Below are 131793 nucleotides of genomic sequence, written 5' to 3' on the forward strand. Positions count from 1 at the left end.
CTGCTTGCAGGCATCAGAATATCCAAATTCAGATCTATGAAAATGGTGTTCCAAGGGCCCTTCAGACTTCTCCCAGGACCTTGGCAGCTCAGTCTCAAAGTTTTTCCTTCTGATCCTCTATCTTAAGGAGCCCCGGGGCTCAGGGTTGAAGATTTCGCTTTAAGGGAGGGTCTCTCGGTCAGTGTCCGCGTTGGGGCCCCTCCCCCGTCCTCCAGCCCTCCAGGGGATAGGGCCCGGACCCCGGGCGGAGCGCCAGCGCATGCGCCTGCAGGTCTGCGCTGCCCGTGGCTGCGAGGCGCGGACCGGGCGCAGACTGAGTAGGGGACGCGGGGACAGCGACATGGCCGGACAGACGCAGCAGCCGAGCGGGGGCGGGGACCGGGGCCCTAGTCCGAGCCCAAGCTCTCCTGCGGACGGCTTGGCCGCCACCCCAGCTCCGGCCCCAGCTCGGGTAGAAGAGAGGGTGACTCTGAAGAAGGAGATTGGGCTGGTGAGCGCCTGTGCCATCATCATTGGTGAGCGGGGGCCGGTATCCCGGGCTGGGACAGAGGGAGGGGGGGAGGGAGGCTGTTGGGGTCGGACTGGGGACCCGGGCAAGCTGGCTGCACTGGGCACTCTGGGAGCAGCACGGCCCCCAGCAAGTTGAGCAAAGTTGGCTGCAGTCAAACCTGTTGGAGTGCCAGCTGCTCTGGGGTTCGCTCTCTCGGCACGCAGCGCCCCCGCCCGGCTCGACCCGCGCCCGGGACACCCTCCTTTGAAGGGACGAGACTGGATGGGATGGGACTGGTCCCGAGAGGTCAGGGACACGTGCCTCACCCCCACCCACTCCCCTCAGCAAACACTTCCTGGCAACATCCACCCACGCCGGGACCACGGCCTCGATGCAGGGCCCTCGGCATAGCGCGAATCGGCGATGTCCCCATCTGCCCTCGTGGCACTAAGAGAGGAGCTCAGGAGCAGCCACAGCAGATGAAATACTGAGTCTCAGGGCTACGTCCCACCCTGTCCTGGCCAGAGTCCTCCCTGTCTGAAAACAGTTTCCCAGTCGTGGGTGCCCCAGCTCCCGAAGTATAGAATCAAACGCCAGTTTCCACCTCCCTAGTCCGAACATAGAGCGCGCGCGCCTCCCCGGCCCCAGTCTCTTGCCCCAGTACCCAGTCTCATCAAACCCAGCACAGTGATCTTCCTCTTCCGGGATACCTCCGTCTCCCCAATCATAGGGGACCAGGCTCCTCTCACCGAGCAAAAGGACTTTCTTTTCTCTTAAGCGCCTAAATTAGTGCGCAAAGTTTCGCTTGCCAAGCTGGTCTTTCCTCTCCAGAAGCTGGGTGCTGGAAGACTGGAGGACCTCGCGCTACTTTGGGAGCCTAGATGCTGGGAGGAGGAAGGGTCAAGGCTTCGGAAGAGGGACTGGTAGCTGCAGAGAATGTCCCAAAGGAGAGGATTTTTAAGGGGAGAAGTCGAGGTCAGGTATGGGATGGGGTGATGCTATCGCACCAGAATCCCCAGGGAGCAGAGAACCTGTAGCAAGAAATAGTCACAAGAGGAGACTATATTGTGGCGTAGAACTTTTGTTGTGGGAACTTTATAGGAAAGGAGAGAAAACTTCACGAAAAACTTTAGAGCAGGAAGAGAGGAAATTGTGGCAATGTACCGAAGAGGGAAAAAGAGATGTAGCCAACAGCTTCGGGAGAGCTGAAAACATTGTTGCGGGAGAAGGGAGAAGGAGAACAGTTTTGGACTGCGGGGCTGCGTGTTTAGTTTGCAGAGAGGCTGCCTCTCCTTACAGGGGTTCAGCACCTGGGCTTACCTTTATTTCCCCCCAGAGTGAATAGCGACTAGGGAGGGGCGGCAATTAAGAGGCAGTGGGAGAAGCAGCCTTGGACAGTACATTTGGGTTAGGGTTCCAGTTCTGCTACTAACTTGCTAAGTGACTTTCAAATCATTTCTCCGTCTGAACCTCAGTTTCTTCCTCTGTAAAGTGGGGATAACAATATCTGTTTAGGAGAGCTAATTCAAAGAAAATTGTGAAGATTAAGTGGGATGGTGACTAAGAAAGTGCTTCGAGAAGTAGCAAGTCCTAGGTTAGAGGTACTATTAGGAAGTAGGAGCTTGGTCTGAAAAGGAGGGAATGAATGAAGAGCACACAAATAAGGGAAGTATTTGACCTTGAAGATTCAGAGGGCAGGCCAAAATGTCAGTGGTATGACTTGCAGGGGCAAGGTCTTCTAGGCCTAGAAGCTAGCTCTCTATTCACTATGCCATACTGGTGATGATGATGAGGGTGATTGATGATGATGATGATGATGGTGATGATTCAAGACTAGATGTTTGACACCAGAAATTGCAGAAGGATTGTTCTTATAGCACACAGTAGATGCTTAATAAATGTTTGTTGACTGGAAGGAGCCCAGACTTATTGATTACTTCAAATCATGCGAGGAAATGGCAGAAATTGAGTAACATGTCATTGCAGGTTGTAAAAATATAGCACCTACTGAATACCTAGGAAGATACAACCTAGTAGCCAGAATACATCAGAGCCTCACTATCATCCATAACCTAATAGACAATAAATCTCCATACTATAATACAGACTTCCAAATGACCTTAATAGTTCAATAAATAAAATATACAGGGACCATAGCATTATCCCAGACAAGACTGTCACCTATAGATACCTGAAGCTAACTCTGAGTCATAGACATTTAAGAACAATGTGTTTAATTGATGTCACCATACCAAGTACTCCTTATCTTCAAACTATACAGAAAGAAAGGCTTTTAAAATGTAAATGCCTATTGGAAGAAATGAAAACCATGTGAGACTAAGCTCAAGTACATATTATTCCTGTGATTTGGTCTGCTGCTAGAGTTGTACTACAGATGCTTTTTGATCCTACAGAAGATGAGCTTATAATTTAAATTATGAAAAGCAGTCACTTTATCCATCTCTGCAAAAGTCATCAGAACATTCAACATATAGAAATAATAGCAGGATAGTGACCTTTCTTAAGATTATTTCTATCCGAACAAAGACGAAAATGAGACAATAATAATTCACATTTTCCCAGTGTTTTAAGGTTCACAAACTGCTTTGTTTTCCTCATACCAGTCCTATCAACTATATCATATTTATTGTGTACCTACTGGTGGCATGGCCCTGTGCCTGGTGCTCTGAAAGAGACAGATGAATGAAACCAGGGATGTGATGGTAAATGCTTAACAACTGCTTCTCTGGGGAGAAAATATATGTGTGACACACATTTCAGTCTGATCTTCATTATTAACATTTTCTCCATTACTTTTTAAAGTCTGGACAATCCACAGAACAATAAATCAAACCCTGATTTATAGTCTTAGCCAAATTCTGAGGTGTGCATGCTCTCACTGGAAAATTTAACAGTCATGAAGTTGGTATGAGCTGGCTCTGGCATCAGACTGGATGAAACCCATGTCTTCCAGGAGTTTATATCCTGGGGCCTCGCTCAAAACTCCTTAGGGAGTCCTCATTTATGGCCAGCCAAGGACTTGGCTTTTGCTTGGGGGAGAGAGCAGGCTATCATTAAGCCAGTGACTTACTCTGTCTCCTAGGAAATGCTTGTTGCGGGCTCAGCTTTTCATCCAGCCCTATACCCCTGCTCTTTTCCTCATCCCTGCCCAGGAGAGGAAGACTGCCTGCGAATTAGTGTATGCCATGGCCATTTCCATTAGCCAGGAGCAATCCCCTCTCTATCCTCCCCATCCTGACCGCCTTGTGCCATCCTGTTCTGCCTTGTACTATGTCCTTTCCCCTGACATGATTTTCCCCAGGGAAATCCAAGCCAAACTCATACTTAGAACCACCCTATCAAAGAATGTAAGAGCAAGAAGGAAATTTAAAGATCATGTAGGTCAGTCCTGTCATTTTGCAGAAGAAGAAACTGTGGCCCAGAGGTGGGAAGGAATTTTTCAAGAACACAGAGTGCATGGAAGGACTAGAGCCCAGACTCAGAGTCCAGACTCCCATCCCAGACACTGGGGTCCCAGAGGTCAGCCTGGGATCTTGTACAAGGCCACTTCTGTGTGGTACCCGGATGTGATTTCAAAGGCGCAACACAAAAACTTTCTGTTCTCACCCAAAACAAATAGTCCACAGAAAGGGCCCACTTCTCTCTGCCTGCCTGCTTGACTGCCTGACTGCTTTCCCCAGGAGCAAGTGAACAAGGAAACAAGGAGAAATAGTCTCTTCTTTGGTAGTAGTGACAACTTTCCTTGGCAGTCCATCTTGCCTACGAGATTTAGGAATGTGCCTCTGAGTGCATTTGTGAGTGAGCAGTGCAAGAGTCTTGAGTTCTTTCATGCCCTCTGAGTGTTTTCTGGAATTGAAAGCTGCTGCTGCATGTCAGAGCTAGCCATGGCCCCAGCTCTGGGCTCTCCTCCTTCTCACAGGCCTCTAGTAAGTCAGAACAGTGAGGAAGCACCTGGGATGTTGGGGGCAGCGGGGGGAGGATTTCTTCTGTAGGTCTCTTTTACTCTCATTCTCTCTTAGAGCTATTCAGCAGAAGTATATCCAAGCCATCAATCATTCATTCAGTAACCACAGGGGAAGATATAAATAATAACAACTCATGCTGCTGTAAAATTTTATGGTTTGTAAACAGTGGTTCTCTCCCAACAACTCTATAAAATAGATAGTGGAAGTATTACAGTCTTCATTTTACAGCTGAAGAAATGGAGACTGAAAGAAATTATTTACTTGCCCAAGCAAATGTTGCTCTTTCCACAGTCTCGAGGGAGAGATGAGAGAAAACAAACTGAGAAAACTGAGGCAAACAAGGTTAAGTGACTAGCCCAGGGTCCTTCAGCTGGTGTGAGGCTGTATTTGAACTCAGGTCTTCCTGACTCCAGGCCCTGTGCTCTATCTACTGTGTTACCTAGCTGCTCACATAATACATTTGTTCTTGTTCAGTCATTTTTTTTCATTCCTGACTCTTTGTGACCCCATTTCTTGGCAGAGATACTGGAGTGGTTTGCCATTTCCTTCTCCAACTCATTATATAGATGAGAAACAGAAGCAAATAGGGTTAAGTGACTTGCCCAGGGTCACATAGCTAGTAAGTGTCTGAGGCTCGTTTTAAACTCAGGAAGAAGAGTCTTCCTGACTCCAGATCCTGTACTCTATCCACTGTATTATGTAGCTACCCTACATAATACATACACAAATATATAGATTGGAATATAATGAAAATGTAAGACAGGTACAGAAAGCTGTAGATGGAAGATAATATCTGATTGGGGAATGAGAGAAGGTTTCCTTCAGGAGGTATCTTGTGAGATGGTCCTTGAAGACTGGGTAAGATTTCAAAAGGCAGAGATGGGAGAGAGGACATTCCAACCATCAGGAACAAACTCAGCAAAGCCACAGATATGGGAAAGCAGAGGGTATGTATAGGGAACAGTGAGTCACCTAGTTAAAATAGTCCACAGATACAGGAAGGGAAGGTGAGAGTTGAAAAATCCCCATCTTATGGATGAGGAATATAAGGCCCAGAAAGTTGGAATGATTTGCCCAGAGACATAGAGCTTGTAAGGATTTGAACTGAATCTCTGTGTATACTGAGAGCTTAGAACAACAAGCCTGATTCTCAGCCTTTCAGACTCAGAGGCTGCCTCCAAGGAAGCCCTTCCTCTTTTACTGCAGCTTCCTAGCTGCTACCACTGGCCTTTCCTGAGGGATGGGAAAAATAAGTGAATTTTTCTCTTAGTGACTTAGGGGCAACTGGGGGCTACAGTGCATGGAGCTCTGGACTTGGAGTCAAGAAGCCCCGAGTTTCAATCCTACCTCAGATCCTTCCCAGCTCTGTGACCCTGACCAAATCATTTAGACTGTCTCAGCCTATTTCCTCACCTGTAAAATGAGGCAGTTGGACTCAATGACCTCCAAGCTAGCCCTCTAGATCTGTCAGAGAAACTGAGTTTGAATGCTGGCTGTACCACTTCCTATTTGTATAAACCCAGGCAAGTCAGACAGTTTCGCTAGGCCTCAGTTTCCTCATCTGTAAAGCATGTGTGTGGGATGAGGTATTAGGCTAGATGACCATTAGGCTTACTTTTAGCTTTAAAGCAATACTTAGATATTTAACCTATCAAAGCTGGAAGAAAACTTACAAAATCATCTCATCAAAATTCCTCATTTTACATCTAAGGAAACTGAGGCTTCAAGGATCTGAAGTCACAAATACATCTTTCTCTTCCACCATCACTTTTTAAGCCCCTGTTTTGTACAAGACCCTGCCTTCGTTGCTAGACATACCAAGATAAATAATAATGTCATGTTTTAAAAAATTAAAAAAATAAGTCATGTTTATGTGACACTTTGGAATTTACAAAATGGTTCCCTTACAAACCCTCTAGAATGTGGATATTCACACCAGTATTATTATCCCCATCTTATGGATGAGGAATATAAGGCCCAGAAAGTTGGAATGATTTACCCAGAGTCATAGAGCTTGTAAGGATTCGAACTGAATCTCTGTGTATACTGGGAGCTTAGAACAAGCCTGATTCTCAGGCTAATGTCATGCCATTTCCTAATATCCCAATAAGTCAGTTCCCTACCCAACAAGCTCACACTTTAGGAGGCAAAATAATAAGAAGTCCATCCATGCGTAGGATCCAATACAAGGACAGTGATGTGGGTACCATATCCACTTTAGAGATGAGGAAACTGAGTTAGTGATACTCCCCTAAAAGAGATCAGAGAAGAAAGTATTCAACTTCAGAGGGAAGGAGGCATCTGGGAAGGTAGTAAAGCAGTTTGGAAGAGAGGCATTAGCAGTTGGAGGTAGGGACAGGAAAGATCTCATTCTGTAGATGGTTATTGAGCTGAGCTTTGAAGGGACCTAGAGATTCCAGGAGGCAGAGATGAGTAGTAGGGAGAGCATTCCAGTCATATGAGTCAGCCTATACAATGGTAGAGACCATAATTTGAGCGGTGTGTGTGAGAAACAGCAAGGGTGCTGACTTGGCTGGTCCAAAGTATGTGTGAAAGGGAATAAGCCTAGAAAGGTAGGTTAGATCCAGGTTGTTGTGAAGGGCTTTAAAGGCCAAATAGAGAAGTTTGCTTTGATTCCGGAACCTGTAGGCAAGCCCTGAAGTTTACCAAGTAGCAGAATTACATGGTCATATCTGTGCTTTATGAATAATATTTGGAAAACTATGGAGTATGAATTTGAGAGCAGACAGGCTGGAAGCAGACAGATCAATTAAGAAGCCATTAGAATAGTTCAGAAGAGACATCCTGAACCGGTGAGTGGGGTGGGGTGGAGTAAATACTAGTAAACACTTGAGAAGATGAATATGGAGAAGCCATTATGGTGACTGGTGATAGACTTAAAGCCAAATTGGTACTGGGGGGGAGCGTATGAGAGACATTAAGAGGTAGTCTCAGCAGGGCTTGTCATTGTATTCTAGAGTCAGGGGGCTTAGAAAACAAAATCTCAGGGTGTTGGGGAGGGGGAAGAAAATTTTAAAATGTGCCCAGCCTCTCTTCAAGCAATGGGAACTATCTGCTGGAAAGTTCTACTGAGTTCTCTAACAGCATAAAAACACCATCCCTTAATTAGTTCAAAAATTTGTAAGTGGAGACCCAAGGTTTAGATGGTTTTCAAACTCAAAACCTGGAGTGAGCCAGGACATAGCCTGAGGGTTGGGATGACAACCTCCATTGAAGGAGGTTATATTCCAAACTAGGTTCACTCTGTCCACCTTATCTCCCAGGGAACAATTACAACTACCACATTCTCTGTTCCTCCCTTTTTCTAAGAGCCTCCAGAAACCTTGGCTGGGAGGGGCAGGGGGCTATTCAAGGCCCATGTTACACACACACACCCCTAGACTATGTACCTTTTCTTCCTCCTTCTCCAATTCCCATCCATTCTAAACTACATCCCCAAAGGACCCTTCTCTTTCCTACAAACCTTTCCCACGCCCACCTACTCCATGTTTTATCTCTCCCAAGGAGTACAGTGCTTCACCCAGTTAACATGGAGTATCAGCTGTCTGGAGGAAGGAGTTCAAGTGTTAGAGAATTGAGGTGACCAGACTAATAAAGAGGACTTTGCAATAGTCCAAGTCTCTAGGTGAAAGGCAGAGGAAAGGTCTTTCCTAAGGGCAGGAGAGCCTTCCACGATTCCCCAAAAGTACTTCTCTCAAGTCTTATATTAATGATACTTCAGTAGATTTCCCTGTTCTCATTGACATTGCTTCTCAGATCTGCCTAGTCACTATAAGATTAACAAAGACCTTACCTTACATCTGCTAGTCAAAGACTACAAGTAGTATTTCCTCCATTTTGCAGATGAGAAAATTGAAACTCCAAGCGATAAAATGATTTGTACATAGGCACAGGTATCTGACTTAGTCCTCTTTCTACTGTCAGTGAGTCCTGTCCCTACAGAGGAGTCCAGGACCTGAAAGCATAGTCTTTCTCAGAGGACCACCACAGACTCCTTCCCTCCCCACACCCCCAAGATCTGAATTCTCTCCAAGCCCTGGGCTCAATCTGTATGAATATGAAGCAAGAATTTTATATACATGTCGGACTAGATCTGGTTCTAACATTCCTTTTAGGAGGAGGGAGCCTATTTTAACACATAATGGTGAAGGTACCACTTCCCTGATTCCTCTCTGGGTGGCCTAAAGTTTACTGAGCTAGAACGAGGTGAACTAGGGTGGGCATGGAGATGGAGATGGAAGCAGGGGGCAGCATCTGGTCTCTGTTTAAGGCTGCAACTGTTGATGGAGACAGAGCAGGGCTCCCAAGGAGCTTGATCCTGGGCTAATGGCCAAGGTCTTCATGCCAGCTTGAGATGGAAAGAAAGTGAGTTAGGCAAAGGGCCCTGTGTTGGGGGATATTAGGGTCCATTAGAGAATCCTGGAAGGAGCTAGACCAGCGCAGCCCCCAGAGGAGCAGCTCAGAGCTCCCTGCCTGGGCTCCAGGATCCCACAGAACCCTGGGTCCTGGTGAGAATCCAGAAGCACAGAAGTCCCTCTTGCCCAGCCCAAAGTCTGGTTCATGCCCCCTCCACAAATGACTACCAGATTTCTTAAAGAATTGGAACTGGAGGGTAGGGTGGGATAAGAAATTCCTTCTCTGAACTCTCTGGAATCCTCAGGGCAGGTGTGCCCAACTTTAGGAGTAAGTTCCTACCTGTAGGGAGGTGAGTTCACAGTATGTGCCCTCACTTTCTTTGTCCTCATCCTGATCTGGCTGATGGAGCCTCACTCAGGTTCTCAGCCTCTCCATGACATGTCTTTGTATGTACAGCAGGGACCACAAATACATACTTACATTGACAGATCTCAAAGGAAACTTTGTAAATTCCCTAAGTTGTACCTTTGTGCAGAAAGAAATACATGTATAGTACAGCTCTAGCTATGTACATGTCAGGCACATGTATGTGATTTATCATGTCGTATCTCACATTTCTATAGTTCTTTAAGGTTTACAAAACACTTTTCTCACAACCACCCAGTAAAGTCCAAGTATTAGCCCCATTTTAACAGAGGAAGAGATTAAATCTGAGAAAAAGTGGGACATTCCCAAGGTCCCAGCTGAGGAATCGATAGTTCTGGGATATGAACCCAAATACCCTCAGTGCTAGTCATAGGATTGTAGATTCTGAGTTGGAAGGGAAATCAAAGGTTATCTAGTCCCCTCCTTCATTTTACAGATATGGAAACTGGGGCCCAAAGAGGTCACAGGTAGGAAATATCAGAAGCGGGCTTTGAACCAACTGATTCTGGAACCAGGGATCTTCCCGTTACCATCCATGCACAGTGTGTGTGATATGTACAATAAGTATTTGTGTGCCATACATGGTAGGCACCACACATAGCTATAATATGTATGAACTAAGACAGCAATCGAGTGCTTACTAGATTCCAAACACTGCATTATGTGCTGGGGAATACAAAGCAGAAAAGAAAGAAAGTCTTTGTTCTCAAGGAGCTCATATGTTTAAGCTCATACACATGTTTAGTGTGGTATACATGTGCGTATTACATGTGCCATGTATGCAGTGTATATTATGTGCACTTCACATGTATTTGATATGAAGTACGTGTTAGACATATATGTGCAGATCTGTGTCTGAACTATCATGGCCTAAAGAGTGCTGCTGGTGTCAGGGGTGTCAGGGAGGCCTCTGAGGGTCTTGGTGAGTATTTCTCCCGTTCCTCCAGCACCAACTTGCTGAAAAAAAAGTCCTATATCCTAGGGAATCTCTGTGTAGGCACAAGTGGGTGAGTTCTCCAAAGAACGTGTGGTGTGTGTGTATGTATGTGTGTGTGTGTGTGTGTGTGTGTGTGTGTGTGTGTGTGTGTGTGTGTGTGTGTGTGTAAAAAGATGGTGTTCCTAGGGAAAACTGGGCTGTAGAAAGAGATGGATTTACTTTTCTAAATCTAGAGATTGTAGGTAGTTCAGTGCTTACCAGCAGACTTGGGTTCAGGTCCCTCCTCTACCATTTCTAGCCATGTGACTTTTAGAATTAACCTCACCTAATTTCTATGAACCTCAGTTTCCCCATCTCTAAAATTATTGTTGTTGAGTCATTTTTCAGTCATATCTGATTCTTTGTGACCTCATTTGGGGTTTTCTTGGCAAAGATACTAGAGTCATTTACCATTTCCCTTTTCTAGCTTATTTTACAGATAAGGAAATGGAGGCAAACAGGGGTAAGTGATTTGCCCAGAGTCACACAGCTAGTAAGTGCCTGAGGCCAGAGCTGAACTCTTCAGGTCTTCCTGACTTCAGGCCCAGTGCTCTATCCACTGAGTTATCTAGCTGCTCCATCTGTAAAGTGGGGGATTGTAATATCTGCCCCTGCTTACTTCATAGACTAGTATGAGGAAAGTGCTTCCTAAGCACCTGTAAGGAACTATAGGAATTCAAGCTATTATTAGAGTTCTCTCTTTGAGAAGTTATTACTTTCTGGAATGATCAGTTTAGCAAAAGAGATTGCATGATAAATGTAGATGGGCCCCAGTGAGTGTAAAAAATACCTTCCTGAAAAGTCTCCTGAAAACCTAAGTTATTGTCTTTGCTGTTTCCTGGACTTGCCTTGGGGTGGGGAGAGGAATGATTGATGCAAGGTTTGAAACCTTTTCTTTCTGGAGGTTTGTACAAACTGAGTAGTGGTAGTATTGGTACAGGAAGTTCTGGAGAGCCAGATCCAACCTGCAGTGAAATTTGCATCCCCCACTGAGCTGTGAGACTGGGATAAGAGGCCTGAAACTTCAGCAGTCCTGTAGGGCAGGGCTGGGGCCAGGGGTACTATCATCCTGGTATTGTCCTACCATTAAAGAGGGTGAGGAGAGGGGGTCAAACCAGGACTCTTGCTCCAGAGATATAGAAGGATTTGCTGCCTGGGCAGGATGCATTTCCTTCTGCTTCATTCAGATGTGGAGACCAAACCAGCCCTGATCCAGCTGTGCTGAGAGCAGTCTTGCTTGGGCCAGCCTTGGGTTTTTGCCAAGCCCAAGTTTGCAGATGTGGCCCCAGATCAATGGGGGGTGAAAGGGAGCTAACTGACCTGCCTGTGGGAATTGGCTTGTCCCTTGGTTCTCAGGGAGTTCCCTGAAGAGCACAGACGTATGGACTTTGGGATTGGGATGAGCCTTTAGAATCACAGGCTGTCAAGTTGGAGATCACGTTCTCCAGCTCCCTTGTTCTACAGATGGGTAGATCCAAAGAGAAGCCCAAGAGGAGAAGCAACTTCCCCAAGATCCTACTGCAAGGTACAACCTAGGTTTTTTCTGAACAATATTGTCAGCACTAGAGCGACCTAGACTAAAGACTGCGCCCTTGGATATCAACTTCCCTTTAGCTTCCTCCATCTTATTGCCTGTTTTCTGGGGCAGGATCTAAAGGTATCTCCTAAATGGGAGACAAGACTGTCCCAAGTGTAGTGCATCATTTGGGCTTTGCAGGAGGGACCGAACCCAGGAGAGCCTTGTTTCCGACTCCCCAGAACTAAATAGGTCAGCATCAGGAGGACTGGTAGCCACACAGCACGGAGAACAATGGCCCTTTCATCCGACTGCAGCGGGCGGCTGTGTAAGCTCCATCAGGCCAAACATCTTAATGTGATAAACCCCCCAGACCAGGGCTGAGGGAGGGCCTGCCCAGGCACCCAAGAGAGGTAGTAGTAGGGGCAGTGGGACATAATGGACACAGTCCTTGAGGACTGAGTGCTTGGCCTTGAGTCCTAACTCCACAACTTCTGAGCTGTGTGACTATGGGCAGGCCACTTAATGATTCTGCGCTTCGCAGTTTGCTCCATGGTAAAATGGAATTAATAATATTGGCCCTACCCCATTCACAGAGCTATTGTGAGAGAGAAAGGCAGAGGAAGGCACTTTGTAGCTTTTGGGTGCTATAGAAATGTGAACAGTAACAGCAGTAATAATCTCCAAGTTCCATGGAGCAAAAAGCTTTGAAAATCCAAGGACCTCGCCAAAGAAATCCAAGTCATGTGGGAATGGGGTGAGATACGTGTCATCTCTCGGCATCTTGCCCACTATGAGAGGATGCTTATACTGAGGATGCAGAGATGAGCTTACTTTGATCCAACTACAAAAGAGCAGTTCATTTATCCACGTGTACAACAGTCTGCTGAGCATTAAGTAGAAAAGTTGTAGCAGGAGAGCAGCTTCTCCCAGGATCCTTTCTACCTTAACTCCAGAAAAAGATGAATTTTTCCGTAACCGTCATCATCACCATCATCATCCTTGTCACTGAGGTCTAGTGGACTAAATGAAACAGCCTCAAAGTCAGAATGATGTGGGATTCAAGTCCCATATCTGATATATACTGGCTGTGTGACCCTAGACAAGTCACTTAACCTCTAAGTGTCTCAGAAAATTCACTAAGACTATTACAATTTGCAGAGAAGGTGCCTCTCTAGGCACCTTTAGAAGAAGTTCCTCACTGGAAGTTCCCTACAAAATGAAACCAAAAGTCCATTTCCAGTACAATTAAAATAATAATTATAATAATCTGTTTTTCCCATACCTAGCCTGCTATGGCTGAGAGTGTAAAGTGGCCCTACCTGGGAACATGGCATTCCCTTCAGCATTTGCTACTCTTGATTACCTTGTGTTTCCCCATTATGTTGACAAATACAAACTGGAGGCAGAGAGAGCAAAGGTAACTTTCCTGAACTAAATTCGGCTTCAGCTTGACTTCCATGGAATCTTTGAATCCCAGAGCGGAAAGTGATCTCAGAGGGCTCATGTCCAAGCCTCTGCCCTCCCCCAGTTCTTTACAGCCTCCTCTTGCCACCCTATGGATCTCCTCATCCCAGACCTTGGGAGCTATCAAAACTCAGGCCCTGTGTGCTGTGGAAAGTGTGTTGAATTTGAAATTCCAGAAGCTGCATACAAATATTGGCTCTGCCTTTCGTTACCTGAAGTTTATGTGCTTTGGATCGATCGCTTCATTCCTTGGGGCCTCAGTTCCCATGTCTCCTTAAGAGGAGGTTGGATTAGATTGCCTCCCCCTCCCTTTGCTGAATGTTAACAGAACTGTGGGCACCACCTGGCCATGGTGCTTGGAGTGTTGGGCAGAGCAGGGTAGATGCCAGCTTCCCTGGTAGTTCCCTGGATTAGATTGCCTTCCAGCTCTAAAACTATGGTGCCAACACAGGAATCCTTTCTACAAGATCCATGGTCATCAAGTCTCTATTTAAAGATAGTCAGTATCAGTGTCTTATTGAGGCCCTAGTCATGCTCTGGGCTGCATTATAGAGGACACAGGAAAGATTTTTGTTGGTCAGTCATTTTCAGTCATGTCTAACTTTTCATGACCCAGTTTGGAGTTTTCAGGGCAAAGATACTGCCATAGTTAGCTATTTCCTTCTCTAGCTCATTTTTTTACAGATGAGGAAACTGAGGCAAATAGAATTGAATGACTTGCCCAGGGTCACACATCTGGGAAGTATCTGAGGGTAGATTTGAACTCAGGAAGATGAGTCGTCCTGACTTCAGGTCTGGCACTCTATCCACTGTGTCACCTACTGCTCCCAAAGAAAAATCAGAGACATACATGTGCCTGGTGCTCACAGAATGAATGCAGAGATGAGGTTCATGCACAACCTAGGGAACACTAGGAAGCCAAGGATGATTGGGTGCTAGGAGGTGGGCTAGGGATTTTAGGATGTCAGATTTAGAGCCTCGTCACCTCGGTCTTCCCCCAAGCCCACCCCAAATAATTTCAGGACTTAACACAGGGTTTTACCCATAGCAAGTGATCAGTGAGTAGGAAGGAAGGCAGGGAAGGAATGAGGGAACATTGCCTGCCTTGGATCTCTGTGGTACCAGTGAGCAGTCTCACAGAGCAACTGGCAATTTGTCTCTTAAGCTGACTGTCCTTTTTTCCCCTTAGTAATGTCTATTGATAGACAAGTTAGCCAAAAGAGGCCCCTAGGGCTGAGCCATGCTGACCCCATGTATCCTCCTATTCCAGGGTCTTTCTGCATCAGGAAAGAAGCTAATATAGTCCAATTCCCTTCTTCCCCCACCCCTTCCTGAATGTTAGTTGAACTGTGGGCACCACCTGGCCCTGCAGCTCTGAGGGTTGGACAGAGCAGGGTGGATGCCAGTTTCCCTAGTAGTTCCCTAAGGCAGCGGCTTTGGCAGTCAACTGGCCCCTTGGTCTCTCCACATCACAGGCAGCCTGGCCTGGCCTGGCCTGGCCCAGCCCAGCCCAGGGGGTGGTCCTCAGAGAAATAGTACCAAGGATCGAGGCCAGTGGTTCAAAGTAGCTTGTGAATTGAGGAGGTGGAGAGGGAAGGAGTGTACTAAATGACTGCAGCTAATGAAAATGAACTGAATTAGCTGCTGGAACTGTTTTGTGACCCACATCTCTCTTCCCCCCGCCTTCTCTCCTTTCTCTCTCTCTCCCCCTCTCCCTCCATCTTTCACTCTCCCTCTTTCTCCTTCTTCAGTCTCTCCTCTCTCTCCCTCTCTCCTTCTCCCTCCCTCTCTCCCTCTCTCTTTCTTTCTCCTTCTCTAGTCTCTGCTCTCTCTCTCCTTTCTTTTTCTCTCTCTTTTTCCTCTCTCTTTTTCTCCTTGCCCTCTCTCTCTCTCTCTCCCCCTCCCTCCTTCTCTCCCTCCCTCTTTCTCCTCTAGTTTCTGCTCTCTCTCTCTCTCTCTCCCTCTCTCTCTCTCCCTCCCTCTCTCCCTCTCTCCCTCTCCCTCTCCCCCCCTCTCCCTCTCTCCCCCTCTCCCTCTCTCCCTCTCTTCCTCTCTCCCTACCTCTTTCTCCCTCTCTCCCTCTCCATTCTTCCACTCTCTCCTCCCCCTCCCCCCATACAAGTTCAATCCTAGACAAACCTAATTAAGTTTCTCCTGTTGTCAGAAGACCTAGTTAAAGTTTGGATGTTTGACTAAACAGGAGAGGATAGAATAGTTTTTCCTTCCAAGTCTGCCTCAAGTCCTGCCTTCTTCAGGAAGCCCTCCCTGATCTCTTCCTTATTTGGGTTCCTGCAGCACCTAGAATCTGAACCACACATTTGGGCATTTGTCACAGCCTACTGCAGGACAATCTAGTATAATGTCAATGGCACTGGATTTAGAATCAAAAACTTGGATTCAAATCTTGCCTCAGACACTTGGTAGCTGTGAGACCATGAACAAGGCACTTAATATGGAGTCTCAGTCTTCTCATAGGTATATGTAAGTAATATTTGCGTGGCCCATCTCACAGAGTCATTGTGAAGAAAGTACTCATAAACCTTAAATGCCTCTGTAAATGTCACTTGTTCTTACTGTTTAAACCCATGTGTCTACCACCTCCTGCTCAAGTCTAGAAGCTCCTCAGATTCAGGCACATGGCTGGGGTTGCAGCTGTCAGCAAATACTAGCCGAGCTTCATGCTCCACTTCATACTCAAACATGCCTCCCCACTTTGGAAATCCATAGTGATTATAAGACAGTGTACGCACCCTGGTCTAGGCACTGAGGGGAGAGATAGAGTAACAGCTCACATTTCTATTGAGCTTAAGTTTTGTGAGATTCTTTCTTCAAAGTGTTACCAATTCCATTTTATAGCTTGGTTGCTTAAGTGACTTGCCCAAAGTTACACAGAGGTAGACTCAAACAAGAAATAGAGACTGTGCCTTGCCTTCAGGAAACTCACGGGAAAGTCAAAAGAAGTCCAAGCCAAAATGTGGAGAGCAGATGCAGTTGGAATACAAACTACTATTCTGGTACAGAGTGTTACAGGTATGCCTTGTTCTAAGAAAACACAATGTGCCGAAAAACCCAAATTTATATTTGTTGAATTTATTTCAATTATTATTAAATTTATTAGAACTTAATTCATTTTATTTAATTCAATCCATTTATTCTCAAATAAAGGGGTTTGGGAATATGTGGAATAATTCTCTTTACAAAAGGAGTCTTTTCTCAGAGAATGTTTTCTTATCCGCTGGTACTACCTCTGCTCTAATTCTTCTCCCCAGAGACTAAAAGACCCCTTCCCCCTCCTTTCACTTCTTAGCATGGCCCAGGAAACAACCTTCAGGGTGAACGCTTCATTTGGAGTCCAAGGCCCAGGGCTTGAGTCCAATTCTGCTATCTAATAGACATACTCTTAGGGCTAGGGAGCAGGGGTTAGGCATGTGACTGCATTGGCATAAGGAAATCCCAGGTGAGGAAAAGGCCCTCTGCCAGTGCAGATGAGCATCTCCTTTTCTATTTGACACCCATGGTCATCCCAGAAGTTAGGTCACAGAGGATAGTCTTCCCGGCTTTGAGGCCAGTTTCTGTCCAATTCACCATCCTGCCTCTCATATTAGATATTTATATGACGCTTTAAGGCTTACACCTTATAGACATCATTTCATTTGGCCCTTCCAATGTCCCCATGAAGCAGGTAGATTCTATTGTTATCCCCATTTTCCAGATGGGGAAACTGAGACTCAGGTGAAACAACTTGTCCAGGGCCGTAGATGAAGGAGACTTCTAAGATGAGATCTGAACCTAGGTCTTCGACTCAAAGTATAACACTCCATTCATAGTATCTCACCCTGCAACTTACTATCTTTGTGATCTTGGAGAATCAATCAAGCATTTATAAAGAGACTGCCACGGGCAAGTCACTTCATGTCTCTGTTGCAACATCTGCACGATAATAGCCTGGCACTAGATGGTCTTTAAGGTCCCTTATAGTGAAATATCCTACAATTTTTTTTTAATTGGAGGGTGAGGGAATGGTTGATAGTGGGAAAAGAAGAGGAAAAGTTAGAAATATTTTCTTCAGGAAATTTAATTCAATAAGCATGAGCTAAGTGTTGATTCTGTGCCAGGGATATAAGGGGCAAACCAAACAATCCTTGCCCTTAAGGAGCTTATGATCCACTGAAGGAATAAATGTGTTTGTGTGTATGTGTTAGGGACAGAGAGTGGAATGCAACAGGCATGTGAAGAAGTAAATATAAAATATATACAAAGGGGCAGCTGAGTAGTGCCACAGTGCATGGAGCACTGGGCCTGGAATCAGGACAATCTGAGTTCAAATCCAGCCTCAGACACTGAGTAGCTGTGTGACCTTAGACAAGTCACTTAACCCTGTTTGCCTCAGTTTCCTTATCTGTAAAATGAGCTGGAGAAGGAAATAGCAAACTACTCCAGAGTTTCTGCTAAGAAAATCCCAAATGGAGTCATGATGAGTCAGGCACAACTCAACAACAGTAACACATGCTAAGTAACTTGTTGGAGTAGAGCACCCAGGGTTATTTTATTTTATTTTATTTTAAATAAAGTATTGGTATGTTTGTGTTCTAAGTCCTCTGATTCTTAAAAATGACTTGACCAAGAGACCAAGCAAGTGAGTAGAAGAATAAGAACAATTCATATGACCCCTTTCTTGGTCTCTGGTCTGGGGAGGCTAGGAGGTCAGGCCTATAGGGAAGAGGCCAGGCTCCATCCTTACCTTATGGAAGCCTAGAGAAGTGGCTGAACTCCTTCATGCCTAAGGTTTTTCCCTGGACAGAAGGGTTCATACCTGAGTTGGGGAGAGTGATATGTATCCCTAGTGGCCAACCAGGTCCTTCACAATCTTTTTTTTTTTTTTTTAACTTTGGTAAGAATCCTGAATCACAGCCCAGCTGGGTCTTTACAGAAAGTTTGAAAAGAGTATTTCCTTCCAGAACTGATGGCTGGCTAAGGGCAGCAGGCTTTCCGGCTAGAATGGGCTTTCCAATTTCTTCTTCTTGCCCTGTAGTAGTGGACGGGCCGGGGGGTGGAAGGTCCTGCCAAGGGTTTGGAAGACTGTGCCCATTGTAATTGTAGCCAGCCCCCACAGACCTCACTAGGACTTAGCAGCAGCCTTTCCAGGAGGGGTCCTGGGGCCACAAGCAAGGCTGCTACAAATGCGTCAGGTGAAGGCCCTCTTTCTGCAGGCTCCCCACATAAAAGCCCCAATTAATTCCAAGCCAATTGTGGCAAATGCCCTGCCCAGCCGGGCCCTTCAGGCCAAGAGCCCTGAACCTCCCTTGGAACTTCCTAGAGACTCTGTCCCATCTTTATGTAGCTCCTCATGACTGTTCTGGGCTAGGTTTCCGAGGTGCTGCATCAGAGTATGAACAGGGCAACAGCCAGGCCAAGACTTGAGAAGAAAAGGAAGTTGCCCCCCAGGAGTAAGGAGGCCAGCTGAATGCTAAGTCCTGCCCCTGCCAGACTGCAGCCTGGCCAGGCACCCATAGCCCAGCTTAGCTCTTGGCCTGATAGCTGCCACCTTCCAGCTCTGGGTGTCCTGGCCCAGGCATGGCTTTCCTTACCATCCTCCCCCTCCAATGTCTTCTTGAACAACCTAGGAAATTAGAGTGGGCTTCCTACCCAATCCCCTTCTGACAAATAAGTAATATTAAAGGCATTGCCAGCTCCTAAATCCAGTTTGGTTTTAGATTTTCAGTTTTGACATCTCAAGTTCCTCAGGAAAGATCTATGTGCCACATTAGTATAACATGGTGTGATTATATAAAGCATGTATATACACTATGACATGTATATACACTATGACATAATGTAATACTATACAATATCAGATCATCAATAATTTGTATAAGACACATATGGTCCTCTTTTTTTTTCCTTCCTGAATTTCTCTTTTCTTTTTTTTTTATTAATTTGTTTTCAGTTTTCTATAATCACTTCTATAAGTCTTAGATTTTCTCCTTCTCTCTCCCCACTTTCTCCCTGCTCTCTCCCCAAGACAGCATGCAATCTTATACAGGTTCTACACATACATTCTTATTAAACACATTTTCATATTGGTCATGTTGCATAGAAGAATTAAAATGAATGGGAGAAAGTATGAGAAAAACAAAACATAACACAAGAGAAAATATTCTGCTTCATTCTGCAATACAGTTCCATAGTTCTTTCTCTAGATGTGGAAGGCATGTTGCTTCAAGAGTCCATTGGGAACATTTTAGGTCCTTACATTGCTGTGAAGGGCTAAGTCTACCAGAAAAATTCTTCACACACTGTGGTTGTTGGTGTGTACAAAGTTCTCCTGGTTCTGCTCCTTTCACTCACCATTGATTCATATAGTTCCTTCCAGGCCTTTCTGAAGTCTTTCTGTTTGTCATTTCTTATAGCACAATAGCTTTCCTTTATTACATTACATTCATATACCACAACTTGTTCAGCCATTCCCCAGTTAATGGGCATCCTCTTGATTTCCAGTTCTTGGCCATCACAAAGAGAAGTGCTATAAATATTTTTGTACATGTGAGACCCTTTCCCATTTCTATGATCTCTTTGGGATACAGTCCCAGAAGCTTTGTAGCTGGGTCAAAGTGTATGCACATTTTTGTAGCCCTTTGGGCATAGTTCCAAATTGCTCTCCAAAATGGTTGGATCTGCTGACAGCTCCACCAACAATGAATTAGTGTTCCAATTCTGCCACACCTTCTCCAACATTTATCTACTTCCTGTTTTGTCATGTTAGCCAATCTGATAGGTATGATGTGGTACCTCAGAGTTGTTTTGATTTGCATCTCTCTAATGAATAGCAATTTAGAGCATTTTTTTCATGTGACTATAGATAGCTTTAATTTCTTCCTCTGAAAACTGCCTGTTTATATCCTGTGACCATTTATCAATTAGGGAATGACTTGTATTCTTCTACATTTGACCCAGTTCTCTCTATATTTTAGAAATGAAGCCTTTATCACAGACACTAGTTCCAAAAATTCTTTCCCAATTTTCTGCTTCCCTCCTAATCTTGGTTGCATTGGGCTTGTTTGTGCAAAAACTTTTCAATTTAATATAACTCAAAATTATCCATTTTGCACTTTGTAATGTTCTCTGCCTCCTGTTTGGTCATAAATTCTCCATTCTCCATGACCTGATCATTATGTATTCTTCTCATGATAAGTTGCTGTATTCTTTTTGCTAATATCTTATTTAAAATTTTTGCATGTATATTCATTAGAGAAATTGGTCAATAATTTTCTTTCTCTGTTTTGGCTCTTCCTGGCTTAGGTATCAGAACCATATTTGTATCAAAAAGAATTTGGTAGGACTCCACCAATTTTCCCAGTCTATATAGTCTATATAGTATTGGAATGAACTGTTCTTTAAATGTTTGATAGAATTCACTTGTAAAATCCATGTAGCCCTGGAGATCTTTTTCCTGGGGAGTTCATTGATAACTTGTTCAATTTCTTTTTCTGAGATGGGATTATTTAAGTATTCAACTTCCTCTTCTGTTAATCTGGGCAATTTATATTTTTTTAAATATTCATCCATCTCACTTAGATTGTCAAATTTATGAGCGTACAGTTGGGAAACTGGTCCTCTTATAATGCACATTTCTATGACATTCTGCAGCTTGCAGATTGCTTTCTTAAAAGTAGCACCTTAGAAGCTGCACATATTATCCACAGAATCACCAAATTTGAAAGCTTAAAGGGCCCTCAATGTTATTCTGGCCCAACCCAAAAGAAACCTCACCCAAATACACCTTATAAGTGTTTATCCAGCGGAGACCTCTAAAGGGAGGGAACCCAGCCCCTCTCAAGTCCACCCACGGCATTTTAATCATTCATTGTCTTTGCTGTTTACTACCCACATTCCCATAGGATACATCTGATCTCTCTTCCATGTGACAGCCCGTTAAAATTTCTAACTTTGCTATCTGGTCCTCCCTGAGTCCTTTACCATTCTGCTGTCATCATCACCAACTGTCTATTGGACACTTGCACCTTGATGCCCCATAGACATCTTAAAGTTCAGCACATCCAAAATAGAACTCAGAGTTTTCCCCCTTAACCCCACCCTCTTCCTAACTTCCCTATTTCTGTCAAGATCACCTAATCCATTCCAGTTTACTAGCTGGCAACCTCAGAGTCATCCTCAATTCCTCCATCTCCATCTCCCTTCATATCTAATCAGCTGTCCAATTTTATTCATTCTCCTTCCATAATATCTCTTAAATTCCTTCCCTTCTTTCCACACAACCTAGATTTCCCCTGCATCCCTTCTCTATCCCCCCTCTTAGAGAGCCATTTCTTATAACAAAGATCTTTTTTAAAGATGAAAAAAAATAATTCAGTAAAACCACTCAACACTGTGAAAAAACCCTGACGTTCTATGAAATGTTACACACTCATAGACCCTGACTTCTGCAAAGGAGTCGAGGGCAGGGGAGATGTCTTCTTTGGGACTGAGGTTGTTCCTTATACTTTTGCAATATTTGGTTTCAGCTGTTTGGTGGTGATTGTTCCTCCCACTGACGTTGATGTAGACATTGTGCGTTTTGTTTTCTCACCTCTGCTTACATCGCTCTGCATCAGTTCATGTAAACTTTTTCATTCTTCTCCCTATTCATCATGTTCTCCATTTCTTACACACAGCAGTAGTTCATTCCACTAATGTATCCCAATGTGTTTAGCCATTCCCCAATCCACAGGCATCTTCTTCACTGCCGGTTCTCTGATACAATGAAAAGTGCTGCAATCAATATGTTGGTGTCGCTGTATCTTTCTCAATGCGGGCTGAAATTGAGTTAGTGCTAGCGTTCATGGCTGCCAGATCTCACTATCGATCCATACTGAGCTTGGAGTTTGCTAAAAAACCTCCGGATTTATTTCACATGGACTGCTAGAGAGTCATGGCTCCTCATTTTATACTTGAGAAGTGTTTATTATATGGCTGCATGGGCCTGGCTCCGTGCACATTCTAATGAGGATTGAGCAAGAAAGGAGCAACTCTTTTTTCATTGATATTTTTTGCCTTTCCATATCTCCATTTCCAGATATATCCATCCTTCCTCCCTCCTTCGGAAAGTCATCACTTGTAACAAAATGGGGGGAAAAAAAGGAAGAAAATGATAACCCTGAGCCAAGTAACTTAAGCTTTGTCTGCCTCATTTCTCTCATCTGTAAAATGAGGATAATAATAGCCCCTACCTCCCAGGCTTGTTGTGAGAGTTAAATGAGATAAAAATTCTAAAGTGCTTAGCACAGTGCCTGGCACATAGAAAGTGCTATATAAAAGTATTATTATTCAAGTATTATTCTTATATTTTTGCGCAGAAGAGGCTAGGGAAGATTGGTAGTGGAAGAAGGAAGATCTGCTATTTCAATAGTCCATAAGCGATGAGAGGCAGAACTGGATTGTGGCAGAGGGAATGGAGAGAAAGAGGGTAGCTAGGAGGGAGACTGAACAAGTGGGCTTATACAAAGCTATATGGTGCAGTGAATAGGGTACAAATCCAGCTTCAGACACTGACTAGATGTGTGACCTTGGGCAAGTCACTTAGCCTCTGTTTACCTCAGTTTCCTCAGCTCTAAAATGGGCATAAGAGTAGTACATACCTTATAGGATTTCTGTGAGGATCAGATGACTTAATATGTATAAAGCACTTAGCACAATGACTGGCATATAGGTGCTATCTATCTATCTATCAATATATATGTGTGTGTGTGTGTATATATATATATATGTATATGTATATATATATATATATATATATATATATATACACATATAAATACTAGTTAATATTATTAAAATCCACAGGAGTCAGTGACAGTCAGCTTCCACCTTTCCTGCTTAATTCCTCCACCCTCCCTTATTCAGGATAACTAAAAGGGTATCCTATAGTTTTAAGGTTTATTAGCTTAAAGTTCTGAAAGTTTAAAATACTTTAAATATTTTTAAGTACTTAAGGCTTTAGGCTCTAGTACTTTCAGATTTTGTACTTCTGTAGATAATTCAATGTGCAGCTGTTTCCTCATGGGCTCCTTTTAACAAAGTAATTTGCAAGCTTTAGAATGCCATAGAAATGTGAGTGAGGAGAGGGTTGATAGATGTCATATAAATTAGTGATGATATGGTATGTGATACATGATTTTAGTAGTTTTTAAGTTTTAGTAGCTGAAAACTGTACTAAGACTTTTGGGACACCCTCATTGGGTGCAAAGTGACTCCAGTGATATAAAATGGATTCAGGTTCACTGAACACCAGCCACTCTGACATGAGTCAGCCAACAAGCATTTATTAAGTGTTTATGATTTCCAGGCACTGTGCTTAGCAGACTACAACAATAGACAATCTGAGGTAATGGGGGTTAGATGAAGTCCTTCCTCTGGAGTCCTGTTGACTCTAGAATTAACCCCCATCTCTGCATCCATGTGTACTTGGATTCTGAAACCCTTATCTCAGGTTGCCTGAGCTTATAAAGATTGACCGATATCTCTGCAGATAACAAGGTGGGCTCCATAGAGAGGGGCACCCTGGACTTACTTCATCAGTGTCAGAGTCAGAGATGCCATGCTCTGCCTTCATCCTCAAAGCACCTTCTCCAATTTCCCAGGCTCTCCCCACAAGGTTCTCCACATAGCTTGTGACTGGAGAAAACGTGGTGTAGTGACAAGAACCTTCCACTGGGAATTGACAAGAGATAGGGGTCCAAGTTCCCGCTCTGACATTTATTAACTGCATAAATCTAGGAAAGTTACTTGGACTCTGGACCTCAGTTTACTCATTTATAAAATGGGAATAATAATATTTGCAGGATATACTTCACAGGGTTGTTATAATGAGAACCTTTTGTAAATCCTGATGCCCAGGAAAATGTAAGCAGTCATTACTTGCTTCCTTGCACAAAAGAGCATCTGGAGATTAAGATGAGCACAAAGTAAGCACTTTGACTATTGATTGTTGGTTGTTGATTGATGGTTGATGTTTAAATGTTAAGAACCTAGGTCTTGATAACATTCTGAGGGGCCAATTTGACCAGCCCCCTGCATCTATGCAAAACTCATCTGATTGGTCCTAGGTAGGGTTAGAGGATTATTCGTAAAGTTCTACCTATTTCTCTTGCTCTAATCTCATTGTACATAAAACTGCCTAGTCATCTTCACTCTCAATAAGTTCTTTCTGTTGCCTTAATTAAATCCCTTGTATGGAATTGTCATCCTACTTCTTCCTGCCCCTCCCTAAGTCCATAAAATAGTCTGAGTCACTAATTCGCCTTGGCCCACCCTGATTGATCCCTGGCTGTGCTTGGTGGGTGGATGGGTAGAGGAGGGATGCTTTCAATTGCAAACCTCAGGCTTTTAGCTTCCAGTGATCTCTGCCAGTCCAGTTATGAATGTCCACCACCTCTCTGTGCTTTCCCAAGGTCACTGACTTACAGGTACCCCCAAACTACAATGCCCTCATTTCTCCATCTTGATGCAACACTCCTACCTCCAGCCCTACCACCTACATTGGGACACACCCATATAGGTCCAAAACCCAAGCCTTCATCCCTCCAGGAATCAGGAATTTCCTGACCACAGGGTGGGCAATTTCATTATGAGAATGACCCTTGGTCAATATTAATTAAACGAACTAATTTTAAAAATCTTTAGGTCTAGGCATGGGCTAATCCGATTACACATTCTTACCTCCCCAAATCCACTTGGTACTCCCCAGCAGGGCTCTAACCAAGGGTCCTGTTCTTACTTGTTAGGAATTTAACATAAATGTTTAAATTAAAGTTATGCTACAAGTTCATTTGATTCCATATTTAGTAGCATGTACCCTCGTGCTAAAAGCATGCTGAGGGTTTCTCTCCTTGAGGCCCCAAACCATCCAAAGCTTACTTTAATTGTACTTCTTAGCAAAGGATGTGGACCCCAGTACCTCACAGCAAAGATTGGCACACAGTTGTGCTCAGGACCAGCCCTATTCAATGCCTCCACTCCCCTAGTGGGGAGGTGGGAGGAAGCAGGAGTCATCATCCCTCTACAATCACATTGGGATGTCTGTCCCTGGGAGAGCTTGACTGCAAAGCAGTTCTAACAGCCAATGAAAGTTTATGTACACCATTCAGACCAGCGTATGTCTCATCATCATTCCTATTCCCACTGAGAGCCCCAGAAGATCTCCATAGGGTACTCAACCATAAGACAGTCATTTCCATAAATTAATGCACCACCCTCCCATCCCTCCTGAGAAATGCCTGAGCTCTCTGCTGTTTTAAAGATTCATGTGGAATGCAGACAGAAAAGCAGATGGAGAGCAGTGGAAAGAAATTCTAGTCAGGAGACATGGGTTCTGGTACTGAGGCCCCATTGATTCTGGGTCTTCCTTTTTCCCTCTTCCCATCAATTTTCCCATCTATAATTAAGGAAGTTAGGATTCAGTGGTCTCTCAGAACTCTGCCAGTTCGGACAGTCTGTGTTCTAAGGTCCTTCTCAGGATACCAATCTATGTTCTAAAGTGTCTCCTAGTTTTGACATTTTGTGTTCTAAGGACTCTCCCAGGTCTGACATTCGATGTTCTAAGGTCCCATCCATTTCTGACATGACTGTAAATAGGAAAAATTGCTGCTGCTGCCACTGCTATTTCTGCCGCTGGCCTTAGAGTTTCTGTGGTGCACTTTTGCTAATGTCCACAGCAGGAAAAACAATTAATAATTTCACAAATCCTGGTCCTGTTTTATATTCCTGTCCTGAAGGATAATTAATTGCTAGCTTGAGTAGATCCTAGACTTTGATTTCAGGTATCAGTGTTGGATTAACTCATCTTGACTCCCAGCAGCTCAGCCCTTAAAAAAAAGGAGTCATTTGAGGGAACTTAAGAATGTTTAGCCTAAAGCCTGGGGTTGGGAAGAAGGTAGAGGACAGGGAGGAATTACTCGTATCTTTGATTATTTGAAAGAATAATAAGGAAGAATGAAACTAAAACTACAGAGCAATAATTATGAAAAAGCAGATTATGCCTCAATGGCAGCATGGTGTAGAAGAAAAAAAAGCTAGATTTGGAGTCAAAGGGCCTGGATTCAAATCTCATCTCTGCCTCTTATTTTCTGTGAACCTTGAGTAAATCACTTAATGTCTGTAGGTCTCTGTTTTCTTATCTGTAAAATGGGGGGGTGGGGTGAGTAATTGGACTGGATGCCTTCTAAGGTCGCTTCTAGCTTTAAATTTATGATCCTATGACAATCCTTCCTTGTTCTTCCCCCCCCAATCCTTGTTTTCTTGGAGACAGTATTCTCTTTCTGAGAGGATAAGGCTAGAACAGGATAGATTACCAAGTTCTGCCAGCAGGTGGTGACACCCTCATACTTCTCACCACCAAAAAAAAAACAAAACAAAACCAAAAACACACCCACAAAGACTCTCACACATACAACAATACAGACACACATACAACACAAATATATCTCTGGGCTTTTATCCAGTAGTTCCTCTGTTTTCCATCTGGCTACGTTCCTCACCTCTCTAAGTTCATGCTGGTGATGTTTCCCTGAGAAGTAAACCTTATTCCTCAATGTGACCCAGGAATAGATCTCTTGGGTGGATTAATTGATAGAACAAACATGTCAAAGTGCAAAATAGTTCCCTAAATCTTCATCATTGTCCCTTGGTCCTGAAGGCATGTGTGGGGAGATGACAGAAGGAAAGAAGTTGTGTCTGTATGGATCCCTTCGTCTTCAAGTATTTGGCTTCATTAAGAAATTGAACTGGAAGGACATGACTTGGGTCCTACCTTAGGTCTCATGGCTGTCTAGTGTGAGTTCCTTTTTCTCCCTAATTCTTAACATTAAGTCATTTCGGCATCTTTCCTCATTCAGTCTTCATAGCATCAAAAGAGGAGGTGGCCATCCTAGCCAAGTTCAACCCTTCTGTTTATGACTTTCATCTCATTCCCTTTGATGTTCCTCTGCAGCTTTCTGCATTAATCTTCCCCCGCCCTAACTTTCAGTCTTTCTTCATCCATTGGCTATTTCCTGGATACCTAGAAACATTCATTCAGATCTCTCTCAGTCTTTAAAAATACGTTAAATCTTCACTTGATCCTGTCACCTCCTCAAGCTGTTATCCCATGCCTTTCTTCTCTTTCATAGTTAAACTCCTAAGAAAAGCCTGCTAGATTCATGTCTTCCACTGCCTTACTTCCCATTCACTTTCAATCTAGTTCTGATGTTACCACTCAACTGAAACTGCTGTCTCCAAGATTACTAGTGATCTCTATCTCTAAATCCAATGTTCTTTTCTCAGTCTCTATCTTTCTTGATCTTTCTGCAATGTTGACTACCACCTCCTCCTAACTATTCTTTTTCCTTGGACTTTCATGACACTGAATGAATGCATGCTAAAGCATTTATTACGTGCCTACTACGTATCAGACACTGTGCTAATTGCTGGGGGTACAATTACAAGCTGGCAAGTTTCTCCCTGCCTTCAAAGACCTTAACATTCTAATGGAGAAGACAACGCATAAATGGAAACTGGGGGAGTACATGGCATCATGGTTTGGAACTAGCCAGGAAGTTAACATGGAGATACCATTCTAGATAAGGTAAGGCAGAAGTTCTCCTATTATATCACTGGATCCCAGAGTCCAGGTTCTAGTAGAAGGGAGGTGAAGGGAAGGGCTGAAGCACAGGTGGTTTGTTCTTTCCTGCTTCTCCTTCTACCTGACTACTCTTCAGTTTATTTTGCTGTATCATCATCCCTCTTCTGTCACCCATCATGTGTGGGTTTACCTTCATGCTCTGTCTCAGTGATCTCACCAACTCCCCTGGATTCAATGATCATCTCTATGCAGATGACTCCAAAATCTACATCTCATACCCACACATCATCTCCTGAACTCCAATCTCACAGCAGCAGCTGCCTATTGGACATTTGCAACTTGACATCTCAAAATCAGCATGTCCAAAATAGAATCCATTGTCTTTTCCCCTTAAAACATTCCATCTTCAAAATGACCCTATTTCTGTCAAGAGCACTGTGATCCTTCCAGTCACCCAGCTTAACCACCTCAGTCAGCCCTGACTTTCTCACTCTCCTTCATCCTCCTTATAGCTGACAAATACTGTATATTCTATATCCACATATTCCTTTTTTCCCTACTCACATAGCCACCCTAGTTCAAGCTTTTATCACTTTTCACCTGGACTATTGCAGTGTCCTCTGAATTGGTGTCAACATCTCCTGTCTCAACTCTTTCTAGCCCATCCTCTAGAACAGGGGTGGGGAACCTATGGCCTCAAGGCCACACATGGTCTTCTAGGTCTCCAAGTAGAGTCCTTTGACTGAATCCAAACTTGATGGCCTCACTTGAGGTCCTAGAGGGCCATATGTGGCCTTGAGGCCACAAGTTCCCTACCCCTGCTCCATAAAATTGCAAAAGAGATCCTTTTAAAGCATAAGTCTGACCATGTCATTTCCTTCTTGCTCAAGAAATTTCAGATGTTCCCTGTTGTCTCTAGCATACAATATAAACTCCTCCATTTGACATTTTAAACCCTGCATAATCTATCCCCAGACTGTCTTTCCAGACTGATTTCACATTATTCCCCTTCTTGAACACTATCTCCCAGGCAAACTGGACTGTTTGCTATTCCCTGTGCCTGGCATTCCATATCCTATAGCCATAGTTAGCTTTAACTTTCTCTTCCCTACCCTGACCCCATCCCCCCCATCCCACCCCATCCCATGCCTGAAATGTTTTCCCTTTGTTCCTCAGCCTCACCTAGTCTCTAACTTCCCTCAAGGCTCAGCTCAAGTATTATTACCTCCACCACCAAGTATTTCTGACACTCCCCCCAAGATGTTAAGTGGTTTTCTCCAAAAAAGTTAATTTTGTATTTTCTTCATAGATATTCTTTATTAAATTACCTGTGTGCATGCTGTCTCCCCCAATACAACATCAGCTCTTTGAGAACCACTACTGTTTCCTTTTCTGTCTTTGCATCCTCATCACTTGGCACAGTAACTTTCATATAATAAAAGCTAACTGCTTGTTGAATCAAATTGCCAGGACACCAGATTTAGGCTCAGGAAAGAGAGTGTCTGCTCTAGGCTGTAGTTCCTGGAAGCTGGTGTTACTTACTTACAAAGGAACTTGGTTTACTTGCTCCTTGAATGGCAGCATTTCTATCTGACTCTGACACATGCTACAGGTGTTGAGGTGTCATAGGTCTGGGCCCAGTTCAGGTCAGCTTCATGGAAGGGCTGTTACTGGAGCAGGACCTTGAAAGACAAGCAGGATTTCAGTGAGCAGAGGGGAACGAGACAATCTCTTGGCCAGAAAGGGATGAGTCCCAGCTCTGAATTACATCCTGTGCTGATCATAAAACCAAGGAGTTCTCCCGCTGTGTTCCCTAGATATCTTGCCTAAAAACAAGTTTGAAGGCTGGAAGGGATCTTAGAAATCATTTACTTCAATTTCTCCATTTTACAAATAAGAAAAACAAGGCCCAGGGAAAGGAAACTTTTGTCCTAAAGCTAATAGAGGTGGAATTCAAACCCAGTTTTGATCCCAAATCCCACATCCTATGTTCTCTGTCCTGCACTGAAATCTACACCTTCCTCAAGATTAAGGGATAAAATGTTTTCTCAGCCGCATTCCAGAGCCATCCTAAATGTTGGAGAAATCAATGGTATCCTGAGACAGATACCTCTTCTTAGGGAACCTTCCCTCCTCATACAAGCCCACGTGGCCTCCCCTTCTCTGTACTCATAGCCCATTCTGACACTCCCCACGCCTCATTCTAAGTCACCCTCCCAACCCTAACTACCTCAGCTGCTAGATACTAGTTGGCTGCCAATCAGTGAGCTGAAAGAACAGCTCAATGTCAGATCAAGAAAACTTTTAACTCCCCAATTGTATTCTCTCCACCCGGCTCCATCATCTCCATGAGCATCTTTCCATATGAACTCCAGAGAGGATCCACCTACTTCACAAGCTGTAAGCATGAGGTTCCAAAGTTAGTCTTTGCTGAGTTTGCAAGTCAGCGGACAAAGGCATCTTCAGGGAAGGTAGTGGGTTTGATGAGGAATGGCAGGGGGCGTGGTAGGGTGGTCCTTTGGGCCTGTGCAGAATTCAGGCATTGGGCAAACACGTTGCTCATTCTCCTGGGAGACTTCTTGGCTCAGAGATCCTAACCAATCCGTTGCCAAGTAAGTTGGCAGCTTCCGTAAGCCAGACCCTTCCCCTGCAAATAATAATAACGTTCTTACTTTGTTTACAAAACACTAGACAGTTTACTAAGTGGCTTTCACAGTCATTATTGAGAAACAGCTTGGTGGACTGGAACAGTGTCTTGATTTGAAGGTAGAGGACTTGGATTCAGAATTTCCATTCTGCTGGATTTTTACCTGCATGACCATGGGCAATTCAATTTCTCTCTCAGTCTGTTTCCTCCCCCATGAAATGAAGAGTTAGACAGCTCTAAGGCCAATAAGCCATATGATCCTTGGACTTCCAGGACCAAATCTAATAATCTTATTTGATCGTCACAAGAGATGGACAGGGAATGCCACACAAATGAAAACACAAACTGACCCAAGAACCTAAGATACAGCCCAACTCACTAAAAAGGTTCTGTGGCGGAGTCGTAATTAGGAATTCTTGTGCAGGTGCAAATTCAGCCAGGGGTGTGGTGCACAGGGTGGTCTAACTAGAGGTGCAGTCACCCTGTAAGAGAAATTCACCCATCTCTAAGAGTCCTGTGCTTGCATATTGAGGAAGGGTAGAGGGAACAGGGAAAGGATTCTTGGGGATAGTAATCTGGTAATGCTTGAGCCTTTTGGTAACTGGGGCTAGCAAAAGATAATAAAACAAGTTGCAGGAATAGCATTCACTACAGGGGAAGAAGTATGGCTCCCCTGAATCCTGGTGACCTGGATCAGTCTTAGTCACCCTATAATAGTTACAATTCTTCTTCCAACTATGAGGATAAGTGAGAGGAAATATGTTCCCCTAGGTTCCCCAGTGGGTCTGTGATAAAGCTGAGACCAGAATCCAAGTGTCCTGACTCTCAGACCCCACTGCCTTGGTGATGTTGTACATGGGCTAGGGACTTTACTCAGGTCCAAGAGATTCCATGAGGATCAGCATCAGGGAATCCTCAATCCCTCCCAGCTCCGCTGATGGCCCAGCTGGCAGAGCCACAGTGTACTCAGGGAAAGCTCGGTATCTGAGTCTAATAAACCCTGCATGTTCTAAAGCAGAAGAGGAAGGTTTGGATATCATTTGCCATCTGTGATTATCAGTGGTGCAGCCTGTCCCATAACTGGAACATGGGTCTCTAAGCTTGGTTTGGGGAACCATGAGAACACTGGGATCCTGAATTCCTGCCCTATATTTCTTCCTCCTTTCTCTCCCTCCTCCACAATCCCCCCTCCCCCCTCCCCTGTACAGGTAACATCATTGGCTCTGGGATATTCATCTCCCCCAAAGGCGTGCTGGAGCATACAGGCTCAGTAGGCCTTGCCCTTGTGGTCTGGGTACTAGGTGGAGGAATTGCAGCCCTTGGCTCCCTGTGTTATGCCGAGCTCGGAGTGGCCATCCCCAAATCTGGAGGTGACTATTCTTATGTGACCGAAATCTTCGGAGGCCTTGCAGGGTGAGTGCTAAGAAATTAATTCTGAGACAGGTACTGGTTGTATGTCATACAGCCCAAAGCTTGGTTGTACGTATCCAAACCTATTCATGGGCATGTTTGCTTACAAACCCCACAACCGAACGGACAAACTACAGCCATTCATTTGTCCTCACTATGTCTAATCTACCTCTTTTGTAAAAAAAGCAACTTTTCTGTCCAAGGTGAGAAGGTAAAGTGAATGGTAATTAGAAGTACTTCACTTGAAGCAAACCCAGTACACAAAAATCTGAATAAATTGGAACAAGTGTCTGATTCTCATTTCAAAAAAAGATTTTTCCCTTTAAAAAGACACTCAGGGAAGACTGATAACTGTTAAAGACAAAGCACCCATTATGTTCTCAAAAATTTCAAAATTTTATGTTGTCTTATTAACTGGACAATTTTGGATCTAATTAATAGCCCATGAAGGCAATAGATTTATAGCCAAATAAACTGTTTATATAGAAATGATAACTTTGTTTTACCATTATCATTGCTTTTTAAATATATAATATGAGGGTGGGCATGGGGGTGGGCATGGGAAGGGACAGGGCTTAGGGAAATCCCTGAGTGAGTAAACTTCCTTGATCAATGTAGGTCAGAGCCTTCTTTTCAGTCGATAGCTTTAGAGAGTTACCTAAAGCACTGAGAAATGAAATTACTTACCCGGGTTCTATCAATATGTGTCCGAGTCCAGACTTGAGTCCAGGTCATGCTAGCTTTAAGTCCAGCTCTTTCCTTCTTTTTAATTTATTTTTATTTATTTTGCTTAATATATTTTATTTATTTTAATATATTTTATTTATTTTGTTAATTGCCAATTACATGTAAAAAAAATTAACATTCATTTTTTAGAATTTTGAGCTCCAATTCTCTCTCACTCCTTCCCTAGCCTTTGAGAAGATAAGCAATATGGTATTGGTTATACATGTGAAATCATGCAGAACATATTTTCATATTAGCTGTGTTACAAAAGAAAACCGAGAAAAATAAAAAAGTATGCTTTGATCTACAGTCAGTGTTCATTAGTTTATCTCTCTGGAGGTGGATAGACTTTTTCATCATGGGTCCTTTGGAACTGTCTTGATCAGAATAGGTAAGTCTTTCATAGCTGATCATCCTTACAATATTCCAACTCTTTTCTTTTTCCACTGTGTTACACTGTGTAAAGAACATGTACGAATACTGAATGGTCTATCTTGCCTTCTTTGGAGTGATCTCAATATCTGAATAAAGTCTAACTGTTGTGCCCATACCACCCTAATTAACTACCACTAATTATGTGAAGGCAGCTACCAAAACTGAAGTATAGTATTGGGATAGAATGAGTAAGTCCCCTCCCTAGGATGGGACTAACTTGCTGTGTGACTTAGGGCCCCCTGGAATCCTGTTCCCTCATCTGTGAAATAAGGGGTATGGTTTCATGGTCTCTAAAACCTAAACATTTTATGCTTTAAGGACTCACTGTGAAACCTCAACTCCTTTGGAAGCAGTAACAGCATCATAAGATTACATTTTTCAAAGCTCTAAGTTATCCCTTTACTCACCATGCCTAGAAAACTACCAACCTGTGCTTACCCTTTGACCCAGCTGTACCACTACTAAGCCTATATCCCAAAGAGATCAAAAAGAAAAATTATTGTATGTACAAAAGTATCCATAGTGGCTCTTCATGGGAAACAAAAATTGGAAACTAAGGGGTTGTCTTTCTTTTGGGGAATGGCTAAGGAAATTATGGTATATGAATATAATGGAATGTCATTGTGCCATGAGAAATTGTGAAATGGACCCTTCCAGAGGAAACTAGGAAGACCTTTATGAATTGATTCAGAGTAAAATGAGAAAACTAAGAGAACAATCTATATAATGTTAACAACATTATAGAGGAAAACAACTTGGAAAGACTTTAGAACTCTAATCAACACAGCGATAAACCAAAAATCCATAAAGAATGAAGATAAAACATGCTGCTCGTCTTCTGACAGAGAGGTGATGAACTTAAAATGCAGAAAGACATACTAATGTAGGATTTTGTTTTGCTGAACTGTGTAAAGACGTATCAAGGGATGTGGTTTGGAGTTGTTTGTTTTTTAATTTGCTTCGAGTGGAAGGGATAGACTAATTTAAGAAAAAAATACTTGAAACTTGAAAAATTAAAATAATAAACCAAAAAAAATCTCTTTGAAATAGTATGTTATCTTAATATAATTGACATAAACAGAATCACTGATAAACCTAAGCCAAGGCTTTCCCCCTCATATCAAGAAAAAGGAAAGGCTTTGATGTTGGCATCTAGAGTACATTAGAAATATTTCTTAGAAAAGTATAGAACTAATTTCTTACAATCCTCTGAGTCTCCCACAGCAATTTAGCCCACCCAGTAAATGCACTAAGAAGAAAGATTCTAGACAAATGAGTTACAGAAGCTTTGTGGTAAAATTGGCAACAAAGGGGGAAAGGGGAGATGTGCCACAAAATTACGCAATCGTATCCTCAAATAATCACAAATTTGCAGCAGAAAATAGAAAATCTTTCCCTGATAGTCATATATAATAAATTCATGAAAAGAATCACAAGCTGATAGAACCCATTCACTCACATAATTCTTTGTTATAATACATAATTGTTAACTAATTTACTTTTATATCTATTTCTACTCAATGAAGACAATTCTACTGATCAGCATTATCTCATTTTTGAGAAGACAAACGGACTGTAAGAGCCTAGGGGGAGGGGGCTATCACCTCACTCAAAAGCCTCCTAGTCCTAGGGAGGGTGCAGAGTATTCTATGGATTTGAAAAGTGAAACACAAAGAGGTTAAGCAACTTTTCCAGGGTCCTACAGTTAGAGGCAGATATGGAAATGACCCCTAGGTTGCCTAATTCTTTTCACTAAGCTGTAGGCCCCTCTTATAGCTCTTCCCAGTGGGGAGAAAGTGACTGTAGGGGATCTGGGCCAGGTCTTGAGTCAAAGGCAATGAATGAAAATGGGAGCTCAACCAGTCTTATCAAATAGCCTGGACCAGAGCCTGATCAAAGGCAGCCCGATTATAACCAGAGTACTGGATTTGGAGTCGGGAAACCTGCTGCAGACTAGTAAATGGTTGACTGCACAACTCTAGGTAAGTCATCTAACTATTCATTTTAGGTTCTAGTTTTCTCATCTGTAAAATGAAAGGGTTGGGCTGATGACCTTGAAGGTCTCTTCAAACCCTAAATTTATGATCCTATGATCCCTCTATACAAATGGGTCTGGCCTCTAGGCTCTGGGTTCTGGGCTCCAGGGTCAAGGCTGGGCTATGGGCTTTAGACTCTTGGTTTTGTCCTGGCCCCCATATCTGGGGCTTCTTGCTCGCAGCAGTCCCTGCTGTCCAGGCAGATGACCCTCAACCCTCTCTTTCCTCTTAATTCCAGCTTCCTGCTGCTTTGGAGCGCAGTGCTCATCATGTACCCCACCAGCCTGGCCGTCATCTCATTGACCTTCTCCAACTATGTCCTCCAGCCGGTGTTCCCCAATTGCATCCCACCCTACACAGCATCCAGAGTACTCTCCATGGCCTGCTTATGTACGTGCCCCTCATCTTAGGTCTCCTTTCTCTCTTTCTTGCTCCCTATAGCGCCTGGGGAATGCACTTCATGGTTTGTTACACGCACGCACACACACACACACACACACACACACACCCCTCCTTGTGCCCAGTCCCTTCCCCTTTCCCTTTGTATAGGTCAAACCCTCTATATTCTTTTTCAACTTTGTGCCTCAAGTAAGAGGAAAATGGGAAAATATTAATACTGAGAAAGATGCCTAGCATTCACTCTGAAATGGAAATGATTCTCCAAATATCTGCCTTGTAAGTCCCTATCTGACCCAGTTCCTCCCACCCACTCCTCTATCCTATTCCCAGAGAAGTGGGAGCCTTCCTTGTCCCAGGTAGAAAGACCCAGGACTACCATCTCTGACTGCCCTACTAAAAGAGGGCTGGTTCTAGATTAGGTGGGATGACAAGGATCCAACTGAGCTCCAGCCATAGTCCTGTGCCTTTTCCACAAAGAGAACTGTGTTCAGAAACATTCCCAAATGATGGCGCTCCCTATGCATATTATTTTATTGCTGTCTTTACCTCCTTGTTTCCCATTCTACAGAAAGTCTCCCAGGACTGTGTCTGCTGCTGGGACAGGAGGGTAGAGGGAAGCTGGATGAGGGCATCCTGTCTCTTCCCTCTCCAACAAAGGGTTGGGAGGGTTATAGGGGTAGGAAGAAGGGAAGTTTCTATCAGAAGCAGTAAATGATGGGGAAAAGCCCCCCGGATTGGGCAGCAAGCTAGACATTAGACCCCTAGGATCTTCCCCAACGTAGCTATTAGTGTTCTCTTCCTCTTCAAATTATGTTTATTTATCCATTTAAATATTGTATCCCTCTCTGTAGAATAAAAGCTACTTGAGGTCCGGGACTGGTTTTGGTTCCTGACTTGCTATCCTCAATGCTTAGCCCATTGTTTTTTTAGACCAGTCTTGTGATCTCAATGAGAGAGGGAGTTTCTGATGGAAAAACTCCTTCTGCATCTGCACTGCAATTGATAGGCTGAGAGAGTTGCCTGTGGGCATTGAGAAATTAAGATGACTTGTCCAAGGTCACACAGCTACTGTGTCAAAGATGAGACTCAGGTTCAGGGCTTTCATTCTCTTCACTCTGGAACACCCATGTATCCATTACATTGCCCCACTCACTTCTCTCTCTGTCTCTCACCTCTGGGAACAAAGAAGATTATTAATTATTTTGGGGGGTAGTAGGGGAGCCTGCCTGTGATAGCATGAATATGACAAGAGGAGTTTATTAAAGAAGCTTAAATTATGATGGATGTTTGGCTGCACGTAAACTGTTCCCCTTCCCAATCTGGGGACCCCACTCCCAGACACTTACTTTGTCTTATCTTTCAGATTTCCCCATGAAATTCTGGGAATATTCCTAGAATATGACAAATGGCTGATAGACTCAAGAACACCCTCTTTTTACTCCACCTCTCATAAAATACACTTGACCATCCATGTCCTAGTCAATTAACCTAAAAAACAACCTACCTATCAACTTGCCCAGCCTGTCATAAGGACAGGATTTCTTAAATCCATCCCAACCCTCACCCCCTAGCCATTAAAATAAAATTAGTTTATGTTCGCTTTTTCAGGAGTGGATTTTGTTGTTTGAGTTTATCCAAATGTGCCCAGTGCTCATTAGCATAGATAATCTGGGATCTGGGGAGGAATTTTGACCTCTGAGTTTGTGGCCATGTCTCCAAGACATGGTGCCTAGTGGTCCCATGCTCTGTTCCAGTAACACCTCTTTCCTTCTGCCCAGTGCTCCTCACGTTTGTGAATGGCTCCAGCGTCCGGTGGGCCACACGGATCCAAGACATCTTCACAGGAGGGAAGTTGCTGGCTCTCGCCCTCATCATCACTGTTGGCTTCATCCAGATCTTCCAGGGTACTGACAGAGGGATGGTTGGGCTGGTGGGGGCAGGCCTGGCTCCTGGGGCCCTAAAGGAGGAATGGTCCTAGGGGTTGGAGACCTCCATCAGCCTCTTTCTCCCAATACTCCATCTGGCCTCTACAGGCAACTATGAGGAGCTGAGGCCCAGCAACGCCTTTAGCTTCTGGATGACACCTACCGTGGGACACCTGGCTCTTGCTTTCCTGCAGGCATCCTTTGCATTCAGCGGCTGGAACTTCCTCAACTATGTTACAGAAGAACTGGTTGATCCCCGCAAGTGAGTGAGCGTTAGTAAGAATCTGGGGGCTGCTGAGGTCTAAGACTCTGGGAGACCAGGGCCAGTTCTCCCCACAACCTTGAGGGAGGAATGATGCAAAATGTAAAATGTTTCAAGGATGAGAGAATGGGAGGAGAAGACAGGTCCTGAAAAAGGAAGCCAAAGAGTGACCCAGTTGCATAAGGGTAGGTTTTCAATAGCTACTTTCCCAAGGGAAACAGAAGGCTGTATTTTTGAGGCCTGTACCCCAAATAGCACTGAGAACTAGTACCCTGGACTTGGAGTCAAGAGACCTGAGTTTGAGTCTCGAAAGTCAACACCTACTAGCTGCATGACCGTGGACAAATCGCACTTGTGATTTAACTCTTGTAAAGTCTCAGTTTCTTAACTTGAAAATGGGGATAATTATTCTGATAGAATTATTCACCATGAAGAGTTATTATAAGGATCAAGTGAGAAAATATACAGGAAATCCCAAAAGTCTTCGTGCAGCTTCCAAAGCCACTTTAAAAGTTTGGGACTGCATTAAGACTTTTGGGACAACCTGTATATAAATTATGTCAGCTATCATTTTCATTCTTTAAATAGGCAAGGAGATCTGAAGCAAGCATCCCTCTGTGTGTCTAGAGCCTTGCTAGGGCACGAAAAGAGCCCTGCTCTCAGGGAGTTTCTCATCTGAGAGGCTGAGAAGAGACAAGAATGAATTTTCCAAAGAATAAAATTAATAGAGTATGCTTCTCTAAGAGGGAATGACCACCCCTTAGAGAGCAGACTGAATGGTCTGTGGCCTTTGGGTAGATGTTCCATCACCTCCTAAATGCTGGTAAGAAGAATATGGGCCTCGGAGCTGGAAAACCTGTATTCTCGTCTCTTACCTCTAGAATAAATGACTGGTATGAATTGTATTGCTGGATGGTTTGGGGCAAGTCATTTAACTTCTAGGCTTAGTTTCCTCATCTATAAAATGGAGATAATATGAGGATCAGATGGATGTTTAAGCTGGAGCAGAGAAGACTTGGGGGGCAGATGAGAGCTAGCATCACCTAGTTAGAAAAACTATCAAGTAGAAGAATGAACATATTTCTTGTGCTCAGTCCCAGGGAGGCGGAACTAGAATACACAAAGGGGAGCCCCAGAGAGATTCATTTTAGCATGGTATAAGGAAGAAAAGAGGAAGTTGTCCGACAATGGAATAACTTGCCTTATAAAGTAGCATTTTTCCCTGCATTAAAAAAAAAAGAGCCTGGATTCTTGACAACCTCAAAGGTCCCTCCTGGTTATGGAATTCTGTGATTCTGTGAATCTCTGCCCTGACTATCTCACAGGACTTAGAATCAAAGAACATTATAGCTTGTTGGGACCTTATAAGCCCTCTCATCCAACCCTTTACTCTTCAGATGTTGGAACTAAGGCCAAGAGAGGTTAAATATTTGCTCGGGATCACGCAGCGAGTTAGGGGCAGAGCCAAAGCAGTTAAGAAGCTGAAACCGGAACCCAATTTAAGAAGCCTTGGAAAGTATAAAACCCCATGCAGCTGTGAGACCCCAGAGCAACCTTCTCAGCCCCATGTGGCTCCAGATATGGGGAATTCTGATTCCTTGTTAATCGGTGGAGGCAGGAGGAAACTTGGAGTTAGCTCTTACTATATGTGAAGTGGGGAGAAGTCAGTTGCTAAAACAAACAAAATAAAATTCTAGACAGTTACATTATCACCCCAAAAGGAAATGAAGGTAGAACCTAATATTAGCCAGAAAAGAGGAAGATGGGGCCTTGCATTCAGCAACCATCCTGAACCCTGAATCTCTCAGTACCAGAGGGTTTAAGAAAAGCTACCAGGTGAAGGACCACCAGTTCTCCATTATCTGGGGTCTGAAGATCCAGAATGGGAATTATTCAGGCCTCTACTATTCCAGGCAAGGAAGGAGAAACAAACAAGGTCTGTTGCTCCTTGCAAGCCATTTCTGCCCATGGTATGGCTCAGAACTCACTGTTGGTGAGGTGGGAGTTGAATGATTTTCCTAGATTTCAATGCCCTCAGTTTCCCAGAGGCCATCTGGTTCAACTCATGCCTGACTAGAAATCCACTCTGAATATACCCAATAAGTGACCATCTATAGCTAGCTTTGACTTTAAGATCTCAAGGGGGAAAGAATCCTCTGCCTTCAAAGGCAGTCTATTCCCACTTCTAGGTAGCTGCAATCATTAGGAAGCTTTTCCTCACTTCTAACCTAAATAACAATAATAGCTAGCATTTCTGACACTTAAAGGTTTGCAAAAAGCTGTTCATTTGTTTTCTCATTTAATCCTCGAAGTTACCTTGGAAGGTAGGTGAGGTTATTATCCCCATTTTACAGATAAAGAAACTGAGGCAGGGGTTAAATGACTTACCCAGGGTCACACAGTGAGTATATATAAGGCAGGATTTTAATTCTGGGCTTCATGACTCTGGCACTCTAGGGACTGCACCACTTACTGCTTAAATTTATACCTGTTGCTCTTAGCTGTGACCTCTACCTTTCTTGTCTTCCTTTACCTCCCCAAGATATGCTTGTTGTAAGGGACTACAGACGGTCCTGTGTAGCACGCACCTCAACTATAGCTCGGTTCTTTCCCTCTCCCAAGTACCAATACTGACGAATCCCTGTTATTCTCTCAACAGGAACCTACCTCGAGCCATCTTCATCTCCATCCCCCTGGTGACATTTGTGTACACGTTCACCAATGTGGCATACTTCACAGCTATGACCCCACAGGAGCTCTTGTCTTCCAATGCTGTTGCTGTGGTAAGGGCCATGGCCTCCCCTACCCCAAGGCCCACTGTGCCACTCCCCCCTCCTCCAGCATCCCAGGCAGGCTAGCCTTCTCACTCCCTCTGTCTTCCACCGCTGTAGACATTTGGAGAGAAGCTTCTGGGCTACTTCTCTTGGATCATGCCTGTCTCAGTCGCCCTCTCCACCTTCGGAGGAATCAATGGATATCTTTTCACCTCCTCCAGGTGAGCAACCTAGATCTAAAGAAAGGGGCCAGGGGGACTGAGAAGGGCTAAAGACCTCCAAGGGAGGTAAGAGAGAGTTGGGATGAGTCAGTGAGTTACACTGAACCTCTCAGGGAAAATTCACAATTGTATTCAAAACAAAGCAAGAGGGAATCAGGGTAGAGAAAAAGGAAGAATTTCATGGCCACCTGGGCTGTTGAGCCCTAGCTGAGGGGAAGATACAGGAGAAGAGTTTCCCTCAATGGTACAGAGAAAAATGGGGGATTGGGAGTGTTGAGGGGATCCCCTAGGCACTGGTCACAGGCTAACCAAGCCAGTGTCTTAGACATCCATCAACAAGGCCCCAGGAAGAGATGAGAGATCTAGGGCTAAGCTCTGTGTTCCGTGCTACTGCCATCGATTCCCCATTGTTTGATATATCCAATGTAGAGTTTATCCAAACCCCAAATTGGTATTTCTCCTAGATTATGCTTTTCTGGAGCCCGTGAAGGCCACCTTCCCAGCCTGCTGGCCATGATTCATGTCCAACACTGCACCCCCATCCCTGCACTTCTCGTCTGTGTAAGTCTAGTTATCCCTGACTCTAGTTACCCCTGCTCAAGAGGATTCTAAGGCTCAACTGGATCCTGCTGACTTCCTTATATGCCCTTAACCATAAAGCCAGAGCCATCAGAATCTCATGAGCAATGAAAGTCATCTTGCTTGAATCATCTGAATTATTAGCCTCAGTTTACTTTGCTGGTAGATATCCAACTATGACACATAGATTGACTGAAGTAAACAATCTGTCTATACGGTCACTGAGAGGGTCACTTTTCAGCTTCTTTTTTTTGTAAGACTCCAAGGTTCTTCTTTGGGTTGTTCCCAAACTTTCAGAGGCAAGAGAAAATATGCCCCCCATGAACTCCCCTCATCCTACACTGATCACCTAAGAATGTTACCACTCCAAGCAGCCTCCATTCCAATGGTGATCTGGGGTGAGTGTTTGGAGCTGTAAATTAAAAGCCATCTATGAGAACACACACACACACACACACGCACGCACACACACACACACACACACACACACAGCCTTCTAAGCTTTGTTTGGGCTCATCACATAAGATCAGGCATTGGTGGAAGAGGTAACATCCCTGATCCAGGGGCAACTAAAACAGTTTGGGATGGGGTGCTGTAGTCTGAGGGTTCCTGTAGGGCAGCTATATGAGAAATGGAACTTTCCTTAAAAATACACATGCAAAGTAAATAACACAGGGACAAAAGAGTTAAGTCAGACTTCAGAAATAAAGAGAAAACAAAAAACTACACCTCATTCAGTTCCCCATAAAACATTGCATCCAGGACTGGGTAAAAGAATTTCTTTTCTGCATCCTGGACTTAGTCCCACGCTGATCAGATGAGGGACTGAGATAGGAAGATTCCCAGAAAACTGTTTCCCAAAGTACTAAGGAGCCAGACCTAATGGGTACATGAAATCTCCACTCCACTTCCTTCCCCCACTCCATTCTCCCACCTACCTCCTAGCGTTAACCATCTCTTGCACCCGTTGTACCTTTTATACTTCCCTGAGCACTCTCCACTATTTCCTTGGGATCCCTAAAGCAGCTCTGTGAGTGATGAGCCAGGCAGGGAAAGGGTTCTCATTCCCATTGTGATATGGGCTACCTCCTGCTCCCCTTCTCTCGCAGCTAGGACACAGATATCCAGCCACAATACAAAGAGATGACCATACTTTGCTCACTCACCCTGAGAGGAATTCTGAGAAATTATGAAGGTTGTCAATTCCCACCCTGCGTTCCTTTTATTTTCCTCCTCCTTTCACCTGGGTCATCCCCCAAACTCCCTGGGCCTTACCTAGTCCTTCCTCCAACACAGAACTCTGACCTGTCCTAGGATCTTTCCCTGAGATCCCCCATCTTCCCGATTTACATTTTTCTCAAACATCTTTATCTCATCTTTACATTGGCCAGGGGGATCCCAAGAGGAATCCAACTTTATGATAAAGTACCAAGCTGCATTAACCCTCTTCTTCCTTGGGTCCAGCTTAGCAAGGATTGAATCTGAGGCTTATGTAGCAGTAGTGAAGGCACCACTGAGTCCTAAATGGGTTCATAAGGGCACTGCAGACAACTGGAGGTCTTCACGTCTAGGCATTCCGATGCAGTAACAGTTAATCCCCCTTCACTTCCAGTGCGGAGCCACAGCAGTGATCATGCTTGTGGGAGACACATATACATTAATTAACTACGTGTCCTTCATCAACTACCTCTGTTACGGAGTGACTATCATTGGCTTGATTGTGCTGCGATGGAAGAGACCCAAGCTCTTCAGACCCATCAAGGTGAGCATCATTCAGCCCCACCCAGTGATACGAGCGTCCTCACAGGCCCTCACTTGAGGTAGCCCAGAGACCGAAACAACAGTACTAATAACCACTAACATTTATACAGTGCATTAAGGTTTGCGAACATAATATGTGCCCTCTCATTTGGCAGCTAGGTGGTACATCGAACAGGGAGCTGGAAATGGAATCGGAAAGACCTGAGCTCAAATAGGAACAAGTTACTTAATCTTTGATCACCTTAGTTTCCTCATCTGTAAGATGGGAATGATAATAATAAGGTTGCTGTGAGGCTAAAATAATGTTGAGATACTGCTTTGCAAACAACATATTCTATAAATATTAGCTATCATTATTAATTGCTATTATTAGATTCTTACAGTAACCTTTTCGGGTAGGTGCTATTATCATCCTTATTTTATGGATGAGGAAACTGAGACTAAAAGAAGCCACGTGACACATCCAGGGTCCTAGAGCTAATAAGTGTCTGAGGCCTTATTTGAACTGGAGTTTTCCTTATTCCTCTTTCAGGCTCTCTCTTTACCCATTGCACCATCTAGCGGCCTCATCATCAGCCAAGGCTGAGCAGGGCATGCAGCAGAGGAATGCAGTTTTCTGCCTAAGGAACATATCAGAATTTACACATCCAAAGGGATACTGCCTCCTCACCAGAGGCCCACTGGGGAGTACACTTACTGTAGCAACATTGCTACCAATCTTCACATTTCTGGAAACCACCTTCAGAGTCAGTAGTCACGCACCAAGAAACCTCATCATGTCCAAGTTGTCTCTTCTTTTTCACCCCTCATGTATGACCCTGTTCAATGATCCAACTTAATAATAACAGCTAGCATTATGCAGCGCTAACTATGTGCCAGGCTAAGCCCTTTGCAATTATTATCTCGTCTGGTCCTGGCAACAATCCTGGGAAGTAAGAGTTGTTATTATCACCATTACCATTTTACAGATGAGGAAACTGAGGCACACAGCGGTGAAGTGACTTGCTCAAGGTGACACAGCTGGTTTGTGTCTAAGGTCACATTTGATCTCAGATCTTTCTGACTCCAGGCCCCATGCTGTATTTACTGTGTCACCTAGCTGCCACAGAATTGCACCTGAATGCTGAGTTCTTGTTATCCTCCCACATGCTTGACCCTTAGACATTCTGCATCTTTTAGCATGCCCTGCAGCTGAATTTTCTTATATACGTTGTCCCCATAATTAGAACATGAGGTCCTTGAAAGCAAACTCTGTCTTGACTTTTCTCTTTGTATGCCCAGTATTTAGTACAGAGCTTGGCACAGAGCCCTTAAAAAATGCTTAATCACTGATTCACTCCCAAAATCAAGCCCCTTCCCCAATCATTGTTGGGAAAGGGAAGATGAAAGCAGGAAGGACAAGGGTTTAGAGAAGCTTGTTGGGCAGAGAATAGGGTTGTCCTGGTCTCATTTCTATCTTTGCAGTGCCTGGCATAGGGCATGAGCCATAGTAGGCATTTAATAAATACTTGTTGACTGGACATCCAGCTCCTGGGAGAATCTGGCCCCCATGGCCCCTGTAGCTCTCGCTCTGTCTCTCTCTCTTTCTCCAGATAAATCTTCTCATCCCAATCACGTACTTGACCTTTTGGGCATTTCTGCTGATCTTCAGCTTTTACTCAGAGCCTGTGGTCTGTGGCATCGGCCTCATCATCATTCTCACAGGTGTTCCTGTGTTCTTCCTGGGTGTGTCCTGGAGAAACAAACCAAAGTGTGTGCACAGGCTCACTGGTGAGTGAGGGGACAGGGTAAGCGGTGGCTGGCAGGAGGGTTAGGATTAGAGAAGGTTAGAACTAGAACTGGAGGGGACCTCAGAGGTTATCTACTCCAACTTCCTCATTTTGCAAATGAGGAAACTGAGGCCCAGGGAGGTTAAGTGACTTGCCCAATGTCACACAGGTAGTAAGCTGTCAGAAGCAAGATTTGAACCCAGGTCCTCTGACTCCAGAACTGGCCTTCTTTCTACTGTACCACACTACTAAGTTATTTACTGGCTTTCAGGAGAAGTGAGCACAGCCTTGGTTGGCCAGGAAAAGTCAGTGCATCTAATTAAAGGTTAAGTGACACTCCACCGGAGAGAAGTTATCCAGCTTGGGAAAGTTTCTCTCCAAAATATATGTCTGGGCCCCTAAGCTCTGGGCTACTCATCATGCTAACTAGAGGGCTGCTTCAACATCATGCCCTTCCGGTCACCCCAGAAAGAAGAGACAAAGGGAAGGAAGGAAGGAAGGAAGGAAGGAAGGAAGGAAGGAAGGAAGGAAGGAAGGAAGGAAGGAAGGAAGGGAGGGAGGGAGGGAGGGAGGAAGGAAGGAAGGGAGAAAGGAAAGGAGGGAGGGAGGAAGGAAGGAAGGAAAGGAGGGAGGAAAGAAGGAAGGAAGGAAGGAAAGGAAGTAGAGAGGGAGAAGAGAAGAAAGGGAAGGAAAGTGGGAGGGAGGAAAGAAGGAAGGAAAGAGGGAGGAAATAAGAGAAAGAGGAAAGATGAAAGTAGGGAGGGAGGAAGAAAGGAAGGAAAGAAAGAAGAGAGAGGAAAGAAGGGTAGTAGAGAGGGAGAAAATAAGGGAGGAAGGCAGGTAAGACCTGACCAGCTCCTAGTATAACTAGATTATACTGTTCTGTGAGGCAGTAGGAAAAGCTCTGGGCCAGGAGTCAGGAGAACTGGATTCTAGTTCTGGCCCTGCCACTAACTTCCTGTGTGACTTCCAGCAAGTCCCTTCCCTTCTCTGGGCCTTCTTCACCACATGTAAAGTGAGGGGCTTGAATGAGATGACCTTTAAGGTCCCTCCCAGCTCTGACAGTCTGTGAATCTATGACCTCAGAGACCAGCAGGTATGGGAATGGGGGTTCTTTTCCAAGGGACAGATTACAGAAGAAGTAGCTTTGGGGTTGTGTTATTGAGGGGTAGATAGAAATGGACAGGTTTCTTCTGGGAAACCTGGCTGGATTACTTTTTGGTTGTCTGCCAACCATAAAGTGACTGGTATAGCAGGGTGACTGGTCACAGCCCTTGCCTAAACGGTTTCTGTCTGCCCTTAGAGTCCATTACGTGGTGGGGCCAGAAGTTGTGCTTCGTGGTATATCCTCAGAGCGATGCCCCCGAAGAGGAAAATGGTCCCTGCCCTCACCCCGCCACCTGTGGAAGTGAAAAGGCTCTGAAGACACAATGAGATACTTATCAAGACTCAAGTAGATTTTTTTTGTTTGTTTACATGTTGTTTTTGTTTTTGAAAAAGTTTTCTTGGGGAAAAAAACGATATGTTCCTTAGACACTTTTAATAGCAAAGCCCCTAAAACAACAGCCCTCCCCCCAGATCAGCCCACCTTAGATGTGCAGACAGCAGGAAGTCTATAAATAAAACAAAGGATCCGATTGGTTAATTCTGACACTGGGGCCAGTCCATCAGTAAAGTTGATTTGAAGGTACAATGTATAGAGACCAGGTGGGCTAGCCCAATTCCTGATGGGCAAGCCAGACTGGGAATATAACAGGCCCATACTCACACCTCTGCCTGAGAGTTTCACATCTCAGAGAGGGGAAAAAAATAGAACCAATATGGTCATGTGTGCTAGATCTGTAATTTCTTATAGTGTAGTCAGTGCTCATGGCTCATGGTCCATGCCCTGGATGGCAAACAGCTGAGACAGTAAGCAAGTTCGAGGGAATGCCACCTTTATGCAAAAAAATGAGTATTTCAGTAGCTTACACGTGAACGGAGGAATCATTCGTCACTCATACCTGAGAGGATCCAGGAGTCTGAATATGGGGACCCCATTCCTTTCTCATACATTTTTCAAGAAAAATGGAATATCTTTATGTCTCAGTCATTTTTGGCCCCTGGTCATAATTGCTTGGTACAAGAAACAGTTGATGCCAGGAAAAGACAGCAGAGGGAAAAACGATAGACAGCAAAGATCCTAATAGGCTAGGGCTGGAGGGAGGGTGGGGGTGATTCTTCTCATTTCTCATCTGCATGGGTGGGGCTGGTGTTAACAAAGCAGCCTTCACAGAGACAGAAACAGCAATGGCGCCAACTTGAAAAGGGTGGGGGAGCTGCCCTGTCCTTCTGTCCTTCACAATGGTTCCTCTATAAAGGTGTGACCAAGAAAGACAGCTGGAACTGAGGCTGACTTGTGCACCAAAAGTTAGGGACCAGGACCACATGGAAGTATTAGGAATCGCCAAGTGGAAGCAAGGTCATGTGGATGACAGCTGATTCGGGGACCCCTCCCCTCTGTACTCTGGGGCTATGAACCTTGGCAGCAGGGATCCAGAACTACTGCAGTGTAGGGAAAGAACCCACCAGAATTTCAGGGTGTCTTTCTTCCTATCACCTTGATGAAAGTCATTTCTGTCAACCTTGAGCCAGTCACAGGGGCTTCCCTTCCCCTTGTCATGGCTCCGTAGGCAGGAGGGCAGCCTCAGTCCTGAGGCCTCAGGAGCTACAACACTTAGCCATCACCACCTGTATCCAGACCCAAGGATATGTGTAAACACTGTCCTGACCCCTGCATGTTGAGGGGTCTCCATTCGACTTGGCTTCATCCCATTGTGTAGGCATTTTAAAGGAGGGAAAAGATGGTGAGTTCTGGGGTTTCTGGGACCCAGCCAACCTTGGGGAGGAACACGGCACCGGGAACCATTTGGCTTTTCTGAATCTTTGTCCCCACTCCCAGGCTGTTCTTCCCAATAACCCTGTAAGCCTTATCTCCTGAGCCTTCACTGATCACATGTACACAATTTGGGTGTGTTGGAGAACAGATAGGCACACTTGCTGGGCAGCTGTCTTAACTTAAGGGGACTTGTCTACGGCAAATGAAAACTTAAGACTTTGAAGTCCTGGCAGAAGGGAGGAAGGTGGAAAGGAATAGGACTAGCTATAAAACAGCAAACTTGAGCAAGAACATGAGATTTCTTATGTAATCACAGGTGCAATGCCATCTGAGGCCTGGTGAATACTCAGACAACAAAGCTCAGAAAGCCATCTCCATAGCTAGGACAGTCACAGATGTAGAAGCAAAGAATGGACTGGCCATACGGAACAAAGATATCTCCTTCTGAACCCCCCCTTCCCATCTTGGCTCCACAGCTCCCTTTGCTCATTGTGTCCAATGGCACCTGATGATACCAGAGAAGTTCTCAGGGAATTTTTCTGCCACAAACTGTCAGGGAAAGTAGAGAAAGAAAAGAAGTCATCTCTTCAGCATGGTCCCTCTCAATCTGGAACACTCCATCAAAGCCCTGGTCATACCAGGCTAGTTAGAGAAGCCCACTGTGAGACGAATCTCAGTCTGAAACCAGTATTGCTTCTCTGCCTACAGATTTAAAGACTATGGTAGAGCACCTTAATATTTAGCCTTTCCTCCTCAAACTGCCCCTACCACTTACCAAAGGAACTGGTCTAACCCCATCTTCTGAAGGGATATGGGCTCAAGCTCATACCTTTACAGGTAACCTCACTCAGGCCATCCCAGCCATAACTTCTCTGAGGATCCTCCAAACTAGGGTCAGACCATCCTGGAACTGGACCCATTTTCCCTCTCTAAGTATAACTTTCTGTACTGGACACATCAAATGTTGAATGAGGTTCTCAGAAAGAGCTGACAGGGACACCCAGCACCCAGCACCATGCCCACAGTGGGAAAGGCCATTGATAGAACACTGAGTTCTCCCAGGAACCACTGACTCTTAATCCTGGCAGGACAAGCCCGTGGGACCTTTCACCATGCCCAACCCCATCTACCCACCCAGGCTTCCAATGAGTAATCCTTGACAAAAAAGAAAGAAAACCATAACAAGGGTAAAAATCATCTTGTATTCCCTGATTGTAAAACACAGACAAGGAGGTTTGGGAGAGGTGGTAAAGGGCAGGAGAATTCTCCCACAGTGGGTGGTGACAGCTGACATGCCCACCAGGGGCCCCATCCACCCATGTTTAGTCCAGTCAGCTCTCCCTGGAAACGGTCACTGCAAGTAGTGTGATGTCAGCCTGTCAGATTTAGACACCTCCTGCCATTCCACTGTAGCAGGGGCCACATCAGCACACCAGGAGGGACTCGTCATCACTGGCATCAGAAAGCAAGGAATGGGGTGAAGTTGGCCCATGGATACCCAGGGGCTCCTCTTGGCATGTCTGAGGTGGACACAGGGAGCTGCCCGAGGAGACTGGTTCCCGCTTCCTGAGGGGCAGCCGACCTGGTCCCTCGCTCAGCAGGGGAGGATTGGTGCCATGGGGGTCACTCTGGGGTTGGAGCCTCTCAGCAGCACTTTCTGACAAGGGGTCCCTGAAGGCCTTTCTTGGCTCAGCCTGGCCAACGGCTCTGAGCTCCTTGTTCAAGTGCCTGGGCTCTAGGTCGTGTGCTGCACAAGTAGGACCTGCAGTGCCTGGGGCAGGGGACCCCAAGGGTTCTGTTTCAGTTACCAGAGTACAGCTGGAAACATCTGGTGGCCTCTCCCTCACAACCTGACCTACAGTCTCTGGGGGAACAGGGGGAGGCCCCGTAGAGGATGCAGGGGGGCTTGAGGAGGTGCCCCCAGCCCGGCGAATGATCCCATCCCCCAGCACAGTCTGTGAGGCACGTGATGGAGTTAGCAGAGGGATCTGCCCTCGCGCCCGGGGTCGGTGGAACAGTCTGTTCCAGATGCGGCCCAGGCGGCGACGGGAGGCGCTCCGGCGAGAAGTGTGGCGCCGCATCTGGCGTCTCATGGCTGTCCTGATGTTCTGAAGTACTGATGCCTGCAACACAAGCCCAATACCATTATCAAAGAACTAGCCCTCTCCATGCCTTCCTCCCTCCATCCTGGAATCCATGAGGACTTCTCTCCCTCTGCACACCCTGATATTAGACTACTTCCCCAAGTTCTTCAAAGATCTGAGAACCCAAAGCTTGGGTGGCCTTGAAGACATCACCTGCTCCAGGCCTCTACCAGTTCTGTTGGGTCTAGCCACCATTTTACTTTGTGACCCAAAGCCAACTTGACTCCACAATGTCACAGACAGAGCTGGGGGCTTGGGAATGGACTAAATGTCCTCCCATTTTTGCTCTGAGCCAACAGGCTAAAGACACACCTGTCCCCTCCAATCTTTTTTTAGTACCCAGTAGTATTTATCATTTAGTGTTACTGCCATCCCTAACAGGACTATATTGCCTGTGTTTATTTTTTTAAATGAAATTCATAGAAAATTCCATAACACCTACATAAACACACACACACACACACACACACACACACACACACACACACACACACACACACACACACACACACACACACACACATACACACATATACTGGCACCCACCTTACCTGGGATGCATTGTAGACAGGAAAGTCCTCCACAGGTGGGATGAGGCCCTGGGCAATGAGTTGGCCATAGGATGGAGGGGCCTCTCGTCGAACGAATTCAGCCTCTAAACGAGTCATTTGGGTCTCAAATGCCCTGAGATTAAGAGAATCTTTGTTATAGGTACCTTACATGAGAAGGGACTACCCCTGGGTCATGTGGGATATGGGCCCCATTCCCTAGCACCATCCCAGATATTCATTTCACAACCCCCAGCCTAAACCTCCAAAGGGGAATAGAAAGGCCACAGGAAGATCACTACAGAAAATCTCCAAGGCCCAACTCATGGACAATGGACTCTATCCTATTCCGGATCCCAGTCTCAGTCCTACATGGCACTCACTATTAGCCTTATTGTTTAGTTGGTGGTTTGTATGTATGCATTGTAGTATGCTGACATAATCCCTCCCTCCTTCCATCTACATACACACGCACCCCTCTCCCGATGGGACCTTTCAGAAATAAAACCAAATACAGACTAATCAGAGACTGATCCTGCCTCAAAATCTCCAAATGCCTATGGGAAGAGAAGCCGGTAATGCAAACCTATCAAGAAGGATGGAAAATCAATATGTGAAAAGATCAAACAGGGTTCCCCAACAGGACCTCCTTACATGTGAAGGCATATGGAGGAAGGAGGGACAAGCCCAGAAACAAATTTGGAAGTTCCAGCCCCTGGGTCATGGATCACAACAGCTAGTGGTCAGTCAGAAGGCCAGCTCTGGCAGCAGCTTGCTTTCTTCCCCTCTTCCAAACTCCAATTTCCTCATTCATACAATGGTGACAGTCATCCCTGCCTAACTGTGATATACATAAGCAGAGGTGAACAGGATGTGGATGTGACCATGTGTCGTGGAGTTGAAAGCCAGAGGAAACAATTCAGAAGCAATTAGAGGAGAGCAGAGCTTCCTAATTTTTTGGCATCAGGGATCCCTTTGGCAGTCTGATGGACTGTCTTCTTAGAATATGGACCCTTTCTTAGAATAATGTTTTGGGTTTGTGCTTTTTTTTTTTTTTTTTAGTTGAATGAAATACTAAATTTCAGTTAGAGGTTAGTGAAAATGAAGATGCAATTCTGGTCCTATTCAAGTTCATGGACTCCCTGAAACCCAACCATTGGCTCCTTGGAAACATGGGGCTCCGGATTCAGAATCCCTGACCTAGAGCCTTGCCCTGTGAACCAGACTTCCCGTGGAAAGGCAAGGGGCCCAATCTCCCCCTAAGTGCTCACCTGTACTCCTGTGTGCGCAGGGAGTAGAGCTTAAAGGCGCAGCCAAGAGCAATGACAAGAAGGAGCCCACACACTAGGCTGCCAATGAGGGCGGCAGTGATGACCTTTCGGGGCACTGCTGCCAAGCAGTCCCGCTCATCACTGCCATCTTGGCAATCCTCCTGGCCATCGCAGCGCCATGTCTCAAAGACACACAGATTGGTGCCACAGTGGAAGGTCCCTGGCTGGCAGGAGAAGCAATTCTTCTCATCAGAGCCATCAGGACAATTCTTCTGGTTGTTGCAGCGGTCAGGAGGTGCATAGCACAGCCCACTGCCCCCCTCACATGGGTACTCATCCTGTTGGCAGGCTGGACAGCCCTCTTCATCCTTCCCTCCCGGGCAATGCCACCAGCCATCACAGCGCTGCATCTCAGAAAAGCAGCCCTCATCACTGCCACATGGCTGCTCCCAGGGCAAGCAGTAGCCCTTGACCTGGTAGGTGGCATTGAAGCCATGGCCAACACTATGGGCTCGAGCATGATAAGTCACTGTCAGCTGGCCCTCAGAGGCTTCCACGCTGACCAGGCGGTGGTTGCTGCGGTAAGAGAGGGTCTGCAGCAGGCGGTCTGCACGCTCCCCAAGGCCATCATAGACCTGCACGTAGTCATCATAGCCCAGCTGCAGCTCCAGCTGCAAGAGGACACGCCGGGCATCCTGTGTGTCCACAAGCCATGTGCACTGTAGATCATCAGAGCCGCGGTCAGCCCCAAAGAGGTCAGGTGAGGCAAATGATCCATAGAAGTTGCCCAGTCGCCTACCACATGACAGATCAGGGCAGTAGGCTTCATCTGAATTGTCACCACAGTCCTGAGTCCCATCACAGCGCCGCTCAGTGGGCAGGCACCGGGTGGAACGGGCACCACTGCAGGGGAATGTGCCAGGTGGGCAGAGGCTAGGTGGGATCTCTGTGGGTAAATTTGAACAGTTCTTTTCATCTGACCCATCCCCACATTCATCCATGGCATTGCAGTGCCAAGGACCCGGGAGGCATTTGCCATTGCCACAGAGAAATTCATCTGGTTGGCAAGCTGCCTGGCCCAGCTTTCCTAGGGGAAGGAAGGAGGAAAATATCTATTTGTGTTCTGCTGTGTTTACTTTGGATAAGTCATTTGGCTTCTCAGAATCTCATTTTTCTCATCTGTAAAATGGGGACAAAGTCATACTACCTACCTCACATAGTTGTTCTGAGAATTAGTTGAAGTAGTGGAAGTCAGATTAATTAAAGCACCACTGTGTGAACTGGTGATATTGTTAGAAGGACTTGCCTTAAGGGATTAAGGTATTAAAGAGATTTTGGGGTGCTGGGGGCCCATCCCTAGCCTGTGAAGACCTAAGGAAAGGCAAACACAGTTTCCCCATCAGAGATAGCATTTTAGGATGAGCATGGTGGGGTACCATGAAGCTGAGCTTTATGGGGCCCAAATAAGAATGTTTAGGATTGGGAAGGGGATACTGCGACCAATTTCCTTTTCCCACCCATCTCCAGGCATGGACAAAATGCCCTGAACATGCCATGTTTTACTCTGTGGGGAAGCCTACCTCTGATGTAGGACAGGCGGAAGCCCTGGGCCTGGCCCGAGCTGGAAGCGTCTGAGTGGAAGAAGATCCAAACATGGTCTCGGGCTGAGATGAAAGCAGGGGGAATGGCTGAACCACAGATTCGGTAATCTTCCCGGCGAGATGATGGTCCCAACATGAGCCAATCCGTGGTGCACTGGTGGGATTCTTCTACATCAAAGTTTCTGAAACTAGGGCAGGGGAGTGGAGAGACAGGTGAAGAAGGCCTGGCAAACCACAGGTAAGGTCCATGAGGTCAGATATGGGGACTTACATCCGAGGAAAGGAGAGCAGGACATTGGGTAAGAAACAAGGACTTGAACTATGAAAGTTGGAAGAAGTCAACATCTGAGCAGAAACTTATAGCCCAGAACTCAGATTTCCTTTTTACATTTCTATCTTGAGTCCCAACTCAAAAGCTATGCCCAAGCTCACCCCACCAATAAGAGATCTGGTGCCCCCAAACTAAAGTAACTTAGAGTTCTGGGAGCTAAAAAGGATGCTAAGGAGAAAATGGAACTTTAACTCTCCCAGGCAGAGACAACCTCAGACTCATGCATGTATGGTGTATAGTGCATCTCCTGTTTCTGAATTCCAGAATCATGGTTAAAGAGGACTCAGCCACCACCTAGTCCAAACCAAACCAGAAGAGGAATCCCCTCTACAAGGCAGCCCAAAGTGGCCTTCCAATCTTTGCTTTAGGGAAAGCAATGCTTTACATCTCCCAATGTAGCCTGTTCACTTTGGGACAATTAACTGTGATGTGACATCAAAACCAAACTGGCTTCTTTGTACCTTCTACCCATAGCTCTCAGTTGTGCCCTCTGAGGACCAAATGGGATACCTCACATCCTTCTTCTAGATGACTGCAATTTATATTGACCCTCTTGCTGTCCCCTGCTGACTTCTGAGGTTCATTCCAATTTTAGATCCACGATCCTATGGTCTTCTCTCCCTTTCCTCCTGACAAACTCTACTTAAAATTCCCTCGCTCTAGGAAGTCTTCCCAAACCATCCCTATCTAATGGGGGAGGGAAGGTGTTGCAGGGAGGGGAGAAATGCAGATTGTTAAATGTGAGACCCCACAGAGATAAAGTGCCCTTTGAGGCCCATCAGAACAGGGAAAGTCTGTGATCTTTGGAGTAGACCAAGCAAAGAAAAAACTCAGAGGTGACATAGAGTTATGTTAGAAAATTTGGATAAAAAAATCCTTATTGCTGGATCTGTCCCTCCCAGACCAATCTAATCTTCCCTTGAGGGTCTTTTTGAGTGAAGCTGCCTACTCCCTCAGGTTTATAGTTCCTCCTCTTTCTATAGGTGTCATTTAGAGGCAAAGATTCTATGGTTTCTTAAAAAATCACACACATTAGCAAAATATGCTGTAGCTGGAGGCAGGTGAAAATGCCCCAGCAACTCCTAAATACCCAAGGGACCCAGAACATGGGCCCATAGATCTCATTCTGACCTGGTGTGAGGCTCTGCACAAATCTCACCTCATCTCAGATATCCTATGTTCCCCCAGTTCAGTTTTCTTACTCCAATTGTTTATACAATGGCCATTGTTTATACAATGACCCTGACCCACACCTTCTAATCAAAGCCATAGAGGAACACAACAGCCACAAAGAGTTGGAAATCACTGCCTTGCACATCCTTGGAGCTAGGAAGGAAGACAATCCAGACACCTGTCCCATGCTGAGAATGCTGCAGCAGCTGACTGCCCTCTCACATGGCAGGGAAGAGGTATGGGAGAGATGGTAGACACCTACACGTGAGCATTTGTGTGGACCAAAATAATGTGTGCTACAGTGGGAAAAGCACAGTTATATGGAGTCAAAGGACCTGGCTTTAAATCCCAGATCTTCTACTTGTGTGAGCCTTCTCAACCTCAATGGGCTTCCATTTCCTTATCCAAAAAATGGACCAGATGACCTTTAAGGTCCCTTCCAACTCCAACCTCCCATTCCTATGAACATTCACAAAGACATGTTTAACCAACTCCCTGTTCTGAGGTGGCACAGTGAATAGACCCTAGACTTGGTGTCCAGAAATCTGGCCTTAGACACTTGATAGCTGTATGCCTCTTAACCTCTATCTGCCTCAGTTTCCTCAACTATAAGACATGGATCATAATATTACCTATGTCCCAGTGTTGTGAGGATCAAATGAGATAATAATATCTATAAAGCACTTAACACAAGTGGATGCTGAATAAATGCTTATTTCCTTCCCCCCCTTCCTAAAAACGGTGCTAAATGGGTGACAGGATCAACTGAATTATGAGAAAGAGGACCCACTGACTGTAGGGCCAGCCATAAGGTAGCCAGATGAGGTTCAGGCCACTCATGAGAATCAACATGCCTTTTCCTGTTCTCCCCCAAGTCTACTCTAATCATAGAAAGCTTCCTTATTAAACCGATCACAGCCCACCATCCTTGAATACAAACACATGCTTCCAGATCCCCAAATGGAAGACAGCCTAGTCCCTCTGAGATAACCTCGTCCTCAGGAGCCAACATCGATATTAGTTGTATGCTCTGGGGTCTATGATCTGTGCCTTTGACACCAGATGTCTCCCTTCAGAAGTGATTATCAGGTGATTAGTCTTTCAGAGGCATAGTATAAGCTAATTTATGTCCAAATCCACCTGTATCAATTCATTTTGGCCTTGCAATAAATACTTGGCATTTGCAGGATTGTTTGTTCCTGTAGCCAGTCCTATTAACCCCAAAGGGTGTAGACAGAAATCAGGGCTCCATTGTTAGGACTATCAAGAGATGTGAGTGAGTGTCTCAAGCCACATAACTCTAAGCCCTTAAGTAGAGATCAGGACCATCTATTGGGGAACATCCCTGAAGTTGACTGATACCTTACAGGCCTCAGAGTAGCCAGATGGATTCCAAGGTCTGCCCTTGGCACACTTACTTCTCACTGATTTCATCATTACACACACCTCCTCTCCCCTGATCCATTCATTCACCTGGTCTGTGTCTTTAGGATTCCTCACTTAATTTTATTCAATCCCCATACCCCAACACACATCTTACTTTGTAGAGACTTCCTCCCCATGGAGGACAGTTGCCTTTGCCAATATCCAAGCAAACAAGAACAACAAAAGCGTTTGGCATCCAGGACCTCAGCCACCCATCCTGAGCTCAGTGCATGCAAATTATTCAATGGGATTTACTTATCATCTACCCATTAATCAGTCAGGAGATTTTAACAAGGCCAGGGCACAGAGAATGGCAGGAACCTAGGACTGCGATGACTGACTTTTAGCAAACATATGGGGGTACAGGCCAACTTCCTCTCTACTCCTGCCCATGATAAGACTGACCTTTCTATTGCATTAAGAGCACGGCACTATCAGAGGGATCCCTTGGAATTGTGAGGCAGCTTGTGTTTCCCGCCATAGGCAACAGCTGAGGTAGCAGATGGTGCCTAGCAGAATGAGTCACTGCCTCGTACACACCCGCTGCCAGGAGGGTGGCTGTGTTTGCTGGCAGTTATGGGCAGTGGTGGCACCTAACTTCAGCAGCTCAGGATGTACGCAAATGCCAACCACCCCTTAGCTGCTTGCGAATTTCCATCCCTGGCACTCAAACTACACCCAGCATCAGAACAACCCCCCCACACACACCCCAGCCATGCATCCCAAAAGGCACATGCAAAAGGCCCCACCGCCAGGTCCCATTGGACTCACCCTGCTCCCACCCCTCTCACCACACTCCTACTCCCTTTGGGATGTTGCCCATTTTATAGATGGGGAAATTGAAGTCCATAGAGAATCCCAAGCCTGATGCTTCCCAACACTGCTTCCTGACCCCCCCAAAATGGGGCTAAGGACTTTGTTGTAGAGAAAGAATTCTCATTGAAAGAAGCTGCAGCCTTCTTCCACTCCCTACTTGCCAACTCCTAAAGGAGACTCAGAGTGCTCCCATAGGTACTCTAAGCCTCAACTCTTGCCTTATTCACTATGCCCCTGAAAGAGCACAAGAATGAGACAGGATTCCAAATAAAGTCCTACATGCTTCCCATGCTTCTGTCTTCCCAGATGCAGAAGAGACCCAATTGTCCAAGGGTATCAACCATGAAAGAGCTGGGGGCACATCCCAAAACAGGCTCCAAGGGTGAGACCTCTCCTCTAAGTGTGTGTTGTGGGGGTAGGGGATGGGGAGCGGGTTTTAGACCTACTTCCCCTCAGGACTTCCTCAAGCTTCAGTCGCTTAGAAAGGGTCTCTCATACAGGCTGTGGAAACCTACCTCTTAACCCTAGCAAAGACCTAGAAGTGGCACCAAGGTTATTGCTCAACAGTTATCATTCAAGTCCTAGGGCCTCTGAAATGCAGGACGTCCTTAGACAAGAAAGTCTCCTGTCAACTGAGTTAGGCCCTCATTTCTAGGTAGAGACTCATGCACAGATATGTGCAGCCCCTCAAGTTAGGATGGAGTGATAGAGGGAACACCAGACTTAGAGACAAAAGACATGACTTCCAATCCCAACTCTTCTGCTTATTATCTGTGTGACTCTTGGTAAATCACTTAACCTCTCTGCATATCAAAGTGAGGCATTAGACTAGATAACTGCCAAGATCCTTTCCAGCTTAACACCTAAAACCATATGATTGTCCATACAAACATATAAATGTAAGAACACATAGACAGCCCCTGGGCTGTTCCAGGCTCTACTCTTTCCGCGGCAGCTTAAACTAACCCAGAAAAAGGCTCAGAAAGGGAATAGAAGTTCCTTGAGGACAGAGGCTGCCTTGCTTTTTTGTCTTTGTATCACCAGTGCCAGCGTGTGTGTGTTCGTCCTTCATTGCCGAAAAAGACCATGCCATCAGAGAAATAATGACGTGACTTGCACTTGACTTTGTTTTGAATGAGGGAGGGCTGTGCAGGTCACCAGTCTCACTTCTTCTCCAGAGCCATCTGAATCCAGTGACCAGATATTCATCAGAATGACTGGAGATGACCCAGGATGAGGCAATTGGGGTTAAGTGACTTGCCCAAGGTCACACAGCTAGTGAGGGTCTAGTGTCTGAGGTGAGATTTGAATTCATGTCCTCCTGACTTCTGCACTGGTGCTCTATCCACTGCACCACCTAGCTGCCCCCCAGTGCCAATCCAGTGCTTGCAATACAGTAAACAGTTAATAAATGCTTGCTGATTGATTGAGTAGACGCATCCCCAGAGCCCATTTATACCTGATGGTGATCATGTCCCCATGGTCCCCTTGGATGTACCAGCTGCAGTTGGTGCCTGGGGGATAATTGAGGGGCCAGGATGGACTGTAGATGACTCCACGCCGCTCCGTGTGCTGCTCCAGCTTCCCACTGCAGGCAGCTGATGGGGACAAAACAGAGAAACCAAATGAACAAGCTGGCTCTGAGATAGAGTCAGGGATTCCTAGGTCACTTCCACCAAATCCCAGACTCACACAAAATGGGCCTTAGCTTCAGTCCAAGAGTAAAAAGAGATCCTGAGTGAGACAGAAGGCCTAAGACTATTGCCCTCCAGTCACACAGGGTCCAGGCCCAGGAGCTCCCACACTGAAGCTGCCTGTAAACAGACAGGGACACTTAACATGGCCCCATCCCGCCTACTTCCTTCCCATCAAAGGCAAGGTTTGCTTTGAAAATCACACCAGATGAGAGAATCAAGAGTCAACAGGGTCAGAACTCAGATTCAGGAACCAGAGGAGCCCTGACTGCTGTTACCAACATTGGATTCCTTCCCTTTCTGCCTCTTCCTACCTCCTCTCATGTGCCTAACATCAGATTTGACTTTCCCTTAGAGAAAAAAAAAGGCAAGCTACAGCTAGCTGAAGAGACTCAACTCACCCACATGGAACAGAGGCCAGAGGCAACAAATCAATGATAGGTTCCACTGATGATGACCATGTGTCCACCATGCAAACCAAGGGAAAGAGAAGACACTAATTTTGCCCCCTTGAGAAACTAATGGTCTAGTTGGGAATTATATATAAGGACTACAAACTTGCAAAATAATATGTAGCATTTATATAGCATTTTAAGGTTTTCAAAGCTCTTTAGAAATAGCATCTCATTTGATCCTCACAACAACTCTGGGAGGTAGGTGCCATTATTATTCCCATTTTACAGATGAGGAAACTGAGACAGACAGGTTAAGTGACTTGCCCAGGGTCACATAATGAGTAAACATTTGAAGTTAAACTTGAACTCAGGTTTTCCTGACTCCCAAGGCCAACACTCTATCCACTGTGCCAGCTGGCTATCACCAAATATACCAATGTATTGGATACTATATACTGAACTAGACTGAATCTATTTGAATCTTTCTTTCTAAACATCAAAGCTAGTAAGGCACAGTAAGAAAACTTTGTTACTGGCTCTACCATTACTTCCCTTAACCTCTCTGAACCTTAACTTCCTCAACCCCTGCCTACTTCACACAGTTGTTGTGCCACTCTAATGAGATAATGTTCATACTCGTACTTGGAGAACATCAAAGTGCTACACACATGTAACATATTAGTAGTGTTGGCTCTAACAAGGCTGTCCTACTAGGAAGTGCCAGAAGAGAGATCTGAACTTTGATCTTCCTGAATCCTTAACCAGTGACATTGTGCTGCAAAGACAGTGTTGCTAGTTCTGAAGCTTGTTTTCTTCTGGGCTTGGCAGGCTTTGTCTCAGTAGGAAGAAGCCTGTTTAATGGGGAAAGAGCAAGCTTGAGGAATAGTCAGTTACACCTCTGAGAATTCCAGAATGCTCTTTCTCCCTCCCTCCCTTTCTCCTTCCCTGCCCCCTCTCTCTGGCTCTGTCTCTCCTTGTCTCTGGCTGCCTCTCTGGCTGGCTGTCTCTATCTGTCCTCATCTTCTCTGTTTCTGTCTGTCTCCCTCCCCTACCCCTCTCTCCCTCCTTTCCCTTCCTTTCCCCCCCCTTCCTCTCCCACTCTCTGTGTCTGTCTCCTTCCTTTCTCTCTTTGACCCTGTCTCTGTCTGTGTCTCTCTTGTTATGTCCTTCTCTCCCTCTTCCCCTTTGTCTGCCTCCTCATGTCTCTGATTCTTTCTCTTTGTCTCTGTTTTTGTCTCTGTCTCCCTTCCCATACCCCTTTCTCCCTTCCCCTCTCCCTTCTTCTACTTTCTCTCTCACTCCTTCTCCCCCACTCCTGTCTCCAATTCAGTCTTGAGAAAACCACTTCACTTTGTGACCGTTGATCAATAAAGCATTTTTTAAGTGCTTACTACATACTATGCCCCAGAGGTGACCTGGGAGGTCATGTGATCTAACTTCCTCATTATTCAAGGGAGAAAATTGAGGCCAGGATCACACAGCTAGTATGTCTCTGGAACTGAGTTCTCTTATCCATAAAATGGGAACACTTTAACTTGTCCTACCTATCTCAAGGGGGTGTTATTAAGCTCAAGCAAAATAGCTAACAGTTGTATAGTATTTTAAGTGCTTTCAACATATTATCTCATTTGATCCTCATAACAACCCTGTAAGGCAGATGTTATGATGCCCATTTTACAGATAAAAGAAACTGATGGTGAGAGGTTAAGTGGCTTGCTAGTAAGGGTCATGAAGCTGGTAAGTGAGTAAGGAAGAAGCTACCTGACTCCAAGTACATCACTCTATCCACTACACAATGTACTTGCTTATAATAATGCACATAAAAGTGCCTTAAGAAGCTAAAAGTGTTGTACAAATATGAAAGATGACTGCAATTAGAGCTTGGAAGCACCAGCTAATAGAAATCTTTCATAAAGGATGGTGGATTGCATGGCTTCTGCCATATTAAAAGCCCAAGACTATAGACAGGAAAAAGATCCAGGAGGAGACATGCACAGAAACAGAAAATGTTCTTAATTTTTTTCTCTCATCTGTAAAATGAGAGGAAAAGCCTAGCTAGGTTCTAGGGTCATTTTTAGTTCTACATCTATGATCCCAGAAAAAGTTCCTTAAAGCTAATTATAAAAGAAAGTAATCACCATGTCATGATCAGGAGATCTAAGGAAGAGTTGTGAAGTTTCACATATTTGCTGATCTGGCCAGAATATTTTAGAACATCTACAGTGGCCAAGTTTCTCAACACTTAGAGAAAAATCAGATGCCTCAGATTACAGATTCCTTTGTAAACTCAGACCATGGTTTTAAAGGGTTGCAACCAGGCCCCCCAGAATTTCTATCCTCCACTTTTAGTCCTACAAAAGGACATTTTGATCGTCAACTATTACAGAGGCCGCAGGTATGAGCTCATCTCCACTTCGGAAGTGTGAAAGGGAGACAGAAAGAATGGGGGAGACAAGAAGAGAAGAACCTCCCTGAGAAGAGAATAAGAGGGGAAACGAGAGAGGGAGAGAAAAAGAGAAAGGGAAGGAGACAAGAGTCAGAGACAGAGGAGGGGAGTAAAGGAGGGAGACAGAGTGAGAGAGGAAGAGAGGGAGGAAGGGAGAGACAGAGGTGGAGGGAGGAAGGGAGAAAGAGAGAGACAGAAACACACAGAGAGAGACTAGGACACAAGACAGAGACAGATGGAGACAAAGACAGAAAAACAGAGACAGAGTAAGAGACGGGAGTGGAGGAGAGGGAGGGAGGGAGAGATAGAAAGTAGGAGAGGAAGAGAGAGGGGAAGCAAGAGATAGGAGTATGGGGAGGGAGACAGAGAGACAGAAACAGAGACAAAGAGAAAGACAAAGACTTGCCCAGTGGGCAAGGGGAAAAAGTTGAGGGTGGGGAGAGGGAGACAGAACAGAGAGAGACATAGCAAGAGACTGGGACAGGCAGAGAAAGAGCGGAAGGAGGGAAAGAAACACAGAGAATGGGAGGGGAAGACGGGAGGAAGGAGAGAGAGAGAGGTAAAGGAGGGGGACAGACAGACAAGGACAGCCAGCCAGAGAGGCAGCCAGAGACAAAAAGAAAGAAACAGAGCCAGAGAGATGGGGCAGGGAAGGAGAAAGGGAGGGAGGGAGAAAGAACATTCTGGAATTCTCAGAAGTATAACTGACTATATTCCTCAAGCAAACTTGAGGAATTAAACAGGCTTCTTCCTACTGAGACAAAGCCTGCCAAGCCCAGAAGAAAACAAGCTCCAGAACTAGCAACACTGTCTTTGCAGCACAATGTAGAAAATAAGTCACTGGTTAAGGATCCAGGAAGATCAAAGTTCAGATCTCTCTTCTGGCACTTCCTAGCTCTGTGGTCTTTTGGGCAAGGCTGTTAACCTCTGAGACTCAGTTTTCTGTCCACCTTGCCTCAAAGGGTAAGAAAGGGATATGCGACAGCAAGATTCTTTAGGATAGGTATGGCATCAGTAAGAGGCCACCCGCTCCCTCATCTTCTTCAGTAGCCAGGGTCCCAAAATTTAGTGATGAGAAAGCATAAATTAGCTACCCATCCCTTGAGACCATCAGTCTGACCAAATTTCATTTAAGACAAAAATTCAAGAGTCCCCCAGCTGCTCATTTTGGATGGCCAAAGCACAAACGTATCCATGCCACACAGTTTTTAATAAGTTTCTTCAAATTAACATTCCGTAAGGAATTATTCTGGCCAGAAAGCTGAGAAACAGAGCTCTCAAAAAGGGAAATAGGTTGGGGAGGGGCAGGAAGCATCTCAGGGCTGCTGTATCCTGGTGTCCACACTGTCAGACTCAGTGCAAAGCTTTGTGCTTCTCTGGACTCAAGATCCCCAGATACAAAATGGGACTGTTGACACTGAACAGCCTTGGAAGGAATGTCTTGGGTAAAAGAGGGGATGGATGTGCACGTGTGTGTCTCTCTCACAAGATCATAGATTAAGAACTGGACAGGACCTTAGAAACAACCTAGTCCATCTCTCTCCTTCTGCATATGTGGAAACTGAGGCTAAGATTTGGTGAAATGGCTTGCCTAAGGTCATACAGATTGTAAACAATATAACCAGGTATCAAACTCAGGTGCAAATCAGGTCAAATCCAAATTCAACGTGTAAAGAAGGTTGGGGTGGGTGTGGGGGTAACGACAATTCCACTGTTCCTACTCAAGCTGTACATAAAATCCACACTTCTTTAAGTTATACAGGTCAAGATGCCATCTCAGCCTGGCATGTCCATCAGGGCAGAGTTCAACATTCAAGTCACTCTTTTCCCTCTTTCCTGGGCCAAGGAAACACCAAAACAAAACAACAATTTCCTATCTATAAAAATATTTAAATGCAAGTACTGATCATGCACTATTGGCTGAAAAGATTTTCAAAAAGGGGGACCAATACTTCAGTCTTCTGCCTTCAGTTCTAAGCCTTGAGTGAGGTAGCAGCATGCAAGTAAAACAACCTAATACCTTCTCCAAGAAGTCTGCCTCTGCTTGGAGATTTTCCAGATACATAATTCTCTCAACTGAAGTGAGGGGCTTGTTCATATGCCTCCAGAAACCTGACCATCATTCACAGGAGTCTGAGTGAAGAGAAGTACTTATAAGCCCACACAAAAGGTACTCCAGGCCAGCAGACATAGGGCTATTTCTTTTCTACAAGTGTGTTCACACCTTTTGGACCAAGAGCTCTATTTGTGGCTCCCAATTTCCCTGATGTTTCTAAGTTCAATGGGCCTCCACCACAAGGACACGTTGGCAGACAAACACTAGAGCCCCAGATGTCTCTCCAACTCTCTAACATGCCCTATGCTCCTGGAGCAAGGGTAAAGCAAAATATTTGGCTCTGCAGACATTGGCTAAGGACCTTACCCACAGACTAGCTGATGGAGAAGGCCCAGCCTTATTCCAAAAGGAGCCAGAGGGTTTGTCAAAAGGAATATTAATATTTACAGTAGACAAATAATTCATTGTTGATTTTAAAACATTTTTAAAATTCCTAAAATAATTTAGCAAAAAAGATGCTCTCAGGAGACAGGGGCCAAATTGTCCAAAAAACCACATGAAAATATTATAAAAAGAGGACACAATTGTAAAATACAAAACATGGAGAAACCACAAAGTCATGGCTACTAAAATTGGAAAAGGGAAGTAGCCTCAAGGACAAGGGCTCTTACCCTGGTGTTTGTGGATAGATTTCAGGGGATTCATGAACTTGGATGGAGAAAAAAAACTACATCTTCATTTTCATTAACCTCTAACTGAAATTTAGCATTTCCTTCAGTATTTAAGAAATGTTATTTTGAAGAGTTCCTTGCCTTCACTTTACCCAAGGTTCATGACCCAAAAAGGTTAAGAACTCCTGATCTAGTGTTAGAACAACAGGGACTTGATGTACATTATCTTTCATTTTCACAAGGGACCAAGAAAATATATGATCAAAATAAAATAATTTGAGTCAGATACTAAAGAGAATTAGGAAAAAAGGAAAATTGTGACTAGGATTAGTAGACCCTATGCTGCCTTAAAATGAGATGTAGAATATCCTTTGGTGAAGATACTTTAGAAATAAAGATATACCTTCTAAAACAGTTTAAAATAAGCAAGCCTCAGATTCAGCCTAAGAGCACAGAATGCAAATACTAACATGCCTGTAGTTCAAAAAAAGGAAGATGGAAAAGCTCACACATAATTAATGGGCCCCTGGACCTGTTTTGAAACCCAGAGTTTCTGAGCTTTTTCCAAAAGAAAATAGTTCTCTTAGTCAGATTATGGACCCCTGAAAAGTTCTTTTCCCTGAGGGACTCCTCAAATAAATGTGAACAGAATCAGAACTTGGTAAAAATCAGAAAGGGGAGAGGGGAGAAAAACAATCTACACTGACTTCTGCTTTTCCACCTTCCCCTTTGCTAGACCTCCCTGTACATCATCTTCCCAGTGCTGAGCACACAAGAAATACTCAACACTGATTGGCGGATTCTAAGGTGGACTAGGTAATTACACATTTGACTGTGCAGACTACATTTCAGACATGGTCTCTTGCCCTGAAGAAGCCTCACTTCCTAGCGCTGCCTTGGGGGTTACAGATACAGAGCTTTCATTTCAAAGCCAAGAAAAAAAAAAGTCATTTCTTAGTATTATCAGTGCCAAACAGGGACAGAGGAAAATGCATTCAGTGTCAGACTCTGTTCTGCTCAGACTCAGGAAGTCACCTAATGGGGGATAAAAGAGTAAGATCAGCATAGAGGAAGTAGGAAGTTCAATCCCCTGGAGGAAACCATTAGGAGCATCTTACCTAAGGAAGGAACTGCACTGCTGAGCCTCCCAGTTAAGAAGAGATTAACTGCAAGAGACACAAAAATAGGATGTTACCAACCTTATCTCATTCACCAAAGGCCACATACAGCAGGACTAATGATGTAAGCCATGGTCTAACTAGGACCATGTGCTCTGCTTTTTAAAATCACCCATATTAGCATGTGAGAACATACATATACATGTATACATACAATATATATACATATAACATAGCATATGTATGCATATACACATATGTACACATACATACAATACAGCATATATACACATAATATAGAATATTCGCACATATATAATCTATACCATATATACACACAGCATAGCATATACACACATATATACAATATGTGTCATATATACATATATAACATAATATATACACAATATATCATATGTATAAATAAAATTACTACAGTATCTTCTTTCATCCTCACAACATCTCTGTGAATAGGCAGTGTGTATATATAAATTTATGTGTGTATGTATATTTAAAAGGCTATAAATGGCAGAGCAGGTGGCCCATCTGCATTGAGAGAGGAAGTTCCTCACCTGGAGCTTGACTAAGACATATATATATATATGCCGAAACACATACACACACACACACTCTTGAACAGACCTCTGATTTCATCAGTATAAGGAACCCCCAAAGAGGAGCTCCTTCTATGCAAATGGGCACCTGCTCTGCCATTTATAGATTAGATAGAAGCCAGGGATATTGAGAGGTTGAGTGATTTGACTAGGTTCACACAAGCCAATATATTTGCCAGAAGTAGGATGTGATCTCAGGTCTTCCTGATTCCACAGCCAGCTCTCTCTCCACTATGACAAACTACCTCTTAGTGTCCCCATGTATGTATTATTATTTTCATGTTATAGGTTACTGAGGATATTACAGCCAGGTAGCCCAGTGGATAGACCTCCAGGTCTGGAATCAGGAAGACAAGTTCAAATCCAGCCTCAGACACTTACTAGCTATGTGATCCAGGGCAAGTCACTTAACACTGTTTGCCTCAGTTTTCTCATCTGTAAAATGAGCTGGAGAAAGAAATGACAAACTGCCCTAGTAGCTTTGCCAAGAAAACCCCAGATGGGGTCACAAAGAGTTGGACACAACTCAAGGACAACAAGGATACTGAGGCCCAGATGGAAAAATGGTCTGACCCAAGGCATTTTACAAAACCTGCCCCTTTAAATCCAGGTTTTCTGACATAGAAAGTCCAAGGATCTTTCTACTATCCAGCACAGATAGTGAGGAAGATTTTCCCTCCTTCATCTTCACCCTCATACACATAATGCCCAAATCCAAACACATTAATTTTCTTCCTCCCATAAAGGGGACTCCGCTTTCCAAAGTTGCTCTTTCAAGAGCTTTCTATTACATGTCAATTAATCAGTGGGGATTAGGACCAGTCACAGAGTGTTGCAATCACTTACTATGTGAAAAAAATCAGCTGACCCTGGAAAGTGTCCCAACACAACCAACACCCTTCCCCCAGCTGCCTGCAACAACAGCAAGGCTCCTCTCTTCTACAGGCTAGCTGGTTCTATCTACCCCCAGCCTACCCCCACAGAACCACTTTCCCCTTCCTAAGCCCCTAAGTGACTAGCTGCAGGTATCTAGCTTTTTCTGGCTTTGTATCGCCTTCCCCCCCCACACACACACACACATCCCGCCCAGTTAGGTGGCTTGGTGGTATGGAAAAGACCCAGGAAAATGTTCACAGTCTGCCTGGGGAGGCAAGTCTCAAACCTGTAAAACAATTAGAGAAAAGCAATAAGGCAAGGTAAGACTGAGAATTAGAATTGATCTGACCCTCCTCTAAGCCCCTCCCAAACCATGGCCCAGCTCTTCTTTCCTTTTCTGAGCACTTACAGCATCCTACCATGTATGATAGTGGGTTGTCTAATCCCTACCAGCCTGGGAATTTCTAGGAGGCAAGCCCCATCTTGTCTCAATGGGCAGCACAATGCTGGGGATGAGTTAACAAGTACTTACTAAGTGCTACAAGGGGTCTAGTCCTAGACCTTAGATGGGGTTTCCTGCTTCTCCCCCAACTTTCCAGGAAGCTCTTGTCCTCTTTGGAATTGATCCAGGAGACCTTGCTCTTGACTCCAGAACTTTTACCTTCCTTTGTTTTTTTCCTTCTCCTTTACTTTCTTTTTTTCTTTATCTCTACTGGTTTCTAAAGCTGAACCCAAAGCACTTAGCTTCTAAACCTTAAGCTTCCTAGACCTTAAACCTTCTTAGCTCCCTAGGTTCAGAGATCTGATCAGCCATATAATTGAGTGTCTGATTCCTGGCATCTATTTTCCTTCTCCCCTTTCCCACTCCATCCCTCCAAACAACCACAATACATTTCCTATGGTTTCAATTATAAACTCCTTGAGAGCAGGGATTCTATCATCCTTCCTCCTCATCTATCAAGTATCTACTCAACTCAGTTCCTTATATACATTGGGCACAAAATAAATATTTACTGAATTAGAAGGCAAAAGAAAATATATAAATTCAGAAACAGCATGCCAGAGTGGAATAACTTAAAAAAACCTGGAAAACTTTCCAGTCTGAGTGGTTTTTTACTTCTAAGATAATCCAGTTATATTGTGGCCCTGAGTCAGTCAAGGTCAGCTCTAGGCTTAAAGTGTTCCTGTTCCAATGTGACATTCCCATTCATTCCCCCCCCCCCAAAAATAATCACTTCCAGAATTCCTAAGGATCAATATGAGACTGCCCACCTGAGTACCATTTATGAAATGCATTTGCCTTTTTCTACAGTCCTATCTTTCGGGTGATCATTGTCAGCCTTTTGGTAGGTTACCCCAAATCACTTATCCCTCCATCAGTTAGATTACTCCCACCAATGCGAAGGGGCTAAAAAAAATCTACGCACAATTGAAATTTTTCTGATCACTTCAAACATGGAACTGAGTGCAGCATGTGGGCAGTCACAGGGAGAATATGACCAAGGTAGAAAGAACTATCTGATCAACCCCTGAACCTGCCCACTCAGTCCATACTGGACTAGACTCTAAATCACTTAAAAATTTTTAAAAAATCTTTTGAGATACTCCTCCCACTATAAAGCCAAAATAATCTTTTTGTACAAACCCAATCTCAAAGTTCAGGCAGATTTGTGTGTTTTTCCAATCACAAAAGGGAAAAATCAACCTCCCAAACCAGTGGCTCCAAACTGGTGGTGTCCAACTTGGCTACTCTCCCCACTCCCCAGCTCTAGCTCTTCCTGAAACTTTAAGCCACATCCCTTTCCCTGCCCATATTGTGAATACCTACTGGAAAAGGACCTTCTCCATCTAGGTCCCAGACAGAGCTCTGGGCTCTCCTTGTCCTCACCCTTGCTCTGATAATCTTGTCAGGGACCCAAGGTGGACCATTCAACCTATTTCTGCACTTAGAGGCTCACTGTACTAAACGAGAACCCCCTGGAAAGAAGAAAGGGAAGGATAAGAAGACCTTGGGTTCCATCCTTGTGAGTGTCAATGGTTGTGTAGTTCAAAAGTCACCACCTAGCAGAGCTCCAAGACTATAAGGGACAGCCCATCCCAGGAAGACTGGCCTTGGCTCTGGTCTCTACTTTCCCCTCCCTCAAAAAAAAGGCTCCCCCCAAGCTCAGGGTCCTCCTACTACACCTGTCGACCCTCCATCTTCAACCCTCCTCCTGTGTTGCAAACAATCTAATGCCATCTCAATTTACAGAAACAAAGTCAAACTCACAAAAAAGAAACAAGAGAGATGAAATCTAAGGGAGGGACAGAAGATTAAAAGGTCAAGAATAGAAAGGAAAGAGAGTGGGGTGAGGGGGAGCCAACAGGTATTTATTTTTTGATCCCTGTATCCCTAGGAGGGAGCACTAGCACACAGTAAGTCTTTAATAAGGATTGGTTGAATGGATGAGGAAGATATATGCCCAGAGTACTGAAACAGAAACTCAGGTCTCTCCCCAGTCCTACAGTGATATGTAAGAATCACTTCAATATAAGCCTAAACTGAAAGGCTGAAAGAAAGGTAACTCTATCATCCCTTCCTGCCCTGCCTTTAAGGAAGCAGAGAAAAATCCCAGTTAGAAGCTACAGAATGAACAGAGCATTGTTGCAGCAAAGAGCTTCCAGACTCAGGCAACAAGCAGCAGCAGCAAGATGTAGGCCTGGCAGTACCCCCAAGGGGTCTGATCACAGCCAGTGATGTCAGCAATGCCAGGTACCACACACACCACCAGAGGGCTCCTTCAATTGCCCAGAGAGCGCTACTCCTCTTAGGTAAGATGAGTCAGCTCCCCAAGTCTGAACTCGACAGCTTTAGGTAGTTTCTAAAATCAGAATTCAATTTGCCTACACAGGGAATTTGGTGGGGATTTTTCCCACCACCCAGGGAAAAGATAGTAGGGAAAGGAGAGGAGGAGGGGGGAGGCTTTGGTTTTTTTTTTTAATCTTTGTAGTTAGAAGTACACTTTTTAAAAAATTTAGCATATAATTTAAGTTTTAAAAATCCAAACCATGGTTTGGGAAGAAAAAAAAAAAAGCTGAGCATGAAAAAAAAAAGAATCCCTGGAAAGAGCTCTCAGATTCCCTTCCTGTCTCCAACTGAGAAAACCCCCAACCCCATTAGAAGACCCATCACCACCTCTACACAGCTCTGACAGTCAGATCCCTTAGCACAGGCTCCTTCACTAAATGTTCCTGGAGACAAATGGAGAACAGGTCATTTGAGGTCATTTGAGCACAAAAACTTATCAGTTTGAAATACTCTTCATTCTGTTCATCATGTGGAAGTCTCAGAAGTCCAGCTCTCTGCAGGGCAACCCACTTAAATCAGAGACCCTATTTAAATAGCAGGTGGCACAAAATGGGGCCAGTTCTAACTAGGCCAACCTGCAAGAGACCTCCCTCCCCAGGGAACAATTTTACTTTATCTGAGAGATAACCAGCAGCTCACATTTCAGGGAAATTAAGGAAAGGAACTGATGATGGAGGCTGAAACAAAACCCATAGTTGAGTTTGTAGACCTCACAATTCCTTCTTGATACTCCAAGTACTTTCTTACAGTCCTGTCCCATGCAACAATCCTTCGGTAGCCGCTGCCCCTCCCCCGCCCCATATACACAACCGGCTTTCTGTGAGCCCCTCTTCCCTTCATCCTAATGAATGCTGGATTAGGTTTTAGCAACTGGAAGCTATTGTATGGAATCTCTACTAGAGTGATGACGGTTGTTTAATGAGATGCTATGCTATAGACCCCAGACCCATCTTTAGGTCATGGTAAAGTCGCCAACATGGGTTCCCTTGAACCTTACAAGTCCTGTCGGTGACCTCCTACCCTCGGGAAAGGCCGGCGGGCTTGGTGGAAGATGGGGCCAGGACAGACCCAAGCCCACCGCCTCCACCTTCTGAGATGAACCTACGGCTCAGCTCAGGTGGCGTTGCTACCTGGAGGGGAGGCAGTTCCAATTAGCTGGGAATGTAATGATTTTTGACCCTTTTTGTAAACCCAGGCCCAGCAGCAGCCCAGCTAGGGGGCATCAGCCCGAGCTACGCTGAAGGCAGCTGGAGGGCGTTAGGTTTGCTGATTCTCTCCCCCTCGCCCCCGCTCCCCACCGCTACCTAGGAAAGGTCGGCACTCCGGATCGCGGTAACCCAGACTTCCAAAGCAAGAGGGGTAAGGGAGGGCAGTAAGTGGGGGGCAACTTCAGGCGAGTCTCCAACTTCCGGGGGCCAGGGGAGGAGGAGCCACCGGGCAGGTGTGCTGAAAGAATCGGGGTGGGGTGGTGGAGAAAGGGGGGGAAAACAAGTCTTTTCGGAATCTACACACACATTCACACACACGCACACACACACGCACATACACACACACACACGCCCCAGAGCCGTAGGTCCCCCTCTTCTATACACACCCCCACACCCCACCCGAGCCGGACTCACCCAAGCAGACCACAGCGAGCTGAGCCCGGGCGCTGGGAGCCCCCTCCAGCCCGGCAACGGGCTTCTGCATGCTGTGGCCGGGGAGAGGGCTGCACCGCCCGGGAGCCGCCGGTTCTTCGATCTCCTGCGACTGCGAAGGCTTCTTTGTGCGGAGGCCCGGGGGCGCCGGGGGGCCACATCCGCGGCGGCCGCGCCGGGCCCTGGGTGGCTGCCACTGGCAGCTTCAAGGACGACGCTGCTGCCGCCGCCGCCGCCGCCGCTACAGCTGCTGCTGCTGCCGCTGCTGCTGCTCCTGCTGCTGCTGCTGCCGCTGCTGCTGCTACGGAGAAGAAGAAGGAGCTGGAGGAGCGGCTGCCCTGGAGGAGGCACCCTGCGCCGCGGGCTCGGCCAGCCCCTGCCTGCTGCCTGCTGGCCTCCGGAGCCGCGGCGCGAGGCGGTGGCGCCGGAGGAACCCGAGCGCATCCATTCCCGGCAGGCCGGGGCTCCGGCTCCGCGCCTGCAGATGCCAATCCCCGAACCTGCTTCCCCAGCACCAGGAGGGAGACCAGCACAGAGCCCAGCCGAGCCAGACGCCAGACACGTGACGGCCCCGTGGGCTAGGCGATGGCCCGGCCCGGGGAGCCCATTGGCTGGGCTGGCCTCTCCTGGAGGAGGGGTCCACGGCTAGAGAGTAGCCCGCCCCTGGGCCCAGGCCCCTGCTGGACAGCTCCCCGGCTAGTGGCACGCCAGCCCTCCCGCCTGCCCCTCGGGGCACTGCGAAAGAAGAGTAGCCACCACTGCTCCACTATGGGTGGCGGGGTGGATAGCTACCTGGGTGCCGGCCGTGAGACCCGCACCTTTCAGGACGTCACGCCAGGCCTTATCTCTAAGATCCTATAAGAGGCCTACCTATACGCCCACCAGTTCTCGTTTTCCAATACCCCTGCTGTCTGTGCCTCTGTCATAAAGAGTATTCAAAGATTTAATTCAATAGTATAACTATTGTTAAATAGCGGGTCTAACTGTTGTTGGTCTGGATGGAATGCACCGGGCCCTTCCTTTTTAAGACTTAGCATTCGCTCATATCAGGCGGCCAGGCCTTCGCTTCTGAAATGAGGGGAGACCAGTAAAAAGCAACCCTATTCCTTAAATATAATACTCCTACTTCCAGTAAGACCTCTTTTGGGAAAGAGCCTTGGTCTGGGCGGGAGGGGGCGGGGTGCTAGGTTTGTAGGGAGGAGGGGAATGCAAGGTGGAAGGAGGGAAAGAAGGGTACATTTAGCTTTCCTGAGATCGCTTCACTTTGGTAGCTAAATCCTGATTGTCCTGCTATGAGGAAATTCTAAATCTTAAGCAGGCAGACCTACTCGCAACCAGGGGTTTCACATTTCAAATATCAAGCTACTTAATTCTCCACAAAACAAGGGGGGAAAAAGTCTGTCTGCTACATATAAAATGTCTACCTCACAGGAAACCTATGCATCAATTTCTCCAAAAGAAAAGAAGCATAAAGATCTTATTCAGCATATTGATAAACCAAAGCCTGCTTTTCAAGATGATGATATCCAGAATGCCATAAAATTGCTGGATGTCTCCATAAAACATAAAGTACTTGGGCTGCTGAGGTATATGCACTGAGCAACCCAGGCTTGAGGCTGGGGGTGAAGCGGTAAGTGCTCTCTGAGAAAGGCTCATTAAACATTCGCAGGTGTAAGGGCCTAAAGGTCTGAACATGAATTGGGGTGTGAGGGAGTGCTGCAAAGCAGAAGCTGTAGCCTTGCTTACTACCTTTCTTCAGGGTCCCCACACCAACAAGTACAAGGTAAAGGAGCAAAGGGTAAGGGAAGAGAGGTATTGGGGATAAGCTAAGGGGCACTGAGGAAACAACATGGTATAGTAGAAAGAGGAATGGATGCAGAATCAGGAAACTGAAGTATGAATCTCAAGTTTTACTAGTTGTGTGACCTTGATCTATAAAAACCCTTCCTTGTTCTCAGTTCTGAGATCTTAGGTTACTAAATTTAAAAGAGACAACTCTTCTATCCACAGACCCTAATGTTCTTTCACCTAAAGCTAGGGTAATCTGGGAAAACTTCATTGCCTTCTTGCATGCACGCACACACACACACACACCACCACCACCACCACCACCACCACCACAAATATTCTTCTTCAATCTTTTTCTGTTTCTTCATGCTGCTCCCTGTTATAGAATACTCCCTTTTTTTCCCTTTGTAAATTTGTAGTGATAGAATTCTAGAAATCATCTCCCCTGCGGCACCTGAGAGATGAGTCATTATAGCATCTTGGAGAAGGGGACAGAGCTAGTAACCTGAGACAGAAAAGGCTTCACCATTCATTTAACTCAGAATATGTCAGCTATGTATGAACTGAAAACTGGAAGGTTCCTCTCAGATCAAAAACAGGAACTTAGTATGCAGCCCAGAAGGGAGTTTGAGCTTTGAAACAGGAAATGACTATCTATATGATTTGGTACTAATCTGAATGGTTTCTGCTAAATATGGCACCCTATAAGCCAGTCACATGACTGCTAACCAAACAGGGTTGAGACAAGGTAAAAGAAATGGAGACTGATTCCATGTACTGTAAGATATAGACATCCAGCCAATCTGTTAATTATGATCAGAAAACTGTACTCTATAAGTTCATATTTCTAGATTTTCATAGTTTTTACTTTTGTTACTTCAAAACAAGTATATTGAAATATACTGGGATTTTTTTTCTGAGATGTGGCTGGAGTTTTACAAAGAAGCTAAGGGGGAAAGATTGTCAAATGAGGAAATGGGGCTAGATAAACTCTAAGCTCCCTTCCAACTCTAAACCTATGATTCTCTGATTCATTCTCCCACATACCAGCTGGTACTAGCAAGATCAGCCACCTTTAATGGTTGGGTATAATGGTAATAGCAACCATCTAAAGAAATCAAAAAGAAGCAACACATCTAAAACAAAAGGAAGTAAAATCCAGAAGGAACATTCTTCCCTTTATGTCTTCAGCAACAGAGTTGGTTGCTTGTATTTTTATTTTCCATAGGCAAGGCTGCTCCTCTATAGATTTCAGTCATCTTGGATTAGGAATCAATGAAGCATAAGTTGGTTACAAGAGTCTAGAAATATCTTGACTATTTACATCTTCAAACCTTCTGCCCTCGAAGGGTTACCCTTTGGTATCTAAGAATCTTGATTATGGCCAGAAAGTATATTGATTACATGCGTACAGCATGGGGCAATCCATAGTTTATGGCAAAGGCATGCAATTCATGAGAAACTAAGAGCAGGAATTCAATATATCCCTAACAACTGAATCCACATACTATTGTAAGAACAGTAGCCATCACAAATATTTTAACATTACTCCTTATTGACCATGTATCTTGCCTGGCCCAGACTCATGACATTCCATTTGGAAAGTCATCCTACCAGGGATATGCCAGAGACTGGACACCCAAATAATACTCATCTATGCTGCTACCTTAGCTTTGTGGCTGAGCTAACTGCCAGAGAGCCTCTCTGCCAAACTCTCTAAGGCACATAAGTCTTCTCCTCTGCCTCTCTGTTCCCTGGTCCCATCAACAGAATGCCATCCAGGGGACACACTTGCCAAAATTTGCTCACCTAACTGTTTTATAACATCCTACTTCAACCTTTTGTTCTATTCCAGTTTCTCAAAAGCCCTAGATTTGCCTGAGCCAAGCAGTTTTATTTGGATATAGACCACTTTCTAAGATACCATAGGCGTATGCTTGCTTAACAATTGGCTTATAGATGTATCTCTTCAATGAAATAGCTAAAATTTGTCTAGCAATCCTATCTCCAGAATATCATGTAGCAAAAATTAGCCATCTGAGGGTTAATGAGAATTGTCTCATTAACTAATATAGTGAATCTTTGAAAACCAGGATGGGGAAAGAGGAAAGTGAACATTGTTTCAGAAAAAAAATTGGGAAGAATTATATGAACATACAAAATTAAATAAGCAGAATCAGGAGAACAATTTATACAGTAATAGAAATACTGTAAGGATAATCAGTTTTGAAAGACTTAGGAATTCTGATCAACACAAAAACCAGCTACAATTCCAAAGGACTCAGGATGAAACTACCTTCAAACAAGAATTGATAGAGTTAGAGTGCAGACTGAAGCATGATTTCTTCTCTTTCTTTTTTTCTCTTTTTTGGGGGTGATTGGGGGTAGGATGTGGATAATGTGAGGATTTCTTTGGCATAATTATACATATTTTAATGAGTTTTGTTTTTTCTTGCTTTCTCAATGGATGGAAGAGGGGAAAAGAGAGAATTCAAAACTTAAAATTGAATTTTTAAAATTTAAAAATAAAAAATAATTAAAGAAAAGAGGAAAGGAAACAAAGATACAATATAAAACTATCCCCTCTTTCTCCATGAATGGCTAACCCACAGGGAAGCATGAGGTCTCCAGTACAGTTTCCCATGGATCTATTCCTAAGAACCCAGGGAATAGGATTTGTCCTTTTTCCCCCCAACTACCAATCCTGCTTCAAGCCTGACTCCTAGAGACATCATCTAGGGGAGCTACCTTTGTGAAAAGGCAAACTATCAAGTGCTTCTGAAGGTGCTACAGCCCCTACACCTCCTCAGCAGCCACAGCCCAGAAAAGAATGTTCCCACCATTATAAGGCTTTGGTATTATCAAATCATTCAAAATCAGGGGGAAAAGATATGATTCTCTCAAGAGAAATTACTTTAAAGAAGAAATATTAACATCTGTTTTGCCATTGAACCTTAGGGACTACCAAGTGAGTCACAGCTGAAACATGATATATGTGTTAACTCCCTTTAAAGAATGTGAACTTCTAGAGAGTATGAACTGTCTTGATTTTCTGTTTATATCCCCAGACCTAAGCATAGTGCTTTGCATGTAGCAATCACTTAATAAATGCTTTTTTCATTCATTCATTCATCTGTCTTTGATCATGTAATGTTGAACTTTCTTAGCAATAATTTGGATGAACAGCATAAATGTCAGACTAGAATACTGAACTATAACAAATGAAATTTATTAGGGATAAATGTAAAGTCTAACACAGGCCCAAAAATCAACTTCACAAATGAAATGGGAGAGACATGACTAGGTAACAGTTCATCTGAAAAAAAATTCTAAGATTTAATAAACTGAAGATTCAACATGAGTCAATAGTGTTATATGGCAGCGAGAAAAGCTAATGTAGTCTTAGACTACATTAAGACCAGCATAATCTGGTTAAGAAATAAAGACACTGATTCATGGAACAGATTAGGTACATAGCATATAGAAGTAAACAAGCACAACAGCCTACTGTGAGATCAATCCAAAGATCCTAGCTACTGGGATAAGAACTCACTATTCAATAAAAAATCAATGGGAAAACTGAAAAGCAATCTGGCAGAAACTAGATATAGACCAACATCTCACACCATATGTCAAAATGAGCTCCAAATGGGTATATGACATATAAATAAAGAATGACAATCATTAAAATATTAGAGGGGCAAAGAAGAAATTACCTGTCTGATCTCTGGATAGGGGAAAAATTCATTACCAAACAAAGACATAGAGAGGATAACAGATGATAAAAAGTAAAAAAGTTTTGATTACATAACATTATAAAGTTTGTTCACAAACAAAACTATTGGAGCTAAATTTAAAAGGGAAGCAGATAAATAACAGAAAATATTTGTAGCAATTTTCTCCAATAAAGGTCTCATTTCTAAGACATATAGATATATAGAGAGATAAACACCTACATAGATATAAAAAGATAAATGCATATAGATAAAAATAAAAATATATAGGGAACTGATTCAAATTTATGAGAATAACAGTCGTTTCCCAAGTGGAAAATTGTCAAAGGATAAGAACAACAGTTTTCAGAGGAAGAAATCCAGTCAATAGCCATATGAAACAATGTTCCAAATCACTAGTAACTGACAAATGCAAATTTAAGAAACTTTCGGGTTTCATCCCAAGGAAAATGGCAAATGTTGGAGGGACTATGGGAAATTAATTAATTAATTAATTAATTAATACACTTTTGGTGGAACTCTGAACTGATTCAGCCATTCTGAAAAAACAATTTGGAACTATGCTCCCAAAAAGCTATGAAATTGTGTATACCCCTTGACCCAGAGATACTAGATCCACTACTAAGTCTATATCCCAAAGAGATCAAAGAAAGAGGAAAAGGACCCACACAGAGAAAAAAGTATCTATAGCAGATCTTTTTATGGTCGTAAAGAATTGGATATCAAGGTGATGCTGCTCATCAATTGGGTAATGAATAAATGAGATATGGAATGAATGGGATGAAATGCTATTGTGCTACAAGAAATGAAGTGGCTTGTTTCAGAGAAACTTGAAAAGACTTTTATGAACTGATAAAAAGTGAAGGAAGCAAAATGAGAACAGTTTATACTATGACAACAATATTGTGAAGACAAACATGTTTGAAAGACTCAAGAACTCTGATTAATTCAATCTCCAACCATGATTCCAGAGGACTCATCATGAAAAATGTCAGAGAGTTGATATACTCAGGGTATAGATTGAAATTTTTTTAATATAATAATATAGGGATTGATTTTGCTTGACTACACATATTTGTCATGAGGATTTTGTTTTTCATTCTTTCTGAATGATGGAGGGGAGGTGAAAGGAAGAGAAGGAGGATTTTAATTCATTTAAAAAATCATTTTCTAAAAAGAAAGGCATAATATTCAGAACTAGGGATATACTCTACCCTAGTCAAATCACATCTGAAGTATTATATATAATCCGTGGATCCACATTTTAGGAAGGGCACTGACAATATAGACACATTCAAAGGAAAGCAACCAGGATGTTGAAGGATTTTAGTTTTAAAAAACTGGGGGTGTTTTACCTGGAAAAAAGAAAAAGACTTAATGGAGAATAATTTTCTTCAAGTATTTGATGGTCTGTAACCTAGAAGAAGAATCAGATTTGTTCAAAAGAGAATTCTTCTTTTTCCCTAAACCCTGCCCACTCCCAACAATTCCTTACTTTTGTATTACTGTTGATGGCAACATCATCTTCTCAATTGCTCAGGCTCACAACCTACACATCCTCACATCCTTGACTCCTCATATCCAGTCTGTGGCTAAAGACGGTTGATTTCACCCTTTCAATATCTTTCAAATATACCCCTTTCTAATCTCTGACACTACCACCACTCTGGTGCAGGCCCTCATCACCTCATACCTGGACTATTGTAATAGGCTGCTGGTGGGTCTTCTTTCCTCAAATCTCCCCTCACTTGAATCCATTCTCCATTTAGAAACCAAAGTGATTTTCCTAAAATACAAGTCCAACCATGTCACTCCCCTATTCAATAAATTTTAATGGTTCCCTATCACTCCTAGTGTCAAATATAAAATCCTCTGTTTGGCATTCAAAGCTCTTTATAACCTAATTCCCCCTTACCTTTCCAGTCTTCTCACATCTTTTTTTCCAATTTATTTATTTTTAGTTTTCAACATTCATTTCCACAAGATTTTGAGTTTCAGATTTTCTCCCCATCTCTCCCCTTCCCCCACCTCAAAACACCATGCATGCTGATTACTCCTTTCCCCAATCTACCCTCCCTTCTATCACACCCCTCCCTTCCCTTATCCTCAACTTATCCCTTTTCTTGTAGGACAAGATAGAGTTCTATACTCCATTACCTGTATCTCCTATTTCCCAGTTGCATACAAAAACAATTCTCGACATTAGTTCCTAAAACTTTGAGTTCCAACTTCTTTCTTTTTTTTATTTCTTTTTTTCTTTTTTCCTCCCTCCCCACCCATTCCCACTGAGAAGGCAAGCAATTCAATATAGGTTATATATGTGTAGTTTTACTAAAGATTTCCATAATGGTCATGTTGTGAAAGACTAACTACATTTCCCTCTATCCTATCCTGCTCCCCCATTTCTTCTATTCTCTGTTTTGACCTTGTCCTTCCCCAAGAGTATTGACTTCTAATTGCTTCCTCCTCCCATTGCTCTCCCTTCCATCATCCCCCCCCCCACCCTGCTTATCCCCTTCTCTCCAACTTTCCTGTATTGTAAGATAGGTTTTCATACCAAAATGAGTGTGCATTTTATTCCTTTCTTGAGTCAAATGTGATGAAAGTAAGCTTCACATTTGCCCTCTCACCTCCCCCCTTCCCCTCCATTGAAGTCTTTTTCTTACCTCTTATGAGAGATAATTTGCCCCATTCCATTTCTCCCTTTCTCCTCCCACTATATTCCTTTCTCACCCTTTAATTTTATGTTTTTAGATATGATCCCTTCCTATCCAACTCACCCTATGCTCTCTCTCTCTCTCTCTCTCTCTCTCTCTCTCTGTGTGTGTGCATGTGTGCGCATGGGTTTGTGTGTGTATGTGTGTGTGTGTGTGTGTGCATAATCCCACCAACTACCCAAATACTGAAAATAGTTTCAAGAGTTACAAATATTGCTTTTCCATGTAGAAAAGTAAACAATTCAACTTTAGTAAGTCCTTTATGATTTCTCTTTCCTGTTTACCTTTTGATGCTTCTCTTTATTCTTGTGTTCGAAAGTCAAATTTTTTTTTCAGTTCTGGTCTTTTCATCAAGAATGCTTGAAAGTCCTCTATTTCACTGAATGATCATTTTTTCCCCCTGAAGTATTATACTCAGTTTTTCTGGGTAAGTGATTCTTGGTTTTAATCCTAGCTTCTTTGACTTCTGGAATATCATATTCCCCTCCTTTGATCCCTCAATGTAGAAGCTGCTAGATCTTGTGTAATCCTGATTGTATTTCCACAATACTCAAATTGCTTCTTTCTAGGTGCTTGCAATATTTTCTCCTTGACCTGGTGTGACAGACCTTTCCCATTGGCCTTTCATGTCACCCTGGGCTGGAAATCTCCTGCATTGTTTTTCCGGGGCTTCTGCTGCTCTAGAATTTGTTGGGAGTCTTTCTTTACAGGCATTTTATGGGCTGTGGGGGAAGAGCTAGTGTATGTGATTCTTTCCACTCCACCATCTTGGCTCCACCCCTAGTCTATTTTTAATGGTGTTAATTTCTTCAGCATTTTTTGGAGTATCCTTTAGCAAGCTGTTGACCTCACTTTTCATGATTTTCTTGCATCGCTCTCATTTCTCTTCCCAACTTTTCCTCCACCTCTCTTACTTGATTTTCAAAATCCTTTTTGAGCTCTTCCATGACCTGAGATCATTGCATATTTTGGAGGTTTTGGATGCAAAAGCCTTGACTTTTAGGTCTTCCTCTGATGGTATGCATTGTTCCTCCTCATCCAAAAGGATGGAAGAAAATACCTTTTTGCCAAGAAAGTAGCCTTCTATTGTCTTATTCTTTTTTCCTTTTTTAGGGCATTTCCCCAGCCAGTTAATTGACTTTTGAGTTATTTGTCAAGAGGAGGGTATATTCTGGGCACCTATAAGTTCTCAGTTCCTCCAAGGTGGCACAATCAAGGGAGAGGAGTTTACTCCTCTCCTGGTCTGCACTCTGGTCTGTGAGCAGGATTCCTTCTCCAGAACCTCCACCAGTTCCAGCATGCCAGCCAGCATTCCTCCTTACCCCAGGGCTGCCACTCAAGGTTGAGATCCAGACCAGTTGTTCAATTCCTCCAGGGCCTTTAGGCTGGGGCTCCAACAATGGAAGCTGCTGCAGTCTGGGGCCAGGGCTACAGCCCTGCACTCCCTTCTCACCCAGGTGAAACAGCTTTCTCACTGACCTTTAAAGCTGCCTTTGGCATTTGTGAGTTGAGGAATCTGGGACCCACAGCTGCTGCCAGTGGTGCCTTGAAGCCCACTCCAGTCTTGTCCTTGCATCAGCGTGACCAAGGCTGGGCTATGCTCCACTCTGTGCCCAGCATGATAGACCTTTCCTGTTGACCTTCCAGGCTGTCTTGGGCTGGAAATCTCTTTCCCTCTGTCGTTTTGTGGCTTCTACTGCTCTAGAATTTGTTTAGAGTCATTTTTTACAGGTATTTTATGGGCTTTGGCAGGAGAGCTTCTAGTGGTGCATCCTTCTACTCCGCCATCTTGGCTCTGCCCCTCTCACATCTTACTCCCTTCCATGTACTCTGATCCAATAATACTGACATTCTTGCTATTCCATAAACAAGATTTTGATTTTGGGCATTTTCTCTAGCTGCCCCCCATGCCTTCAATTCTCTCTTTCTTAATCTCTGCCTACTATGGGCTTCCTTCAAGTCTCAATTAAAATCCCATCTTCTTTCACAACCTTTCTTAATTCTTCCCTCTTTTCATTTTCATTTTCCTATTTATCCTGAATATAGTTTGCTCGTGCATATTTGTTTATAGATATTTGTCTGCTTACTGTCTCCCCAATTAGATCAGAAGCTCCTTCAGGGCAGAGACTGCCTTTTGACTCTTTTTTGTATCCCTAGTACTTAGCACAATGTTTGGCACATAAGAGGCACTTAATAAATGTTTATTGACTAATTCGTTCTACTTGCTCCCAGAGAGAAAGAACTAGAAGTAGTGGGTGGAAGTTACAAAGAGCCAAATTTAGGCATAACAGAAAAGGGGAAAGGCCTAATACTTAGAGCTATCCAAAAGTGGAATGGCCTGTCTTGGGGACAGTCATTGGAGATCTTTAAGCAAAAGATCAAGGATTCTTATTCAGGTGTAGGTAGGAGTAGTTAGTCTCTGGAACCCTTTCTAGCTCTATGATTCCATTATAACATGAGGGAATGGAGATAGGAAAAATATGGAAGGTGTTATTCAGAAGCTCCATAGCCATTTGCTAACAACATTTTTAAACCATCTCCCCCTGCCCACTAAAATATTCTTCCCACTTGCTTATATCAAATACTATGGCTTCCATGACATAGTGCCATTACTATTGGAAGTGATGTGATAATAAAAACTTTCCTTGTACTGATGCTATTACTCTCCCATTACAGACCTCACAACCAGCTTAATATTAGATGCAAAAGAATATATATTCCCAGTTAGAATAGCCCAGAGAGATATATAATTTTTTTCCCTCAAAATCAAAACATCAGAAATAAGTTGAGATACAGAAGTCTTTAGTAAACAATTAAGGAAAACAAAGGGTCTCAATCCCCAAATTCATTTATTCATGCATTCATTCAACAAGCATTTGTGAAGTATTACTATGTGTCAGACCCTGCGAATGACACAGAGTATAAAAGTAAAAAACAAAATAGTGTCTGCCCTCAAAAAGCTTGCATTATATATGGAAGTAACAATATATGGACATAAATGCAAACTATATACAAAGTCAGTGGGTAGGAAAGATAATAATAAGTGGGGGAGTAAGGAATGGCTTCATGAAAGGGAGCCTTGAAGGGATCTAAGAGTTCTAAGATTCAGAGGCCAGGAAGGAGAGTGTTACAAGCATGGAGTCAGTCCATCCAGAGGCACAGAGATAGGAAACAGATCATAGCCAGTGGTCCAGTTTGAATGGCAAGTAGCATATGTGAAGGAAACACTTTGTAGTATATTTGTAAAGATTAGCCAGAATCAGATAATGAAGGATATGACACTATAAAGCAAGGAGTTTTTATTTTATCCTTATGGCAATAGGGAGCCACTGAAGCTTCTGATCAGGGAGTGACATGGTCATATTAATTTGGCAGCTATGTGGAAAATCCTTACCAAAGGGAGAGAAATTGAAGGCAGGGGGATCGAGTAGGAGCTTTTAACTGCAAGTGTCCAGGACCTGAGCTAAGGTAATGAGTGGCCAGGTGATCTGAAGGAAGAGAGAAATAGAACAGGGCTTGTCAATATGGGATTGGAGGAGGGGGAATGGAAGGAAAGTGAAGAGACAAGTATGATTCTGAGGTTAGGAACCCAGGTAACTAAATGGATGTTGGTGCCCCAGACATAAATAGGGAAGTTTGTCCTGTATATAGTTTGTTTGTACAACATTTACAAATAATATATATTTATCCTTTATCTATCTTGTTGATGTATAGTTGTCACCCCTACTAAACTGCCAGATCCTTGAGAGAGGAGACTGTCTTGCCCTTCTTTGTATCCTAGGTGCTTAGCACAGTTCCTGGCACATAATAGGTGCTTAATAAATGTTTATTGACTGACAAAAAAAGTTAAGAGGAAGGCTGGTTTGGAGGGAGAAAGATATTTCTATTTTTCTATTTTTGTCATATTGAGTTTTCGATGCCTATAGGTCATACAGGTACAGATGTCTTAAGGGCATCTGGTGATGTGGGGCTGGAGCTCAGGAGAGAGACCAGAGCTGGACAAGTAAATATTTTCACAGACATAATCATTGAAACCATGGCAGCTAAAAAAATCACGGGGAGTATGAAGAGAAATAATGGGGACCCAGGGTAGAGTTCTGAGGGAACACCAATTGATAGTGAACATGATATAGATGAATGTAAGATATATCTGGGACCTCCAGCTTGAAATGTCCAATGAACAATTGATGATACAATGCTGGAGGTCAGGAGAGAGACCAGGGCTGGCTAGATCAATCTGAGAGTCATTTGCACAGAAATGATAATTAAACTCATGAGAGATTAGGAGATCACCTAGAGAAAGGGTATTGAAAAGGAAGAGAAGAGGGACTGGAATAGAGAAAGCCATAGTCAGGAAGTGTAAAATGAATGATAAGCCAACAAAGAATTACTGAGGAGTAGTTAGCCAAGCAGGAAGAGAGAGCAGCATCACAAAACCCAGAGAGGACAGAGTACACAGGAGGAGATGGTCAGTGGCATCAAATGCAGTGGAGAAGTCAAAAAGGATAAAGTCCAAAAACATTTTCAGATTTGAAAATTAAGAAATCATTGATAACTCTAGAGAGAGCAGTTTTATTAGAGTGGGGAAGTCAGAAGCCAGACTGAAAAAGGATGAGAGAATGAGAGAGAGGAGAGGAAAGAGGTAAACAGCTTTTTCTCAGAGATCATTAGTAACTTCAGAATGGTTGCCAAAATCAGGCTTCCATTCCAAATGCCTGATCCTCTTCCCATAATGGGGAAAAGATAAAGGCATACAATTAACAGAAGCAGTCCCAGTCTCTTTGGTGGGTCTCAACAGGCTGTGAAGATTCTCCTGGTCACTTCTTTGCTAAGAGATACCTCCCAAGTTCTTTTATGTCTACACCAATGTCTCAGGAAGTTTCAGAAAGAGGAGCTCAAAAATGAGCTATCACTGTCTGCCTAAGGAAGTTACTTCTCTGATCTAACTGGCTGCAGGTTTTATCCTGTGGCAGGCACTTGGGAGAAGAAAGTGTTAATGCACATGTGTATAGAGATGTGTGAACACGTGTATATAGAGATGTGACCTTGCATATAGAGACATGTATGAACATGTGTGTATAAGAACATGTGAGTACATGTGTATGGAGATATGTGTGAACATGTATATAGAGATGTGGTGTGCATATAGGCATGTCTGAATAATGTGTATTTACATGTGTGGACACATGTGTGGACAGGGGTGAGTGCATGTGTATAGGCATGTGTGGGTGCATGTATGTGTAGGCATGCAAAACATGTATGTGTGTGGACATGTGCTCACATGTGTGTGTGTATAGACCTGTATGGAAGCAATATGTGGACACATATGAACACACGTATAGGCAAGTGTGAACGTGCATGTGTTTGCGTAAGTACTATGTCCTTTTTTTTTCTGTTTCTGATTGGTGAAATATTTTCCCTTGAAGAAAGTACTTGTATTTTTAGTAGACAATTTGATTTTTCCCAAAAGTTGTAATGATTTGCCATCTGAGCATTGAACCTTAGATTAGTGCTCACACTTGTCAAAATACAGTTTGCCTCAGAAGTATTTTCAGTCTTCTAATTTAGAATTTATTTTGACCCCTACTCTAACCAGGTGATGATCTGACTATACACTTACCACTGATTCTGAAATTACTACTACTTCTATATAACCAGGCATTTCCTGACTATTAGAATATAGTTTGGAACTTGCCAGTGCTTCCTGACTTTATTCTCAAAGAAAATATTCATGAGGCACAGGTACAAATCATCTGACAGAATGAAGAGAAGATCAATTGGATTACATCTGGGCAATTGTGTCAAGTGTTCAGTGATTCCAAACTGCTTGTAGCTGCAAGAACTTGTATCTCACACGAACATTTTCTAAGCAATGCTATATGGCTACAAATCAAGAAACATCATCATCTCCGAAGAACCAGAATTACATTGAAAGACACATGGCAGGCACAGGTCAGCTACAGCATATTACCCACAATGATGTGAGAACTGTCATAAAAAAAGACATTGTTGAAGACATTTTCACCCAAAACTTAAGTGGGTCAGTCATGTAGGGAAAATGATAGAAAACAGACATAAATCTCATATGTTACACTGGTACCCTAGAGATATGAAAAGATTGAGAAGGCCTCCAGAACATTAGATTTACCCTCTGTGGAAGGTTTATGGAAGCACATGGACAAAAATCACACAGGATGAGAAGGCATGGAGGGGTAGTGATCTCTACCTATGATGGTAGCAGAATCTCATCAGTGTATCATAGTCAGTCATCTGGGAATCAAATGAGAACAAATTTGAATTTAACGGAAAAGAGTTTAAGAACTAAGTAGATAAAAGGTTGGAAAGGAAAAGTTAAGAAAGAAAGAGAGATAGTCAAAGACATAGAAACAGAGGGGCCCTGGGAGGAAACAGAACAAGACTTCAGATAAAAAATATTTTCAACTCCCCTAAACTATGAACATAAAAAGGATAAAATTAGCTTTAAAATATGTAGTTGTAGATTTTCAAGCCAAGTTAGTTCAAGGGTTTGGTGTGTGTCAGCCAAAATCTTTATGGATCAGTTCATGCCCCAGTACAAAAACTCTACCCTTCTTCTCATCTGTGCAGTGCTTCAATAGTTTACTCACAAGAGTATGGCATAATTGTATACAGTTCCTTATTCATAACAATATGAAAAAAAGAACAAACTCAGATGCACCTAAGTATTCAGCATGTGGCAGGTGCCTGTAGCTATTTCTCAGACCAAGCAACTACCTACCTTGATTCAGCAAGCAAACCAAATCCCAGGAGTACAAAGAAACACAATGATGGTACTCAGATTTAAAACTCCACCTTCAACTTCTGCAGGGAATCATACAATTTTAAATTTATAGGAGATTTCAATGACTATCTAGTTCAACTCACTCAGAAAGTGTTATCTACTGCAATATAATAAGTGATCATCAAGTTTTTTGCTTAAAGACCTCCAAGGAGGGGAAACATACCACCTTCCCTGGCAGCCCATCTTACTTATAGAGAACTCTAATTGTTGAGAAGTTTATACTGATGTAACTTTGAATTCAAGACTGGGGTATTTCCATAAGATACTGTTACCTGATGGAGAGAATAATGACACAATGTCAGCATGAGGGAGAGAGCTAGTATAAGTGCTTGGGAGAGGAAAGACATGTCTTGCCTTGAGAGAGAACACATGTAGGAGAAATCTTCCAGGAAAAAAACTGAGAGAAAGAGAGAGAGACAGACACGCAGATAGAGACAGACAGAGAGACAGAGTCACAGAGAGAACTTTGGGAAGTGGCAGACACATAGAGGAGCTAGTGCCTCAATATGTCCTTGATTCCCAACTTGCCTTCATAAAGATTTAAGGGAATTTTCCTCTTGGGTGTGATCAGGGAGTCTCACTTGGTTGAGCAGAAAGATCTTCTTCCCAGTGAGAGAGCTCATTCCCTTTATATTTTCTGACTGATTCTTAATATAACTGTTCTGATTTCTGTTTGCTATCTGCTGGGATAAATGGGTTATTTGCTATTCATTATTTGTGATTACCTTTTACATAAGTAGCATTTGGGGGACGGAACCAAGACTGAGAATATAAGCCTTGCATACTCCTTTCTCTTTAAGAGACAGTGATCAGGAAAGTGTCTTGCTCCCAAAAATCATTCTTCTGGACTAGCAATATTTAGGGGAGCAGATAGTAATAATTCTAGTCTGGCACTCTCTTCCTGGAACAGAGCAGTTAGCCTTGTGGCCCCTTCTCCTGGTCTTTTCCAGGAAGAAATCAGTCTCCTATGGAGAGGGGTGGGCAAGATCCCTACAATATCTATCAAAGTCTCCTGTGAGTCCATTCAAACAGATCCCATCCCCATATCTTATCTTTTCCAGGCTAAACATCCCCAGTTCTTCCAACCAATCATCATGTCATGCACTTGTCTGTTCACCAGCCTGTTGTTCTTTGAATACTCTCCAGCTCATTAACATCTTCCTAAATGATGGTGCCCAGAATTAAAAAGACGTGGTCTGACCAGGTCAGAAGATTGCTTAGAAAAGCTTCACCCACTCATAGTGTCCAAACTGGGCTGGGTTCTGAAGATGCTGGCCAGCTCCTTCCTTTTTCATTTCTCCACTAGATTCTCACTTTGTTCTGGTCATGTAGCATCTTGTTTTTTGATACTACATGTATGCACTGCATACTCTTGAGCCTCTTCATGCCCAAAGAATTTGGCTTCACAATGAAGGTTTTATTTTATTTTACCTTTTAAGAAAGAAACTGGGGGAGGAAAGCAGCAAAAGGTCAGCTGGCTCAGTGCCATTTAGTTTTTTCTCATTTCTCTGTGTTCTTTCTCACTAAAAAGTCTCCCAGTATCCTATCCACCCTCCATATTACCTCCCCCAAGAAGCAAAACCATACCTAACACCAATGTAATGAAATTTCTTTTTTTTAATTAAATTCTATTTTATTCTCAGGTCTGCATTCTCTCTATCTCCCTTCCCATTCCCACCCCCCATTAAAAAAGCAAGACAAACAAAACCCTGTTATAAATATATATAATCAAACAAAACAAATTTCTACACTGGCCATGTCCATAAAACAATATGTTGAGACCATCACTTCCCTATCAGGAGGTGAGCAGTTTGTTTCATCTGAGTCCTCCGCAATTGTGATTGGTCATCGTGATGATCAGAGTTCATAAATCTTTCAAAGCTGTTTGTCTTTTAAAATATTGCTTTTATTGTATGGGTTGTTCTCCTGGTTCAATTCATATCACTTTCCATCAATTCATACAAGTCTTCCCATGTTTCTCCAGAACCATCTTCATCATTTCTTACAGCACAATAGTATATAATGAAACTTCTTGATGGCAATGGTACAAGTGCCTCTGTCTCTCTATCTATAGAAAGTCCTCCTGAAACTCTACTCTGAACAAACAGAATTTCTAGATTTGGTTTTGGGGAAAGAATAAGACAGAGGTGAAAGATCACTAACCACTAGGTACCTAATTTCACAAAAAGTCCCAAAGAAGCCCCAAGATAAAAGGATATCTTGAGCAAAGAACCTTGTTAAAATCACATGGGCCTGGAAAATGACTGCTGCTTGTTTCTAAAGCATTGATTCAGCTGTGGGGAGGTTTTTAAGTTCAGTAAATGACAATACATTTCACAGCAGACATAGACACATTTTTCTTAATCTAACTAGCTAGTTCTTAAAATGTTAATGGACCTATAGCTGTAAAATCATTTTCCTTTAGGTTTTGAGCTGTAATCTTTAAATTATAGGGCTAGAACAGCAATAATAGAGAACATGATAAAAATATCATCCCTTTGCAAGACTATTATTGTACTAAAAAGATATGTGATAAGTCACCTCTACAGACTACATTAACCCTTTTAAGGTAATTATTGGGCAGTGAGTACATCTTCCTGTTCAGTTCAAAAAAAATTTCCCACCATTTACTAAAGATACAATAAAATATATGAGGACTGAAATAATCATTATTTTTCTATTGATTTTAAGAGAATTAGTATGGATTACTAATGAAACAGAACATAGGCACAAATCCCTTTATAGGCTAATAAATGAACATCACTCTTTAGTGTCTGATTTTAGAAGAGCAAATGGTGAGATCATGGATCCTGAGACACAGGGACAAGGCATAGGGAAAAACCAAGGATAATGGAATTAAAGATTGTCACTCATGAAGGATGTCCTGGCACCGCAAATCCCAACTCTCCTGAGCAATCATACACTTTTTCCATAGGACTTTATAGGATGAGAACATGAAGAATGTTGGGTCCAGGAGCAGCTGCTCTATTACCAACAAAAAATCCAAACTCAGTAAATATTCATCAAACCGTGAAGACTGAAAGATCCCTCCTCAGGGTCTTAGAAGGCATAGTCCTCAGAACTGGAATGAGATGAAGAAGTAAAAGTCAAAGGCATTGGGAGCAGAGCAGGGAGGAGGAAGTAGAGGAGAAAGAGAAGGAAAAGGAAAAGGAGGAGGAGAAAGAAAACTGCTCAACAAGACTAAAAAACTACCTTATGCCAGGGTACAAGAGACACAGAATTTTTCCTCTAAACTCTCATAGCTTTGTTTTGTTATTGAAACTCTGTTGTAGTATCACATTCGTTTCCAATTATATCCCCTTTCCCTTACCGAAGAACAATTTGTTGTTATAAAGAAATTAAAATGAAAACAGAAAAAAGAAGTTCAGTAAGGCCAACCAACACATCTTTGTGTAATATTCTGTATCCATAATCCTCTAACTTTGCAATGAAGGGAAAATGATACATTTTCTCAACTCTTCTTCCGGGCCAAATTTGGTCATTATAATTATACAATGTTCAAATTATCATTGCTGTTGTCATTCTGTTGCCATTTTTGTAGACACTATGTTTAGTTTTTTTCTGGATCTCCATACTTCACTTGTATCAGTTCATATAAGTCTTCCCATGATCTAAATTTTTCACATTCATTATCTCTTACACCACAGTACTATTCCATTACATTAATGTACCACAATTTGCTCGACTATTACCCAATCAATGGGTTTCTACTTAATTTCTAGTTCTTAGTTACAACAGAATGTGCTGTCTCATAGCCCTTTGTATTTCCCATGCCCTTATAAAATTCTTCTTGGTTTTATAGTTATTTGTGTAATGCATGTAGGCTTCTGTGATCTCTCCAGAAGAAAGTTGGAAGGGAAAAGATAAAAATAAGTCCAAAAAGGAATAAGCAGATCTGCCTACTCACTTTTATAGGCCAGCAAAAAGGACTGTTCCTCCTGAAAGAGTCCATCTTCTCAAGAATCTAAATGAACCCTTCTGAGAGTAGCTGTGGGTCACTGAAACTCATCTGTCAGGAGGCACCAGGGACAGCTCCAAACCAACACATTCTTTAGAGAAACGCCAGTCATTGAGATTAATTAGAACTTAACTTTCATTCTCTAATAAGATGTCATTGGGCATGGCCATACCCAATGACTCACTTCCCAATGAGTTTATCAAATTGATCAGAGAACTCCCTTGACCAATGCCCCTTAACCTTGAACATATTCATTACTTATAGAGGACTGTAACCTTCTTGGGAGCAAAGACTGGGTCTACTCATCTTTGTTTCTCTGCAGTGCCAAATACTGAACTTTGTTCATGGTAGGATATCAGCAAACATTTGTTGACGAACGGATAGGTGAGTGAAGGGTTGACCTCTCTTAAATAATTGCTTTCCTTCAAAAGTTTTAAACCTACTCAGGGACTAGGAATAAAGGAGCTTTCTTCTAGGTCAGGATTTCTTAACGTTTTCTGTGTTACTTAATGCTCTGTGCCATTTGGTAGTCTATGGACCACTTCTTAAGATAATGTGAATGTTTTTAAAATTCAAAATTGAAGGAAATATTAAATTTCAGTTAGAAGCTAGTGAAAATAAAGTTGTGATTTCTTCCCCATCCTGGTTCACAGATGCTTTGAAATCTATCTACAGACCCCACATTAAATAAAGCCCCTGTTCTGGGCCCTTGTTTAAGTATTTAGAGAGATCGGCCCAAAATGGAATGTTGCCATTCCTTTGTATCTGTATGTTTCTAAAAATTCACTCAGAAAGACAGAGATAAGAAATTCTACAGAAGCATGTCTGAAATGATTTGACTAAGATTTTTTTATCCTCTACTTAATTTTCCCATGTACTACCTTTGCTGTTCAAATCAGATAAAAATTTCTCTATGTAATCCTGCTTCAACCCATGAAATCTCTGCTCCTAAATTCAACCAAATTTTCTAATAATAGGAATCACTCACGTTTATATAACCCTTAAAGATTGGCAAAATTCTTTAACACATTATGTCATTTGAGCCCCATAACAAGCCTGTGAAATAGGTGCATTCCCATTTTACAAATGAAGATACAAATGAAGACTTGGCTTAGAGAAGGCCAAGTCAACAAGCATTTCTTAAGCACCTACTATGTGCCAGGCCCTCTGTTAAGTGCTAGGGATGCAAAGAAAGGCAAAAACAATCCCTGACCTGAAGGAGCTCACAGTCTAATAGGGAAGACAGCATGAAAATAACTATGTACAAACCATAGATACACACACATACACATGCACACACACATACACACACACACACACACACACACACATGCAATAAATTGGAGTCAATCTCGAAGGGAAGACATTAGTATTAATGGTCAATGACTATCCCAGAGAGATGTTTCCCAGGATAGAATACTATCTATTCTAATCTAGCCCCAACTGTGAAGTCTGTGTGACTCTGAGCAAATCACTTAGCCTTTTTTTGTCTCAGTTTCCTCAGTTGTATAATGGGGATAGTAACACCTATCTCCCAGGGTTGTTGTGAGAATCAAATAAGTTAATATTTGTAAAGTTCTTAACACAATGCCTGGCACCTAGCAGGCCCTGTGCAAACATGTATTTGAGGCAGCTAGATGGTGCAGTAGATATAGATAGAATGCTGGGTTTGGAGTCAGAAAGACCTGAGTGCAAATCTCAGTTCAGAAACTTCTTAATTGTGTGACCTTGGGCAAGTCACTTAACCTCTGTTTACCACTGGAGAAGGAAATGGCAAACCACTCCCATATTTTTACCAAAAAAACTCCATGGACAGAGGCCCATGGTGTCATAAAGAGTTGTACATGACTGAAACTACTGAATGCCTCCTCCTTTCCCCCTCTTCCTAGAATTATACAAGTAGTAAGTAACTGAAGAAAGATCTGAACCTAAATATTTCTGACTTCAAGTCCAATGTGAATTGTCCCTTAACCAGCACAGATCATAATCTTTCTATGACCCAGGAAATAGTCTTAAAGAGTGGCCTATAGTTAAAAAAGATTCATAACCCTTGTGCTGAACTGATGGTCAGTCTCTCCAGATTCAACCAGGCTGGTCCTCAGACAACAGACATGAAGTCCATCACAGGGTTTATAGGCAAGACTTTTCTAGCTTATTAGGACCTGTCAGAGCCTTGGCATAGCCCTCAGAACCTAAGGTCACCTCCACACCCTGATCAAATATCAGAATAGGTCTTTGATGGAGGAGTCTACCTAGACCTTTATTAGTAAATCCTAAGCAAGAATTAGCTTCTTTTGTCTACCACATCAAAATACTTATTCATACAAAGCTAGGTGAACTAAATCCACTAAAACCCCAGAATTTTTTTGTATGAATAGCACAGTGCTTAGCCCAGTGACTGACATGTAGCTTGTCAACTGACTGACTGACCAACTAACATGAACACAACCTGCATTTCTTATCATTGAATACTTTGAACCTAAACTCATGATTTCACATTTATCCTTGTCCAATATTAGCATGTTTTATTCAGTCCATCATCATTGGGCTTGTTGAAATCTTTCTAGATTCCGACTCTGTCCATGAACACCTTGGCTCTCCTTCCTGGCTTCCAATCATCCCCAGATCTGATAAGAATACCATCTATGCCTGCCCCCACGTCACTGATAAAGTATAAGTGCACAACTGAACAATTTTCTCAGGAATGAGATCAAAGTTGGAATTCCTCAACCAAATTCAAAAGGGCAAGCTCAATGCCATGTGCCTACCAATAGAGTGAAGGTGCCTTAGAGTATTCCCTTTAGCTAAAGGTTTACAGGATAGCTTATGTGTTCAGTATATGACTCAGCTGAACTCATCAGTACCAGATTGTTTAATAGATTTGCTTCTAGCTTCCATTTCTGAAAGAAAAAAAATACAGTTATCTGGTCCCAGATTTACAAATTCAAATAGTCTCACAAAACCAGGCGATGAAAAGTTGGCACTTAACATCTGTTGCAATGCAAAGAAAATTATGTTTCATGAGATTTCAGAGGGATTTGGGGGATACACCTGAGATCAATTATCAATGGAAATTTTGTGCAAAGAACAAGGGGCAATTGGCTACTCCAAAGAAATAACTATAGGCAGCTAAGTGGATAGAGTGCTGGATCTGGAGTCAGGAACATCTAAGTTCAAATCTGGTCTCAGACATTTATTAGCTGTGTGACCCTGGGCAAGTGACTTAATTTCTGTTTGCCTTAATCCACTGGAGAGGAAAGTGGCAAATCACTCCAGTATCTTTACTAAGAAAATTCCAGTTCACAGGGTCATGAAGAGTCAGACCTAACTGAAAAACCACAAAAAGAAGTAACAAGGGCAGGACGATTAGAATTTTGATCCAGGACATTGACAGCATTTGCAGTCTTTCAACAGTGTAAAAACAACTGAGCTTAGCATTTAATAAGAATAATTAGTTAAAATAAGAAGCTACCAGATGGTTCACTTCTCCCTTGCAGCTCTACCTGAAGTGAACTATTTTTCAGCCTGATTTTACCTACATCCTTTTAAAAGTCTTTTTTCTTTTTAAAATTCAGTTTAATTTTTTTAATTAACAAAAATTTATTTCCTCCTATCTCCTCTCCCATTAGAAAACAAAAACAAAAACTTTGCAACAAACATGCATAATCAAACAAAATAAAATCCCTCCTTGGTCATGTCCAAAAATGTATGTTTCATTATGTATCTTGAGCCCATCACCTCTCTGACAGGGAGTAGGTAACACAATAAATCTTTGATCCTCTGGATGAATTCCTTGTCATTGAACTGGCTAGCAAGGGTGGAGAACCCGCAGCCTGGAGGCTATATGTGGCCCTCTAGGTCCTCAAGTGTGTCCCTTTGACTGAATCCAAATGTCACAAAACAAATATGCTTAATAAAAAGAATTGTTCTGTGAAGTCTGTATTCAGTAAAAGGGCTGCACTTGAGGACCTAGAGGACCATATGTGGCCTTGAGGTTGCAGGTTCCTCACCCTGGGCTGGAGTTCTCAAATCTTTAAAAATTATTTGTCTTTATAATGTCATTATTATTGTATAAATCTTTCTTCTGGTTCTATTCACTTTGGTCTATATCAGTTCATACAAGTCTTCCTAGTTTTCTCTGAAGTCATCTATTTTAGAACATATTTTTATGGCACGATAATATTCCATTATACTCCTATACCACAATTTTTTAGAAGTCCAAATGATGGACTTCTTCTTAGATGACAGGTTTTTCTACTACAAAAAGAGCTACTCAAGCATTTCTCATACATAGAGATGATTTTCCTCTTCTACTTATCTTTTTGTGGTATAGACCTAGTAATGATGTTACTGGGGCAAACAGCTTACTTACTGTGCATTTTCAGTACTATATCAGTTAAATAATGGTGATAATGGAAATCTTTGCTTTACCCTTGATTTTACTGGAAAGACCTCTGTTTTACCTCACTACATAATGGTGATGCATGGATTTAGAGAGATATTACTTATATTAAGGAAAGGTCTATTTAGACCCAATTTCTCTAGCACTTTTAATAGGAGTGGATTTTTTATCTTATCAAAAACTTTTTTGCCTCTATATTATTTCTGTTGTTATTATTAATATGGTTTATCATGCTGATAGTTTTCCTAATAGTGAACCAACTTTGTATTCCTGCTGCAAATTAAACTTTGTCATAATGTATAATCTTTTGATATGTTGCTGTATCTCCTTGCTGATACTTTATTTAAAATTTATGCATCAATGTTTATTAGGGATATTGGGCTATAGTTTTCTTTCTCTATTTTGACTCTTCCTGGTTTGGGTATCAAGACCATATATGTATCAGAGAAAGAATTTGATAGGACTCCTTCATTTCCTAATTTTGTAATAGTTCACATAATATTAAAATTAACTGTACTTTGAAGATCTGTAGGAATTCACTTATAAATCCATCTGGTCCCAGGGTTTTGTTTTCCACCTTTGGGAGCTCATGTATGGTTTATTCAATTGCTTTTTCTAAAACCAGATTATTTAAGGTATCTACTTCTTGTTCTGTTAATCTGGGTATTTCACAGTTTTGTAATTATTCATCCATTTCATTTAGGTTGGCAACTGTATTGGCATGTATAGAGCAAAATAGGTTCTAATTATTCATTTTATTTCTTCTTCATTTGTTATGAACTCACTTTTTCTTTTTTAAACTATTATTTGGTTTTCCTGTTTTTAAAATCAAATTAGGGAAAGATTTACTTGTTTTATTTTTAAAAACCCTTATTATGCTTTTTTTTTAAAGTTCTTAGTTGTGTTTAATCATTTAATTGGAGTTTTCTTCATCTTTACTTTAATTGCCAATATCTCTATTTTGACAGTTAATTGGGGTTTTCTAGTTTTAATTTGTCTTACAAAGTTGGCATGTTTGTGCCACTTGTGTTGGGCACCAAAATTCAGACGCATCCCCATAGAAGGAGAACCAGAAACTTCTCTTTAGAAAGACCAATTAGACTCTAGGTACTGAGGACACCATTTAATACTATTTCAAGAGCTAAGAAAATATTAATTTAGACAGCAAAAATTAAAAGTCTAATCTAATTTCATCCCTCAAGTGGGTACAAAAAATCAATATAAGAATAGTAATAACTCACATTTATACTAGCATTTTAAGGTTTGCAAGATACTTTACATATATTATCTGATTTAAACTTTACAACAACCTTGGAAGGTAGGTACTACAGATGTTATCATCCTTATCTGTACAAATAAAAAAACTGAAACTAGAAAAGGTCAAAGGACAAGCCCATGATCACATAGTAGGGCAAGATTTGAATTGAAGTGTTCCTGACTCCAAAGTCAACATTATATACACGATGACAGGGAGCTGGGGTACAAGAGGAGGGAAAAGAATGAGTCAATACACTTTATATATTGTACCTTTTCTAGTACAACTACCACACAAGTAAATGCATCCACTTTTTTCAAATAAACTTAATTCAAATAAAATTCAGTAACATGGTGAATTTGCTCCAACTGACCACGAATGCAAGTAATAACGTATGACAAACAAGGTCAAATTTGAGGTGGGGCATGGGATCTTGACCCAGCTGAGTTGTGTCTTCATGTGATTTACTGCATTTGAACACGAAGCATATAAATTGAGAGCTAAATGATCTTTGTGTGGAAGTTAAAAGTATCACAGGGTCTGATATATTTCTTGATGTCATTTTGGTAAGTTGAATAAAAAGGTTGCTTTTTTTTAAGCTAAAACTTTTAAGTGAAATAACTCCCAAATAGTTATAGATATAAAAATTACAAAAAGATTTTATGAATAAACATCTATTTTGCATTATTTCATGATGTTTAAGATTCATATTGTTATAAAAATTATTTTATTTGGATAAAACATGAGCTAAGAAAATCATTTGCATGTATTATTTTATGAAAATATATGGAAAGATCCATATATATTATTTTTATATTATATTATACTACATTTGGATATATCCATATATATCCATATATATTATTGGGATAAATATATTATTTATCCACATTATTTTATTTGGATAAAACATGAGCTAAGAAAATCATTTGCATGCATTATTTTATGAAAATATATGGATGGATCAGCAATTTTTTAGAGATCATTACCTGCATAAGGTTTGGAAACCACTGCTGTTCTCAACTGCTTCTTTTGCAGAAAGAAGTTATAAATAAATCTTGAAATCTCCCAAAATGAACAAGGTCAATGGAAAACACTCAAAAAATCAAATGTCATTTCTACTTCCTATGAGTCATAAAAATGACAAAAGCACTATCATCACCGTCACATTTGTACCTATTTGATCCATACCTGGTGACCTATCCCTTGTAACTAAAAATAAAAAAGAAAGAAAAATGTTTTAACAAGTCCAGTTAACACACTAATCATGTCTGATAGTATATACAATATTCCCTATCTGTAGTCCCTCACCTCTTCAAAAAAGAGAAGGATGCGTACTTTTTCAACTCTTACCTGGGTTCAAGCTTGGTTATACCAAATGATTTCTTAGTTACTGGATCCAATTGCCTTTTCTAGGTCCTCATCTTTCTTGATGTCTCTACAGCATTTATTACTATTTATGACACTCTTCTGACTATTCTCTGAGTTTCCACAACATTGCTTCCTCTTGTTTTGAACTCTACCTGCTAGCAGGTCAGTCTCAATCTACTTCATTGGAACATCATACATGTCTCACCTCCTAAATGTGAGTATATGCCCCAAGTCCCTGTCTCGGTTTCTTTCCTGAATTCTAGTTCCACGTCACTAACTGCTCATATGCCTCTTAAACGTAACATCTCCAATAATGAACATATTAGCTATCCCCCCAAAATCACCCCCTTTTAATGTCCCTATTTCTGTCCAAGTTACCACCATCCTTGCAATCATTCAAGTTTCCAAACTCAGAATAATACCTGACTTGTCACTCTCCCTCACCCCCAATACCCAATTTGAACTGATGAATCTTGTCCATTTTACTTTACAACATCCCTCGAATCCCTCCCTTTCTCTCTACTGACATAGCCAACACAATAGCTCAGGCTCATATCTCCTCTCACCTGAACTATGAAAATAGTTTCCTAATTGGCCTTCATGCCTTCAATCTGTCCCCCCTCTAATGTATATTCCACACAGTTGCTAAAGTGATATTCCTAGAGGGCAGAGCCCAGATCTGATCATATCACTCCTCTTCTGAAAAATTTCAAGGGACTCCCTATTGTCCCTAGGATCAAATATAAACATCTCTGTTTGGATAATAAATTATGGATATCAAACTAGAAGAGATCACAAAAGCTATTTAGTTAAACCCTTTCATTTTACAGATGAGGAAACTGAGGCACATGGTGGTTAAGTGATTTATCTAAGGTCAATCAGGTAGTTTCAGATGCAATATTTAAACCAATTTCCTCTGATTCAGACTCAGTGCTCTTTTCTCTCCATCACTCTGTCTCCATATGTATAGTGCCAGAACAACTGCTAGAGTCTTAATGAAAGCTGAAGTGAATTCATTCTCTCTAGTCTATTGAGGCAGGGCCTGGAGGTGACAATACTCATCTACCTGAATTCAAATCTGCCCTCAGACACTTACCAGCTGTGTGACCCTGGGAAAGTCATTTGACACTGCTTGCCACAATTTCCTCATCTGTAAAATGAGCTAGAAAATGAAATTACAAACCACTTCAGTATCTTTGCTAAGAAAACCCCAAATGGGGTCACAAAGAGTCAGAAACACCAGAAATGACTCAATAGAAACTATAGTCTATTAAGGGTTTGGGAATGAGTATCTTTTCTTTTTAATGAAGAAAGGTAGGCCTGTTATCTGTGATTTTTGTGTATTATCTGGGTGTATTAGTTGTGGATCTGACTACTAAAGAGTTGAAATGAATATTGCTTAGCCCTCAGCCAGGGTTGTCCTTTCCTTCTGTTTTTGTATGAGAGTCATGTCTAATATGAGACTTTGTCTACAATGGCTGTCTAGGGATTGTTTTCTGGACAAATGGTGGAGAGAAACTGACAGGCCAAAAAAGCCAATTTTTGAAAAATGAACTTTTGAGTGACAAAGGAAACAGAAAAATCCTTGGCTGTTCTTCCAGCAAGTTGTTTCACCTAACATTGCATTGCAGTCAGAAGTCTTCTCTCAACCTAAAAATCAAGAAACTGATCTCTGAAAATGTTTCTCCCTAATTCCAGAGAAATACTAATAATAGTTAACATTTAAAGTTTGCAAAACATTACATATGAATGTGTGTGTGTATAAAATTTTATTTGATTTGATCTTCCCAACAACCCCATGAAGTAGGTGCTATGATAATCTTCATTTTACCGATAGGGAAACAGGATGAGACAGGTTAAATGACTTACCCAGGCACCTAGCCAGTGTTCAAAGCACGTTTCAAACTCAGGTCTCCCAGATTCTAGGTCAGACATTCTATCCATGGCTCCACCTAACTGCCTATAACCCTGGACACATCTTTGGAAGCCAGATCAAAAGAAAGTAGGTGAACTTCCAAAATGCATTCAGGCTCCTTGTCTCCTTCATTAGACCAAGAACCAAGAGCCAATGGGGACTACATCTACTTTTATCTTCCTTATAGCAAAACTGAGCTCCCAACCAGGCTAGAGTTGTGTAAGAAGCTGGCAATAAGCCCATCTTCAAAGTACAGGTGTACTATGTCTATGCCACACAAAATATTGTTCTCCAAATCCTCTGTAACTGCACAGAGGTGGTAGAGCACAACACCGAGTAATTACACATTGGCCCACACAAGAAGCTCTAAAAAAAATCCAGAGCCTTAAGATCTTGTTTCTCTGAGGAATGGATGGCATGACCACAAATTACCATTTGCTGTACTTGCACTCTGGGGACTGTCAGTGACTATACCAGCTCTCTTCAGTTGCCAACCATTAATATGGTAATGATTACTCATTCATTCAACAAGCATGGATTAAGCACTCCTTTTGTGATGAGTACTCCTCTAAGCAGTGGAGCAAAGTACAAAGTTTAGATGAGACAGAGTTCCTGCCTCCCATAGTTTGACCAATCAGCATGTCAGACTAAAGAAATGACCCATGAAAAACCATAGAGAAAATGGATGGTTTTATGTCCCTGAGAGAGAATAACTCCTACGATGAAAATATATGAGGGATTGTCAAAGGGATCATAGCTGGCTGTGACCTTCCTGCAGGGCTGAAGTACAGGATAAAAAAAAGTTTGATTCAGCATATCTAGAGGGATGGCAGTATATTAAATATCTAGAGAATTCTTCCTACAACCAAACTTCTGGACTTCAGGAACCAAATAGCAGCTGAAGTAGAAAGAAAATGGTGATTCCAAAATCCAACATGTGACTACTGAAATGAACAACTTTCCAATGAATCTATCCAGTTCCTAAGCACACATGACTGTATTTTCCAAGACGGGAAGAATTATGGCTTACCTTGACAGTGTTTCTGTTTTCCAGGGATGCCCATTTGTTAACTGATTATTGACAACCATGAGACCGCCTTCTTTCATCAAAGCTCACCAGACTTCATAAGCTAACTATTAACGTTGGGCAGAGATATTTAGAAATTATATGATCAGAAGAAACGGCCACATCCTCTCTGTCAATCCAAGAATGTAAGACTGATGCATTTGAATTTTATAATAAACACAAATGGAACTTCGAACACAATCTTCTCACCAAAGAAGGTCAAAGATCTAGTGTATTCCTTTACCATATGTAGGAATAGAGACAAGAATTGCACCTCTGATTGCATTGGTATAAGGAACTCTTGGAAGAGGAAACTCCCTCCACTGAAGCAAGCTGGCCCATTCTCTGAAACATGTAATCATAGAGAGTTTCCTAGAGCACTGAGAAATTAGATGGCTTGCCCAGGGTTACACAGCCAATAAGTATCAGAGGTAAATCTTGGAATCTAGGTCTCTCTGGCTCCACTCTATCCATAATACCATGCTGCCTCTTGTACTGTAGGTAAGGTCCTAAAAAAAATCTCTTGCAAAACAGTTCTGCAAGGCTTCAATACAAAACTCAAGCCATACCACATTTCCATCTCCAATTTCAAAGTGATAGCAAAGCTCAAGCTGGAGAAGAATCAAGAAATATAAACTTGCTCTATCTAACATAGGCCACAGTATGTAGGTACCCTCATCTGCCACAGAAGCCATCCTCAAGTCCACATTCTCATCAGTTAGGGTCTAAATGGCCTTTGCTGAAGCATGTTTTTCTCTAACAGCATCCTTCTGTGTTGGCCCAGTTTCTAAAAGGTGCTGACAAACCATGTATTAAATGCATGTAAAGTCTCAAGGACAAGACAACGAAATGCATTTCATTTGCATTTGCTTTATTTTTCAGAATCACTTAGCCTACCCATATTGCCAAATGCTGGGTACTGATCTTCTGCCTCTGAATTTGTTCTTGCTACTTCTAAAAGGCTGCTTTTAGCATGTCAATAGTTATTGCTTTAAAGACTTCTGCCATAACTAAAAGGTTGGCTAAAATCACAGAGGAGATGCTGCTCTGATGTACGTATACATTCCACTTTTTTTGTGGTTTTATGAAAGATTTCTGAAGCCCAGCATGAAGTTTACATCCCTGAGGGGGTCGGAGTGGGGTGGGGGAGGAAGGAGAATGCACATGTTTATAAATCCAGTGTATGCTAATGACATGCTTGTTAATTTTAGAAAGTAAAAGATGGAGACTATTACACTAATTACAGATTTCTTCATTAGTCCAACCGAAATAACAGGCTTCAGCTCCTGTTATGAAATGCTACAATTCGAAATGAATTTTCAGTTCAATAATAAGCATATTTTATAAACTCAGAAAATGTGGTCTAAGGAGACATTCATATGTTGAGATTGGTTTACATTAGTCTATTTCTGTGCCACATTTTGCAGCAATCATAAACAAAATGCTATGCATGTTCTTGATCCCAGAGAGTTCTGGGATTGAGGGAAGGATGTAAAGCAGACTTTGCCCATCCAAAGAATCAAGCCCACTTCTAGTGGCTAGGCCTCTGTCAGTGTTTTATCCCACATAGGTATGGCTTTCCTGAAAGTAATCCCATTTAGAAACCATTACACAAGTCACCCTCTGTGCAGTGCCCACATTTAGCTCTGTACCACTCCAGTGAGCACACTGACAGTCTGCCCAATGCACTCGAGTACAAAGTGTCTCTCTCAGAAATGAACTCTCCAAAAGCCTCAAGAACAAAGACAGAAGTCATTAAGAAGTTCTCAAACCTCATTCATGCTACACAATTCTGGTCAAAGGAGGGAGAGCGGTCGTTTGACACAAGGTAACAGAAGAAATCTACCAGAACTCCTTTTTTTGCTTGATGGTTTTGAAGCATTTTGTTTTAGTGTATTTTTTTTTAATCTTCACGAAATATCTTTCCAAATGGCTACTAGTTGGTCTAAAGGAGTGAGTAGCAAAGGAAACTGCTCCTAGGACCATAGGACAACCTGAAACTAGCATGGAGATGCTAATATTTAAATCTCCTTCCTTGCTCTCTAATTCTAAATCTGCTAAAGATTTCACATGTGGACAGAGGCAGCAAGAATTCCCTTTAATAACTAACTGTTTCCTACCTTTGGGCTCAAAGGTCACTGCAGACAACAAATTCAGTCAGGAACTCAAAAGACACTTGCTCCTTGAAAAGAAAGCTATGGCAAATGTGGAATGGCAAACAAAAAAGCAGAGACATCACCTTGCTGACAAAGGTCGGTATAGTCAAAGCTGTACTTTTTCTAGTAGCAACGTATGACTGTGAAAGTTGGACTATAAGAAAAGCTGAGTGGGACTGAAGTGATGCTTTCAAATTGTGGTACTGGAGCTAAATAATATTTTATTTTTTCCTCAATTACATGTAAAAACAATTTTTAACATTTTTAAAATTTTGAGTTCCAGCCAGTGCAGAGTGTAGCCCAGCCCAGTGCAGAGTACAGCCCAGTGGGCCACACAGCACAACAGCGACAGGACCTGGAACAGGCTTCAGGGAGCCACCTGCAGCAGCATTTCCCAAATTGTTCAACTCACAAACACCACAGACAGCTTCAAAGGACAGTGGGAGGGCTCCTTCACCCAGGAGAGGGGAGTATAATCTGGATTGCTGGCAGTAGCCACTGTAGTAGCAGCTTCCACTTTTGGAGCCCTCTGCCTAGAGTCCCTAGAGGAATTAAGCTGCTGATCTGAATCTCAGTCCTGAGCTCAGCCCTGGAGTGAGAAGGAGCTCTGCTATGGTGGAGCTGGAGACAGTTGTGGTGAGGGAATTCTAATTGCAGATTCTGAGCAGAAAAGTTTTTGGTTGCTCCCAGACCAGCGTGCAGGCCAGAAGAGGTCCTCTCCCTTGATTGTGTCACCTTGGAGGAACTGAGTATGCCCTCCTCTTGACAAAGGACTCAAAAGTCAAGTACCTGGCTGGGAAAAATACCCAAAAAAGGGAGAAAAAATAAGACTATAAATGGTTACTTTCTTGGTGAACATGTATTTTCTCTCATCCTTTCAGATGAGGAAGAACAAAGCATACTGTCAGAGTAAACCAAGGCTTCTGCATCCAAAACCTTCAAAATAAATATACAATGGTCTCAGGCTATGGGAGAACTCAAAAAGGATTTTGAAAATCAAGTAAGAGTGGTGGAGGAAAAATTGTGAAGAGAAATGAGAGCGATTCAAGAAAATCATGAAAAGTCAGTCAACAGCTTGCTAAAGGAGACCCAAAATAATGCTGAAGAAAATAACAACTTTAAAAATAGGCTAACCCAAATGGGAAAAAAGATCCAAAAAGTCAATGAGGAGAAGAATGCTTTAAAAAGCAGAATTAGCCAAATGGAAAAGGAGGTTCAAAAGCTCACTGAAGAAAATAGTTCTTTAAAAATTATTGGGGATGGGTGAGGAGGGAGGAAGGGAGAGAAGTTGGAATTCAAAGTATTAGGAATGAATGTTGAGAATTTTTTTTGCATACAACTGGAAAATAAGAAATACAGGTAATGGGGTATAGAAATCTATCTTGCCCTACAAGAAAAGAGAGAGGATGGGGATAAGAAAAAGGAGGGGTGTGATAGAAGGGAGGGCATATTGAGGGAAGGGGAAATCAGAATGGAAGGCATTATGGGGTGGGGGAGGGGAGAAAATCTGGAACTCAAAATTGTGTGGAAATGAATGTTGAAAACTAAATATTAATAACTAAATATAATAAATATAAAAATAAATATAATAAATATAAAAACTAATATAAAAAACTAAATATAAATAAATAAACAAAAAATTTTGAGTTCCAATTTCTCTCTTTCCCTTCCTTTTCTTCTCCCTCCCTAAGACAATAAGCAATTTGATATAGGTTATATATGTGCAATCATGTAAAATATATGTCCATATTAGTCAAGTTGTGAAAGAAAACAATGATTTAAAAAAATAAGAAAAAATAAAGTGAAAAGTAGTATGCTTCAATCTGCATTCAGACACTGGAGAAGACTTCTGAGAATCCCTTCGCAGCAAGCAGATCAAATCAGTCAATACTGAAATTAATTCAGACTATTCACTGGAAGGTCAAGTATTGAAGCTGAAGTTTAAATACTTTGGCCACACAATGAGAAGGTGGAACTTATTGGAAAAGACCCTGATGTGGGTAAAAGATTGAAGGCAAAAGGAAAAGGGGATGGCAGAGGATGAGATGGAGAAACGCTGTCATGGAAGCAATAGAGCTTGGACAGACTTTGGGAGATAGTGGAGGATAAAATGACCTGGCATGCTGTAGTCCATGGGGTCACAATGAATCAGACATGACTGAATGACTGAACAACAAGCTTAGCCATTCCCTTCTAGAAGGAAAAATAATGCCAATAGAGTCAAGTTGACTCACTGACTTGTAGGAGGGGAAGTTTTTTTACTTAAGAGCAAGTGCCCATGTCAACAAAACTGTTAGCAATTTGGCTCCCAGCTCAAGCTTCCATTGTCTTAGGAGAAACTGACTGGGTTGGTTCTTTGTTCTTCTTATTCTTTCATTCTGTCTCAGGGGCATGATGCCATCCATTTTTTCTGTCATCTTTCATGGGTTATTTCTTTAGACTTGTGTGCTGTTTGATCAAGCTGTGGGGCAGGGACCATGGCTCATCTAGATTTTGTCTTTTCTTCCAGTGCCCAAAGGAGTACTCAGTGCAAAGAAAATGCTTAATACATGCTTGTTGAATGAATGAATGAATGAATATTGCCATATTGATTTTTACAGCAGAAGACAGCTGGTACAGTCACTTACAACTCCCAGAGTGTAAGTACAGCAAATGGTAATTTGTGCTCATACTGTTCATTCAAAAAAAGAAGCAACATTTTAAGGCTCCATAACTCCACTTTTTTCCTGGTTCTCCTCCTACTTATCTGAATGCTCCTTCTCTGTTCCTATCATTTTATTGTTCTTCTCCTGGCCCCTAAGTCTAGATACTCATCCACTATCAAAGATTCAATTTTATTCTCTCTAGGCAAATGATTCTCAAAACTATATATCCAACCCTAACTTTGCCTCTTTCCCACAAGTCTGTCCCCCTTGCATAAACTGTACTCCCTCCTCATTACTAACAACCGTAAAATTGTAGCTGTCAGGGGTGGAGCCAAGATGGTGGAGTAGAAAGACACACATATTCTAGCTTGCCCCCCATAGCCCATAAAATACCTGTTAAGAATGACTCTCAACAAATTCTAGAGCAGCAGAAGCCACAGAACAATGGAGTGGAGGAGATTTCCAGTCCAGGGTGACCTGGAAGGTCAATGGGAAAGGTCTGTCTCACCAGACACAAAGTAGAGCACAACCCAGCCTTGGCTGTGCCGCACTGGGAGGAGCAGGACTGGAGCAGGCCTCAAAGGCATTCCCAGAGGCAGGGGAGGTTCTCAGATCCCTCAACTCAACAGCACCAAAGACACTTCAAAGGTCAATGAGTGGGCTTTTTCAACTGGGCAAGAAGGGAGCAGGGTCCTCCCCTAGCCCCAGCCCCAAGTGGCAGGGAGGCAGGAGCAGCAGCAGTGTCCATTATTGGAACCCTCAGTGTAAAGCCCCTGGAGGAATTGAGCAGCTGATTTGAACTTCAGCCCTGAGTGGCAGTCCTACCCTCTGCCTAAAGCCCCTGGAGGAATTGAGCAACTGAACTTAATCTCAGCCCTGAGCATGGTCCTGGGGTAAGTAGGAGTGCTAGTGTGACAGAGCTGGAGACTGTTGAGGAATAGATTCCTCTGGCTTGATTGTACCACCTTGGAGGAACTGAGATCTTACAGGTCCCCAGAGTATACCCTCCTCTTGACAAAGAACTCAAGAGTCAATTAACTGGCTGGGAGAATGTCCCAAAAAGGAAAAAAAATAAGACTATAAAAGGTTACTTTCTTGGTGAACATGTATTTTCCCTCATCCTTTCAGATGAGGAAAAACAAAGCATACCATCAGAGGAAGTCGAGGCTTCTGCATCCAAAAACTCCAAAATAAATGTGCAATGGTCTCAGACCATGGAAGAGCTCAAAAAGGATTTTGAAAATCACATAAGAGAGGTGAAGGAAAAATTGGGAAGAGAAATGAGAGGAATGCAAGAAAAACAAGAAAAAACGAGTCAACTGCTTGCTAAAGGAGACCCAAAAAATGCTGAAGAAAATAACACCTTTAAAAATAGGCTAACCCAAATGGCAAAAGAGGTCCAAAAAGTCAATGAGGAGAAGAATGCTTTAAAGAGCAGAATTAGCCAAATGGAAAAAGAGGTTCAAAAGCTCACTGAAGAAAATAGTTCTTTAAAAATTAGAATGGAACAGATGCAAGCTAATGACTTTCTGAGAAACCAAGAAATTACAAAACAAAACCAAAAGAGTAAAAAAATGGAAGGTAATGTGAAATATCTCATTGGAAAAACAATTGACCTGGAAAATAGATCCAGGAGAGATAATTTAAAATTATGGGACTACCTGAAAACCATGATAAAAAAAAAAAGAGCCTAGACACCATCTTTCATGAAATTATCAAGGAAAACTGCCCTGAGATTCTAGAACCAGAGGGCAAAATAAATATTGAAAGAATCCACCAATCATTTTCTGAAAGAGATCCAAAAAGAGAAACTCCTAGGAACATTGTAGCCAAATTCCAGAGTTCCCAGGTCAAGGAGAAAATATTGCAAGCAGCTAGAAAGAAACAATTCGAGTACTGTGGAAATACAATCAGGATAACAAAAGATCTAGCAGCTTCTATATTAAGGGATTGAAGGGCGTGGAATATGATACTCCAGAAGTCATAGGAACTAGGATTAAAACCAAGAATCACCTACCCAGCAAAACTGAATATAATCCTTCAAGGGAAAAAATGGTCATAAAATAAATAGAGGACTTCCAAGCATTCTTGATGAAAAAAACAGAGCTAAAAAGAAAATTTGTCTTTCAGACACAAGAATCAAGAGAAGCATGAAAAGGTAAACAGGAAAAAGAAATCAAAAGGGACTTACTAAAGTTGAACTGTTTACATTCCTACATGGAAAGATAATATTTGCAACTCTTGAAACTTTTCTCCATATCTGAGTAGCTGGAGGGATTGTACACACACATCCAGAGAGAGAGAGAGAGAGAGAGAGAGAGAGAGAGAGAGAGAGAGAGAGGCAGAGGGATTGAGAGTACAGGGTGAGTTGAATAGGAAGGGATCATACTTAAAAAAATAGAATTAAGGGGTGAGAGAGGAATATATTGGGAGGAGAAAGGAAGAAACTGAATGGGGCAAATTATTTCTCATAGAAGAGGCAAGAAAAAGCTTTTTCAATGGAGGGGAAAAGGAGGAAAGTGAGAGGGAAAAAGTGAAGCTTGCTTCACTTTTGAGCACATTTAGCTCAAGGAAGGAATAAACCTCAATTTGGTATGAAAACCTATCTTACACTACAGGAAAGTAGGGGAGAAGGGGATAAGCAGGGTGGGGAGGACAATGGAAAGGAGGGCAAATGGGAGGAGGGAGCAATTAGAAGTAAACTCTCTTGGGGAAGGACAAGGTCAAAAGAGAGAATAGAAGAAATGGGGAGCAGGACAGGATGGAGGGAAATATAGTTAGTCTTACACAACATGACTATTATGGAAGTTATTTGCAAAAGTACACATATATAGCCTACATTGAATTGCTTTCCTTCTCAGTGGGGATGGGTGGGGAGGGAGGAAGAGAAGTTGGAACTCAAAGTTTAGGAACAAATGTTGAGAACTGTTTTTGCATACAATTGAGAAATAAGAAATACAGGTAATGAGATATAAAAATTTATCTTGCCCTACAGGACAAGAGAGAAGATAGGGATAAGGGAAGGGAAGGGTGTTAGAAGGGAGGGCAGATTGGTAGAAGGGGTAATCAGAATGCTTGGCATTTTGGAGTGGGGGAGGAGAGAAATGGGGAGAAAATTTGGAACTCAAAAGTTTTTGGAAATGAATGTTGAAAACTTAAAATAAATAAATAAAATTTTTTAAAAAGGAAAAAAATCTAGCTGCCAAGACTCTTTCAAAGTTCAGCTCTGGAGCCAATCTGTGTATAAAACCACTGATACCTCCAAATGAATATGTTCTCTCCCTTCTCGGAGACTACAAGAACACTGTCTGAATCTTTTCTTTGGCCAGATCATATCCAATTTATCTGAACAAGTGTTAAACTCCATTGTCCTCCATTCCTGGTAGAACGTACACTCATTGAGGGCAGGGACTATCTTTGTATCTCCAACACAGGGACTGACCCTTTAAAAAAATAGAACTCATGATTTGATTGGTACAGGGAACTCCTGGTGAAAAACTCCATCTACTGATGAAGATTGGCACCCATTTTACAATTTAGAGTCATGGAGAGCTGCCCAGGTCACTCAGAGGCTAAGTGATTCATCTATAGCCAGTAAATGAAGGGGGTCTTTGGGCCCTTAATGTCTGTGGAATGCTGCTTTGCTGGTTTCTCTCCTCTCCAATCTATCATCCATTGCAGATGTCAAATTGATAGTCCTAAGCATCTGTCCATGTCACTCCCCTAGTCAAAATTCTCAGTCACTCCCTACTGCCTGTAGAATAACACACAAAATTCTTAGCTTGACATTTATTAACCACTACTGCACCCCAAATTTGGTTCCCAAATTGGTTCCCTTCTGAGTCTCATTTTATATTACTCCTCTCAACTCATTCAACATTGTAGTCAACAGCCGGTTAGCTCTTCCCTAGAAAGGACATTCCAACTATTGAATGCACTCCCATCTCACCATCCCTTCAGAGAATTCTCAGCTTCCTTGAAAATACAACACAGCTGTTACCTTCTACATGAAACCTTCCCTCATTCTTCCTCCCCTCCTCAATGGTTAGAGTTCTCCCTGTTTAAAATTATTTTCTATAACTGTGTGTATGCTGTAGTTTGCATGTAGTATCCTATGTCTCCATAGTAGAATATAAGCTCCTTGAGGGCAGGCATGGTTTCCTTTTTTCTCTATATATTCTCAGTACTTAATAGTGTTCATTGTACAAAGTAGTTGCTTAATTAATGTGTTGGATTGGTTGGAACTGAATATTTACTTAATTGATTCCTCCAAGACAACTTTTTCCCCCTATTTTAAGGCAGTATTAATAAGTTCTAACAAACTGTCTCCCCAGACGCTTTGTAGTCCTTTTAAGTCAAATCAAGAAAAAAAGAAGGCACACAATTTTCTTTGGGGTTCTAGTTCTAGCTTTGCCACTAAACAGTTGGGTGACCCCACCAGTCTACTGCCCTCTCCGCACTTGTTTTCTCAGTGGCAAAATGAGTATATGGAAGAATAGCTTCATCTCCTTCACAGGCATCAATGTGCCAAGGACTTGGGATTTGATTTTGTCAGTGCTATGATGAGAGTGAAATGAGAGAAGAAAGGTAGAAGAGCTTTAAAAATAAAACAAGTTTTATAAATGTAAGGAAATATTACATTTAAAACCATCAGGACTCTGCTATAAGAAATGATGAATGTCATGATACAGAGAAGGTAAGTGAACTGATGCAGAAGGAAGGAAACAGAGCCAAGAAAACAATCTATAGGACTACACAAATGTAGACAGAAAGAACACCCACAAAACAATCAAATACGAAAGCTGCAAAATGACAAAGAACTATCATGTCTCAAAAGAAGAACTTTGAGAAGATACCTCTACCCCACTGCACTACAGAGGTGAGAGGTCTTTTGCATATCTTTTCAGATTTTTTTTGATGTGTCGATCATTTGTGCTGATTCTTTTTGTCAGATTTTTCTCTTTTTTTGTCTTTAAAAAATACTATTTGTTTGATGGAATGGCTCTCGAGAAGGGAAGGGAGGGATAGCAGGGGAAATTATGGTGATGCAAAAATAATGAAACATATTAATAAAATATACTTTTTAAAAAAAGAATCATCAGGGAGGCAGGGTAGTACAATAGAAAGGGTACTGGCTCTGTAGACAGAGAACTTTCCTTTAACGATCACTACCTGTGTAACATTGGGCAAATCACTTAAACTCCTTGGGCCTCACTTTCCTAATCTGTAAATTCAGGAGATTGGATGAGATGGCCTTTGAGGTCCCTTCCAACTCTAGACCTGACATTTACACAATCAGGGTTTCCTTTCTGCCTTTCTTTCTTTCTCTCTCTCTTTTTCCTTCTTTCTCTCCTTTTCTTTTTTCTTTCTTTCTTCCTTCCTCCCTCCATCTCTTTCTTATTCCTTTCTCTTTCTTTCTTCTTAAATATAAAAATCAAAAGATGGTCTGTCTGCCTGTCTTTCTTCTCTAACCTAGAAGCTGTGGCTCTTCCTGGCTGGGCTGTATCAACACAGTGGGTGGAGCCTTGTTGTCATCTTCTCCCTCACCCCAGTCATTCTAAGAGACCCTGTCATCAGCAGCAGTTTCCCTGGCTACAGATGCTTTCAGCAGCAGATAACCCTCAGGGCCCAATCCTGCAGTCTCTGAGCAGGCACATCTCCCAACCCACGCAATCAACCCTGAAATAGGGGCTGGCACAAATCTCTAGGTGAACTAGAGATCATAGATTGTGAGATGGAAAAGCTCTCAAAGGTTGTCTAGTCCAGCCCCCTCATTTCAGAGACATAGAAACTGAGACCCAGAAAAGTGAAGTAACTTCCCTAAAGTCAAACAGGTAGCAGAGCCCACATCAGAACCCAGGTTCTGTGGATCTAGATCCAGTGCCCCTTAGGCCTCTCCCCAAAGTCATCCCCTCAGCCTGTTGATTGCATTCAACCACTTTACCTTGCAAGCAACTATGTAATTCACAAATAAGAATGTTCTACAAACTCTTTGGCTGGGCTATGGAATAGGCCCTTGTTTTGGGTAAAAAGAAAAATCTGAAAAACAGCATTTAAAATAGCAGAGCCGTGAAATGAATTCCAGCTCTTCTCAGGGTGGAGGAAGTTGCTTTTTAAATTTTTAATTGTAATTTTTATTGACATATTTTGCTTTTATATCACTCCAGTTTCCAAATATATCCCACCCACCCAGCAAGCCCTCCTTTATAACCAAAAATAGAGAAGGGGGAGGAAGGTGGGCAGAAAACAGTTTAGCAAAGCTAACTAACAGTCCAACTGAGTCTGACAGTATATGACATGTTCCACACCCAGAGGCCCTCATCTCTCCAAAAGAGGAAAGGAGATAATGCCACTGTTGGGATATTTTAAAGAATAAACAAGTCATAAAACAAATAGAGGTTTCTGGGCTATAAATGTATGATAACACAGAGTCTTAGAATGGTACACAGTTTGGAACACTAAATACTCTCTTGGCACAGTGAATAGAGTGTTTGACCTGGAGTCAGGAACACCTGAGCTCAAATCTGACCTCAGACACTCACTAGTTATGTGACCATGAACAAGTCACTTGGCCCTGTGTGCCTCAGTTTCCTCATCTGTATAATGAGCTAGAGGAAATGACAAACCACTCTAGTATGCTGCCAAGAAAACCCTAAATGGGGTCATGAAGAGTCAGACACAACCGAAATGACTGTCAAAGCCAATGTAACCTGTGACCCTGTGACCACATGGAGCTTACTGTCATGAGAGTCACAGAATCATTATTTTTATCCACTCAAAGCCCCTTCTGTGGTCACCATGATGGTGAGTAATATGGAAAAGAATGAAGAACTGAACAGATTTTGCATACAAGAAGTACATACATTTCCTACTATTACAGGCCATAGAGTCATAATGTTCTCTCTTGAGAATCCTCTCCCTGGAAAATACATGCAGAGACTATATAGGGAGAAGCCAGCTCTTGAGGCCTTTTTGCTCAGTACAATTTGTGAGTGGGAGAAAACAGAGAAAGGGGAAGATTAAATGGGGAAAAGTGTATTATATTTAAGAGTATCTGGGAACTGGATGTGCTGTGCTCAGTGCTGAGAGGCAATTGTCACAGAGTGGAGAAATACTTTTCAAATCATACTGCTCCTTCAAAGAGACACCGTGCAGAGCAAACTAAATATTCATTTATTTCTGACCCCATGCAATCTGGGGGAAGGAGACTGACAAACAACTAAATAAAGCAGGACAGTTCCTGAGAATCTCATTTCCTGGCGTTCTCACACTATTTCCCAGGCCCTGCTCTGGCTGAGTTCTGCCCTTGGACACATGGACAGACACTCAAACATACACATACCACCTACAGAACCATCTGCCTTCATTCCCACAGAATCTCAGAGTCAGAAGCTGATACCACCTAGCTGAGAGAACAGTGGCTAGAGTAGTAAACTTGAAATCAAGAAGACCTGGGTGCAAATCTCTAGGTGAACTAGAGATCATAGATTGTGAGATGGAAAAGCTCTCAAAGGTTGTCTGGTCCAGCCCCCTCATTTCAGAGACATGGAAACTGAGACCCAGAACACTTATTAGCTAGGTGACTGTAGGCAAGTCATTTATACCTTCTCAGTCTCGATTTCCTCATCTGTAAAATGAAGGTAATAATAGCACCTACCTCACAAGGTTGTAAGGACGAAAATAAATAAAATGAGTAAAGCACTTTGCAAATCTCAGAGCATTCTATAAATGTTTAGCTATTATCCTTCCCACCTCAGGCACCTACAAAATATGTGACCCAGACAGATCACTTCATTTCTCTCAGTACTTCACAGATGTGATCTCTTTTGATCCTTGCAACAACTTGGAAGGCAGCTGCTGTTGTCATATCCAATTTGCAGATGAGGAAACTGAGGCAAACAGAGGTGAAGTGACTTGCCCAGGGTCACACAGCAAGCTTTGATGATGTGGTACTGGTCATCCTCCAGACCTGGAATGTATTCCTTTCTTACCTCAGCCTCACAAAGCCCTCTTCCTCTAAGACAGAGCTCAGGTAAAAGGCATGATACCTTTCCCGATCCTGCCAACTGCTGATGTCCACCTTCCCTAGCTACCTTGTACTTCACTACTTTGTGGGTTTGTATTTATTAACTTTGTGCTGTTTATGTTTTTATGCATACTTGTTATCTCTTCCGTTAGATTGTAAGTTCTTTGCAAGCAGGGATTGTTTCTTTCTTTGTACTTGTATCCCCAGTGTCTAGCACAGTGCCTGACTCACAAAAGGCATGTAGTAAATACTTAACCAATTGATTGATTTATCAAATTAATTAGAACCTGGTAGTCCAGCTTTCTATATCATAGACCACAAGCCATGAGAATGAGCAGGAAACATTCTGTGACTGCACAACAATAGAAGATGGTCCTTTGAGGTGACCCATAAAGAAATGGGGTGGGCTAACCCAGCTCCTGTGGCTAATTTTAATTTTCTTTTGGCCTCCTCAATCCAAGGAAAGTTAAGAGAAAAAGAAAATCAAAGATTGTTGAGGGTTTGAAACAGTACATGGTAAATTCAGCAGAGTTAGGGGCCTAAAGAAAAGAGATGCAATATGGATTCAAACACATGCAATGCCTCTTATTACTCAATCCATCTCACAGCAGCTTTGCCTAAGCCACACACAGAGAGGGAGGGTTCTGCTGGCCCAAGATAGAAGGTTTCTTCAGGGTGCAAGCCTGCATTTGCTCAGCACACAAATCAAGAGAGAAACATAGACGTGGCAATACACACTGACACCGTGTTTGCTCAAACCCATCAGTCTTTGTAAATGAACTTTATTCTCCTCTTTCTCTCCTCTCCACAGGGCTCTTCTATGCTCCAAGCTCTCTCTGACTTCAAAAGTGGCTTTGAAAAAGACAGCCTTGCTAACCACCAGTGAAAGGGGAAAGGAGATTAGTCTGCCAGCACAAGGAAGGATGGGCTGGAGGGAGGAGAGAGTGGAGGTGGGCAGACCCCTTAGGAAGTGACTGTCCTCATCCATGAGGGTGGGAATGAGAGCCTGCACTAGGTTCCTCAAACCACAGAGAAGCAAAAAAAAAAAAAAATCTTTTGACTTTCAACTTTCTCTTGCCTTGCTTGCCTAGGGTGCTGAAAATGACTTCTCTGACTATGCAGGGAGGCAGCAAGGTTTTATGTTGGAAAGAATCCAATACACAAGCCAAGTCTTTTGTTGCTGGTGAATATACACAAAAAAGGAGGCAGGAATGTGGGCAGGGAGGGTAGAAGGCAATTATCCTGCTTTGTTCACTTACCTGTGGCTTTGCTCACTGTCATTTGTATGTCGATCAAATAGGACAGGAGAATGACGTGGGCTTCATTATCCTAGCTTCTACCCAGCTCCTGTGGCTAATTTTTTTTTCAAGGTGGGGGGGCAGGGAGGAAGAAAATGTCCACCAAATGGGCTCAGGGACAAAGGATCTTCATGAACAAGAGTTACAAGGAATCTTAACTCTGGGACCATGGACTTCAAAATAGTACCAGACAAAACCAATCAAAAAATTAGAAAATTTTTGCCTGGGGATGCTCTGGTGAGCTTTTGTGGGTTGACCTTAGCTAGGGCAGTTAGGTTAGAGCCCCAAAGGCTATCACTAACCAGGCTTAGCCTGCCTTTGTCATCAGTTTCCTGGCCACTACACCTTAGTAGATGGGAGCAGAGAGACAGTAGATAGCCCCTAAGAGCAAAAAACAAGACAAGAAACATGGCAGCCAGAGATGCCAATGGACAATGTGACACCCTCTATAGAGATGACATGTCTGCCAAGGCAATATGCCCAGAAAAGGGAAGAAATGCCCAGCAGAAAGCAGTACAATGGCACTGTACAGTATATCACCCGGATACATCAGCAGTCCTAGGGGATCAGAGGTAAGAACTGCCTTGTCCACAATTATGCTCTATATGTATGCTTTCTACATGTGTGTCTTTTCCTAGCCACAAGGGTTCCTGACATTGTGCTTACCATATGAATCTCCTACATGTGTATGCCCTCCTCCACTAGAGATATTCCAGGATGGGGCAAAGCACAAAACCATGCCAGTGTTATGTGAAAAAAAATTCCTTTGTAGCAAGTTTCCCTACTAAAGGTTTAACATCCAAGATATAAAAGAAACTGATTCAAATACGGGGTGTCCCAAAAGTCTTAGTGTACTTTTAAGTTACAAAAGCTTAAAGCTTTCTATAATATAGGCCACAAGCCACAAGAATGAACTCCTAAAGCTTAAAACTGCACTAACACTTTTGGGACATGCCTTACATGAGGATGACCGTCATTCCCCAACAGATAAATGGTCAAAGGAGATGAACAGGCAATTCTCAAAGAAAGAAATCCAAGTGATCAACAACTGTATGAGTAGATGTTCCAAATCACTAATAATTACAGAAATGCAAATTTATACAACTCTGAGGTTTCACTTTATACCCAAAGATGACAAAAGAGGAAAATAATAAATATTAGAGTTGCTGGGGGGAAATGGGCACAGTGGAGCTGTGAATCGATCTAGCCATTCTGGGTGTAAAATATAAAAATATTTATAGCAGCTCTTTTTGTTGTAGCAAAGAAAAAGGGATGCCCATTAACTGGGGTATGACTGAACAAGTTGTGGTACATGCAAGTAAGGAAATATTATTATTATGTTGTAAGAAACGATTAAAAGCATGGGTTAAGAGAGACTTGGAAATGCTTGTATGAACTGATGCAGAGTAAGGCAAATAGAAATCAGGAGGACACATTTTAAAGAAAAACAACTTTGAAAAACTAGAGAATTCAATGATGATGAAGCTGGTGAGAAAGAACACTACCCACACAGAGAGGTGATAGATACAGGGCAAAGAATGAGATACATTTTTAGACATGGAAAATTGGTTTGTTTGCGGTTTTTTTGCTTGATTATGCATATTTGTTACAAGATTACGTCTTGTTTTTTTCTGTTGGTATAGGATAGGGGAATGGAGGAGGAAGGAACTATCTGTAGCATTAATTCCCCCTACCAAAAAATAAAAAGGTCATTGAAGCATATTTTTAAATTTACAGAAAAGAACAAAAGGAATCAAGGAGGAAACAGGCAAGCAAAGTATCTTTGAAAGTAACATATTGAATTTGTTACATACTTCCAGAAAGGTAAGTTGTATATAACAGAGATTCATAGTTTCACATAATATTCTCTTTTTTTGTTCTACTTTGTATATGGAAATGATCTCTCTTGTATGTGTTCCTTAAATTCAAAATTTTAAAAGTATGCTTTTTTTTAAATTTCACAAGATTGAACCCACTGTAACTGCCCAAATCAGAAAAGTTTAGGAATTCCATTTGACACATAAATGTTTTGGTCACTGTGCCACTTAGGACCCCTGCTCTATTCTCAACAAAGTCTCCTTTATCCTTGAACTTTCAACTAACTTTTCTTTTCCCTTTTAATTTTAAAATAAACTTGACTTTCCCTCCACGATGCTATGGAAACCACAGGATCAAAAGTGAGTTGGAACCTTAGAGATCATCTGAGTCCAGTTCAACCCCCTCATTTTAAAAAGAAGAAATCAGTCTAAAGAAGTTAAATCACTTGCCCGAGGTCATATGGGGAATAAGGAACTATGATTCAAAGGCAGATCTCCTAAATACAAAGCCAGTATCCTTTCCACTATGCCCTTTTTTTCACATATAATGCAGTCATCCCCACTGAAAGCCGTTCTTTTCCCTGTCTCTTAATATTGACAGGATCAGAAAGAAAAGTTGCCATATTCCTTATTCCCCAATTCTACTTCCAGACCCTTACCCTACCTCCAGCTTTAGTAACCTTTCCTCTTTTGAAGTCTGTCTAATCATCTTTTCCCCATTCTTACTGTCTTCATTTTCTATCAGGCACTTTCTCAAAAGCTTTATCATCTAGCTCATGTTCTTCCTTTCCACCCCATCCCCTGTCATCCTCCTCCAGGTTTCTACATTCATGCTGATGACTCCAATAATATAATGATCACACAATATTCAACCTCCTCAACTCCAAGAACCAACTTGTCCACCGCACTTCTGCTACGCACTGGCATGATCACATCTTGTACCATTTCAAAATTCCACTCTATTCTCAACTATAACCTACTATCTTTTCTACTTCCCCCACTCTCATACCCATATAAAACCTCATCTTTACTCTCATCATTACTGTTAATTCTCTTACCCCTCCCACTTCTCCTGGTCCCTCTTCCCTGGGAGGTTTCATTTGCTTCTATATACAGTCTTGATTCTATGGTCTAACACTTCAGTGCCTCAGTTCAGAAAACACTATCTCTATCTCATGTCTCACCATCTCATTGCCTCTTGGTCTTCCACTGGTCTACATCACACAGCACATAATGACCAGACTCCTTTGCCTGGCCCCACCTTCAGAGTTCTAGCACCATGCTAAATAACACTTCTTCACCCAACCCAAACCTAGGGTCCTATTGCTATGATGAAGACCTGCCTTCCTCCCCAATCTGTCAAGAGCAGTTCTCTCTAGCAGATGCTCCTCCCCTTCTTGTGGTGTATCTGCACCCAGAGTTTGACTGGTCTTTACATCATAATCCTTCCCACCTATCCTAGAACTTTCCTCTGTGCTCTTCATCTCCACCATTATCTGGAACCACCACCTACCTTCCCTCATTTCCAACTTGCTAATTCAATTCAAATCAATCAATATTAATCATTTATTAATGCAAAGTAGTTAGTCAAAGGAGTTGCATGATCAACCTGAGGAGCTTACAGGAAAATGAGGCTTTGGAACTTTTAAGAGCATCTTCTTGTGGAGTGTAAGGACATATCTTTGGCACTTAATTGAGAGACCTAAGACTACTGCATTAAGTCTCAGTAACTGGAGCTATCCCCAAGATGAATTGGTTGGCTGGCACTTTTGTGAGATATATACTGGGGGAAGCAACCTTCTATGCTGCTCTACAAAAAGAGTCTACATAGAATCTGCCCCTTTTTTCACAGAACACAAAAGAACTAAGAGTAAGGACCAATAGTAGCTGGAGAAGAACAAAGGGAACTAGGAGTACCAACCCAGGTGGTTAAAGAGGAGAGTTCACAAGCCCACCCTTGGAGAAATAATACTTTTACATATTTTTATTGATGTCTTCTGGGGCTTTTTACATCACATTATCATTTCCTCTAGTATTTCTGCCCTGCCCTCCCAACGAGCTATCCCATATAACCAATAATATTTTTAAAGATGAGAAAGAGACACAGAGAGAGAGAATAAATCAGCATAACTCATCAATACGTCAAAAAAGTCTGGAAAATATGTGCAATGTGCACTTGTGGACCTCCCACTTCTGTAAAGGGATGGAGTGGAAGTGTCTTCACATATCACGTCTTTCAAGGCCTATTTGCCCCCTTACCACCCAAGAAGGCTGTGGCAGCATCCAAGTACCAGAATGAACAGAGATCAGAAATCAATTTTTACCCAAAGCAAGACTTCATCTCGCATTTCTCCCAGATTGTAAATATCCTGACAGAGGATGGGATAGGGCATCCTGAAGTGGGAGATGCCATAGACAGGCTCAAGGCCATCCTACAGTACAATGCCCTTGGGGGAAAGTACAACTGAAGCTTGTCAGTGCTCATGGTATTCTGAGAGCTGGTGGAACCCGGAAAGCTGGATGCTGATGATCTACAGACAGCACTAGCAGTGAGCTGGTATGTGGTGCTGTTCCAGGCTTTCTTCCTAGTAGCAGATGACATTATGGACGCTTCTTGTACTCACCAAGGACAGCCATGCTTTTATAAGAAGAACGGCAGTGACTTGGATGTCATCAACGATGCCATATTGTTGGAAGCCTATATCCACCATCTACTGAAGCATTACTGCCATGGGCAGTCCTATTACCTGAACCTCATCAAAGTCTTTCTACAGAGCTCTTACCAGACAGATTGGTCAAATCCTTTATCTTTTCATAGCCCTTCGGGGCAAGGTTGGTCTTATCAGATCCACTGAGCAGAGATATAGTTGTTGTCTTTCCTTCTCGAAGAGGACCAAAATGATATCACCATGATAAAGAGAAGTTTCAGTTTGTCCCACTGTGGCTGATCAGACCAATACAAGCTTGGAATGCTCTACCATTGGGCACAGATAGTCCATGTGAATATTTGGGGTGGGTACTCCAAATTTGTGCATCCTACATTTCCTTTGTGCTGTCTCAATTCTGCTTTGCTCACAGAGCACAGCTCCTTTTTTTGGGCATGCCATGCTGAATGGTCTTGTACCAGTGTCTCCCACGTTGCACAATCAAATCCAAAGTTCTTGAGAGAGACCCTGAGAGTGTCCTTGTATCACTTCTGACCACCATGCGAGTTCTCCATAAAATAGTCTTTTTGGCAAGCATATATTTTACATTCAAACAACATGGCCAGCCCATTGGAGTTGCACTCTCTGAAGCATAGTTTGAAGGCTTGGCAGTTCAGCTCAAGGAAGGACTTCAGGGTCTGGTACCTTATCCTGCCAGGTGATCCTCAGAATCTTCCTAAGACAATCAAATGGAAGCAATTCAGTTTCCTGGCATGGAGCTGGTAGACTGTCCATATTTTACATGCATACAACAATAAGGTCAGCACAATGGCTCTGTAGATCTTCAGTTGAGTAGTCAGTCTAATACCTCTTCTCTCCCAAACTTTTCTTTGGAGCCTCCCAAACACCTAAGCTAGCTCTGGCAATTCATGTTAGATGTGTACATCCCTAGAAAGCTTCAGAGGTTGCACTGAGTGCTCAATCATCTGCAAACAGAAAATCATGCACCGACACTCCCTCCAACAGCAATGGCCATTAACTGCTGAAGACTTGTGCTTCAAAATCTTTGATATCACAAAAAATATTGCCATAAAATTTTTGGTATACATGAGTAGGAACATACTGAAACACTGAGAGTAATATTTTGGGGAGTAGCCCCCAAAGAGTATATCTAGTCCATGTAAGCACAGAGTTCTGGATACTGGAATGTGGAATACTTTAAGTACCTACTTTGTGAAAGGAGCCTAATTCTCATTTCAGAGTAACCGCTAGCATTCGATTATTCTGCCACAACTCTCAGACTATGAATAACACTGTGATACAGACCCAGTCACATACATTCACAGTGTGACAATAAGTATATTCCTGCCCCTTAAGGGTTTTTTTCACATGTGGAGGATGACTCAGATACAAAAGTTAAAATTTTACTCCTATTCTCAACAAAGGTGTAACAATTGCTCCACTATTAAAAACTCCCAGTGCCTACCTTGCTAGCCACTGCTATTCCCCCAGTTATCAATGTCAGAAGAATGAAAATATCCTGTCTGCCTTGGGGTCACTAGGGACTGCTGAGAGCTGCTTGTAGGCTGAGTCTACCACTCTCAGATGTCTGACTTCCACCAAAGTCTTCAACCCTACCATAATGAAGAAAGTCACAAAATCAAGCAGATTTCACATCCCATCCCATCCCCTCCCACCTGACCCATTACGGACAGGTTACCTTAGCCTCTGTGAAGCAATTCTTTTACACTACTCTTACTCATTCCCTACCTCACTTCTCACAATGACTACTCCAAGCCTTTTTCCCTTCCCTTGGTCCCTAAATCATAACTCCATCCTCTTAAATTATAGAAAGATAGCTTTACCTCCTATATTTCACTAAAAAGATAGAGCCTACTACTGATAGGTACTGCCTCCATTTTACTACTGGAAACATCCCAAAAGCATCACACACTCTCTTCTTGCTTTTGGTCACAAAGAAATGTGCATCCCCTTTCACTAAAGGGAACTCAGCTTGTGCCTTTTATCCCGTCCCTTCTGAATTCCTCTAATACCCTTCTCCAGCTGTCATCACTTCTCTCCTGTTCACCTTCAATCTCTTCTCTGCTGGTTCTTTCTCATCTCTCCAAAAATATAACGAAGTTTTATTTAGAGGTAGCTGGTGGCACAGTAGATGGAGCTCTAGGCCTGAAGTCAGGAAGGCCTGAGTTCAAATATTATCTCTGGGGACAATAACTTAACCTCTGTTTTGCCTCAGTTTCCTCAACTCTAAAACAATGATAATAATAGCACCTACTTCACAGCATTGTAAGCATAAAATGAAGCAATATTTCTAAGGTACTTTGCACATAGTAGGAGTTATACAAATGCACACATACAAAGGTACCTCTCAATCCCTCCCTACCCCCTTGAACTAGCAAACTGCTTTTAAAAACAACTAAATTAACACATTTTGTCAATGTCAGTTAAGTTTGTATATTCTTGAATAATTTCGGAGTGTCTAAATTTCAGGCTATTGCAACAACAAAATGAGATGCAAAGAGTTTTAGATGTCTTTGGAAATAGGCTCTTCTACCTGGTGTGGCCCTTTGGTTTTACCAAGGTTTTTGTATTTGGCATTATTTTCTATTAAGCATGATGATAACACTGACAACCCTTCTCATTTGTGTGTTGCTTTCTAGTTTATGAAGAGCTCTCCCATCCATTACCTCCTCTGATCCTCACAGCAGTGCTGCAGGGAAGGCATCAAGGCAAGAACATAAATGTCACTCGATGATGAATTTGACAGATTTTTTGCATTAAAGCTTAGCCCATTTTCTAGACGTCAGCTCCTACTGTGGCATCAACTTAAAATAGGTGCTTGACTTTTATTTCTACATCATTTAGCTTATTAAACCACCACATCATGGTCTTATCCATATAATTTGATACAACTGTATGCCTGTTTTCTGAGGGACAGTCTGGAAGAATTCAAAGAGGCTGTTTGCCAGACGAGCTGTTGGATGAACTGCTGCAGCAGTTCTTGAAGACCACTCATTAAGTTGTGGAGAGATGACAACCTATACTAGTGGAGGGAGTACCCTCATCAGGGAAATCATAGATCCTTGAAATATTGACATACAACGACAGTAAAGAACATAAGGTCAGGTTTTGACTTTGAATTGGGGAAAGGGCAGGAGTAAGAGATAAGCACTGAAAAAAATATACCCCTTAGAGCTTGGAAATGTATAACTGTCTCTACAGATATTCAATCAGTCAATCATAAGTATTTATTAAGCATTTACTATGTGCCAGGCACTGTGATAAGCTCTGGGGATACAAAGAAAGGCAAAAAACAGTTCCTGCTCTCAAGGACTCTACAATCTGATGGGAGATACAACATACAAACACTTATACATACACACACACACACACAAACACACATATACGATAAATTGGAAACAATCAACAGAGGGAAGGCACTAGACTTAAGGGAGATGAGGAAAGACAACCCTGCCTGTGCTGGTTTCCAAGGCAGAAGCAGAGTAATGGGAATCCATTTCTCTCCTTTAAGGCCTCCTCACAACTATATCCCCTGATATAGAAATTAGTTTGCCTCCATAAACATGTATACACACATACACACAAACACATACCACACATATATGCATACCCCTCCCTAGCCCTGGAGACTATCTCTCTTAGTAAATAGTGTAAGATTGCATTCAATGTAACAATAGGAGGAGGTAATCAGGTTGTGGGAACTCCAACCTTTTACACAGTTACCAAGGAACCTTCACTGCATCCAGTGTGAGCAGCCCGTAGACATAGAAGATTCTGCTGATAAGGGAAGACACCATCCTAAAATAAAAGATTTTGGAAACAACAAATTCCAGAGGGCTTATGAACTGAGGAAGCACCTGCCCAGGCCTAAATAAGAGAATCTAATGGATTAAATACAGCCAATGTATGCACTTTGGAAATATTTCGGGCAAAACAAATGTTTACATCTGAAAAATTCTCTCTAATATCCAACCTCTTTAGAAAAAATCTACCAGACAAGCCTCTAATCAAGTGTCCTTCACAACCCCATACTCTCAATTACTCTAAGTTAAGAGGCCTAGATATGCCATCCTTGGGTACTGAACAAGCTGGTAAGTGCCATTGCTGAGCCACTGTCAGTGATACGTGAAAGTTCATGGAGAAACAAGAAAGGTACCATAGGATTAGAAAGGTGCAAATGCTGTCTTGATTTTCCAAAAAAGGGGAAGAAAGTAGAGTCTGAAAACTATAGGTCAAGGAGCTTAACCTCTTAGGATTATAGAATCACTGATTTAGAGCTAAAAGAAACCTTAAGGTTCATCTAATTAAACCCCTTTATGTTACAAATAAGGAAACTGAGGCACAGAAACATTAAGTGACTTACCTGATATAATGTTGGTGAGTAGCAAATCTGGAATGCAAAACAAGGTCCTCTGACTCCAAAACTAATGCACTTTCCATTGTCCTATACTTCCTCTACTCCTGACAAAATTCTTGCAAGTATTATTAAAGGAATAGCTGGAGAACATCTAGAAAAAAAGACCTTGATCACAAAGAGGATGTATGGCTTCACCAAGAATAGCTCTTGCCAGATTAGCCTCATTTCCTTTCTTAACAGGGCTGTTAGATTAATGATCAATAGAAGCTGTCAACATAGTTTCTTGTGGAAAATATGAAGAAATGTATGTTAGACAATAGACAAAATAGTGAGTAAGATGGATTTGTATCTAGTTGAATGGTTAGACCCAAAAAATACTCATCCATGGTTTAATATCTGCTTGGAAGGATTTTAGTAGAGGGCTCAAGGAGTCTGGACTTGAGCCTGTACCATTTAACATTTGATCAGTGATTTGCTTAAATACATGTTAATCGTATCTGCAGATGTCACAAAGCGAAGAAGGACAGCTAACACACTGGATGGTACCGTCAAGATCTAAAAATATCTCAATAGGTTAGAATGTGGATATGAATTTAATAAGATGAAATTTCATTGGGACAAACACAAAGTATTTACATTTGCTTTCAAAAAATCAACTTTACAAATATAGGATAGGAGATTTATGACTAAATAGAGAAGTTCATCTGAAAAATCTAGCGGTCTTAGTGAACTAGAAACATGAGTCAATAGTGTGATGTGGCAGCTAAAGAAAGCTAATATAATCTTAAGAGAGCTATAGGATTCAGGAGTAGGGAAGTAATAATCCTGCTATACTCTGCTCTCATCAAGCCACATGCAGAGTATTGTGGTCAGTTCTGGCCATTATATTTGAAGAAAGACATTAATAAACTGGAAAGGAATCAGAGGACTATGACCAGAATGATAAAGGACCATGAGTTCAAGCCATGTGAACATTTCTTTACGGAAGAGGGAACATTTAACCTGAGGGGGAAAAATTACTTAGGTAGAACATTCTAGTTGTCTTCTTACTTTTGGCGACCATCATATGGAAAAGGAATTCTACCTGTTCTACTTGGTCACAAAAGTCAGAACCAGAAGCAATAGGTAGAATTTACTGAGAGGCAAATTTAGGCATGAAATAAGGAAAAAACATGATTGACACCACTATCCAAAAGTACGTTGGGCTGCCACAGGACCTAACAGGTTTCCACTCATTGAACATCTTTAAGCAAACACTGGATGAACACTTGTTGAGTATGTTGGAGAGGGAATTCTTGTGCAGGGATGGGTTAGATTAGACGGCCTCTGGAGTCCCTTTTAACTCAGACATTATGATTCTTCTAAAGGAGATGCAGACTTGAGGTACAGTCCCTAGAATCTGCTGGGAAATCCCTTTCAGTGAAACTTTATAAAGCTAAACCACAAGTCTAACATTAAGAATGAAGCAAGCTTTCAAAATCACTCACAAACAGGCATGGGACTTCAGGCAAAGTTTCAATGACTTCTAAAAAACCACATATAAAAACAATACTGAGAATGGAACTAGAGTATAGATTTCTGAAAACTCAGCAAACAGAAAAACTATTCATTGGTTTTGAACTGAGATCAAATTTTCTAAAGCCGGAATGATGAGATAAATGTAAGAAAAAGAGATTCGATGGTATCATTAGCTGTATTTGTTGGCATTCTGTCATCTCAGTCATGCCTGACTCTTCATCACCCCATTGTGAGGTTTTCTTGGCAAATATACTGGAATGGTTTTCCATTTCCTTCTCCAACTCATTTTACAAACAAGGAACTGAGACACGCAGGGTTAAGCAACTTGCCCAGGGTCATACAGCTAGTAAGTGTCTAGAGATAGATTTGAACTCACAAAGATAAGTCTTCTTAACTCGAGGCTCAGCACTCTATCCTGTGTGCCACCTAGCTGTACTAGTCAAACTGCAAAAAGGCCACAGACTCAACTACATAAATTCTATCTTATAAAATCAATTAATTTCTTTATTGACTAAAAGCAATCAAACTTTTTCAAAAGAGGTTTATTTTTCCAAATTTTATATATTTATCTACATTATAAATTGATATTATAAAGTGGTAATATAATTATTTGGTACTGGCTAAAAACTGAAAAGTAGATCAATAAAATAGACTAGACAACCAGAAGCAATAAAAAATAGTAGCCCATTATTTGACAAATTCCAGAACACAAATTACTAGAAGAATGATTCCTATTTGATAGAACAGCTCAGAAAATTGGAAAGCACTTTGGCAGAAATTGGATTTAGACCAGTGTTTATGCCACTATAAGCTCCAAATAGATATGCAACCTGAATATAAATAGTTACACCATCAGAAATAATTAGAGAGCAACAGATCATAGAATCATAGACCCAGAGCTGGAGGTGACTTTAAGGGTCATAGAGGTACCTTTCACAAAATTCTTAACCAAATAAAGACTAGAGATGATCCAAAAAATTTCAATTACATAAAAGTTTTCTCACATACAATATCTGGCAAGGAGGAAAAAATCTTTCCATTAAATATCTCTGATAAAAATCTGATATCTAGATATATAAGGAATTGACATAAATATTTAAGACAAAGTGTCATTGCTCAATAGAGATATGGTGAAAGGATATGAAAAAATTTTAAAACATTTTCATTGATACCCCTTGTTTTTACATCACTGTTATTTCCAAATATACCCCTACCTAGGAATTTATCCCTTTGAACAAAAAAAGAAAGAAAATTTTCAATGAAACCAACCAACATGCCAATGACATCTGACAGCATAAGCAGCATTCTGCACCTATAGTCCCCCATCTCCAAAAAGAGATAAGGAAGGTATGTTTTCTTATCTCTTTTCTCCTTCATTCTCATCATACAGCATTAGGCTTGATTTTTTTCCTTGCTGTTTACGTTGTTTTAGTTATTGTCTATATTGTTTTTCTAATTCCACTTCACTCTGCATCACTTCATGTGTCTTCCCACGCTTCTCTGAATTCTTCATGCTTATTTTCTTACACTGAAGCTACATAACATTATAGCCATAGGCCACACATTTATTTAATAATTCCCCCAATCAGTGGGGGAATTTTCTTCAGTTCTTTACTACCACACAAAGTGCTGCTCTGAATATTTTGGTGTATATGGGAAATTTTCTTCTGCTTTTTTTGTTTGTTTCATTTTATAGGAGTTTTTTTTTTTTTTACCTCCCCAGGATTATATGTCTAGCAGTAGGGTAACTGGATAAAAGATCATGGACACTAGACATTTTTATTTTGCATAATTACAATTGCTTGCTGGAATGGTTGCAGGGGTGGGAAACCTGTGGGTTTGAGACCACATGTGGTCCTCTAGGTCCTCAAGTGTGGCCCTTAGACTGAATCCAAACTTCACAGAGCAAACCCCCTTAATAAAAGGATTTGTTCTGTAAAATTTGAACTCAGTCAGAAGGTCTTACCTAAGGACTATGTGACCTCAAGGCTGCAGGTTCCCCACCACTGGTACCAATCTATAGTTCCACCAATGGTATATTGAAATACCTATTGCTATACAGCCCCTTCAGCATTAACTATTTCCATATTTCATCATCTTTTCCAGTTCGCTGGGTGTTGTGTCAGGGTCCTTCTGATTCCGATTTATAATTTGTTTCCCTTATTATTCAAGGTTTGGAATAATTTTTAATACGATTATCAATATTTTATGATTCTTTTTGAGAACTGTTCTCAAAAGAATTGTACATTATCAATAATCACATAAAATTTGCTCCAAATCATTAATAATCAAAGAAATGTAATTAGAATAACCCTAAGGTTTCACTTCATAGCTTGCAAATGGGCAAAAATTATTTAAAAAAAGAAACAATCTACATTGAAGGAGCTACGGGATGACAGGCACATTGATACTATGAATTGGTCCAACTATTCTGGAAAGCAATTTGGAATTGTGAAAAAAGGATGACTAACCCATTCATTCCCTTTGATCCGATAATAACATTACTAGACATACATCCCAAGGAGGTTTTTAAAAAATAGACAAGTCCAACATAAGCAAAAATACTCAAAGCAGCACTTTTCGTGGTAGCAATGAAATGAAATGAATATAATGTGGGTGACCATTAATTGGGGAATAAATAGCTGAACAAGTTGTACTACATAAGTATAATAGAATATTATTATACAATAAAAAATGACAAACCACTGCATGGAATAATGGATTGGGAGGCAGCCTCAGATTCACAAAGCCCTGGGTTCAAGACCTACCTCTAACATACTGTCTATGTGACCCTGGGCACACCATTGAAACCTCTCCATTCTCCAGGCAACACTCTTAAGACTCTAAGTGGCAGAGCAGTTGTTATGTGCATGGACAGAGTTCAACAGAAGTTGATGAATTCCATTATCAGTAATTTCCTCCAACAATAAAATCACAGGTCCAAAAAAATTACAAATATGGGAATTCAGAGGAAAATGAGAATGATAGGAACCAATAGTAAAATAATCAGAACTAGAAGAATATGTTAATCAATCAACAAGCGTTTGTTAAGTATCTATTATCTGCCTGGCACTGTGCCAGGGATGTAAATACAAAGAATTAAATAATCCCTACTCACAAGGAATTTGCATTCTAAAGGGCAAGGAAAAAAGCATGAATACAAGTATATATTGAATAAATGTTAAATACCAAGTAGGCCAGAAGTTGGAAAGACTCATTTTCCTGAGTTCAAATCTAGCCTCAGACACTTACTTATCTGTGTGACCCTGGGCAAGTCACTTAACTCTTATGTCAGTTCCTCATCTGCAAAATGAGCTGGAAAAGGAAATAGGAAACCACTCTACTATCTCTGCCAAGAAAACCCCAAATGGGGTCACAGGGAGTCAATTGAACAATAGCAACAGATCAGAAGGGAGGGCACTTGCATTTGGGAAAATCAGAAAAGGCTTCACAGAGTGATTCTTGGGATTCATCTTCAAGGCAGAGAGGTCTAATAGCAGAAGAAAGGAAGGAGTCCATTCTAAACATGGGCATGACCAGGGGAAAAAGGCATGTAATCAGGAGATGGGAGTACTATGTGCGAAGAACAGACAAAGACACTTTCATGACCTTACTGGGATTATCTCAGCAAAGAGAGTGGTTTGCCATTTCCTTCTCCAGATCATCTTACAGAGGAGGAAGCTGAGGTAAATAGGGTTAAGTGACTTGCCCCAGATAACACAGCTAGTAAGTGTCTGAGACTGGATTCAAATTCAGGTCTTCCTGGCTCCTGGCCCAATTATCTATCCACTTTTGACACCTAGAGGGACATTAACGTTCATTGAGCCTGGAAATATAGGTTGGACCAGTTTGTGCAAGGCTTTAAAAGCTAAACAAAGAAGTTGAAATGTTATCTTAGCAGTAATGAGGAGCCACTGGAGTTTACTGAATAGGGGAGTGACACAGTCATATCTGCTCTTAAGAAAGATCACTGGCAGCAAGTGTGTGGGATGGATTGGACTACTGAGAGACAACCAACTAAGAGGTTGTTATAATCATCTAGGCAAGAGGTACCTACATGAGCAGAGAGAAGTAGTCAGGTGTTAAATAGATTATGGAGGTAGAAAAGGCAAGATTTGGAAACTGATTGGATATATGGGATGAATGTGAATGAGAGATAATGCCAAGGTTAGTAACCTAGGAAAATAAAATGAAAGTTTGGAAGAGATGTGGGTTTGGGGGGAAAGAGAATAGTTCCATTTTAGACGTTGAGTTTGGGATGTCTCTGGAATATTCAGTTTGAAATATCCAGTAGGCAATTAGTGATGCAGGACTGAAGCTCAGGTGGAGACTGGGGCATAGTCACAATAACTGCAAAATGTAAATAAAAAGGTCACAAAAGGGAAGCTCTGGGTAAATGAAAAATTAATAATGGTTTCAAGGTAATGGATAATGAAACCTCCCTCCCTCTTCTTGGCAGACAGGTGAGTACTAAAAGGACAAAATGTTTCCTACATACTCACTGCATCAGTCGTTTTTGCTTAAATATGTGTTACAAGGAAGGATTCAGTTCCATAAGGAGTTGGGGAGGGGAGGGTTGGCATAAAGCAAGAGAGAGCACAGAGTATATCCAAAATCAATGAAACCTATTTTTAAATAGATAAATAAAATGGATTGTTTCCAAATAGTCATTTCTTTGACACAATATAGACAGTGTAGATGAGCTGGATTACACAATGAAACAAACCTGGACCAAGCACATGTTTTCCACCTTCCCTCATTTTTTTTTTTGGCATGGTTACAAGCATTTTAATCAACCTGTTCAACACAATAACTTACATGGGACTAAAGTTAGAGAGACTTGAGTGAATGACCAAAGACATTTGTCATCACGTAGATATTGACAACTAACATCACATCCAATCAAGTCAACAAACATTTATTAAGCTCTTACTAAGTGCCAGGCACTGGGCTAATTCCCAGAGACAGAAAAAAAAGCAAAACCAGTCTCTGCCCTTATGGAACACACATTCTAGTGGGGAAGACAACATGCAAACAACTAAATTAGTGAAGAGAAAATTAGAGGTAATTTCAGGAAGTTAAACCAAGATAGTAGAGTAGCAGGAAGTAATACAAAGAGTTCCTTTCCCTCCCTGCCAAAAAACATCTAATCAGGCCCACCAGATCAAATCCTCATGGGTAAATCTAAGAAGAGAAAATCACAATGAGTCATTTTTCCAGCCTAGGTCAGCACACGGAGAGAAACAAGGAGATCCATGGACACTGGAGTAATAATTTGACCAGCAGGGCCCTCCAGAGGCTGTGCACCAGAGGCAAGAAGAGGACACCAAGTACAGGGCTCAGGAACAAGCACCAATGGCAGTTTTCTGGTTCACTACACAATCCTAGGTCACAGATCCAGGGTGGACTGAGAAGACAGGGCTGAGGGCTGACATTCAGGTGTGTCACTGCAGGCCCTAGCCAGGGGTGCAGACCCATGTAGCCTTCTAGGTGCTTGGGTGCAGTCTTTTCACTGAGTCCAATTTTTACAGAACAAATTCTTTTATCAAGGGGATTTGTTCTTTGAAGTTTGGATTCAGTCAAAGGGCCACACGAGGGCCCAGAGGGCGCAGATAACCCACCCCTCCTTAAACTATGTACTGAGAAAACAGCAAGTTCAGAAACAAGTAGCAGTGATGTGACTCAGACCCCGTCTCCCCATCCCAAGAGCAGAACAGGATCTCAATTTCATCTTCTATCTCAAGTCTTAGCGTGAAGCAGAATAAGTAGGGGAGGAATCCCAGATGAAAGCAAAGCCTATAGTTCTGTCACTCTGGATCAGCAGAGCTTCCCAGATTCCTGATAGTGACTGAGTCCTGTAGCATCTACTATTGATCAGACCCAGAAACTTGCAGAGCTCAGACCAATGGGGAAGCAATCAGACTTTGCCACAGATTAGACCACTTTGGGAATACTAAGAGCTTGCAAGTCCTCAACATGGGCTGTCCCTAGAATCCTAGAACAACAATGCTCAGGACCTAAAGAAAGCAGTAGTAGGACCAACCCAGACTTTCTTTCTCTCAGAAGTGTGCACAGCCTCAACCCTAACATCAAGTCTGACACCAGGACCTGGATTGGAAGAATGAGCAAACAAAGAAACAAACAAAAAGAATCCCAGCATAAAAAGCTATCATGGTGAAAGGGCTGCTCAAGACACAAATCCAGAAGAAGAGAAAGATTCCAAAACAGCTTAAGGAAAAACATGACTTGGGCACAAATTCAACTACAATTCCTGGAAGAAATAAGAGCTTTTTAAAAGAGAGTTAAATGTTTTGTAAGAGAAATGAAACCCTAGAGGTAAAAATGGAAGTGGGCAAAGGGGGCAGTGGGGGTAGTGGTAGAAATGAGAGCTATGGAAGAATGAATTAGAAAGACCCAGCAGTGGTTCTGTTGCAGCTTGATGATCTTAAGGGGGAAAAATCAAGGGAAGAAGAGGAATACATGAGGGAGAGGGAAAGGAAAGAAAGGTTAGGAAAAATGATCTCACATAATCAGGGTAGACATCTATATAAATGAGGGGGATATTCCATTCCTTTTAATTCTTCTATGTAACATGATTAATAAGAATGTATGTACAGAACCCATATAAGATTGTATGCTGTCTTGGGGAGGAAGGGGGAAGGGAAGGAGGGAAAATTCAAAACTTATGGAAGTGATTGTTGAAAATTGAAAACAAATAAATTAATTTTTTTAAAAATAGGAGGGATAGAATGGAGAGAAATGGTTGACACTTCACTATCATCTGATCCAGTCAAAGGAAAGAAAAAATATACACATAGGAACACACATATGGTTTGTGTACAGAAATATATTTCACTCAACAGGGAAATAGGAGGGAAAGGGAAAAAGGGAAAGGGAGAAA

At 42.3% G+C, this 131793-nt stretch overlaps 2 protein-coding genes and 1 long non-coding RNA gene across 3 annotated transcripts; 2 read left to right on the plus strand and 1 right to left on the minus strand.

The window, feature by feature from the left end:
- The first annotated feature begins 262 nt into the window (after window positions 1-262).
- On the plus strand, window positions 263-46873 carry SLC7A10 (solute carrier family 7 member 10). Its single transcript, XM_072632039.1, has 11 exons — window positions 263-515; window positions 31708-31912; window positions 35345-35496; window positions 37284-37409; window positions 37539-37692; window positions 40352-40475; window positions 40584-40687; window positions 41152-41248; window positions 42879-43028; window positions 44620-44797; window positions 46100-46873. Exons 1-11 carry the CDS (start codon window positions 341-343, stop codon window positions 46228-46230), a joined length of 1596 nt encoding a protein of 531 aa, XP_072488140.1. The 5' UTR covers window positions 263-340; the 3' UTR covers window positions 46231-46873.
- A 1984-nt stretch (window positions 46874-48857) lies between these two features.
- On the minus strand, window positions 48858-71893 carry LRP3 (LDL receptor related protein 3). Its single transcript, XM_072632038.1, is given in 8 exon segments — window positions 48858-49797; window positions 50370-50502; window positions 51638-52724; window positions 53218-53426; window positions 58443-58581; window positions 65364-65411; window positions 71324-71437; window positions 71440-71893. Coding segments are annotated over 8 exon segments (2775 nt in total). The 5' UTR covers window positions 71786-71893; the 3' UTR covers window positions 48858-49098.
- Window positions 71894-114465: 42572 nt separating this feature from the next.
- Window positions 114466-121802, plus strand: LOC140519220 (uncharacterized). Its single transcript, XR_011972131.1, has 3 exons — window positions 114466-115085; window positions 116251-116337; window positions 121657-121802. It is a non-coding gene; the product is annotated as an uncharacterized lncRNA (long non-coding RNA).
- Window positions 121803-131793: the final 9991 nt, after the last annotated feature.

The sequence above is a fragment of the Notamacropus eugenii genome, chromosome 1 (genome assembly GCF_028372415.1).
Source record: "Notamacropus eugenii isolate mMacEug1 chromosome 1, mMacEug1.pri_v2, whole genome shotgun sequence".
Taxonomy (NCBI): domain Eukaryota; kingdom Metazoa; phylum Chordata; class Mammalia; order Diprotodontia; family Macropodidae; genus Notamacropus; species Notamacropus eugenii.

Excerpts from the sequence above, each read along its gene's own strand:
- SLC7A10 (XM_072632039.1), top strand. The coding sequence starts at position 341 with ATGGCCGGACAGACGCAGCAGCCGAGCGGGGGCGGGGACCGGGGCCCT. Across the intron at positions 37,410-37,538 it reads CTTCATCCAGATCTTCCAGG|GCAACTATGAGGAGCTGAGG; the intron begins GTACTGACAGAG and ends TGGCCTCTACAG. Across the intron at positions 40,688-41,151 it reads TATCTTTTCACCTCCTCCAG|ATTATGCTTTTCTGGAGCCC; the intron begins GTGAGCAACCTA and ends TATTTCTCCTAG.